General features: G+C 29.4%; 9 protein-coding genes across 18 annotated transcripts; 5 read left to right on the top strand and 4 right to left on the bottom strand.

Moving 5' to 3' along the window:
- The first annotated feature begins 6718 nt into the window (after positions 1–6718).
- On the top strand, positions 6719–10701 carry LOC113861832 (zinc finger CCCH domain-containing protein 30-like). Of its 5 annotated transcripts, none has more exons than XM_027494889.1 (2): positions 6719–7074; positions 7873–10698. In XM_027494889.1, the coding sequence occupies exon 2, from the start codon at positions 7896–7898 to the stop codon at positions 10098–10100; it is 2205 nt and encodes a 734-aa protein (XP_027350690.1). In that variant the 5' UTR covers positions 6719–7074; positions 7873–7895; the 3' UTR covers positions 10101–10698. The 5 variants fall into 5 exon arrangements, with proteins under 5 accessions (XP_027350690.1, XP_027350691.1, XP_027350692.1 ...); XM_027494890.1 differs by having other exon boundaries at positions 6801–7148; positions 7873–10701; XM_027494891.1 differs by having other exon boundaries at positions 6801–7074; positions 7840–10694.
- Positions 10702–13496: 2795 nt separating this feature from the next.
- On the bottom strand, positions 13497–16705 carry LOC113863186 (putative pentatricopeptide repeat-containing protein At5g52630). The gene has a single exon (XM_027496660.1). The coding sequence runs from the start codon at positions 16682–16684 to the stop codon at positions 14918–14920; it is 1767 nt and encodes a 588-aa protein (XP_027352461.1). The 5' UTR covers positions 16685–16705; the 3' UTR covers positions 13497–14917.
- A 1336-nt stretch (positions 16706–18041) lies between these two features.
- On the top strand, positions 18042–33292 carry LOC113860619. Of its 5 annotated transcripts, XR_003503985.1 has the most exons (24): positions 18072–18350; positions 18436–18637; positions 18759–18840; positions 18954–19239; positions 19846–19948; positions 20056–20192; positions 23466–23639; positions 24828–25021; positions 25126–25266; positions 25340–25428; positions 25993–26137; positions 26565–26611; positions 27653–27708; positions 28721–28884; positions 29877–30067; positions 30969–31029; positions 31116–31188; positions 31571–31672; positions 31795–31891; positions 31975–32094; positions 32189–32208; positions 32294–32415; positions 32503–32643; positions 32860–32994. XR_003503985.1 is itself a non-coding variant. In XM_027493056.1 (23 exons), exons 1-23 carry the CDS (start codon positions 18087–18089, stop codon positions 32912–32914), a joined length of 3099 nt encoding a protein of 1032 aa, XP_027348857.1. In that variant the 5' UTR covers positions 18042–18086; the 3' UTR covers positions 32915–33256. The 5 variants fall into 5 exon arrangements, 4 of the variants coding, with proteins under 4 accessions (XP_027348857.1, XP_027348855.1, XP_027348854.1 ...); XM_027493056.1 differs by having other exon boundaries at positions 18042–18350; positions 29880–30067; positions 32189–32415; positions 32909–33256; XM_027493054.1 differs by having other exon boundaries at positions 29880–30067; positions 32189–32415; positions 32860–33292.
- A 12285-nt stretch (positions 33293–45577) lies between these two features.
- On the bottom strand, positions 45578–54261 carry LOC113861627 (DNA-binding protein SMUBP-2). Of its 2 annotated transcripts, none has more exons than XM_027494582.1 (15): positions 54101–54261; positions 53839–53943; positions 53420–53488; positions 53068–53157; positions 52888–52971; positions 52414–52578; positions 51101–51288; positions 50683–50755; positions 49965–50018; positions 49494–49751; positions 48643–48849; positions 48376–48479; positions 47893–48037; positions 47666–47800; positions 45578–47552 (listed from the first exon to the last, which is right to left on the bottom strand). In XM_027494582.1, exons 1-15 carry the CDS (start codon positions 54182–54184, stop codon positions 47376–47378), a joined length of 1938 nt encoding a protein of 645 aa, XP_027350383.1. In that variant the 5' UTR covers positions 54185–54261; the 3' UTR covers positions 45578–47375. The 2 variants fall into 2 exon arrangements, with proteins under 2 accessions (XP_027350383.1, XP_027350384.1); XM_027494583.1 differs by having other exon boundaries at positions 47189–47552; positions 47666–47770; positions 54101–54242.
- Positions 45914–46708, top strand: LOC113861629 (dehydration-responsive element-binding protein 2F-like). Its single transcript, XM_027494584.1, has one exon. The coding sequence runs from the start codon at positions 45914–45916 to the stop codon at positions 46706–46708; it is 795 nt and encodes a 264-aa protein (XP_027350385.1).
- A 1626-nt stretch (positions 54262–55887) lies between the features above and the next one.
- On the bottom strand, positions 55888–58661 carry LOC113861689 (adenylosuccinate synthetase 2, chloroplastic). The gene is made up of 4 exons (XM_027494675.1): positions 58257–58661; positions 57075–57767; positions 56600–56911; positions 55888–56466 (listed from the first exon to the last, which is right to left on the bottom strand). The coding sequence occupies exons 1-4, from the start codon at positions 58536–58538 to the stop codon at positions 56296–56298; spliced, it is 1458 nt and encodes a 485-aa protein (XP_027350476.1). The 5' UTR covers positions 58539–58661; the 3' UTR covers positions 55888–56295.
- A 4120-nt stretch (positions 58662–62781) lies between these two features.
- LOC113862155 lies at positions 62782–63758 on the bottom strand. The gene is made up of 4 exons (XM_027495285.1): positions 63611–63758; positions 63462–63523; positions 63307–63368; positions 62782–63229 (listed from the first exon to the last, which is right to left on the bottom strand). The coding sequence occupies exons 1-4, from the start codon at positions 63756–63758 to the stop codon at positions 62782–62784; spliced, it is 720 nt and encodes a 239-aa protein (XP_027351086.1).
- A 6143-nt stretch (positions 63759–69901) lies between these two features.
- On the top strand, positions 69902–77945 carry LOC113863557 (1-acyl-sn-glycerol-3-phosphate acyltransferase 2-like). The gene is made up of 11 exons (XM_027497187.1): positions 69902–70266; positions 70972–71094; positions 73119–73158; positions 73302–73375; positions 73666–73725; positions 74121–74198; positions 74397–74555; positions 76062–76187; positions 76628–76720; positions 76941–77027; positions 77141–77945. Exons 1-11 carry the CDS (start codon positions 70186–70188, stop codon positions 77381–77383), a joined length of 1164 nt encoding a protein of 387 aa, XP_027352988.1. The 5' UTR covers positions 69902–70185; the 3' UTR covers positions 77384–77945.
- A 13115-nt stretch (positions 77946–91060) lies between these two features.
- LOC113863558 (zinc finger protein WIP2-like) lies at positions 91061–93421 on the top strand. The gene is made up of 2 exons (XM_027497188.1): positions 91061–91707; positions 92756–93421. Exons 1-2 carry the CDS (start codon positions 91066–91068, stop codon positions 93191–93193), a joined length of 1080 nt encoding a protein of 359 aa, XP_027352989.1. The 5' UTR covers positions 91061–91065; the 3' UTR covers positions 93194–93421.
- Positions 93422–117310: the final 23889 nt, after the last annotated feature.

The following is a 117310-nucleotide window of genomic DNA, read 5'->3' as shown; positions in this document are numbered from 1 at the left end:
GTAACATTTTTCTAGTTAGCCGAATGCTATTTTTTTAAAAAAATATTCAACAATAAAATAATTCAAAATTAATAATTTCAGTATTTTTTAAAATCGTACTTTAAGTGGTATTTTGGCTTTTTTATCTTAGCTAGCAGTTTTTTTATTGAATTTAATATGTTTATTTTGTTAAAAAAATCTCAAATAGTAAAATATCATTTTTTAATTTATAAAAAATTATTTTTTTTCCTCGAAATTTCTCTTTGAAGTTTACCCATTTCAAAATGAAACTTCCCCTTCCCCCCCGCAAGCCCTCACCATCGACCCAACCTTGGAGTCTTAAACTATGCAAACTTACAAAACTGGAAAGCAAAACAAGTTTTACTTGTTTTCAATTTTTTCATTTTAAAAATTAAAAATTAAATATTACTGTTAAAAACTATTGTCAGATATTACTCTGTCAAACTAGTTTTTTATTTTAAAATTTTTAGGAAAAAAATAATTCTTAGACTATAAACAATCGGGCCATATTTTTACCATTAAACACGTGAATATATTAAAAAAAATCTTATTGACCGTATAGAACTATCTAGATAAAATTTTAAGTTGACTTCAAAACCTTTGAAGCCTTTGTTTTTATGGATTAATAATTTCTCGTGTTATCAATGCCTAAGCAACCATGTTACTTAGTCTAAAAGAGGGAAAAAATATAAGAATAAATGTATAAAAAAACAAATACTTACAAAGAGAAATACAATAAAAAGTTTATAAAAACTTAAGCTTAAATGTGAATTACAGATAAGTTTTAAGAGTTATTTTCTTAAAAAGCTTGTACTTTTTTCTGAGTTAAAAGTCCTTATTTATATTGATACACTTGTTTAAGTTTTGATTTATTTGTCTTGAACTGTAAAATTATTAAAATTGTTTTTTTTATTATTATTAAAGATGTTGTGAACACGGTTTTACAGCAAATCGATAATATCATAGCAATTATTTTCATTTCACTAGAATTGTATCTGTTTTCTAATTTGAAATTTTCAATTGAATGTGCTTTCATTTTTCTTCAAAATATTTGAAAGAAATAGTAGTCACACACTCTGCCATTATTTTGGTTTTTTAAAGGGATTTTTCTTGTAAAAAACTTGATTTTAGCTATTACAAATAGCTTGAATTATAATAAATGCATTGATTTAAATTTTTTCTTTTTAATGGGTCAATATTAAACTTTAGTTATCGTTTAATTTGAATAATCTTGAGAACTTATTTAATGAATTTAGTGAATATGATCGAATAAGATACGGTGTATATCAAGATAGTAAAATAAATAATATTATGTTATTTTTTAAATATTTAAGATAAATAATAATGAAACAAAATAAATCAAACACTTATAAATATGATATTAAACAATTAACATTTCTTTATATTCAAATTTTATATATTACACAATAAAATAAAGTTATCCAATAAATTATTAGTTAGTTTTTTTAATTATTAAATTTTGTCAGTTTAATAATTGAATTAAAAGATATTTTTAAAATATATTTAAGGAATTTTTAATTAGATATTAAAATAATAATTTTTAATATTAATTAAGAATTATTAAATAGAATAACTATTATCAAAACTGCTCTTAAGAAATAAATAAATAAAAATATAATATAGAATATGAGACTCTTAACATTCATTTGAAGAAGTAATTTTAAATCAGAAAAAAATAAAATTCAATCTTTAAAATTATAATATCAAAAATTTCTCAATTTAGCTCTAAAAAATATACGTGTTATTTTATGCAAAGTGTATCTTATGATAATTGGTAATTTTTTACTAGTTACTCCTTTTATATCACAAATCATAGATTAACATACTTGTGAAAAAAGATAAAATGATTTCTGTCACTAAATTTTTATGTCCTTTGTCATATTAAAATAATACAATAGATGTCTGATATTTAAGTTTTAAAATATTTTTAATCATAAAACTTGACTGAATTTAACATAAATATTGTTAAAAAAGTCAATATTTAATAATATAATATATAACTTAACTTCAGTTATATAATTGAATAATATATTCATTTAATAGAATGCATTTTTTATTATATATATATATATATATATATATATATATATATGAGCTTTTATATTTATCCAATTATTTAACCTATTACTGAATAATAAAAGGGGTTATTAAACATTTTAATACAAAAAATGCATACTAAATCATTAGTTGTATTTTTTCTTATTTTAAACATAAATTATTCTTTTGAAACTTAAAAACTTAAATGCACAATCCTATATCACGTACAAATTGACAAATGTAACGTTAAGAATAATTTTTTATGAGCTTTTACAAATTCAAATATATATAAAAAATAAAATTTTATTTATAAGTGTTTTGAAATAACAAAATTAAACACATACAACAAGTATAAATATTATTTATAAGCTAATGATTTAATATTGTCATCTTTTATTTAACCTTCTTTTATTTTATACATTTTAATATAATACGTTTATTTTTATTTACTATGAATAGTTAAGGAAAAATACACATAATGTATATCATATATCTTGTAGGACCTTAATATGTTAAATAAATTAAATGCCATTGTTTTGTACATTGTAGATAAAATTTCAGATTAAAGATTTAAAAGTACATTTTTAAATGTTAGTGTGTTATGAATTTAAAAATATTAAACGTCATATATGAAATCAAATACATTGAAATATAAAAAAAAAGACCGAAAAACATATTTTTTGATACAATATATATTTTAATAACAGTTTTACCCTGTTAACTCGTGATTATATGTATGTAATATAAAACCAAACAATTTAAAATAATTTTTCTGATACATGTTCATTGACATACAATAAGAAAGTAAAAAGAACATATGTTTAAATGGAAAATAAATAAATAACATCTATTTAAGGAAACAATATTTCTCAAAGCACAGCTAAGCACCAAACATAAACATGAAAATTCAAATTATAATTTTTCATTTCATGAGAACTAACTTTTTTTTTCTATAAACTTATTATTTATTTATTGGAATAATAACAAATAAATAAATACTTATTATATTAAAAAATAAAAAAAGAGATTTACTTGTTGATTTTAAGTACATTAAAGCACTTAAAAATGTTTATGTATTTTTGTATTATATGTACATATATATTAAAACTTCAAGATAAAAAATTAACCATTATATTTATATCAAAAGTAATTATTGAAAAATTAGAGACAGAAAATTTTAAAAATTGTAAAAATTATAGGTTTTAACAGGACTTTTTGATTTGTAATTATTAAGTGTATAAGAATAATTAATAAAATTGTTAAAAGTGTAACTTATTGAGAAAATGAGTGGAATGAGAACTTATCCGCAACGTTGCTTTGTGGGTGTCATAGTGCCAAGTCATGAGTATTAATCATCACTGGGCACTTACACTTTAATTTTCATTTATGAGCGCTGCACAGAGCAGAGACCCATTTTACTCCCACATTAGTCAACCGTGGCGGCTCCTTTTAATATCTCTTTTTCTTTGCAGTCAACACTTTGCTTTTCCATAACAACCACCGTTTACCTCCTTCTTTTACTGTTTATTTGCGCGGGAACAAATACCATCAAAATATAAATAATCAATATTTAATTCATTCAAATTAATACGAATTTTATAAACTATCATTTTTATTTATTTTAATAATATTCAAGATATTTTTTGCTATTTTATATATTAGAAAGATAAATATTTTTATTAATATAATAGAATTTAAATATTTTATTACATCAATTTTACACTTAAAAAATATATTTTTAAAAAATTGATGGCACTGTTTAATACGATAAAAACATTTTCCTTTATCGTTTTTGTTAAAAATAAATTGCATTAAAAACAATAGCATGCCCACTGTGACCCTCTGTCTTATCGCAAAAAGGTTAAGTGGTATATTTGTGATTTTATAATGATAATTAAAAAAGAGAAAATAATTATACACATCTCTCTCTTTTTTTTTAATTATTGTTAATATTTAAAATACATTAAAAATAATGTTAGATGTGTTCATTAAAAATTATATTTTTTACAATATTTTTTTAGCTTTTTAATCAATATCTTTATTAGTTTACATTTACCAAAAATTAACTGTCACAAGCCTTTGTTATAAATCAATATTATTCATTATCTGAGCTGGATAGGTTACGTTCTATAAATTTTAGTTTGACTTGTTTTTTTACAATTGGTGTTTTGTTTTTGGTCCATCCAATTAATGCTTGAATTTGCTTATTTAAGATATGTAAATTTTGTAAGTCAGAATCCAACATTTTATGAGGCTTTTATTTTAAATTTGGAATATTTTGTAGTAAAATATTATAAACATGTCTACCATTTTTATTTTTTTTTTTAAGTTTAAGTGAGTTAATAAACTTATGCTCACATATAAGTAAACAAAAAATAACTTGTTTAAATAAATAGTTAAATATATATGTTATTATAATAAAAAATAGTATATTAATTAAAATATATTAATGTTTTGGGTAAAAATGTGAGTACTTATATTACTCAATAAATTTTATTAAATACACAATTTACTAATTACGTGTTTTTTTAAGTTCTTATTAATTTTATATAATTATATTTTAAAATAAAATTAATAAATAATTTGTCAATTTATTTCACTTTAAAGTATATAATACATTATTAAAATATAATTAAATATTTGAGAATGTGTTCATAAACATTTAAATTATATAAAATTTAACTTACATAATTATAAAAATAATAATATATATTTAAATGATTAAATTAATGAATATTATATTTTATAAAAATATTAAATTATGTAAATATTTAAATTTAATATTCGTGTTAACCGATTATGTTTTGATTAATAATTTATGTTATAATTTAATAATAATATTTTTAAAAATGAGTTAAAAATAAAATATTTTTATAAAATAGGTTAAATACGAACTATTAAAAATATCATAAAATTTTGTCAATCATACTTTAAAACTATTATAAGTTTTGTTTAGTAAGTTCTTAATATAATAGAGCTTATTTTTTAAAAAATTATAGAATAAAACCATATAAAAATAACATGTCATGCTTAATTAATTAGTTTTTTCAATATACCTTTATTTAGAGATTTTTCTTTCATGTTCGGTATTAAAATTATGTTGACATTTTTTCTTAATTTATATCTATAGTAATAAAATGGCATGTGTTTCAGAAAGGGAGAACAAATTTGGACTTGAAAATCATATTCTTTTGAAACAGTGTAGACATAATTTGACTTAAAATTTATTATTAAAATTGAAAGCGAAAAAAAGCTTAAAATTTTAAAATGTAAGATAAATATCTTAATGGGTGAGAATAGATAAAGTGATAAGCGAAAGAGACTTGAACTATTGAATATATAAATAAACATCATTTTGCAAAATGAAATATAAAAAATAATAATTAAAGTCACACGCTTGAAACCAAAACAAAGATTTTTAGTTGAATAAACCTTATATTTAATGTTATCAATATTTATTAAAGTAAAAAAACACAATCAATAAATAAAAAGCATTAAAATTTTAAATTAAATCTAAACAATCAATAATAATAAAGGTTTATTAAAAAAATATTTGTTATGTTTCAATATAATAAATATATTTATTTAAAAAATTATTAATTTAAATTCTTAACGTGAATCCTAAATTAAAATTAGAAAAATAAAAAAAAAAAATTCCAAAATCACTCATAAAACTTCATCACAGTTTCCTTACTCCTAAAATATGTTAAAACTCAAAAGCCTAGTAGTAAAGAAAGTGGGATACTATACTCTGCCTTTTATCTTATCAATTATCATGTATTTTTTTTTTAAATTTATGCATCCAATTTACATTTATAATTTTGATGATGAATATAAATTCCATTTTCGTTGTTATTGAGTGTTGCGTGCAGCATGGCTTTTTTCTCTTATTTCCTTTTTTTTCCTACATGATTTGACTCCCTCCATTAACCAGAATTGACTAGCGTCTCAAATCCGTGTCCGTACACACACACCCGGATTCCAGCAGCTCATTCCAATCCATTTCAATACCGGTTCATCCGGTCACCCAGCTCTGCTCATTCACCTAACCGGTAAAATCACACGCCTTTTCACCTTCCCAACCGGTTAGTGTAAATTTCTATGTCCTTTGCACAAAAGAACAACGCACTCTACACGCGTCCTTCAATGATTGGTTTCGCCGAGGAAAAACTTGAACCGGTAACAGAGAAATTCAAGAGATTTATACAATCTCTAATGATTTCGTGCCACGTGTCTGATCGCCGAGAAATCAGTGGCACTAGATCCTTGCTTTTATCCAAAACCAAATTTGCATGTGAGGTGAATTTGGACTGAATTTCCAGAAAATTTCAGCGAACGAGTGGAAAAGTGTTAAATTATTACAAGGAGCGTTTGTCGTAACTCGTTTCAAGAATAAACCCCCCCGTCCGATGAAAGTATCTTTATGCCCCTAATATTTTCCTAAATGACGATCGTGTCCTGGGCGCTGTGACGAGGCGTGATGTGATTGGCAAATGAAAAAGGCGCTGGGTATTGCAGAAGAATAATCAAACCGTAACTCTCAGTGCGCTTCATCTTTTTCCTTTTTTGTTTTTAATTCCATTTATTATTATTATTATTATTATTATCATCATCATCATTTTGCCCCATTTTTTAAGTCGTTCCATTTTATTGGTCCGGCGAATTTATCAAACTGAAAATAATAATTAAAAAACATTTTTTTATTTTTTTATTAAAACACGAAGTGCTCTTTTGTGTGTTACTCCTATGTTGTTATTTTTTTTATTTTTTATTTTTGGGGGGAGAATGAGAAAAAAGAACGCATAGGAAATGGAGAAAGAAGAAGAAGCTCTCTTGCTGGTTCCTCTTTTCTCTCGATTTTATCTATTTTTCTCGCCAGATTTTCTCGGAATCCAAACGCACTGAGCTTCCTTTGTTCCTTCATTAACCCTCGAGATCTGAAAGCGCGTCACTCGCTATCTAAGTTTTGATGCGTTGTGCTCTCGTTTACTTGCTTTGTCAGTGAATATAGGAGTGGTAAGATTCACTTCGACGTTATACCAGTTCAGATCACTTTCCAAGTTTGGGTTTCGAATCCTTCTTTTCGCTAAGTTAGTGTCTGTGTTTATTTCCGCGTGTTTGTTTCCTTCTTTGCTTGTTGCTGTGTAATGATGTTAAAATGAGTGCTAAAAATATGTTGTTAGCGTGATCCTCGAATGATCTTTGCTTCGTTGAGCACTTGCAAGCGGGAAGGAAATAAATTATTATTATTCCGTTTTTCTTTTGTTTCGGAATGGTGTTCTTTTCGGTTGTTGGCTTACTGTGAATCTAGGTTTTGATTGTCTAATTGTTAGGTTAAGTTCACTTGGTGGATTTTTTGTTTGATTCCGTAAAGTGCTTGTTTTGTTTCTATTTTTTTTAGATATATGTAGGTTTTACTATTTTCTTCAGTGTTTCTGGTTATTGTTTAAAAGTAAGTAATTATGTGCTGCCTGTTTGGTTCTGGATATTTGAAGAAAGATAGATGACGCCGATCTTATTCTATTTGTTTTTTCTCTATTCTTTTTTAAGCAGTGATTTTCCATAGATAAATTGGAGATAAAAGGTAGTTAATTTTCTTTTTAAGCCTTTGGCTTCTCTAGTTACATGTGCAATTTCATACTTAAGTTGCCTTTAGTATCTTGTGTGTTTAAATTCAACAAGTGACTATGGGATGGGGTTTTAATGCATTTGGATGCTTCATTGGTCTGCTTCTTCTTTAGTATAATTTTACTTGTGTGTTCTATTTCGGTGTCTTTGAAGGAAGCTTTAATGGGTTTGTGGTTTTTTCCTCAGCCGAATCCCCTGCAAATGAAAGCATGTGCTGTGAGTTGGGGCGGTTAAAGCCTGCGCCGACTCCACTGCTATTACCGATTTTCGTACGCACATCTGAACCCGGAAGCCACAAGATGAATCACTTTTCTGTTGACACTGAAGATTCTTTTGTGAGCTTGCTTGAGCTTGCCGCCAATAACGATAGTGAAGGTTTCAAACGATTGATTGAGTGTGATCCTTCCTCCATAGATGAGGTTGGGCTGTGGTATGGTCGCCGCAAGGGATCAAAGCAGATGGTCAATGAGCAAAGAACGCCTTTGATGGTTGCTGCTACCTATGGGAGCATTGATATTATGAAACTGATTCTCTCTCTATCCGATGCCGATATCAATAGGCCTTGTGGCCTTGACAAGAGCACTGCCCTTCATTGCGCTGCATCAGGTGGGGCTGAAAATGCTGTTGATGCTGTGAAACTGCTCCTGGAAGCAGGGGCTGATCCTAATTCTGTGGATGCCAATGGGCATCGTCCCATAGATGTTATTGTTTTTCCTCCTAAGCTTGAACATGTCAAAAACAGCCTTGAAGAGCTTCTTCAGACTGATGATTCTATTGCTGGGTGTAATCTTAGGGTGATAACAACCTCATCCAATGCTTATTCTCCACCTTTATCAACTTCACCAGAGAATGAGTCTCCTTCTGCACCAGATTTCCAGTTGAAGTTGAAGTCAAATGATATCCCTGTTTGGTCTGCATCAGAGAAGAAAGAGTATCCTGTTGATCCGTCTCTTCCAGACATCAAAAACAGCATATATTCAACTGATGAATTCCGAATGTATTCTTTCAAGGTTCGACCTTGTTCACGAGCTTATTCACATGATTGGACTGAATGCCCTTTTGTTCATCCAGGGGAGAATGCTCGAAGAAGGGATCCAAGAAAGTACCATTACAGCTGTGTCCCTTGTCCTGATTTTCGGAAGGGTGCCTGCAGGCGAGGAGACATGTGTGAATATGCCCATGGGGTTTTTGAGTGCTGGCTGCATCCTGCACAATATCGTACCAGACTCTGTAAGGATGGGACAAATTGTTCCAGAAGAGTTTGCTTCTTTGCCCACACTGCTGAAGAGCTTCGACCGTTGTATGTTTCAACTGGTTCTGCCGTGCCTTCTCCTCGATCAAGCACATCTTCTGCCATGGATTTTGCTGCAGCCATGAACATGTTGCCTGGCTCTCCTTCTTCAATGTCAGTCATTTCTCCTTCACCATTCACTCCACCCATGTCACCTTCTGCCAATGGCATTTCACACTCTTCTGTTGCTTGGCCCCAGCCAAACATCCCGGCATTGCATCTTCCTGGAAGTAATCTTCAGTCCAGTCGTTTGAGATCTTCACTCAATGCTAGAGATATTCCTGTGGATGATTTTGATTTGTTACAGGATTATGATCAGCAGCAACAGCTGCTTAATGAGTTATCATGCCTCTCTCCACAGCCTATGAATTCTAATACTATCAACCGTTCTGGGCGCATGAAACCCCTAACTCCTTCAAATCTTGACGATCTTTTTTCTGCTGAGAGTTCTTCTCCTCGATATGCTGATCCCACATTGGCTTCAACTGTATTTTCTCCAACTCACAAATCAGCCGTCCTTAATCAGTTCCAGCAGCAGCAAAGCTTGTTGTCACCCGTGAATACAAATTTTTCTTCTAAGAATGTTGAACACTCTTTATTGCAAGCCTCATTTGGGGTCCAGACATCAGGAAGAATGTCTCCACGAAATGTGGAACCTATTTCTCCAATGGGCTCTAGGATTTCTATGCTAGCTCAACGTGAGAAGCAGCAACACTTTCGCAGCCTAAGTTCCCGGGAACTTGGCTCTAATTCTGCTGCTGCTGCTGCAGCTGCAGCTGCAGCTGCAGCCTCCGTTAATTCTTGGTCAAAATGGGGATCACCCAATGGTAAGCTGGATTGGGCAGTTGGTGCTGATGAAGTGGGTAAGCTCCGAAGGTCATCTTCATTTGAGCTTGGGAACAACGGTGAGGAGCCTGATTTATCATGGGTTCAGTCACTGGTTAAGGAATCACCTACTGAAATTAAAGAAAAATTGGCAACTACTGTTTCAAATGTTGCAGCAGCTGGATCCTCCGGTGAGGGATCAAATATGAGCACACAAATGGAGTCTGTTGATCATGCTGTATTGGGAGCATGGCTTGAGCAGATGCAGCTTGATCATCTTGTGGCTCAGCAAAACTGAAATGAGTCTTGCTGACCCTGAGGTAGTTAACAACAGAAAGGTTTTCAGTAAATAATATATGTTCTTTTTGAATTTTGTTGTTGATGGAAGGTTACAGTAACTAAGAAAGGAAGCAGTAAGAAAAAGAATCACTGAGGAAATTTCATTTTCAGGTTTAGTGTTACAAAAGTAACTTAGAAGGGTCAGAAAACCACTGGGTGGCATTCGGATAATTAATGCGAGTGTAGGTTTTTTGGCTGCCTATCTCTTCAAATTTTAGGTTCACATTCCTGTCATTTTTTCCTTCCTTGAGTAGATGTTCTATCACAATGAAGTCCTATTCCTAAGTTTGATCTATCTTTTTTATTTCTTTATATTTTGGGGTAGAAAACGAAATTACAAAAGGGTCATTGGAGTTAATTCCTTCGGTCTCCATTTTGGTCCAATTTTGGGGATGAAAATACAGGATGTTGGATATGATATTTGTCATGTAATTTGGAATCAATAATTGTTGATGCCAGGGAGCGGGTATTAGGAAATATTTGAAGATTGATCCTTTGGGCATGTAACATTCAATTGAAGTTTATTGCTATATTATTTACTAATACCGTTGTTTCTATTCTCAAGCGGATACTACTGTCGTAATATGGGTAGATTTTATTTGCATCGTATAAATAACTGAGCTGTCTGAGCAACAAATCTGGTTTGCTGATCAGGTAATGTTGATTTGCATGATTAAAATGCCATTTATATGAACTTTTTAGTTTTTTTATACAATCTATGAAACACCATATTGCATAATTGATGTCTAGGACCAGTTTTCCCGTCACATTGGCACGTGGAGTTGCGGACTTTGTGCCATTCTCTGCTCAAAGAGCGTTTAGTTATCCAATGAAAACACATTTTTAGTCACGTTATGAATTTATATATTAAATGAAACCCCCTGTGATGGTGGACCGACCATTAGGCGTATGGTAATAATGAATATGGTGTCTTCCGTTGCTGTTCGTTAGGGACTTATTTTTAGGAGTTGGTCAATTGATAAAGGAGTTACTTTTAAGGCATGCCTCATTGTGTTTTAATAAGAATAACTTGTGAGAAAGTTTTTAATTCAGTTTAAGTTGTGGTTTTAGTTCTGAAAATAAATTAGTTCATTTGTTAAAATTTATTTTACCATTTCATTTTGTTTTTAATTGTTATTTTGTATTAACGTCACTTTATGAAATTTGGGATTAATATAGGAATTTTTAGGGTTGAAATGTTTGACTTGTATGATTTCATGGATTAATACAAGGTTTACGTATTTATTTATAGTCAATTTTACCTAGTGAAATAAAATTTTGTTACTTTTTTTTGGCTTTAGAATGTTTTAAAAGTTTTATAAAGATGGATAATTTAGATTATTAAATAAATATTGTAGTATTTTTTTCAATAGATAAAGATCTCATTTTGAAATATATAGAAATATGTATGTATTTACTTTTATCATTTTTTAAAACATTCTCTTGTTCTCTTAATGGCTCTAAATTCGTATTAATTTCCGGTGGGGAGGGGAGGGGGGGTTGATAAAACTAGACTTGAACAAACGTTAAATATGGTTTTTATGTAATTCCAAAGAAGCTAGAAAAGTGATGTATGAAGTTGCAATATGAGAGAAAAAAATGTAAACATAAAATATTTTATGGCATCTCTGTCGTCATTATTCTTTCACTGGCTTCGGTGCTTTTGACAGCTAATGTGTGTCATATATGCTTTTCAAAGTTGGAATTGAGTTGATCCCATAACAAAATCGATATCAATATATCACTAAAGTTAGATAAAATTCCCCCGAATAAAACAAATCACAATGGCATTAATGTTAATAGTTTTACCACTGTATCAGATCACCTCCTAATGGACAATTTTTTTGTATTGATCCCTTGATTTGCTCTCGCCTTTTCTTCCTACTTTTGCTGAAGGAATAACAATGCTTATCCACGCATTCTATAGACATTTATGGTATAACCGACCTTCTCTTTCTAGGAATATTTTTATTCTCCTCAATTCCTCTTCTGATGAATGGCAACGGGTAACTATAACATGGTCACATACAAAAATTCTTTTTGTCGATAGGATTTTACATATGTCATTTTCTGTTTTGCTTTTGCACCTCTCTTTTTCTGGAGCATTATCAAATGTAATTGGCTTTTGCCATTTAGTGCTTTGCCCAAATGGGCAATTGATACACAGTTTCACATAAAATATAACATTCAATATTTTCATGCCTTTAAGAGGAGTGATAAAAATGAAAAAGCAATTATATCCGCCATAGAAATACCCAAACTAAAGTTACATTCATACTTTGACATGAATACTAACTTACCCTTACCATTATAAGTAAGTTACTACTTCATTGTTGATGTGTTCTTTGGTGGGATTAGTTGAACAGTTTTTTTTTTTTAAGGAGTTGATTCTCCAAATGTTGAAGTGCCTCAAACGTGGTGGTAGGGGAAACTGAGAAAAATATATATATTTACATGCATTACAAATTCTAATCTGGTACCTTTGGTTTATTTTTTCTCAAGATGAAAAAGGAAGTGTAATATAAGTTATGATTATTGCCCCAAAACGAAAATTTTTTTGTAGGCTTTTCAAAAATGCAAATATGACAGGATTGTAAGAAAACAAGGATAAATGTGATTATCTAATTATATAACAGTTAGCGCAAATTACTTCTTGAAAACATATACATTATGGGGCCTGATTTGGATTTTGGACCCTAATTTTCTCAAATTTTAAACAATTCATTTACATAACTTGACAACAGTGCTCCAAAATGCAACCTGAAAATTGACCCACAATGAAGTCTTCGAAAAATTCTTTTATTCATTTTGAGAAAAAAATTATTCTTTTTATAAGATTGATTCTCAACATTAAACTTTTTATAGGAGGACTAACATAATCGATAAAATTAACCTAAACTTTAAAGTTATGATCATTTATGGAAAAAGGATGACGAGAAAAGAGTTTCTCTAGATGAAAAGGATATAAATAAAATAAAAAGGAATAAAAATAAAAGAATCTCTCTAAGTAATGAGTCAGATTCACATTATTTCTTGAGTCTCAATAAGATTCAGTTAAGAATACAAATTGTGTTTAAAATAATATATTTAAAAGTATATTTCTTATATTTGTTAATACTCACAAGATTAAAGTGCCCTTGGTAAAATACAGTAATAAGAATCGTATGACAGCTAGAAAGGAGTAAAAGTGGCAAATTAAATAGAGTGGTTGTAAAAGATATAAATAAATGCATAATTTTGGCAAATACCATGTAGGCTGGCTCAAGACAAGGTTATTAAGGCCTATGTCTAGGCCCAATTACATCTATATTGAAAATTAAAATTTTTAATTTTGAAATTTTTGTTTTGGAATTATTTTTTTAAATTGTTGTAAAGATAAAAATCAAAAGATCATTTGAAAATATTAGTTTTTTTCTATAAAAATATTAAAAAAACTTCAACATAATTCTTATCTAAGACACCAAATACCTTGGTCCTATAGTTAGGTTAATTGGGGCCAAGTCCAACAATCATAGTATAATGATAAGTATGTGGAAGAGAATTTAAGGTTTGGGTATGCTACAATATCTCAAATAATTATGGCTACTCTAAAGATTTGCACTACAAGGAGAGGACACAACATTTTAAGTAAATGATAAATAAAATTATACTTTCGGTCTCTTATATTTATTTATAGTTTAATGTATTTATTTTTATTCAATTTGATCTTTTAAGTTATGTTTTATTTATAAATTAGTTTTCTTGTCAACTCGGTTACACCACTTAACGAAAGTAACACTTATTTTTTATGCTACTCAAAACATCATTTTGGTTTAAGCTCCCCTTGCTTTCCTTTTCCTGCCTCCATCTCCATCTCCATGGCAATGGCCACCAACAAATACATACCCTCGATCTCGATCTCCATGGAGAGCGTGGAGGTTGAGACTACGTCAAAGTTGTTGGTTCATTGAGGGTGTCACGCAATAGAGGGTGAGAATGTGATTTATGGCTTGGTGGATTTTTGTCAGTGGTCATGGAGATAAGGGTGGTGTTTGGCCAGCGGGAAATTAGTTTCAGTATTGGTTATGCAAAATTTTAATATTCACCACACTTTTATTACTTTAGCAAATATTGACCAAAAGAAATTTAGTTTGAAAAAGGGTAGAAACTTGGAGTAAATTGAAGAAGCGGATTCAGAAGCCATCATAACTTCTAGTTCTTATTTTCATCTCTCCATCTACTGTATATTTTTGTGTTTATACTTGTACGTTGTCAACAGCAAAAATGAAAAATAGGTGCGCATAGAACACACCTGGTGTTAAAAATTAAGTGTGTTTGAATACAGATTATCGCAGAAACTATAGCTAATAACATTGATCCTTATCCACTTGAACACGGAACCAAACGCACCATAAATAATAGCCAGCCTTAAGAATGATATACTGCTTTACTTGGGACCCTCAGCCCCTCATTAAGATCCCGATTTCAACACAACAGAGACAAAAGGATTCATGTGACGGTGGCCGCAACTGGCAAGGAAATCAAATTGCTTTTGGAGTTTTCCTTTGAGTACAACATAGGCTGCCTTTTAATTTCGAATCACGTTAGTAAGAATTGCAAAAAAAAAAAAAAAAAGGCAAGAATTTTCAAAATTACCACGATTTTGAACGTGGTGAGATAGCAAAAACATGATAGTTCACGAATGGTGTGATGCTAGTTTTGTTCCCGCTTTGCTCCAATAATAACATGTTCTCACTCAGTGACTCACTCTAAATGTCACGCAGCACCTTACCATCATTACCAGTAATCTCCACAAGTGCAATGTCCATCCTCAAATCGGTGGAACCTGTTATTGTCCCTCACAATGATCACCCTTCCAGTGCATTTGCTAATAAACTTGATCGCAGTGTGGCAATCACCACACACACGCAAATTCTTCATTACTCTGATTGGTCTTCCCTGAGGGAAAGTAATGAGGCCAAATGCTATGGCTAACCTTTCACTATGATACCTAATAGTTTGGCTCTTCTCATCCCCATCCACTTCTTTCAACACAAAAGAAGTGTCTGCAACATAACCAGCTTTGGTTATTCCTTCTTCTAACTCCTCTAACTTGTCATAAATTTCCTTGGTTTTGGCATGACACCTATCCCCAGCAGCAAATGTGTGAACTCTATTCCCCTCCTCCACCCAACTCAAACCAGTTTCCTTCTTTATGCCTTGGTCCCTCAGCATCTTCCTCGCTCTAGCCGCTTCCTCCCATCTTCCAGCAGCAGCATAAGCATTAGACAACAAAACATTAAGGCCAGAGCTCACACAACCCATCTCAAAAACTTTATCAGCCACATAGGATGCCAACTCAGTGTTCCCATGTATTCTACACCCTGTCAACAAAGCACCCCAAACAGATTCTGTAGGTTCCATAGGCATCTCTTGTATCACTCGAACCGCATCATCCAATCTCCCAGCACGACCAAGTAAATCCACCATGGTAGCATAATGCTGAGACCCCGGTTCAATCCCATACTTTTTCATCATCTCAAAGTAACCTTGCCCCCTCTCCACCAACCCTGCATGACTACAAGCATAAAGCATACACAAAAAAGTAATAAAATTCGGCTTCACCCCAACACTCCCCATTTCCTCAAACAGCTCAAACACTTTCCCTGTGTGCGCGTGCTGCGCACAGGCGATCAACATTGCATTCCACATGCCAAGGTTCCTCACCTTTATCTCCTCAAAAACCTGGTAACCTCCCTCCACAACCCCACACTTGGAGTACAGCGAGATCAACGAACTAGCAACAAAGCACGACGAATCAAAGCTGGTCTTAAAGCTCAATCCATGCACTTGCTTCCCCAACTCAAACAAAGTAGAAGCACTACAAACCCTCAAAACACTAGACAAGGTAAAATCATTAACACCAACGTTTTCCACCAAAGCACCCTTAAACAAACTCAAAGCCTCCTCATCATACCCCATTTGTGCATACCCATATATCATCCCACTCCAAGACACCACATTTCTCTGAGGCATTTCATCAAACACCTTCCTGGCAAACCCTATTTCAGCACATTTAGCGTACATGTCAACGAGGGAGGAGGCAACGAAAACATCAAAATGGTAGGCGGTCTTGAAAGCAAGGGAATGGAGGGACATGCCGACGTGGAGGGCGGAGAGGGTGGCGCAGGATTTGGTGGCGCTGGGGAAAATGTGGTCGTCGGGGAGAAGGCCATGGCGGAGCATGCGGCGCAGGAAGTGGAGGGCGAGGTGGGGGAGTTGGTTTTGAGCGAAGGAGGAGATGAGGGAGCTCCAAGTAGTGTAAGAGTGGTGTGGGGTTTCATGGAAGAGTTGGTGAGAAGAGTGAGGAAGTTGGGTCTTAGAGTAGAAGTTGATGAGGTAGTGTGAGATCAGAGGAATGGATTGGAACCCTGTTTTGATGATGTGGGCATGGAGTTGGAGGCCTTTGGGAAGGGACCTTGCTTGGGTTTGAGAGAGTAGGAGGTTGCAGAGATGCTGGGGGTAGCTCTGTTGTAGTTGCAGAGGGAGGTCAGGTTCTGGCATTACAGGGAAAGGAGTGCTATACGCTGCCGTTTTGCACGCCACTTCACAAATATTTCTATTGCACTTGAATTCTGTTTAGAGAATAGTAAATGAAAATAACAAAAAAAAAAAAAAAAAAACAGAAGAAAGAAATTTAATAAAGAGAAAAGGAGACAATTTTTATAAGTTAGTTGGTTGACAGTGTAAATGAAAGATGGCATTGATAAGTGGGCTTTTTTATTTAAATATTATAAAATTAAAAATAAATTGTTAATTTATTATTTTTTTAAATTTTTTTTTTCTGGAGTGTCTTAGTCAGACACTAATTTTGTCAAAATATTGATAAAAATATTAAATTTTATTTTTTAAAATATTTTTTTTTACAAAAAACGTGAAATAATTAGATTGTGATATGTGTCAGCATTAGTAAAATTTTATAATATGATTGACAAAATTAAATACTAATTTTGCCATACATAGTGTAAAGCTCTCAGATAGTGATATGTGTCATAATTTGAATAAGTTTTATCATAAAAATTATACAACTTGCAAAAATTTGACATGTGACACAATTTTAGCCTATTACACAAATTTATCTTCATTAATTTTAATAACATAATTAAACTAAATCTAATTTAGATTTAGATACAAATTATTATCACATTTAAAATAAAAATCAAATTAATAACATAATACTAGAAAATAATTTTTATTTACATATAAATTTAAACTACATCTTAATTAAATAAATTTAAATATAATGTTGTGTAATTTTTATGACAAAACTCACTTAAATTATGATAATAAGAGTTTCGCTTTGTGTATGGTAAAATTGACATTTAATTTTACTAATCATATAATGAAACTTTGTTGATATTCACACAAGGTTAGAATCTGCTTATTTCGCATTTTTAATAATAAAATTTATTTTTAAAAAAATAAAAATTTTACATATTCACCAATTATTTTGACAAAATTAGTGCTAATGAACTGATATACATAGATAGAGAAGTAGTTTAGTAAATAATAAATTAAAAATTAGTTTTTAATTTTATAATATTTAAATAAAAAAGCCTATAAGTGATATATAACTTATTTTACATGACAATTATATATATTAAAAAGATTAATTCAAAATAAAAAAATAATTAAACTCTTTTTACTCGTTTCAAGATTTTACATTTAAAAATAAGAAAATGTAAATATAAGCTTCACATAATTAATTTTAATTTGGAGAAAACTCAATTTCTTATGTCAATCTATCCTCCCAATATTTTTCTTTAATAAATTAACAATATAGCACATCTCATTTATTTTTAAACTAATTTGTAGCTAGATATAAATTTAAATATAATTAAATTAAATTAAAATCGAATTGCTTTATGTATGCCTCCGGATACTGGAGTGCGTAGAACAGAGAACAATGGAAGGAGAAGAAAGAGAGTTGCTATGGAAATCAGCACCCCAACCAGAATCCATCGTCTCCGTCACACTCGCACGTGCCATGACTTCTCTTCTCACGACCAGCCCCAAGAAACTCCACGACTCCATTTCTCGCCTATCCTCGCACTCACACCTTTCCAAACCTTCTCTGGACGATTCCCTGTGGTTCCTCCACAGCTTCGTAACCGAAGCTGCAACCAACAACCGTTCCCTCGACCAACTCCTCCTTCCCATCATCCACAACGTATACAACTTCTCCTATTATAATTTCCTCTCAATTTTGTTTTCTGTTCGTAATGTTGTGTTTCCTTCTTCTTTTGATTTCGCAGTCGTTGAAGTCGAAGCACGGTCACCAAGCTATGGTTCTCTTCAACTGGCTCTTTCAGGACCAGCTTCTTTTCCAACCCGTTGCTGAAGCCCTCGCCGGTGTCGTCACTGGAAAGCACGATCGCTACTTGTTGCTTGGTTGGTGTCTCCTTCTTCGGAACCTTGTCGAGTACGAGAGTTCTGCTCATCAATCCATGTTTGCTGGTGAGCTACCGGTTTTCACTCTTGCCGTTGATTTGTTATTCATGGAATGCTTTTTTTTTAGTTCTTATATTAACTCATGTGTTAATGCGCTTCTTCGTTTTGGTAACTTGCGTGTTTGTAGGAATAAGAGAAAGATATGGTGATTTGTTGAAGATACTGTCCACTTGCCTTCACGATTTGGCAGGCATTGTGAGTAAAGAAAGGTATTGTCATTTCTGACGAATCTGTTTTCTCGTTTTCAAGAAATGTCGTTTATTCGCGTCTCTGTAATTTTCTTATTCCTTCAATTGTTTCTATCTTATCACTGGCTCTTCAGCAATTTGCAGGATGGTTTTGAGTTGCCATCTCGCCTTGGAGTGTCTGCCGCTGACTGTTTTTTGTCCCTTTCGGGAGCATTAACAAAGGTGGCTGAGCATCCAAGTAAGAAGTCGAAATTAAATGCTACAGCAAAAGATCAGGAAATTACTTCTGTACAATCTTCTGCTATTGACAAGAAGGTGAAATTGGATTCAAAATCTTTGTTGGTGTCAAAGATTGAAAGGAACTGTACTCTGTGGGATCATTTAGATGACCTTATTTGTTTGGTGCAAAGACTCCTTTCTGTAAGTTATAAACTCTGATTTCTTGTTTGCATCATGTATTTTAGACAATGTGTCATCTATTCATGTTATACAATCATGATATCCAATTAGGAAAATTATATTGAATAGTGAACATTAGTTACTGATGGATTATTTAACTACACATTGTATGAAAAGACTTTTAGAAGGTCAGCTGTGAGAACATTTCCTGTTATCTTTAATTCAGTAACAATGGTTCATGATTATTAGTAAGTCTTGCTATTGCATCCTTGACATTAAATAGATCTGCATGCTTAACAAACGTAATGAAAATAGAAGATATTGAGCTCTTTGTTCCACATTCCTTGTCGGAGGGATGACTAATATAAAACTATCTCTGATTTTGTGATGGGAGATTATCTATTTGTGTTAGAACTATTATCTGTATTGAAATTGAAACTGAATTCTATGAAATGCCAAAGGTGCTGGAAAATACTTAAACTGTTTTTGTCAAAATTAGTAACATGAACATACATATGAAGTACGAATGTTAAAAGCATGGTTCAAGCAATAAATTTTTCTAGTTGCCTTCAGTTGAACTTTGCACTGAACTTATTCACTTGTTTGATATTCAACCCTACATTGTAGTGGAGCAAGAAAAGTCGTTTTTTACATGCCAAAGGCTTGGAGCAAGTTCTTAAATGGCTGGAGGAGACAAAGAATCACTATGGGTCCTTTCAACATGAGGCAGGTTCTGGAATCAATGCATTTTTGTATGGATGCTTGATATTTAATTTGTTCACATTGTAGTCGGCTATGGCTCATAATTTTTCTCTTTGTCTGCAACATTGAAGACAGATTCTAATGCTCGCAAGACTGGGGATTTACTGCTCTCTTCTTGCTGGAAGCATTATAGCATACTTCTACACTTGGAAGATAAGAAGTTTTCTCAGCATTACAAGGAACTGTTGGACCAGTATTTGTCTGGCATTCAGGTTCTATGCAGTAGAAATTAGCTCTTACAATGTCTTGAAATAATTTGAGCTATTGCCTTATATTCCAGGTTATGTTAAATGGCAAGGTTTTGCTGTTTGATGTTTGCCAAGGGAGATAAATTATTCATGACTTGTGTTTATCTTGTCTGCAAAAAATAAAAAAATAAAAAAAAAGAAAAAGAAAAACATGGGCTGACTTCACATCATATTAGATGTTTAGGCTTTAATTTATTTACTACATATGTGAAAGGGAATGTGTCTTTGGATTGTATTCCCTCACAAGCTTCAATGTTTAAATATATTTTTCTTATCACTGAGTATGTCAAGTTGAGGGGTGGTGGACTATTATTCTATTGCAAGTGGTGTGTTAGTTGACCGTTGAAATTAAGACCGCCCTTTGTTTCAGTAATCTTTTCATAGTTTAAGCTTCACTCCTATCCAATTCATTATATTAGGTGTTTTAATTGTATGTTTGTTGTGTTGCACCACCATTTTGGACTTTGAAATTCCCAAATATAAAGTATATTGTTCTTTTGATTTGGTAAATCTACTGATATCTTGGATACATTTGAATATGCGTAACTTGGGCATGAAACATGTTGGGAATTCATAAAACTTCTGTTGACTTGTGTCCTAATTCCCTCCAAGCTATAGTTAATCTCTTCAGATTGTTTACACAATGTAAATCTTATGATCATTTAATATATTTAAAAGCCCGTTTTATATAAGTATTTGCAAGAATCCAGACATTTATGGTCCCCCAAGATCCACTTGGCAGTATATGGTTACTACTATACAGGTCATTATCTATACTTGTGCATTAGGAATGCTTTGAATAATAAAAAACAAAATGATTAATGTATTATGTTGTTTGATGTAATTCTCCTAGAAACGAAAAATGAAAGAAGAGAAAAATCTGGTTAATATTCTATCTTGCTTTCTTGTGGTGAGGTTTTGTTTTGGGTGATGGTGGGGAATTTCAAGTGATCTAGTGGGATTGTGATAAGCACCTTGGGAGAACCATATCACAAAAGTTAGTCATTGTAGTTGGAGAGTCCAAAACCTTATAAACTCCAAAAGAATCCCATACTTCCAATGTGGAACTCAAGTCTCATACCTTGCAATTGGATCCTAACATCTCACCATGCTTTGCAACCCAACACATGCGGTTGACTGCGCATTAGCCCCTTTGACTAGTCTCGGACAAACACTGCAATGCTAACATCACCACCCACACCACTCGTTTGCAACTGGGAGACATGGTGGATGACTTTGATATCAATTGATAAGAACTTTGGGAAAATCACACAACAAAAGCCAATTGTTGTAGTTGGAGAGTTCGAAGCCTTATAAACTGTTCGTGGGCAAGTGTCCTATCAAAATTGTTTTCAATTACTAAGAATTTTTTAATTGTTTGAACTTAAAAGATATGAAATTAAATAAAACAAGAATTCAAATATAAAAGTGATTAAAATAGAATTAAAACTAGTGCAACATTTGACAATGAATTAATCGAGAAGAAGTTAGAGCATATGGTTTCATTTTTACAATTCTTTATGTTCTCTTTTAGATTAATTCTAATTTAAATTTTTTCATGATTCTCAATCACTCATACTAAATCTATTAATATTTAATGGTCATGTAATGTTAACAATTTTTTTTCTAAGCTATTTTCCCAATGGTCGTCTAAGGTTAAAGGAAGAGAAAATATAAAGAATCTATGAGTTGTTAATTTAATAACAATTGAAAAAGAACTAAGTTTAGTCCATCTAATTTTTTGTCTCGTTTTTTCCTATAGATCCATTAACTATATGTATTATAATCGCCTACGATATAATTAATTATAACATGTTTAAGAGTTGTTAATTTCAAATATACAAATATAGCGTAATAAGATAAATACCAATCAAGAATAGAAATATGAAATTACTATTAATTATAAAGATTTCATAAAGTTATACAAAGAATCTATTATAGCCCAAGTTATGGATTTAGCTAAACATAATATAAAAGAAAAAGAAAATAATACTAAACAAATTCATAGAACTTGAAATGTAAATAGAAACTAGAGGGGGTCTTCAATAGAGAAAAGATGAGGAGAACTCTTAATTTGATGCGCTTTCGAAACTCCAATAGTTGTGAGCAATTGACCAATGCCAAGATTGGACATGTGAAGGAGATGTGTAATAGGTGTGAAAGGGATGAGATAGAAACAAGATAAAAATTAGGATGATGAGTCATTGTTCTTGAGGTCTCTTTTAATAAAGTTTGAAAATTCTAAATTTTCTTCATAGTTAGGACTACTTGCAGGTAAGCATGGCCGTTAGGACTACTTGCAGGTAAGCATGGCCGTGCAAGGCCATAAGCACGGCCATGCAGGTGGATCAAAGCATCCCTTGCTAGTTGATAAGGTCTGGGCGTACTGATTGCTGTGAAGTCCTATTTTCACTTCAATTTGGGCTCAACATGCACACAAAATTTAACTATGGCCTTCTTATGTTAAGCTGAATAATTAATATATAAATTAGTGTAAAACTCAGTTAAAATAATAGCCACACATAAATATATAGGTTATAAAATTAAAAGCATACCAAAATACAGACTTTCATAAACTCTATATTTAATGTGAGACTCAAATCCCATACCTTGCAATTGGATTCTAACAAATTATTGGGAGGCTTTGGAGATAATTATTATTTATACCACTGCTCTTGTGCAGTTTTCAGCTGTGTTATTGTAAGCATTTTTGTTAGTGCCTTACATTTCATCCAGCACTTTAAGTAGTGTCTCATGTTATCTCTATAAAATATGCTTACTGATCATCTACAAAATACAGTATTGTTGTTAGGGCCTTACATTTCATGGAGTTGAGAGTTGAAGATGTATGTTGAATAACAAAGTAATATTATGCATTTGACATCTCCATCAAAGAGTTGGTGATGCTACTAGCCAAAGTTACATTTGTTTCATGTGGATTAGAAATAGTCAAATATATCAATAGGCTATAATATTTGATATAAGAGAAATGCTAACAATGCTCATTTTGAGCTTTTTTTTTTAAAATCAAAGCAAATTTTAATAAATAATCAATTTACAAGGTAAGTACTTTGACTTAAATGGACCAATCACATGAAATCTGTTGAAGAGTGTGTTCAAAAGAGTATGTTGCTAGCATTTTTTGTAATTTAATGACATGATAACTCAATTCTTTGTGGCTTCATGCTATTGTGTGTGATGGAATTGTTTAGTTGCTAATATCCATGAAAATTGCAGTATTATATGGACAACCACGGTAGTGGATCTACTGACAGCAATGATGGTGGGTTGGAGACCCGAAAGTTTTTTTTGAATTGTCTATGCCTACTGCTGGGACGTCTAGACAGCAAGAGATTTGAAGGCATGGTGTTGGAATTTGGGATGAATATCTCACGCATTCTAGTACCACAGGTACCTCTACTCAAGGTCTCAAGGAAATATATTGCAGATAAATTTTTAAACAAGACCATTGCACAATCATTTAACCCTGCAAATGAATATGTTTATATTTATTCTCCTTCAAAACCTTGTATGTACTTTCCCATGCATCAGGTTTAACACACAATTTTTATTATTAAAAGCTTAGAATAAGGATATTATTTGTTACTATATTTACTAGTCTGTTTTTGAGTTCTGACCTTGTATGGACATAGTGTTGGCAGTGCCTTGAATGCAGTAGTAATGCCTATTCACATTTGAAAGAATGATCAATGGTGTAATTTTGAGCAGTGTAACTGTCAGTAGACGCTGACATATTGTCAAACATGCACTGTGGAAGCAGAAATGGAGGGTACTACTATTTAATTTAAAAAACTCCAAAACCCCAACTTTCAAAAATTTTACATTTACTTAGCTGATAGAGATCTTTTTGGCATGATGATCCTGCTTTTCAGCTCTTCTAGGTCATGTTAGGTTCCATGAAATGATTTTAAAGAAAATGGGAAAATGAAATGAGTATTATTTTCTGACCCTTTTTGCTAAAATAAACAGGAGTGAATGAGATAGGAAGTGTTGGTGGAGGTGGGTGTTGCAATGGTGATAGCAAATGGTGGAGAATATGGTGGCAATTGTGAGTTGGAGATAGGGATTTTCTCATTTGGAATGGAAGACAAATGGTATAATGGTAAATTGAATTTATCCTTGATGGAATGGAATGGGAATTTCTTTGAATTCCATGATAGCTACCAAGCACTCTTGTTGTTCATTCCCTTTCAGTCTTTGTTATTATTCTTTTCCAACAAACCAAACATAAGATTAAAAGGTGTACTGAATTTATGTTGAATAAAGATATTACATGTTTTGTCAAAGTTTGTTATGGTGTAGTTTGATGTTAAGGAAAAGAAAAGAAAAAATAATTATTTCAATTTCTTATGGTGTGATGCAGTTGTTCCTACTTCCTGGGAGCCTATCTAGGTTCAGCAGGAGTCTGGTTTTCCTTGATGGATGATACAGATATTGCCATTTGTTATTAGTAATTGGGCTTATACTGCATATTGATATAGATCATATCGGTTACTAATCAAACTGTGATTTAGTGATTTGGATATAGATTCTCATATCCGAGAACTTAACCTTTACTTTTCCCGCTTTTGTCTGTAGCTTAATTGCACTGATGAAGATGTGATAGTTGGTGTTGTTTCAATATTCAAGGCTATCATTCTTAAGCCAGATTACTCACAAGAAGATAACAGTAGGCAGGCAAATGTTGTGATACCTTTTTTGCTTCACCTTTTAGATGAGCAGGATGGTACAGCAAGAGCTGTTGTTATGCTGATAGCAGAATACTACTCAATGTAGTCAATCTTGTCTTTATCTTATAATACTAAGTTGGAGCACTTTTTTGAGTCCAAAATCATTCTTGTTAAATTCAGAACTGATGTGTGTGATGATCCACCAGGAGCAAAGATGATAATAGTCTTCTGGAAGTTCTGAAGCGCCTTTCTTCTGGAAACATTTCACAGAGAAGAAATGCTATGGATGTTATATCAGAAGTCTTACATATATCATCGTCACAAATTTTAATGCCTTATTCTGCTTGGTATGATTGGTCATATCGTTTTATCATATTTTTAAGTTGTTTGTATATTTATTTGTTGATGTGTCTCTTTTAGGCAAGATATAGCCAACAAATTGCTAGAGCGGCTTCAAGATGAAGAAAATATGATTCGTGAGCAGGCATCCAAATTACTTCCATTGATAGGTTAGCATTAAAAGTGAAATATAAGGTGTAATTTGTTTTTTAATATATATATATTGTATTGGCTGGAGCTTTAGGGATGATTGTTTCTTGACATAGTGTTGGAACCTCTTTTCCCAAATGATTAAGTGTTTGGTTGTCACCATCATTCTTGTTTTGAAGTTTAATTTAAGGACACGGTAGGGGTGGGCCTGTGTGTTATTCTCACATCAAGTCCAAAAGGGTTTTCATGTCAAGAGGTGTGTTTGAGATGTGATCAAAAGTAATTTTTAAACTTGCACTTGACAGTTTAAGCTTTTAGGTTGGTTGCTTCTTTGCATTTTCCTTTTACTTTTCTCTTCCTTTATTTCCTCTTTCAAATGATTCATTTTTTTGTCATTATTTGTTGTGCTACTTCATTGTGCTGCTATCTTTTACTTGGACTTGCATATATCTATTTAAGCATTAATGTTTTCACATGAATTTGGTACCACACAACAGTGATTCAGTAAATATCTTGTCACAAAAATATTTAGATTAGTACATGTATGTTTGTGCTACATTATCATTGCTGAATTACTTTTGCAGACCCTTCATTGTACTTGCCTGCACTAGTTAGTTTGGTTTGCTCTCCAGATGAGAGCCAATCATATGCTAGTGATGCCATCATTGGGGCCCTCAAATGTCACAACCAGAGAATTGAAATCGTATTCTTGCTTCTTGACTGTCTTAGGTATGTTTTCTTTTCTTTGCTCCTCCTTCTGCTAGGCATTTAAAGTTCAGAGCTGAACTTGTAGAAACATAAAACTGAAAATGTAGGGGTTGTTTGGTTTCAAAAAACATTTTCTATTCTTATTTTTTGTTTTTACTTTTATTGCAAAATTGTCATCTTATTTTCATTCCATTTCCTATTTTCAAAGATTTGTATAGGAAATGGTGAAAATATAAAAACTTGTTTTCATTCTTTCTTATATATATAATTAAAGATAGGAAACAACAAAAAATAAGGTAACAATTTTGTAATTAAAAGTGAAAGCAGAAGATGTTTTCTAAAACCAAGTAGCCCTCTACTGTTTGTAGAGCTGGAGTTCAAAAACTAATTTTTTGATATGTGAGGATGTCATTGGTTGACTCTAAGTTTTATCTCCTTCTCCTTGCAGCGACATCAGTAAAAACCAAGATCTTCCACAACCTATTGGAGATAAAGGTAGTTTTAATTTTTTGCACTTTGAACTAACAACAAAATAGACATATCCCATTAAGTAGAGTCAGCTGCATGGATCAATTTGGCTTGATTTAAAAACAAATTCTAAGAAATATTATTTATTGTGAGATCTTTTTTAATTATTTTCTCCAAAATCTTTGTTGGTCTTCCCCCCCACCTTTCATGGGGCTAAAACCCATGCAATTTATTCTTCTAAATGGTGCCTCTAGTGGTCTTTTGTTTAAACCATTTTAACTAATTTTGCCATTTTCCTTGATAGGTGTTACGCCAGTATCTCCTTGTGTATAATCCATTTGTATTCATGCATCAATCTTACCATTCATTTTTCCATTGCTCCCACTTTCTCTCAACATGGAAATTTGATAGATTGTGCATTTCATTGCTACCCTAGTTCAATTTTCTATATTGACATTTGTATAATGTAGGCATTTATTGACACCTACTATATAAAAGTAGACTAGTTTTATACCTTTCAATAACTTTTCAAAGATGCATTTCTTGTGAAAATCTCCATTAGTTGGATGCTGCTGGCTTGTAGATCATTTTTGTAAAATTGCTTGCCAATTTCAAGTAGGTTTTTATAGCCATAAGTATCTCATAAAGCTAAAGTTCATCAATTTTTTGAATTGAAGAAAGTATCACAGTTTGACGTGAAAATGATTGCTCCCTTTGAAATTGTGCATGATGCACATGATTGCTAGTTGCAATCCAGCAATGATATTTCTGAAAACACATTCTGCATTTTAATTAATAGTGTAAGATTGCCAAATTTTTATTGTTACTAGTTGATCCTAACTGGCATATGTATAAAAATGTACGTGTATGTATCATTTTATTGTGATACTTCATCAAGGAACATCACGTACCAATACTGTCCACTTGAAATAATGATAATTTCTTCATATTCCTTTCCTTGTTTACAACTGTGAATTCAATATTGATAATCTCAGTTATCCACTTACCATTCTTGTTGATTAAAAATATTGCATCCATTGTGTTCTCATTTATTTTATTTGGTGGCAGGGTCAAAATTGGATACTGACCGGGTGTTCAAACTGGTTCCTGAGTGGTCTAAAAATGTAAGATATACTATGTAGTTGTGAATATGGCAGTGGGATTTGGCTTTTCTAAAGTGTGGGATGCACTTCAGAGTTCAAAGAGTAAAGTAAAGAGTTATATAACTATTGATTGGAAAATCGATAGTTGAGATTTTAGCTACTTTATAATTTGTTATACATGTGCATGTGTTTTATCACAATTACAACATTGACTATGGTTATAAGACTGCAGTTTTTTACCCTTTAAAGTGCATGTCTCACTTTAGAGAAGCCAAATCTATGCTTTTTTTCAACATGGGAATCTGATCAAGAAATAGATGACTGATATATCTATTATGGAGAAAAATGAAATGGTTAAGGGAAATTGCAAGTTCTAAAGACTGCGTAGTAGTGATAAATGCTCAGAGATTATTGTAACATTTTAAGACTGTTAATTGCTAAAGAAATAGTGTCATTAGATTCCTTTAATCTTGTATTGAACCAAATAATCCCTAAAGTATGACCTGTTAGGTGTACACCTAAGAACGATTGTGTATCTCAAATCTGCCCCCTTGCATGAAAATTTTTTATGCTCAAAGCATTGTGGACAATGACATAAGACTAGCCCTCCTAACCTAGTTAAAGTTTAATTTGATTATGAAGAGTTGGGGAGGCTATATCCATATTAAGAACCAATTCATCCCAAAGCTTAAGCAGTTGGTTACAGGCCAAAAATGGTTTTTTTTATCTTTTATAAGAGTTGAGGTGTTACATTCTTTTTGGTTTGATAACTGTTTGCTACCTTTTGATATATCTATTTCCCCCTACATTTTCACCTTTGGCTTGGCCATAAACACTTTCATTTTGTGTATATTCTGTTGGTTCTCTGTATATCAATTTTGTTAATATTTGCTGAACAAATGTTAATCTTTGTTGTCTTGCTCTTACTAGATTTTCTGAACTGTTTATAAAAATATTCCACTAAATGTACCTTCAGACAGAGGAATTTAGATTAGTTCAAGGATTCTATTTTACTAATTCCAATATATAACAGGTTCAAGACTGGAACTTCTTAATTGGACCACTGGTTGACAAGATGTTTGCAGATCCATCAAATGCAACTATTGTCAAATTTTTGAGTTATATAAGTGAAGACCTGGCAAATATTGCTGATCTTGTATTGCATCATGTTCTGTTGCATGTTAGAGAACAGAAGAAGTGAGTATATGAAGTACATTTTTTTTTAAGATCAAATGTCATCTTAAACCTTTGAATCAAACAATATTAAAATGCTCTACAAACATGTGCACTTATTATATGGTGGTGGTTGATTTATCAGAATTGTCTTTGTCTGTAACTGGTAACTTAGGACGGCTTAGTAACTCTTTCTGGATCTCATGATACTGCTTGCCTGACTCAATGTTTCCATCATTCTTCTAACACAATTTACATAATTAAAACACCAGGCTCTGCTGTGGCTTTGCATTGCTTTGTTCTTGGGAAGGTGTAACTTAGTTCTATTGTAATTCAAGGAGTGATCAGTGAAGAGCTTTGTTTTTTAGGCTGATAGAAATTTACAGTTTTAGCAATTACCATTTTGACATGTAATGAACCTTAGCTTCCTATTGAGAAATGGTTCTTTCTGTTGATATATTTACGCTGGTGGTATTATCTTTAATTTTTGGACAACCTTCAACTTCGTGTTGATGGCTTGGCTTTTCTGTTCATCATATATCCATATGAAATCTGCATTATTGGCCAAGTAATCAGTGATTTGTCTCTGCTTCAATTTTAATATGACAGTGGTGTAATGGTTGCACGAGATTTATGATGGCTTCTATGCAACTTTTCTAGTGGAAAATATTTTTTTGGAAGTCATAAGAGATTAATCTCACTCATAACTCTACAGCATTTTCATTTGGATTATTATAATATGAAATTCCTTTTATCCATATATTCTGTCATCACAGTGAATTTATTTGTATAATTGTCTCAAAAGTGGGTGAAAATCTAGTGTAGTCTAAATCAATCAACAATTGCAACATAATCCCTGAATATAAAGTAATTGTGTGACACAAAATTTATGGAATTATTTAATATGAAATAGTGCATACCAATTGTTTACTAGTTTGTCTATACTATTCTCTCGCCAAGACTGGACTTAATGAGTTGGTAGTTTTTCCTTTCCTGATACATTCTCAATTCTGTAGCAGGTTGGATGAAAGTTTGTTATCAAGATGGGAGCATAGAACCTATACCAGTGATGAGTTTGAAGAAATGCAGCGATATCTGTTTGAGCATCTGTGCCCTTTGCTCATAATTAAGATGCTTCCCCTAAAAGCTTTCAATGACCTCAATTCATCAATTATGTATGGGCATCTCAGTCAAAATATAATCCATGGTATATTTTCTTATCTTGTGTATCTGCCTTTTTTATTGTTTTGGTGACTATTGCCTATTGGTTCTACCATCACATACTCCTTGACATTGTTGCATGTTAAAGATTTAGTGAGTCTGTTATTTTTCCTTCTTGTGCAGATCTGCTATGTCAAACCTTTGCTTGGGTTAGTTATTTTTGTTTCTGTTAGTAGTTATCCTGTCAGTTTTACTAAGTATTAACGACTGTTGTGCAAATTAATGACTCATGGAACCAAATTTGTGTTTCTGTTTTGATTTGCTCATGAATTTGGATTTGGCAGCTCAAATTCCATGCTGAGCTTGAGCATATTGAATTGAATTTTCTGTTGCTTTTTTGTCTTTCTAAAAATTAGATAGGAAAATTGCCAACTTTTTTATGATCAGGCATTGTAATAGTTTTGCCTTGCATTATAGAAAATAATCATTGACACCATTTTTACATTTTATGGATGTTCTGCTAATTTGTTTTAATATGTCCCCAAATGAACCTATACTTGGTAGCCTTGTAGTTACAAGAAAGATGTTTGGACCGAGGCAGCATAGCCACTTAGAAAATTTTAACTTCTCACTTTATTCTCAAAGCTCACAAAATGCATCTGATTAAAGTTCTTGAAACTATAGTAGTACTTGATGTTTCATGGAGAAGAAAAATAAAGTTGACAGAAGAAATCGTGATACTTTAAGATTTTGTACTTAAGGTTTAGTTATACAAATTTATGACTCTGGATCTCAATCCTATTTATCAATCTCATGTTCTCGAGTATCGTGCATAAATGGACTGTATGTCATTCAGACTAAAGGTTGTGTCTTTTTCTGTTTTTACATATTTTTCTTCTGAAGGGATTATAAGCTATGTATATATATATATTTTTCTTGCGAGGTAGATGCAAGCAGCAGGAACACTGATATTGGTTATGAGTGTATTGCTGCTCTCCTTCTAAACAGGTTGGTCCTTGGAAGAGCATAGCCTTTGTCTCTTTCCACTATACAAAACAGAAGCCTGATGCATATGCTATTCTTTTATATTTCAGGGCTTTCTGTGAATTTGAATTTGAAGATGTTCAGAAGCTTTCTGCTGAGCTTTGTGGGCGCATTCATCCACATGTAATGTTTTTCTTTTCTTTTGAATTTTCAGGGAAGACATCGACAAGCACAACTGTGGTTTTATTTAAATTTCAGTTTGAGAGATTTTTTGGCAGTGTTTTGTATGCAACATGATTGGAAACTTTTAAGTTGTAATTCTTCAATCGTTGGATAATTTTCATTTTGATGGAGTTCTTAATTCCTCCGGTTTGGATAATTGGTTGCTATTATTATTACATTGTAAAATGTATAAATCCTAAGATTAAACTTTTTTTACTCTTTATGACAGACATCCCATCTGAATCACATCATATTTTGGCACTGCAGTAAATCTTATTTGCCATTACCTTATTGGTAGTTTTTAGGGATTGCTTTAACCTTCCTATGCTGTCTGATTCTTTAGGTGTTGTTCCCCTTTCTTTGCTCCATTTTAGAGACGGCTGTTGATTCTAAGAATATAATGAAGATAAAGGCGTGTATATTTTCAATCTGCACATCCCTTGTGGTAAAGATTTTCCTCCATCATTATTTAGATTGTCAGGTTCTTCTTTTAAAAGTTTGTGATAGTTTCTGGCATTGTCTAGTTTCAATTTGGCTTGCAGTAAGGTGGCTTTTTTGGATTTATAGGTCAGAGGCTGGCAGTCACTTTCTCATCCTTCAATGTGTGCAATTAGAAAGATGATTGAAACAGTGCTGTTATGGCCTTGCCTGAATGCTGATTCAGGTCCAAAAATATTCAGTTTTTAGTTTTCTTCCACATTTATATGAATTAAAACTAATTTTGATGGGCATAAAACTTTTTCTCAGTTTCTAAAGCTCAGCATGGATGTATTGACTGTCTAGCACTGATGATATGTGCTGAACTACAAGCTAAGGAATCAATCACTGACTCCATGCCAGACAGAATTAGGGTTGCTGGGAAGAAAGGTATTATTGATCTCTGCGTTTTTGTGAATATAAGCATGATGCCGCTGGGTAGTTGAATGTAACTTCATCTCACTTGTTGAGTCTGCTGCTGCAGGGAATTCCGTTGTAACCTATGTAATCAATCAGTTGTTGAATGACAAAAACAAACAAACTTCAACTCCTGAGTTTGGGGGTGAAAACTCTGAATTTGTGGTTGCAGTTCCTCTCTCATTTCGTCTGTGCATGGGTAATGTTCTCATCAGCACTTGTCAGAAGATTTCAGAATCTTGTAAGAAGCTCCTTGCAGCGCAAGTTATTCCTTTTCTCCTTCATTCTCTTGAGGTACCGTTGCATATTTAGATCTTCAATCGCCTGGTAGTACAAATTTAAGAGTTGTAGTTCTTGAAACTAATTATATTCAGTTAACAGTTTGAAACGAGGTCAGAGATTAGATCAGCATGCACCCAGGTCCTGTTTTCAGCTGTCTATCATCTAAGATCTGCAATTCTTCCTTATGCTTCTGACCTTCTCAGAATCGCACTACAAGCCCTGGGAAAGGAGTCAGATAAGGTAAAATTACCCTCGCTCTTCTAGATTAATAGTATATGTCATGTTATTTATTGGGTAGGATTATGATCTAATATCAATATATAAATAATGGTTAGTGCTTTATTTTTTTTTTATCATCACATTGTAAAACATCATATCGAATTAAGTCAATATCAACTCTTAAATATATGAGAAAATGTCCTATTGCAATGTTGCTGCATTTTTAATGTTCAACAGGAAAGGATGGCTGGTGCGAAGCTAATAGCGTCTCTTATGGCCAGCGAAGATGTGATTTTGGAAAACATATCAGGTGGACTATTAGAAGCAAGGTCTGTACTCTCAACCATATCTTCATCAGATCCTTGTTTGGAGTTACAACAGCTGTGCCGGAAGTTGCTAGCATGCTTATCTTCTCCGTGAGTTGCGACAAACTTTTTGTCGAGTATGTTATTATTACAAAAGATCACACTTAGTTGCGGCATCACTCTTCTCCCCTTTTATTTATTTATTAAGTGTACATAATTCTCTTTTGTATGTGCACATAAAATATTTTTGAAATAGGTTTGATTGCCTACTCGAGTTGTATACAACAGTTGTTAATACCAGGTTAACATCGAATTCATGGATTTACTCGCATCCATAGATTTTTTAATAAATCATCACTTAAGTCTCTAACTTTGTAACCCTTTTTTAGTTTCGTCTCTAACTTAATAAACATTTCATTTTAATCTTAAAGTTGTTGAAAATTTTAGTTCTTGTTAGTAAATGTTAATTCTTAACAAAAGTCACATTAAATGTCAACTTATATGTTAGCTGCTAATTAAACAATATTTAAGGTTAGACAATGAACATCAATAGATATTTGAGGTGAATGAGGGGAATATGGCCACTAAGTTTTTGTGAGAGAGTGAATTTCAAAGTAAATTTTAATCATTACTCTTTTAAGTTACATAATGCCATTTGAAAGTATGACATTTTACTTATTGTGCTAAGTCAAATTTTAGTGCCAAATAAAAAATTTCATTAGTTTTTACTGATGTTATTGTTTGTAAGAATTAATTTAAAATATATTTGAATAAGTTAGGGACCAAAATAAAGTTTTTATTAAGTTTGGGGTGAAATTAAAAAGAGGTTACAGTTAACGATTTAAGTAATCATTGTGTTTTAGCAAAAAAAAAAAAGGGGTAATCATTGTGTTCATTCTTTTTGGGAGACTATGGAGACCCATATTTTGACGCGTTGCTGCACGTGGATTGCCCATTTTGACTGGAAAATATTTCAGCTTTGTAATCCTACATATTAGCCAATTTACTGATTTTAAACAATTTTTTTTTTAAATTTTGACCATATTAAGTATCAACAGTAAATTAAAAATGATTATTAATTTTATACATATCATAATTGCTACCTTCATATACAAATGTTTTACTTTTATTGGTGTGATTTATATATCAATATATCTTTACAGTAATATAGATATTTATTTCTGTAATTTAAATAATAATATATTTTTATATAAAAAAGATTTGTATCTGATAAATATTTGCCTAGGAGATTTTATGGTAATTCTGTGAAAGATAGTTTACACTATCTTCTATCACGACAAAAGAAAACAACTCAAATAATAATAATAATAATAATAATAAGCTTTAATTATATTTATCATATTTCAATGTAAATAGTAAAAATATAAGAGGTTAAGGTTTAAATAAATTCTGTTTCACTTTTTCTAAATTGTATATTAAATAAATTATAAAATTATTTTTAACAAAATTTAACTTTTAAATTTGTAATTAAATATAAAGATTTCAAATTAATAGATATTTCATGAAATAAAATTTGATAGAAAATAGAAATTAATTTATTTGTAAAATATTCTTATCAAGACCATTGGACACCTCATGTATGTCTTTTGACTCTTTATAAGATACTTTTAACTAAATTAGGCATGCTAATAAAATTAGTTAAAGTTAATTGAGCTTCTTAATTTTTAAAAATATTATAATATGATAATTTTACTTTCGTTTAAAATATCATGAAACCCAACTTCACTAACTTTCACTTTTCTTAATTTTAATTTTAAAGTTACTAATTCTATTTATTAAATAAAAATGCAAAATGTAATAAACATTTCATATAAACTATAGTGTTTTATAAAAAGAACCATTAAAAACAAAAAAGGTGCTTTATTATCTTTTCTTTTTGTCCACTGTTATCTTTATACTTATTCTTGTACATCTTTTGAAATGGCTTAACACCGATCTTCCAAGTTTCTTGACACCAAAGTTAGTACACCTTTTAAAGAGTTGTGACATCTCCAAAATTGTGAAGCAAAGGCCTTCGATCAGTTATTACAAGGAACAAATTAATTGTCATCCAGAAGAACTAATAGCGATAGCTACACTCTTAGAAAATAATTGCTGGAGCATCAACCAAATGACCAAATCCCCAGTATAATCGTAAAAAATATAAGCAATAGTTAATTTAATTTTAAAAAATTTCATTTTAACATTGAATTTTATAAAATATTATTTATTTTAATTATTTTTTATGCAAAAAAGTCTGAACAAAACAAAAATAATGAATGAAATAAACAAATTTTTACGAAGTCGTGAAAAATTTATAATTAATTAGAAACTAAAGTGACTTATAATTAAAATTTCAATTATTAAAATAAAAAAATTACGCTAATAAGTTTTTGTTTGTTGAACTTCTAGGTCTATATTAGTTGTTTGTTCTTTCATTTAAAGAGTGAGTTTTATCTCCTGTTACAGACATATTAAAAATCATCTTCTCCAGATTTTCTTCCACCTCTTCTGTTTATTTCTTTCTACTCTTCTCATGATTAGTTCAACAATCTCCAACATCAACTTATGTTCATTCTCCATCTATTTTTCAAGCGTTCAACAGTGCATCCGTTTGAGTCTTTTTCTCTGTTTCAAAATAATTTCTCAGAGCCATTGATTAATAAGCAATGAAATGGAGAAAAGAAAACCAAAAATTGGTGATACTAGTGACAAATTCACACTTGGCCTTCACGCTCTTATGCTAAAATTAATTGTTATTAAATATTTAAAATATTAAATAAAATGAAAAATTGAAGGATAACAATACTTTCAATAATAAAAAAAATACAAATCATAACAATCAAGTTCAATGAATAAAGAAAATTTTGAAAATGAGTGTAGAGTAGCATGGGTTGAAGCTACAAAATGCTGTCCTTTTGAACAGATGAATACCAATACTTTTAAAATATTTTATAATTCAAAATATGATATAAAAATTTGTGAACGTGATCGTTGTTATAGGTGCACTCTTCTCTCGATTGCAAGCTGTATGTGTTTTTTTTTTTTGTTCCAAACAACTATGTAAAGAGAAAGGGACCTCACACCGATGTCAAGTTTCCATATTTATATTTTTCAATAATATTTTACAAAATGCGTGACCAATTAATTAAACCGTTATTTTTATAAATTTTTATAAAAAAAATAAATATTTTATTACATTACTTTATTATTTTCTTTTAATGAATAATATATTTTTAAAATATAAATAAATATAACATATTTACAAATATTTAAATTATATAAAATTTTATATATAATAATAAAGATAAATGAGATAATCAAAAGTTAACTCAGCAATATGATATCTTGTATTATTGAAAAAGTTAAAAGTATTCAAATTTACATGTATGCTATTTTTCGGAGCTGCAGTTGAAGTCTTCTTATCTCTTAATCGATATATAATAGATCATAACTTACAATTCAATGAAATAACAACAGATATGTTTCCACCTTATCTCATAGGGCTGTTAGATGGGTCCTTCCCCTTGCCGACTACCTCAAACTTATTATAGATAGTGCTACATCTAAAGCTGATGATACTGCTGCTTGTAGGGGCAAAATTAAAAATTTACGTAGAACTTGTATTGCTGGCTTCTATAGTAAAATTGATTTTTTATCTCCTGTGTCAACTGAGTTATGAAGTTTATTCTTTAGTATCTAACTGATAATCCATCATAGAATCTCTATCATTTGGATTGAGTTTGATTCCAAAGAAACTATCTCTCTCGTTTTGAATTTACAGCTAGCTTTCCATCCCTTATTTGTAAGATTAGGGATGCATTGAAAGCTGTTAGCTTTGTCTGAGTGTCCCATATTTGTAAAGAGATTAATGCTTGTGGTGATTTTTTTACAAAGTTTGATTTAAATCTCCTCTCCTCATTCTTATAATTCTGTTTTCTTTAGATATGATGAGTAGGTCCCGTTGTTTGAATTATTTGTCCCTCTTATTAACAAAAATATATATATATAATTCTCACTTATTATTTATTATAAATTTTTTATTAAGTTTAATATGATTTTTTAAAAGTTTAATTTATATTATTAGCTTTCTTAATAATTTAGTTTATAATAATATCTTTAATTAATATACTATTAAGTCATTTTATAAATAAGCTATTAAATTATTTAAATAGTTATATCTTAGTAAAAATTATAAGACTTATATTTAAATAAAATATAAAAAAATAATTTAACACTTTAAATATTTATAATAAAGTATATTTTTATTTATTACTTTTAAACGAATTTTTAATTTAAATAAATAAATTTTTAAATATTCAACAAACATAAATGCAGATCTAACATTATACATATAAAATAAATTAATCAACAATAACATAAAAGACTTTAATAAATTTTTTTTTTTAAATATGTAATCGAGATTTTTTTAATTTTAATAAAAATAATTAAAGTTTTTATCAAAATAGTTTGGAAGAGAGAAAGTCCTTTAAACTCATTGCTGCACACACGTTAGAGTGCGTGAAATATGGGAACAAATAATAAGTAAAACTGTTATTATTTATTTTTTCAAGTTAAATAAAATATTTTAAGGTTTAAATTAAAAAAGATAATAGAAAATATTTTGTAACATTTTTTATTCCATGTTCTCCACATTTTGAAATTGAATAGTTGATATTAGTCTGCATACTGCCATTAATAAATTGTGTCATATACAGAATCCAAGTTTTTTAGGAAAATTTGCCTTTTCATAAGTAGTTGATGTCTCTTCCATTATTTTGCGGGCATGTAAGATGTTAATGTGCACGCTGCTGCATCCATCTTTGGAGCAAGTTTTTCTTAAATAAAATTATCCCAGATAGAGATGAAAATTAGTACTATCATCTTATAGGATTCTACATCTTAGTTTTTTAAAACTTAACTCAATCTAATCTATTTAATTAATAAACTTAATTTAAGTTTTTTAAAATATTTAATTAATTAAATAAATTAGATTTAAATTTAAAAAATCTATTAGACCTATTAAAATGATCTATTTAAAATTTATAATAATATATTAAATAATTTTATATAAAAATTATAATACAATAATTATTATTTATACATTTTAGATTTTTGTTTATTATATTTGTTAATGTCAAATAATGATTTATAAATTAATGTTTATTTTATTGTATTTTTTATATGTGTAATAATTTATTTATTTAAATTACATATGTGATTTGAAAGTAATAAATAGGAATATATAATTTTATTATACATATTCAAGGTGTTAAATTATTTTTTAATAATTTATTTAGATATAAGTCTTATGACTTTAAAAAAGATATACCTATTTAGATAATTTAATTAACTTATTTATAAGTAAGCTTAATGACATATTGAGTTCAACTTTGTATAACAATTCAAAATTCAACTTGTAACAAAACATATGCTAAATATATTTACGAATTAAGAAGCATATTTAGGGAATTGGTAACATTCTACACTGTGCAAATTTGTATCCAACTGGTGTTAAACCTACTTCCCATGTTTAATATGGTAGTGTCAGATTTATTGGTGAAAACAACATTTCTCTTATTTTTTGAGATACTTTTAGATGCCAACTATTCCAATTCGAAATGAACATTACTGCCAAGAGTAACAAAGTTCTACATATTGAGTTTTAAGGCATTTATATCCTCAGGTCTCAAACTCAAAATCCCCTTTCTACTAACTTGTGCATTTGGTTGATAGTGAAAATTATCTTTTTGACAACAGTTTTTCACATACTCTATGTAAAATATGAAAAAGAAAAGAATTCATAAAAGATATTATTTTATTATGGGGGTGCAAATCTTCAAAAGGAGCTTGTTAAAGCAAGTCCTCTCTCGTTCATCGCTTTTTGTGGCCATGTGCTTTCCTCAATACACTTGCTTTCCACATCAAAGTTATCTTATTGTCCCCTCTCTTTCCCTTTCTTTCACTTTATATATAACACGATGCAAATACAAATACAAACAGGTAAACTTCAACTTAAAACCGGGTATTTGTGCTGACACTATAGTGTCTCTGACAATTTCTGTTGGCTGTGTCGACACTATAATGGTATGTGACAATTTTCAACACAAGCAAAGAAAATTACCATACATTTTTATGTTTAAAGTTAAAAAAATAGAAACAGGAAGAGAAGAGGAAAAAAAGGTAGAGTGGTGCATATAAGAGAAAACGGTGATTATTGCCAGAAAGAGGGCGAAAAAAAGGTTGAAAATGATGACATTCTTATATGCTTTGTCCAAACTCAAAAATGATCAATACTTGCATAGGCTTCCCATTCAGAACAATCAAAACTTTCCACCTTTTTATTCTATTTTTTGCAGTATTAAGTGTCATGAAGGATGGTGTCAACGTGTGGAACTTGTGATTTTGGTAATCATGGTCCATCCACTAATATAACAAGTTTATGAATGAGTTTTAAATTTTGCTTATATAATACCTAAGATAACAATTTGTTATAGACGAGATGATGTATATGTATATGGATATCGGAGACTTGATGGCCAAGCACGGGCACTTCTGGCAAAAACATTTAAGAGAGAAAAAAATTCAAATCATAAACAAATTGAAGTATTTTAATATGATTTAACAAATAATTAAGAATGAATTAAAAGTATTATTAAAATTTCAAAGTCAGATGCGAAGTAGGTTTGTTATTATTTTAAACCAGGACTTATTTGCTAATTAAGCAATGAATGGTAGGCGTTGATTGCTTGAACTCATATCTAACGGTAGAATGTAAACACTTATCGAACACTTAATTATTGGCACCGACATGTTATCCTCTTTCAACGGTAGTTGTTTCAATTTTACTCTACTTTGATTGTTTTGTTTTTCCAGACGGTAATAAGCAGACGTGCACGATCCAAGAATGTCAACAGCAACTACTTGAAATCGACACCCAATAATAAGGATAATTGTTATCTGTTCTCCAAGTGTATACCATCATCATTTATTACACAAATTAATAATAAAAAATACAAATTTTAAAAATAATTATATTTTAAAAGATTAGTGCAAGAAAAGTCATGAACATATGAACAATTTGTTAGTTTATAATTTGTGAATATTTCTATTATAATTAATTAAATAGATATCGGTAGTTAAGTAAAACATTTTTCTTGTGTAAAATGAGTTTTAAAAATTAATGTTGAAAAATTCTTTTGAAAAATATATTTAATTTTTTCTAAATTAAAATAATGGGATTATGCATCACTCTCCTATCAAACTTTCTTGATGACGACACATTCATCATAATTATACATCGTTCATCCGTGTAGGATAAGAACAATGAATACATCTTAGAGCTAATATATATGATTATATGAATAATGAGAACTGAATTAAAAATTGATGAGCTTTTTGGGTGGCTAGTAATTTCACTGGTTTAAAAGGTGTTTTCGTTGACCAAAAAAACATTGTGTCTTCAAATGGGAGGAATGCTGCAATTTTATACGCATGTTCTATGTTTGGTCGATTAGCTAAAATTGCTAGTTTGGTTAGAGATTGAATGTTTTCTGTTTTTAAAATATACCACTTCTCTCTTTTTTGCTCCCTTTGAAAATGAAACCTTTATGATATGAAAAACTATTACGGCATAACTGTATCTAAGAGTTCAAGTTGTGAGAATTTTTCTTATTGTGGATAGAAAAAAAATCATATAAGTATATATTAATCTTTACATATTTTTAGTCAGCAGTTAAATTTAATATATTAATTTTTATAATATATTTTAACCATGTTTAAAAATATATTCCCTGTTTTCTTTTTCATAAAACATTATTGAAAAATTTAGAGTTTTTATTATAAGATATTTTATAATTTACATGAAACATTTATTATTTTCCTCATTATCTTTAATTAATGGAATTAGTGAGAACTTAAATTAAAATCAAGAAAGGTAAATGTTGATAATAGAGTTAAATTCAATGATAAAAAATGGATAAAATTGTAATGTTTTAATTTTTTTTAAAATAAAATATTTCAACTATTTTTATTTATTTCTATAATTTTATTATGTACTTGAAAAATTGAGCGTCTAAAAGTAATAAAGTTTTATTAAGAAAGAATACATTTATTACATTGAAGTTATGAAGGTAATGAATATTTTATTTTTAAACAAAACTTATTAGTATTAATTATTTAAATTAAATTTTAAGGTTTGAAGTTAACATTTTTAATACAAATATATCTTTTAATAAAAAATTATTATTTGCAATTGTTAATTTTAACTCCAACTAAGACCAACAAAAACCACAAACCATGAAGAAAATCCTTATAAGAAAAAAGTGTAAAAGCATGTTAAGAATTTTGCTTTGGCACGAAAATTGAGCTCTGTTTGGCGGTTTGTCTTCGTATATTTACGATTTGCCATATAAAGATAACATCTTATCATAATTCAGGGGAACTGTAGGAAAACTTGCGTATTCCACACAAAAAGTGGTAAATTCGTCATTTTTAGGTTGTAAACTTTTTTTGTATTTCTTTTTAGTCCTTCTTTTATTCTGCATAAAAGTGTAGCGCTAATTAATATTTAGTTTAAGCCCTTTCTCATTGCAGAAACCATTCATTTCTGATTTTGTGGAGGAGAGGTTAAAGCATCGCATCACAGCACGACTCAGAGATAACACACCTCGGAGAATGCTGATGGTGAGTCTGTGTTAGTCTTCCAAGGATGCTTTTGTAGATTCATAAACTTCCTTGAAAAGGGTATCGTTGCATGATGATGATGAAGATCACAAAACAAAAACGGACAAGATCCGTTGCTCCTCAAATTTGGATGCTTTTGAATTATTGCTATCAACGTTGGAAAAACAAAAGAGAGGGGTTTACTGGATTTGCCAACGCTCTGCATCGCCCAATTGAATCCTTGAGGAACGGCAAATCCTATTCTAAGGTTTTTGCATTAAAATAATCAACTCCGATATTATTTATAAGAAATCATTAATCAAAATATTATTTTTTATTAACAGGATAATGAGAGTACTTTATAATTTATGGGGAAAAACCAGAGGTCGCCCATTATATGTCTGGACTTACTGGCAAATTGCATACTATTATAACGGGGGTTATTATTGCCCTTACAGTTTGATTTATCTGAGCCGTTTAATTCGATCTCTATATCTAATGGCCCACATTAACTTGTGTTGGATACTCAACTTGGAGATTTGAGTACTTTATATTCCATCCATAATTTCAGAATCTAATGTCATTGTTTTTTCTCCCTCTCATTCACCTCTCACACTCACCAAAAAGAAAGATAAAAAGAATGCTTCAATTGGTGTTTGCTGTGGCTTTCTCTGCTGTGCCTCTCACTTTGTACATTCCACCCATACGAAGCTTCAACCTTTTCGTTCATACCATCCAACACTTTCTCCAAGACTCCATCTTCTTCTCCCTTCGTAATTTTCCTCGCATCAGATTCGCTTTCTCTCGCATCTTCAACTCCGTCACCAACATAACCTGGTAGATCCTACCCTTTTCTTATTTTTTTCCCTCAATCCTGGAAAAACTTAAACTTTAGAGTTGGGGTGTATTATTTTACATACACGGATGTGTAAACGTAACTATATGTTATTGCCATAACATGATTGATTCATGAATAAAGAATCATCCTTGACTTAATTATCTCCCTTCTGGTATGCTTAATGTTGTCTTGAAGGATCTTTCCGCCATTTTGATGTTGTTGGATTGTTGCAATTTTTTCAAGTTATTGTAATTTTGGCTTGATGGGATTTTACTGAGATCCAATAATTCATTTTTACAAGTAGAAATTGAGGCTACGAAAATTGCTGTGTGGGTTAGGATTAAAATTTGTTAGTTGGAAGAATATCTCGGTCTTTTTCTCTTGTGGGTGTTCCCTTTGACTTGAATTGTTACTGAAGTCATCAATTGGTGGTTGGTCTTTCTATCATCCATCTTCCCTCTCGGACGGAGCCCCTAACTTCGGTATTGGGCAGAAAGCACGGTGCAATGTCGCACGTTGAAGGACCACAAACGTTATTTTTTAAATTTGCGTGTCAAAATAAAGTTTGTTCTCAAAATCATTTAATTATAAGTGAAAAATGCAACTTCTATGTAGATGTTGAATAGATAAGTATCCAAAATCAAATACGTAATCACTGATCAATGTATTTGGTACTAACCACTATTTCAACAAATAAAACGTAATAGTATGCAATTTACCAATGATCTAGTGCCATAAATACGTAATTTAGTGGAGCGAAGATGCGGGTAGAATTTCATAAAGTCAACCATTAGCTCATTGTCATAAAACCGAAAGTTAATTTACTCTTATTTTAATTTGAACAATCGAAAATAATTTATACTTTATTGTGGCTGATGGAATGGAGTCTCACTGTTGCTGACGACAAGATGACAGGTCGGAACGTTCCCTTCATCTCGCGCTCGTTATTCTAAGGTTGTTCATTAACAGTGCTTACCCATAGAATGATATCCATTATCCATTGGTATAAAATAAACAAAATAAAGAAAAAAATATATTGACATCATATATAATAACTTTGTTTAATTTTCTTGCAAAATTAAAGTAATATACAGCTCTACTTGTGTATATTGTAATAATTAATATAAATAATTATTACATAAACAACATCTATACTTTTCTTTAATGTGTTGATAAGGGTTTAATTTTATCGTGTGTGTGAAAAAAAAAAAATTAAGAGAGGCAAAATTTGCGAGTAATTTCTATGTTTTGAAGGAATTAGTCTCCACTTATCAATAATGGGATATCCTTGATAGAATATAATGCACTACTGAAAGTATTTTTTTAATATTATGCATTTTATTTTTAATTTAATTATAAAAATTATTGATTATATATTATTAAAATTACATAATCTAATGTATTGGTAATAATAAATGTTATAATTTTTAATAAAAAAATTATTTATATACTCAATCATATTAAAAAATCATTTTTAAATTATTAAAAATAATTATTTTCTCCCAAGATCTATGTATGTACCCATTATCATGCCATGAAAAGTGGGAAAACTTAAATGTAATGTAATTATGTTGTTGACAAAAGAAAAATGTAACTATGTTATCGACACGAAATTATTTGTAATAATAATATGTTTTCAGTTAGTCTTGATTACTGAATAAGGATAACAATGAATGGGGTATTGGTAAGGCATTATAATACCCGTCTCTATACCTGTATTTTAGAAAATTATCAGATTTGATTTGCATGTTCCTTTCCTTCTTAAGCAGAAACATAACATGAATGGTGATGTTGTCCTATTAGCATATCAGCATTATGATTCACATGATTGTCTAATTAAACGATGGTCATGACCATTTCTATCATTTGGTATGATGTATGTATTTTGGGGCATCAATGGTAAGAATATAATTCACCATAGCATGCACATAGAGACAACCTTGGGATAAAGGTGACATGAGTCTCGAGAATCAGGGCGTGTATGGCAGGACAACATGTGAAATATAGGTCGTGATTGGAAAATGCTGAGGTGAGTGCTATTTAAAAGGCTTCTCCTTGAGGACTAATTCAAATCCCGTTGCATAGACATAGAATCCAAGGGTGAGTGTCAGGGTTCATTCAAGACAATCACTGCATTACTTGGAAAAGGTCTTGCAAATATTCTAGATTTCTAGTCACCACCTCAACAACATTTAATGACCCTTTTTATCTCTTAAGTATAATGGACCTTCAAAAAACAAAATTCTAATTTTAATTATTAAATAATACTAATAGGATGTAAAGAATAACATGTAAATTTTGTCCATAAAATTATTGTGTGTCAATTAATTAGGAGGTTTTGTTGTGTACAATCATGACAACTGGGCAGGTACAAAACCCTTGCATGGAATAGAATTGTCATATTATATCAATCAAGGACATTCTCCTGTCCCAAGCATTGTAGCATAGGCTTGTCAACGTCATACAACTCAAAATCCTCTTAAACTTTAACTCACCAACCATCAATTCAAAATCATTGGGGAGATTAAGCTTCAGAGATTTGCATAATTCATTTATTCTAAAAATAAGTAAATACTTACATTTATTTGTCTTAATTTTATTATAGCTTCAGATGATTTTTGACCCGAGTGCCAAAAACTAAAAAAGAATATTTAAAATGAAATGGCCTATCAATGAAAACAACGTTTAAGAGCTTATCAATTATTGCATTAAATTATCTTGCATGGACTATCAATTATCATCAGAAGGGCATTGCATTGAAGTAAAAGAAAAAAAAATGTTAACACGTTATTTAATACAATCTTATAAAAGCCTAGTAAAAACAAAATTATCTAGGTCTTTATTTTAATTTCATAATTTTTACACATTTTTATAATTTTTAATAAATTTTAACTAATAAAAAAGATTGTGTTAAAAGAATGGTTAGAAACTGTGTTATTATGGTAAAGTAAATCGTGTGGATTCTCTAGGTGATCATTATCCGTTAAATCAAAGCAAAGTAAATTGCTGGCAAAGCAAGACCTAATACATTAGTTTTCCCTCTTGTCATTGAAAAGCATAGTGTGATTCATCTCTTCATTCTCTAAAAGAACAAAATGTTATCTTATTTGTTCAGTAAACAAAAGTATAATTATCTACCACGTGTTAAGACCATGCATGCCCATATTTTGAAGTCATCAACCAGTGCTGGCAGTACTAATGCTGTTCATAACAATAACAAGGGGAAAAAAAGGAGAAATTATTTGTAAAGGAAACAAAGAAGATTAAAAAAAGGAAAACAGGATTTGAAACAATCTGAGACTGTGAACGCATCAGTAACGGTCACATGGGTTTTGCTACTTCTCCAAACGTGAACACATTTATACCAAACTACAATCTTGCTCCTACATAACACATCCCGCGCCTTACATGCAGTTCCAAGTATCACCAAGCACTGATACTCTCAGCACCACTTTCCTTTGTTCAACTATTCTCTTTATCAACTATGAATACTTGCAAGAAATCTCCCTTGAAGCCATGGAAGAAGGGGTCAACCAGAGGGAAAGGTGGCCCCCAGAATGCCTCGTGTGAGTATCGAGGCGTGCGGCAGAGAACTTGGGGCAAATGGGTTGCTGAAATAAGAGAGCCGAAGAAGAGAACCAGACTCTGGCTTGGTTCTTTTGCCACAGCTGAAGAAGCTGCCATGGCTTATGATGAGGCTGCAAGGAGATCATATGGCCCAGATGCATACCTTAATCTTCCCCACCTAAAACCCAACTCCAATTCACCTATCACATCTGCAAAGTTCAAGTGGTTCCCTTCCAAGAACTTCATTTCAATGTTTCCTTCTTGTGGATTACTCAATGTGAATTCTCAACCTAGCGTTCATTTAATCCATCAGAGACTACAAGAGCTTAAGCAGAACTCAGTTGTAAGTCAATCTCCATCTGATTCATCCAATGATAAAAGGGCAGAAATTCAGAATGTAGAGAGCAAAAATCATGCAGAAAATCCTCCAAAAATAAAAGATCCTCAAGCATCATCAGAAGATGTACTTGGAGATATTCATGAGAAACCCCAGATAGACCTCCACGAGTTTCTTCAACAGCTGGGAATACTGAAAGAAGAAAGACAGTTGGAAAAAGCTGATAGCTCAGAAAGTTCAACAGTGCCTGAAGCTGTGTTGAGAGATGACAATGATCAACTTGGAGTGTTTTCTGACCAGGGTGTTAACTGGGAGGCATTGATTGAGATGGATGGAATTGCAGATATTCAGGAATCAGAAGCCACTCACCTTTAAGTTTATGACCCAGATGACGACCTTACTTTCTCAACTTCCGTTTGGAACTTCTAAGAAACTTGGTTTTCAAGAAAAGAGAACTGGTTAAGATATAGGTACTTGGCATATCAGCCTGAGCTATAGATCAGACAATTTTGCCTATACAAACTACCCTATTCCTGTTTATGTCTGCAGAATTTCAATCTACTGGTGGAGCTGTACCAGCATGAAAGTAGTAAGAATAGAAGACTACTAGCATAAAGGAGCTCATTTCAGTAGGTGTAGGGATTCAGAATGGAGATAGGAATATTTGTCTGTGAGTAGTAACATAATTTGACTTAGTATTAGCTTTGTTCTGTTATCTGCACCTTAGTTTGGTTCAGGCAGAGAACTAGAGTCTAATATATCACGTCCAACACTTCATTAGATGGATTACTTCTCTTCCCATCATAGAGCAAGACCATGTCTAATGCAATAATTTAACAAATTTTAAGATTTTGACAGTTTCAGTTCAGTAGTACTTTTAAATTCAAAATATGACGTGGTTAAAACTATCATACATTACATATGAAGAACATACAAACAAGGGCAGAGGAGACTAAAAAATCTAGGTCGACGTTATTTAAAAAGTAATGATATTACTGTTCCCCCGCCCAATAGCAATATTAACCCTTGGAATTTATTTGGCCTACTCATTCTGGTACTCAGATGCACTCTGATATTCGCCATGCTCCTCAAAATACTCAATCAATCGCTTTAGAAATCCATCACTACTGACTGTTTCTGTGTCACAGATAAGACAACATTGCCTTCTTGCCCTTGTCACAGCCACATTCATTCGCCGGCGATCACTCAGAAAGCCAACCTGAAACATATATTCAAAGTCTCTTCACAATCTTCATAGCATGTTACCAAAATCTGTCATAGATGATAAAACCTATATGAAGCAAATAAAACTAGCAAACTTGTTAGGAATACCTCATTTTTTGAATTTGATCGAACCATTGATATAATAATGGCTTCCTTCTCCCTTCCCTGGAAACCATCAACTGTTGAGATTTCTACATCCTTCAGCCGGTCCTCCTTGTTTTTCAATATTTTGAGTAAAACAACCTGTGATTACTAGTTAGCAAGAGTTAGGAAAAACATCGACCATATCCTTCACAAAACTACCTGCAGAACATTTACAGAGAACAATTTTATACCTGAGCAGCGTATGGGGTGATAATTCCAATATCAGAAGGGAGCACCCCACTTTGCATTAGTCTCTTTGCATGAGCCACAGTAACCTCAGCTTCACCTTCATTAAAGGTGCTATCTTCTTCATCTTTCTTTTCTTCCATGTCACATCTGAATTCCATCAAATAGGAAGTCTGGTTACATTCTGTTGGACAAGTCCTATGGATATCAAAGAATCTATATTTGCTTCATATGAAATATCATAAATTTCTATCGCTCTTCAGCTTCCTCATACCAGTTTGGTTATATGTTAAAATACTTGACTTGATAGTAGAAACCAGTACACCAAATTACTGAACATAGATTATTCAAAACACCAAATTATTATATACAAAAAGATGGTATATCAAATTTCATTAGGAAGAGAATGTCAGGTCTTCTTTCCACATCTAACCCCCAATCATCAGTTCTGAGAAGATAGAACTCAACAAGGACATAATCCAACATACCCAGCTATGTCTATGAGAAGAAGGGTCGGTTCAGTTGAAGATGTCCTCTTCGCACCTTCAAGACCGCTTAGTGTATGTGCAGCAACACTTGGATGAGCCTTGATCTGTTGTCACATAATTCCATGCATGATGATCCAATTAAATGTTGATCACCACATCACAATATAATATTCCAGTTCAGGATTGATAAATTAAGCTTCATGGCATAAAAAAAAAAATGCTTTGTAGTGAAGCAATATCAAGACAAGATTCGAAAATTAGGAGCACCTTACTGTTATAAAGCTCTTTAGAAGACCAATTCATGATAAGTTCATGCATACGGTACTGGACAGTAAGCATGGATGTTATTTCATCTCCATACATTTCTGAAAGTCTTTCAAATAGCGTTCTTCCTAAGCCTTTCTTTTCAGCTTCAACACTTTGAATGGTTGGTGGAAGTTGAAGGTGGTCCCCTGCAAGTATACATCTTGAACCCTAAAACAATGAACTCTTCATTTAATTCATTATAATTAAATTGATATCGTGTAATAATTAGAAAGCTAAATATTTTAATGCTAAATCAAACTCACATGTAGCATCAAGCTTAGTTTTGCTAGTCCAAAGCAACTTTTGTAAAAGACAGTAAATTTTTGTAATGAACCTCCCTTATAAAACTTTCAATTTAGTTCAGTTTGATCTATGATTTTGATCTTTTATATACCCCGTTGTGTCAAATCCTCCTTTAGACATTATAGGAAAAACGGAGGATACTGTTGGAAAACACTATTTTTCCTAATTACTAATAATAATTATCATCATCATCATCAAAGTACAAATCAGTTTAGGATCCGTAGTAGTACAACGTGCAACTCATGCCATAAAATAAACATTTTTAGTTTTCAAATTCCACTGTCTGAGATTTTATTTTCTTAAATAAACCAACGTTGTCTAATTTTCAATTAATCACACTTCTCTATTTTCCCTCCCACCTGCACCTAGCATACACTGGTGATAATATGTAGTGTTCCAACAGCAATAAAACATAATCTGACATGTGAATGTAATAAGATAAAAATAAGTCTGAATGTACAATTTTTATGAATAACATAAGATGTAGTGCATGTGCTTTTCAACATTACCTTCAGCAGAGGTATCCAGCATGCTATCTCAAGTGCTTGAGCAGCTTCATCAATAATCAACAAATCAAATGAAGTGTTGTCTAGTTTCTTAGAGAAAGCCCCAATCAAAGTAGTTAATATTACATCTGCACTTTTAATTACATCTGTTACAGCAAGCTGCTGTCTTTTACGCTCTTCTTTGGATAGAACCCTAAGTTCCTTCTGTATGTCCCTCCTTGTATTTCTGTCTTTGGTTTTCAGCAGCTTTCCATTCAATGCCTGAAAAAAAATAGGTTATATTGTGAAAAGTAATGTTGCATTATTATTATATTGCATAATTATATCTAATTTTATTAACATGAAAGTTAAATGCTGACATCTATGATAACATTATAGGTAACAGTCTTGGGAACATCAGCTAGATGAAATTAACAACAAAATTATACATAAAAATTAAGATTCGGTTCTATAACTTCTGTTCTAAAATCTCACCTTCATTTCTTTCCGAATATCATTTGCAAGACCACTATTATCTCCTCGTAGTACCTAATATCAGAGAAATTCAATATGGAAGGGTGAAAACAAGTACAATCAATGACATATAAAAATTATTAAAGCTAGAAACCACCCAAAATAAGATACACACACAGAACAGAATATTTGACATGCTGTCATGAACCTCGCTTAAAGAAAACTTTCTGCATTTTTAAGTTGCTTGATGGTTGTGAAATTGACTATTTATCATTTTCTGGGAACAATATATCTGTCCAGAATCATCAGCTCAAACTTTTTCTTCACCTTTTAAAGGTTTTTGTAGCAAGGAAAGCAATGTTCTTTGGCACTGTGCTTTGGTTGGTCGTAATTTTATATTTTTGTGGAGAACACAATGCCAGAATTAACTGGAATTTCCCCCCTTCTCATCTTGTGTGGGACAGAGCAATTTTCTTGGTTATTATGTGGGTTCTGTTCCATGATTTTTAATGGGGGTTTTGTAGAGCTCTTTTCAGCCTTTTTTACTTTCGTTTATTTGTTATATATATAAAATCTTCTTTATATATTTAAAAAGATATCATTAAATAATGTGTATATAAAATTGAAATAAATTTGGACATTTCACTAAGCAGTCTTGGAGTGTTCACAAAATGATGGGAAAAAAAACAAGAATACAGATATTCAAATGTTAGCATATAAATAAGTGGTCATTATGTACCTGAGCATCCAGCGCACTGTCCAGTACTTGAGGCAATAAACGTGCAGGGTGACCCAGTCTCACCAGCTTAACTCTAAAGAAAAACTAGGAGATCATGAATGAGTATCCACATTCCACACATGATTTTACACACTTGGTGAAACTAAACCAGATAGAGAGAATACATCTCACCACAAAGGGAGGGAAAGCAATAAAAGTAAATAAGAACAGAAGAAAAAAGGTTCCAAAATTATAAAATTTGAAGGAGGTAAAAACATATTCCTTTTCTCCTAAAATTACTGTTTACTAGTTCTGTGAACAATTCCACAAGGACAGACATAACTTCATTTATCCATGTTGTCAAATGTTTCACAACACTCCAATCAGAGCAATACCAGCCAATTACTATAGGGCCAAACAGATAATAAAATAATTATACCTGTGTGGAACTAAACGCTCAACGATGTTGTCAACAGCAATATTAGAGGCAGCACAAGCAAGAATTTTAGATCCACGTTTCACTTCTTGTAATATAATTTCCACCACTGTTGTAGTTTTTCCCGTTCCAGGAGGTCCATGTAACAAGAACACATTCTTCGAGGATAGAGCTTTTGAAACTGCATCTTTCTTTGGAGATAAAACCAGAAATACATAACTTTGTGAACAAAAGCGGTCTAATGCAAAGTAAAAATGACAAAATACTCATGTCAAAACACTCAAACACGACTCTTATTAATAACAGGAATATTCTGTAATGGTTAATTAATATCCTAAAATTAATAAATAAAAAAATAAGACCCATAAAGTCAAAACACTTGATTTGATTTAGGGCAATTAACAAGCAAAGTGACAATACAAGAGTTTTGCAAGGAACAAAGTTCATGAATTTTCAATCCCTAAGCTACACAACAATAAACAGGAAGCCAACAAGTTGCGGCCCAGGTAGATAAATCACTCTTGTATCCATAATTTTGATTGCCTCATTGATTAATTAGTGATCATTTCAAAATCTTTAGATGATTTTAGGTCCACTTGATTTCAAAAAACTAAAATACAGAGCATCTCCTAGAAATCTGCAATATTCTAGCTTAGTTATACAGTGATAATTAATAAAACTCATGTAACTTCAGTTAAATATTGTGATTAGACAAGAAATTAAACCCTAAAACTGTATATTTTAATTCTTTTAATTATTGGGATGATTGTCATAGGTTTTAAAGTAATACAGTTAAGTCCCTAATAATAATAAGTAATTTAAAAAATTGGGACTGGTGCCATAGCATGCAAAACAATTATGATGAGATATTTTTATTAGAGAATCACAATTTAGAATGATTGAAGGAAAAAATAATATGTAAAAGGGAACACCAACCACTCAATTGATTGACTAAGTAAATAATTAAATATATCCAATTCTGTGGGATAAGGATTGATTGTTGTTGTTGTCGTCGTTTATGGCATACACACTAAACACTTGTTAAATGCAATTAAACATTGAGCAGTTACATTCTTATATCACATTTCTTTTAGTTTTCCCTAAAGAAAAGGACTGATTGACAGCAATAGAACAGAACACTAAATACATGTAAATAGTAATACAAAAATATACTTCATGTAAATTATGAAGGCATAGACAACCTTGGATGAAAAAACACATTGAATAAAAGAAAATTACAAAAAGTAGAAAACTATTTAGGCAAATTCATAAAAAGTAACAAATAAAATACCCGTGTATGAAATTAGGTTACACACCTGGGAGTGATCAAGATTGACATTAAAGGGAGTGAAGGATACATCCTTCTTGGACACAGTTGGAGGCCTCTCCCCAAACAAGACAGGAATCAGATCAGCCGCAGGACCCTTATGCACTCCTTTACTCAACTGTATCAATGCATCTTTCATCCTGCGATATGTCACCTGCGTGAGCATTAAATATTTGCAGCATATAAGAACCTAAGAGTAAGAAATTGATTAAGATTAAAAATGCCAAGCAAGATGTTAACATCACATTCATAACAGAAAACGAAGAAGTTAACTAACAAAAAGGGAGACCAAAAGCTTCATATTAAGATCCTATTAGTGCATTTCAAATATTTTATGCAAATGTGAAATTAGTGTATCAAAACTCACTGAATCTCATGGCAGTTATTGAATGATTTATAATCAAACTGCAACACTATTCAATACAACAAGAAATAATAAGCATCCATGAACTTATTGGCATACCTCATTAGCAACTTTTTCCAGCCTTAGGGGACTGTTTAAACCATCTTCTGGTATATCATCAAAAGCAACAGTTATTGATGAGTCCTGTTGGTAATTGCATCAAACCAGCAAGTCAAAGTAATATCTAAATGTGGGACCATCCATATTTTTTTCTTTTCAGAAATTGAATCAATAAAATACCTTTAACCTGTAAACTACGCCTTGTCCAAGAGCATTAGAACCTAAATCAGCTTTGTTGAGTTTTAAAACAACAACATCATGCGTACTAAACTGCAAAAAAGAAGACCATATTAGCTTCTGAAAGTCATAAAATACGGATTGAATACATAGAAAATGGTCTTATCAGAGCTACAAGATCTTTTTGAGGCAAGATCTTATACTGAATAACAAAAGGAAGGAGGAGGGAGAATACATACAATAAAAGTAGGTTCGTTCAAGACACTACTAAAAGGCACATCTTCAAATTTGGGTCAACCAGTATAGACAGTTAGATATTGAACGGATAACTGATAGAGGGAAGTCATTCCTTTACCTTGTGCGCAGGAAGAACGTCTCCTTTTGTAGACTGGAACTCGATCAGAGACTTCCCCATAAGCCCTGTCTATTTTCAGAATAGAGAAAGGGGAAAGGGCACAATATATGAATATCACATGAATTGAAGCTCCACACCACTTACCACTAGAATGCACAGGAAAACAAGAAAAATCAAATGTAAACTTGGCTCCTTTTCCTTGACACTTTTGAAATCTCAACAGTAATGAATAAGATAAATATAAAATTCCACTTCCTATAAATGTATATTGAATTCCATCTTTCTTTGTCCTTCTGCTTGTCCCCATTTTCAAACCAACAAAGTTTAGGGTAGTTTAAATCAATGAAGAACATAAAAGGAATATAAGAACAGGAAAAATAAATAAATAAAGTTATAATTTTTTTTTGAAAAAAGGTAACCTGAACATCCACACACTTCAAGTTAAGGATTGTGGAGCCCCTCCTTTGAGCAGTATCCAAATTCCTGGACGCGCCAGTGGCGATTGAGGTTGATATTTCAGCTTCCTATGCAGAACACAAAAACAAAGGAAGACCCATCAATCATTCATACCCAACTATTTGAAAGTTATGATTTTTTTTCATGGTTGTAATCGGCCAATATAAAACCCGTTAAACAATTGGAATTAAGATGCTGAATGGAAATAGAAGAGTTGAGTGGAACCTTTTCCAAATCAAGAAGAGGGGCGGTAATGGAGATGAATTGCTCCAAAGAAAGTGGTGAAGTTTTCTTCCTCTCCGTTGCCATAGTGATTAGTGACAGTGGCTGCTGCTATCCAAACACGGACAAAAGTGCTGTGGCCTGTGAGGGAACGTTGGGGTATTGCAGTTACTTATTACTAATACGATGGAATATGTATAAGCTAAGAATTAATAAATATTAAATTTGTATATAAATTATAAAAATAAATATATTATAACCTATAAAAATAAAAATAAATTATATATTTATTCTTTAATTAATAACTTATAATGTTAGCATTTTTTAAAAGGTATATGCTCACTTCAGATTTTATAACTTTTTTATGGTGTCTTTTACCGTTTTGAAATAGTAAATAAGAGGAGTTTGGATACTCGGGTAACATTTTAATCACACAACATTTTATACATTAAAAAATTATTATTATTATTATTGAATAATATATTTTAATGGTTAAATTTAATACTTTACTTCTCTAAAATGAATGTTACTCTTCAAAGATTTTCAACCCAAGAAAAATAATATTTGGTTTTTAAGTGAAACATAAATGAAAAAAAAAAGAGAAATAAAATAAATAAAGAAATGTTATAAAATTTGTTATATAAATAATGTGTTTTAAAAAATAAAAATGGCGTCATGCATAGACTCTTGTGGGGATGAATTTTCATTAATTCTTTTATAAATTTGACTAATTAAAGTTTAAAATGATACTAAAATAACTCTAATACATATTTCAGGCACAAACTTTATTATTGTTTTAAAGATTGAGTTTTGATCAGTGGTATGACAGAGTTAAAAGTTGATAAAATAAATTTGTTAAACAATACCACTATTTTAATCAAATAAACTTATAAATGAATCCAATAAACTAACTATAGGTTAGTTGAAATAATTAGCCAAACATCCTTACTCTAAATTTTGTGATGTAAGTTTAAACAATATCATTTAAAAAAAAAGACCAAAGATTATTACAGTAACTAAAAATGTAAAATCATGTTTAAAATGTGTTTATTTGTGAAAATCTCTATTGAAATAATTTTCCCTAGTACAACTTTAATTGGATTTATTCCCTCTTGGCTCTTATAAATTGAACGAAACAGCAATTCATAGTTTAATAAACTCGGTCGCACTCGAAGATTGAGTTTAACAAATTTTGAAAATTCCATAATGATTTGAATACTTAATCTTCATTTGGGAGTCCATTAGTATCATAAAAATAATCCATAAAAATTCATTTTTTAAAAATAAATGTGAACTAGTGAGCTGGACCGCAACCCGTAAAGGATTAGACCGGGCTACATTTTTGGCCCGCAATCAAATTAGCCTGTCCAACCCAGCCCAGAAATCTCTTTGAAGCAATGGGGCTTGCCCCGAACGAGCTGGGCCTTGACACCCCCACAATGATACACTTGGATTTTCATTTTCTCTTTGTTTATAATATACCAAAATCATTCTATTTTTGCAAAAACTAATAATAATAATAATATATTTTTATTTTTTAATTTAAAAAATTTTAAACTAAAAATAATTTGGAACTAAAAACTGCCAAAATCTCTCATTGCATACGTATAATTTAAAAAAAAGGCACCATTGCTCTTCCAACTCGTTTATTCTCTCAATCGTATTCGGCAATCCACTCACCCTCTTGATCTTGTGCAATGATCGAAGTTACCAACAAACCTTGTCTTCTGGGAAGCGGCAAGAAGAGAGCAAAATACACATAAATCTTAATCCTTAAACACCATATAATGCAGGCCAAGCTATGTGAAATTGATGGTAAATGAAAAAAGATTACATAGAACAACAAAACCATGACGCAATTTTGAAGGCAAAAAGCCTTTGGGTCGTTACAAGTACAATATTATTTTCTTCGACATGAATAACACAGTTAAGTACAGATGTTATCATCACACATCTAATTCATACTCATCATTCCGACGAGTACTGCAAAATAAGATGGTGAAGTACCTGTATCAAATTTTTGCGATAACCCAAAATGCCATTGATGAAGGCTAACAACATAATACATCATGTAGGTGATCCTCACTAGTCACTAAAAATGCGTATTTATCCCAAATCTTTGAAAGTTAGCAGGATTAAATACCTCTACTGCAAAAAGCCTCAACTTGCCTATAGAGGCATGCAAATCCAACATTAACTCATTTAAATATGAGTGCATCACGTCCAGGGCCAACACCAATGTAGTGGATAGGGACCCCCACAAGTTCTTCTATCCTTTCCACGTATTGTCGTGCAGCTTTGGGAAGGTCAGAATAGTTTCTTATGGAAGAAATATCAGACTTCCATCCAGGAAGTACTTCATATTCCACCTAAAACATGAAAACAAATAACCATAAGAACATACAATACAGATTTCTAAGCTATTGTGTACATTCAACATTCTAGAAAAACAACATCACTTCTTATTCAGGAATAGATGGAAGGGAAAGATAGAAAAATTACCTTCAATTGCTCGAGAAGACGAAGATCTGAAGGGAATGATTTGATTGGGGTACCATCAGCATGTTTGTAAGAGACGCCCAACTGTATTTCATCAAGATCTGATAAAACATCCAGCTTGGTAAGATTCAATGATGAAAAACCATTGATCTGACAAGAGTATCTCAATGCAACTATATCAAGCCAACCACACCGTCGAGGACGGCCAGTAGTTGTGCCAAACTCCTGCCCAGCAAATCTGAGGAGGTCACCTCCAGAACCCAGAATTTCAGTTGGAAAAGGACCAGAACCAACTCTTGTAGTGTATGCTTTCACCTGCACAGCCAAAATAGAATTGACAAACCATTCTACCGGTGTTAATTATGCTTAAACTGTTGAGATTATATTTGTTGAATACGTGAAAACAGAAACAGCAAACAAAGTAAGAAAAGATCTCAAACTCAAACAAGCAATAAAGAAAAGATAAATACACACATACCACTCCTATTAAATCGCCAACTATCCTTGGGGCAATACCAAGACCAGTGCATATCCCACCAGCTGATGGGGTAGAAGAGGTAACAAAGGGATAAGTTCCAAAATCAATGTCCAACATGGCTGCCTGTCCTCCTTCAACCAAAACCTTCTTCTTTTGTGCTATAGCTTCATTCATGACATGCACAGTATCAGCAATGTAGGGTTCCAACCTATCAGCATACCTCTTGTAGTTTTCAACTTCTTCCCTGAGCATGTCTGAACCATAGTTGAAATCTTTGAACCTCAACGCGGCATCTGACAACAAAAGATCAAGCTTCTGCGGAAAAGTATCCATGTGCCTCAAATCACACACTCTAATGCCGTTACGGTTAACCTTGCTGGAGTAGCAAGGTCCAATGCCTCTCTTAGTGGTGCCAATGAAAGATTTAGCAAGCTCAGCTTCCCTTAGCCCGTCCACTACTTGATGGAAATCAAACAAGAGGTGAGCACGATCAGATATCAATATCCTCCCTTTGCAAGAGACACCATTCGATTCAAGGCCATCAATTTCTTTAAACAACCCTGGCAAGTGCACCACAACCCCATTCCCAATAACACACAGAGTATCCTCATTGAGAATACCCGAGGGAACAAGATGAAGAGCAAATTTTTTCCCTTCCGCATTATAAATAGTATGCCCAGCATTAGCTCCACCCTGACAAAATATAGTAATAACAAACTATAAGACCAAAATAACGTTTGCAACACCCAAATAAAAAAGTAAAAGAAAAACCAAAACCAAATCCAAGTGAAATCAATCATCATACACTACACTAATAACACCTCTCAACTTGTCTCTGGAATTGCAAAAATGACATTATCAACCCTGAAATTACCAAATATCGGTCATTTTAATCATTATTTTTGTAATTTCAAAGGTTAAAATAAACATCTTTTGGTAACATTATTCAAGGTAAAATTAAATTTTTGTAATTTCAGAGAGTGGCTAATTCACTATATCATAATAAAATCACAAGGCTATCAATTTAGTATACTACTGAGTATAAACGAATTCAATAAAATCATAGAGCAACGAACCCTATCACAACACTGAAACCGAAAAAACTAGTTTTGAACGAGTTTCAGGACTACCCACGATTTGCAACGAATAGAAAAGGGAAAAAGGAAAGGACTTGAGGAGAACCTGACAGCGAGCAACAATTTCAAAGTGTTGGGCTAAGATATCGACGAGTTTTCCTTTGCCCTCGTCACCCCACTGGCAACCGAGGACGCCGGAGACCTGACTGAGCGAGGCGATGCGGACGGCAGAGGAGTCGGCGGCGGAGAGCTTAGAGGGAGGAGGAGCTATGGGTTTGGCGGAGCAAACGACGACGTTTCGAGTGGGGCGAAGATGGTGAAAGGAAAAGGGCCCTTGAGGTTTGCATATTGCGTGAGAATCGAGCGTCAGGGATGAGATGCTGTTCATTGCCAAGTGCGAACACACAAAGTACAAAGTGGAGAGAAGAGACCAGAGAGTGAAACAGTAACACAGAAAGGGCACAAAGCTACACTGCGTTTGATGATTCCAATTCTTTGATTCCTATTATCAGCGATGTGCTGATACTGGTGGGCGTAAATTGGATTTCCACAAAACTAAATTAAATTTATTTTAATGTTAATAATATGAATTGAATTTTAAATCATTTTATTTTATTTTCTTAAATCAGTTTAAAATTAGTATTAAAATTTATATTTTGTTTAAAATCAATTTTAAATCTAATAAAATATATTATAAATATTTTTATACTATTATTAAATTAGTATATTAGAAAATAAATTTTATAATAATTAATATAAAATTATATTTGTATGTATTTTAATAAATTAATAATATATTTTTTATATTTATATTATATTAAAATTAAATTAATATTTTTACTTTGCATTATTTATCCACCATACACACTAATTATACAAATTAAATTTTAAATCAATTTATTTTTTCTTACAAAATAATTTAAAACTAATTTTAAATGTTAAATTTAATTTAAAAATAGTTTAAATTTTGATTTTAGTTGAAATCAGTTTTAAATCTAATGTTTTATATTAAGATAGTTTTAAATTTAGTGTTAAATTAAATTAATTTTAAATTTAATTTTAAATTTAAATTTTAAAAAATATTTTTAATACATTTATAAAATTTGTTTTTAATTTAAAATGAATTTTTTATATTACATCATTGTATTAAATTAGTTTATTTTAAAAAGATTTTAGTAATCTTTATTAGTTATATTATACTTTATAAAAGTTTTTATAAAATATTTATTATTTTAAACTTAGTTTCAATAAATAAAGAGTCGATGAAAGTTTAAATTAAAACTTATAAAAAAATATTAATATTAAATAATAATAAAAATATTATGTTATAATATATTAAAAATTTTAAAAAATAAATTTAAATATAAAAATAATAGTAATAATTAATTAAAAACAATTGTTATATTTTTATAGTTTTAATATAATAATTATATTATTTTAAATATTTGATTTTAATTATAAGAATTAAAGTTAAAAAAATATGTTAGTTATAAAATATAGCTCTAAAGCATAACAATAAGGGATGAAGTAATATCCTTTACTCTATAGATTTAGATGAATAAAAAAAAACCGATAATTTGTATAAACATTTTAAATAAAATAAATAAAATTTAATGTAAGAAGTAGTGTTTATGAAGAAAAAACAATTATTTAAAAATTTATGTAGCTTGATAAAAAACAATTTTAAAAAAACATCATTTAAAAATAAGAACCTGATTTCGAACAAATATTTTTTATAATAAAAATTTTAACTTTAGTTTTTGACTAGCATGTCATAAAATTAATCAATAGTTGTCCTTTGGTAATTTTAATGATGAAAATGGTATTTAATTATTTTATAATATATTGAAAGTGTGTTAATGGCAATTTCTCTATAAATGATTATGAGTTTCTATAAATAAGCTATCCGTATTAAGTAAATTTAAAATAATGTTGATGTTAATAACGAAAAATCAGTAGTATTTGATTCATAATTTAAAATTTAGGAAAACTTTAAAAATAAATGAATAATATTTAAAATAAAACAAATTAAAATTAAAGAAGGGAAAGTTTTTTTACCTTGAAGCAGAACCAACATGTGTTACTTTTTAAATAATATAAAAAAAAACTAAGAAATTAGGTCGAGCACAAGAGAATATACCATAATTTACTGTACATGGTTGGATGAAAACAGTAAAAGTTATAATAAAATTTCTTTCATTCAATGTCAATCAAAAATTAAGATATGATTTTATGATTGAATATAATAATGAAAATTAAGAAAATGAATATTTACCAATTGATATATATAAGTGTGAAATAAACAATTATGAAAGATAAGAAAGAAAAATATAAGAGCCTATGATAGAAAATGAAAAAAATAAAATAAAATATATATATATATATATAATTTAATATAATATTTAAACCAATTTGATTATAAGAACACCTGTAATGAATTTTGTTATAAATTCAACAATGATATTGTTACTTATTTACTGAATTTTTTAAGATATAGATTCATGAAAAATATAATATTTTTCTTTATCAAATTACATAAATTACAAGACCAAAGCTATTCATCAAATTATACTGAATATGGGTTTAAAAAAACTCTTAAACAAAATTTGCATGAAATGTAGTGAGAAAAATTATAAATAAATATGAATAGTGTGACTCTTTAAAAAATATTATGCACGTGTAATTGTCTTGTGATTCAACTTTAAATTTAAAATAAACATCATATTTCATAGTCTATATTATATTTTAACATATATACAATATAATTTTATTATTTTAGTTTTAATTGTTTATGTTTAATTTTTATACTTTTCAATCGTTTAAACTAAGTCTCTTGTTTTGAAATTTTATTCAGCAATTAAAAAATATAATAAAAAAATGTATCATATTATTATTTTATATAAAATGATAAAAAATAAAATATTTAAATTAAAATTATAAAAAAATAATATAATAAAAAAAAACAATTTTATATAGTGTGTGTTTGTGAATTTATAAAAATTATTAAAATATTACTAATTATTAGACAAAATGTCTGTAACTGTTGGGATTAATTTTGATTAATACACAAAAGGACAATAGTATGAGTAGGAGAGATAATGACAATTATTAATATCTATTAATAACCCTCCATTAACATACAATAAATTACAAAACCTCTTTAATGGACTTTTAACACTATCAAAGAGTCGTTATCCTCTCTAAGCTGGATTTTTGACGGGTCACATTCTTATCCTTTCTTTTACATTAAAAATTAAAAAGGGAATATACAGTCACGATTAAAATATTGTTACACCTCTTTATCGCCCCTAAACAAAAATTCGTAATGTCAATGGTATAAAGGGAACAAGAAGTAAACAAGGAAATGAAATTTGTGATTTTCTTTTCTAAAATTAAAAAGAAAGAAAACAAGTGTTTTCGTTTCTATGGTAGGATGGTCCATGTGTTTGAAAATTATTTTTTTTAGGGAGGGTATTTTTAAAAAATGGCTTAATCTAGTTTTTGAAATATATATTTGATTCCATTTAATTTAAAAAAAATAAAATGAATTCAACCAAATATGAATTATCATGTGTTTTAATAGTTATGTTATGCATAATAAACAAATGAAACTATCAACCATTAAGTGTTGAACAATGAATTTCAAATGAACTTTTGTTCAAGAAAGAGTTGAAAATACAAGTTCCTTAATCAAAAGAGAAAAAAAGGTCTCTAATCCATGCTAGGGATAATCTGTATTCCGAGCTTGTTTGTCGCAATCTGGTATCTGATTTCTATTGCAGTGAAAAAGGGTAATTTTAGTGTGGTGGTGTTTTGTCTGTTATTTGTTACTAGTGAGGCTTATAAATGGAGGTCTTTCCAACTTTCATTTTGTATTTGTATGTGGCCATTATAAAGAATATTCAGTTTTTACCAAATGATCATACCGGATATATGTTTTTTAAATATTAACATCTTTGTTATTATTCAAGATTTTTAATTTATATACCGTATAATGTCTAATATTTGTAACACCAAACTGTTTCTACTTAACTAACGTTTTAAATACATTTGCATTAACATTCAATTAATATAATATTCGGAAAGTAGGGTCTGGCACAAAAAAAAAAAAAAAAAACAACACGATCTCATTATTTCGGTTAAGTAAATGTTTATTTACTTAATATTTAATCAACAAAATTCCATGAAACTTATTCGTGTCAATTCTGCACTTTATTCTTTGTACTAAGTAGCACCACTCTCCAAAACTTTGTAATTTTTCTATTTTTTATTTTTTATTTCTATCTAGTGATTTTTATAAACTCTTTTAAAACAGTTAAAAGAATAAATTTAAATTTTTTAGACAAACAAGACCTTATTTTAAGGGGGAAAAAACCGTAGTTCCAACTTCCTAGATCTCACCGTTCAGATAGAAAATCTCTCTCGAAACAAGAGCAAAAGTTAGAAGACAAATTGAACAAATTACATATTTTCTTGTCATAATCATAAATCATGTCCTCGTTGTTCTTGTCTAGACATGAATTTTTTTGTTATTTTTTTATAAAGTCTGAAAAATCAATTGAAATATATGATTATGGCACAATATCAGCTATGAGAATCCATATTAACGGAATGGAACACACTAAACTTCGTTATTCATGGTTGTCCTTGACCACAAGCAGAGGTACCCTTTTCTTCTCCACTTCTTCTGACACCACACTTGAACTTTGAACTTTCTCATTTGTCCCTTTCTTAGAACCCTTCCTTGCAAGCCTCTTCAATTCTGAGTAGAACCCACTTATTTGACTCAAAATTTCTCTCCCACCCAACAAATTTTGTGCCGAGAAAGTACTCCTCAGCTTAGATTTTCCATGACTTTTCACAGAACACTCCGTTTGACCATTCAACTGTTTTGCATTGTCCTTGTTTGGCCTCATCAATGGCTTCTTCTTTGGCTTGTTTGTCTTAAAATTTTGATTTGGAGCTGAAAAATTTGGATCTTTATTCTCGTTGTCTTCATGAAAGTTCCCTGAAAAACTGGGTCTTCTGAATTTCTCACTAGACTTGGCATAGGAACTTTCCACAGCTGAAGAATTTTCCCTGAGTACACCGAAACCATTCTAAGCATAACCATGTCTATTTTTTCTTTTTTCAATTTTTCTTCTTTTGGAACGTACCTTCGATTTCTGTCTCTAAAGGGAAGAATTTCAGAAATTGTTACAAGTCTTAATAGCTTGGCCTGCATGATAAAGTGAAGAGGAAATATTTAATATAAAAAAAGTTACAAACTAAGATATTTAATTATTTTCACAAGAACCTGATAAAATGTAACCTTGGAGTTGCTTGTGGTCGTGGGTTTAAGAAAATCTTCGGCAGTTTTTGGATGCTTGCAATCTGCAAGTGGAATAGATCGAAACTCATCAACATAGAAAACCAAACCCAGAAGGGAAATGCCATTTGGACCCTTGTAGAAGGCCTCACCGTGAGTGCAGAACCAGGCTTCATCATCAACAAGAGGTTCATCCGAAGCAGTGAGATCAACCCATTTAGGCGCAGCAAAGTTCTCGTACGCGTCGTCTTGATCGAACGTAGAATCGATGCTGTCCCAGTCAATGTTTTCGGGTTCCATTTGAGTAAAGAATCTGAAAGTTTAAGGCAAAAAAAGAGGATTAGAAATGAGTTGGAAATGCAAAATAGAGAGGTAAAAAAGAGACAGTGAAAATTTGGTGGGAATGTGAAGGTCCCAGGAGGTGTTGTTCTGCGTCAGGAATGTGTGCGAAGGAAAGCTTAGAATTGGAATGAAGAAAAGGCGTGGTTTGTATAGTGTAGTTAACTAGGACTTTGGATTCTGTAACGTTTGGAGCATCACATTCGCATAGGATGTTTAAAACAATTTCGACCGTTGGGAACTTTGAACCCTCTTCCAATCTTCATGTTCTGTCCTGTTCCTTTCATTTTTAATCTTTTGTCTTTTTTCCCCCAAAATCTGTTATTCTCGTTTCATCGAACACAACCAGATTGGGCTGAGACCCAAGTAATATTAATCAATAAGCCCAACTTGGACTCGATCCAATAGAACAACTTCAGTAGGTATTACGATTAATTTATTTAAAAGTCTTAATAAAAACATATAACGAGAATTTTATATTAAAAATGGTTTAGTACTCAAAAAAAAAAAAATGTGATATTGGTAAGGGGAAAAAAAAACTAATTTTACAATTCGTAACTTAGCGTTTCTTGTTAGAGAAATTGAGCCGGTCTGATTAGGGATAGACTTTGCTGGGGGAACTGGAATATGAAAAGAGCAAACTATCTAGAGATAATTTTTTTATTTTAAATAAAAATATTTAAAATTAATAAATCTCAATTGATTAATAAATTATTTTATGCGTAATAAGCTAATTAATTAGTTAATACTAATAGCATGTTATCTATAATAAAATAATATTCCTGCAATATTTTATTTTTAATGTCACAAGGGCATCAAAGTTAAGCTTCGTCTTGCAAATAGCACCATTTTTGTTTATAGTTTGAACTGAATCTAAAAGAGAGAGATGACAAGTCTAAGGAGGTTCCATCCATCAATACATAAACAAAAGGGTCGTTGGATGTTGGCATTTACTTCCTATATATACTTCACTGACACACTTTCCGAACGCTCACCTGCAAGGGAAGTTCTTAAAAATATTTGGTTAAAATATTTGGTTGGCCAACCAAATTAAATAAAAACAAACTCATAATTATTTACCTAATTAAAGTGTGCATTCATTTATGCAAGATGAATAGGAATAGCATTAAAATGGCTAGCAACCACTTAGCATAATTTAACAACAATAGTATTGTTCTTTTATTCAATTAATCTTGAATAATTGGCAGTGACATAAAAGAACAATTGATGTACCTTAGGACATGTTTGCACAGGGGAATGTATCTCTTTTAATATTATTGTCACTCATTTAAGATTTGCCCTGTTTAAATATTATTATTAATTTAATTAACCAACAAATAAAGTATTATATGTACAAAATATTTAAAAAAGTGATAATAAAAATTTTAGTGTGACAATAGACTCATCACTGGATAAAAGGTTAAATAAAGATAAAATAAACATATAAAATATATTTTTAGTCTATACATTTTAATAGTTTCTTTTGTTTTAATTTATCCAAATATTTTTCTACATTTTTTTACTTTTGAAAATAAAGGAACCATAACTAAAAGAAAAAAAAAATTAAGAAAAAGTGAAATAAAAATAAAAATAATGGAAAATAACTTATATTTTTTAGTATTCTATAATTTTTTAAAAAAATTTCAGTTATTAAAAATTTAACTTAATAGAAAATAGAAATAGTGTTAATAAGAACAATGCGTGAACGGTAACTATTTTCGTTCACGATATATTTAGAAATGTAATCTTAAAAGAACATCTAGACTTGTAAATTCATTTTTTAATATTATTTTTTTATAATCAATTATGTTAAAATATAAATATGAGAAACTTCAATCATAAGGTGAACGATGTTCTCTGCTTAATTATATCAGTAGCTTTTTTGTTTTTTTGTAACGGGTGGTTAAAATTATTCAACAAAATATAAATTTTAGTGTTTAAGTTTATTTAAAGATTGTTTATAAACAATCAATAATAATAAAATTTATGTTAAAAATTAAAAATTTCTATTCAAATATTTAATATAATTATATTCACTATGAACTTAAACTTAATATAACAAATTAAGTTAAAATAACATGTATCACCACATATTTAACAATTTATATAGTTTTAAAAGTGTAACATTGCATGCATAATATTTGTTTAAAATTACAAAATTTTATATATTAATACTATTAAATACTAAATTTTTTAATAAAAATTATTATTTAATATTAATTTCTTATGTTATATATATATATTAAAAAAACTCACAAAATTATTAAAAAAACAACTATTTATTATACTTTTTATTTATCTTTAATATGGTAATAATTAATTTCTAATAAATTTTACTCCTTTCAGTTCAAAATAACAGTTATTTAAACTTATGACATACAGATTAAAAAATATATTTAATAATTTTTTGACATAAAAAAACATATAACTTTCTAGTATACTATTGGTATAATTTCTCTCATTTTAATCTATTGCTTTAGTTTCTCTCTATATAATAATTATTTAAGGATAAAATTTAATTTAAAATTTAATTAAGTCTTAATTTAAGCTGTACGGGGATTATTATTTTAAAAAAATAATTTGCTAAAGTGACTTTTATTTTAAATAAAAGAAAGCATTGTCTTTAAATATTTAAATTCAATCGTTAATAAAATCTAAAATTAATAAATAATATTTTTTAATAAAAATATTATTTAATATATTTAGTATATTAAAATTTTAATAAACAAATTATTTAGAATATTTTGTTACACGTGTTAAGCACATATTGAAAAACGTAGATGTATCAAATTTGGTCAACACTGGTGGAATTGTTCCCGGCACAATGGTTGGTTGAACGAATTTACTTGCCACTAATTTTAGGTAATGCTATTAAATAATCGATGGTGCAAACACCCCGTAACTTTTAACCGTTAGCTGAACAAACATTTCTCATATTTATACGGAAATTTATAATTTAAATAATTTTGAAAATATAAAAACAATATATATTTTAAATTTGTAAAAATATGTACAATTAAGTTAAATAAATAATGTATATTGTACTTGGAGTAAAAAGAAATTAAAAAATGAGAACAATTAAAGTTAATATTTGAAAGGAAAATGTTAAATGACTTCCTAGTTAGATTGATATTTTCTGTTGATTAGAAACTTATAGTACAGTGTCCTCCTCCAACCAATAGGCTTTTATTTTATACTATTGTTGGTATAGTCGAATTTAGGAGCTAGTTTTTTTTTTTTTTAATTTCCCTTGTAAACAAAAAAATAAAGGAGAAATGAAACCGTAAATTAAAAAATTAAAAAATTATTGAAAATAACATATTAAGTACCATGTGATAATGAAATAATGTGTTATTAATAAAAATTATGAGAATACTACAACAAACATCTTTATGTTTAAAAATAAAAATAATATTTAATTATAACATAAGAATTGATAAATAATTTTTGTGTATTAAGATATTAAATCACTTTTAAAAAATTAATAATAAATATATATTTTATGCTTAATTGATTTTTAGATTTGGTAAAAGGGAAATATTTCAACGTAAAAATTAAAGTATTTTATTAAGGGTGTAAGTAGTTGGTATTCTTTAAAAAAAAAATAAAAAAATCATATAAACAATTCATTTGAGAGTTCATTAAAATATTAAAAAAATTAATGATAAAATTACGTGTCTTATAAAAATATTATTTGATGTAAAAAATAATAACCTTTTGTAATATATTGAGGTGAATTTTAAAAAAATAATTATTCACATTATTAGATGTCAAGCATAATCTTTTACTTTAAATTTTAATGCACTTGTTTAGCCTTGAGAAAAAAGTTAACTACATATTTTTTTTTCACACATTCTTATATTTTTGTAAAATTGAATAAATTTTAACTAATAATTAAAATATATTAAAAAATATGTTAGAGAGTATATTAGTCTTGCTAATATTCTCCTTGGCTTTAGTTTTTTTATTAATTTTAAAAATAAAAATAATAATTATTAGCGTATGAAATAATGGTTGTAGATTAACAAAATAGATAAGAGAATTTTTTCACAACACATTCTTACAAACATATCTTTTAACAATTTTTTTTTTCACGATTGTTTAACTTAAAAAAAAATCAATTTACAAAAAAGTGTTTAAACTTTTTAAATATAAATTGATTATAAAATTAGATTGAAGAAAACATTCAAAAAGTACATTACTAATATTTCACATTTAAATAATCATCAGTTTAAATACAACCATGATGAATCCTAACATAATTTTAAAGCACATGTATCGGTATTATAATTGTTACCACTATGTAATGTATAAATATTTTGAGATTTAACTATAAGATAAAGATTAAATTAAAAATTTGTGAAAATTGATTTAAAAGAAAAAAGCACATAATTCAATTAATTATTATAGCATACTTAAAGGTATAAACACTCATAGTTAATTAAACTCTTTCAACACATAGAAATGGACGAGGAACATGATTATTATCAAACAGCTAAAGACCACAATTACATACTATCGACTTGTGAAGAGATTGTTTTGTCTCATCTTTAATGCATAGATTACAGATGCTATCAACACATCTATATATTAAGTCTTATTTTACAATAATTTTTTTTATCAATTAATACCTAACTATTATTTTAACACAGTAATTAATAAAACTGTTTTAAAAATAAATACATCCAAAAAGTAAAGTTTTTGTGTGTATTCAACAAGCAGTTTCTTTTAAAAATATGCGTGTTCTAAAAAAATACTTTAAAAAATAATATTTTAAAAAATATCAAATAATGCAACATATTCAACAAAAAGTTTCAACTTAATTTAGCCAAAAAAAGATTAAAATTAAGATAGTATTGAATTTAAACATTGGAAGCGGACATGTAGCATGCCAATGAGTAACCGGGGCGGTGCATATATCATCAGAACTTTTACCGTACTTTTTTAATAAGAAAATATTTATTAATATTTAATAATATGGGCAAAGTTTTATTCACTAATGTATTTTTTTACTGTGTTATAATATATTTTTACTGTAATTTTTAACAAATAAATGATTTATTAATTATATTTCATGTAGTCTTAATAGCTTTAAGATACGCGTTAAAATGAATGAATAGTTAATTTAAATAATATATTTTTATTTTTATAAATATTTAATTATATCTTTAGTTAAATTAATCTGTTAATTTTATACTTTTTTACATTTTTAATTAAGTTCTCATAATTTAAAAAATTTAATTAATTTTTTATTATTTTAATTATATTTTTAACAATGTTTAATATAAATAATATGATTTTTAAACATTTTTTAACTTATTTTTTAAAATATTTTTTTATAAAATTTTATCTTTAAATTTTAAAATCTTATCATTACGTGGTGATAAATAATTCAACACTAAATTAAAGATATATTTTTCAAACTATATTTTATTCATATATTGATTATGCAAAAATTAAAATATGATCAATTAAAGAAATTTAAATTATTCCTAAGATTTTGGAGACTTTTAAAATTTATTTATATATAAAAAACAAATTTAGAGATTAACTTATTCTATAGTGAATTCAATTTTTTATGTCAACTTTATATAAATAATTTATTATAATAAATCAGGAAAAGATAAAAAAAATTTGTTTAAAACTTATTTTTATTAGCATGTGAAATGTAAATATGCTAAAACCAATTCGATATTAAAATATCATTCAATAATTAAAATGTTTACAATTATAACAACTTAATTAAAAGCTTTTAAATTATGAAGACTAAATAAATTTTTTAAAAAATTATAAAAACTAATAAATTGATTTAATCTATGTATTTTCATTAAAACATGATTTTTAAATAGTTAAACTCAATTTTAAAATTGGTGTGATAATATTTTTATAAAAAACTAAATGTTCTTAAACATAATTAAGTATTACCCAACATTCAATATAATACTAATTATCATGCTATAATCATTAATTATTAGCTTGCATGATGATTGATGAATATGTAAAAAAGACATTTGTTAAGAATACTCTAATTATGCATTAAGAGAAAAAGGAACTTTATGATATATTTTTGCATATTTTCCTAATTACCATGTTTACGTGTATTTATTGAGGAGAAAGAAAAGAAGAGAAAAGTGATGCAGTGCAGGTCAGAGAACAGAGGTGAAGGAAGGAAGGAAAATTAAGCAGTTAGTAATAAATTGGTGGCAAGTGGCACTGCGTGTGGTTGCGTTGTTGGAGGCTCTGTTAACGAAGTTTGGGTTCGATTGGATTCAACACTTTCCTCAAATCAAATCTGAATCATTCTTCTCATCCATTCAATTCAATCCAACCCATTCCTTTGTTCTCTTCTTCTGTGTGTCTGGGAAAGGAAGAGAGAGTGGGCCTGGGCATGGCTATTGCAGCAGCAGCTGTCGTGGTCCCATTGGGCCTGCTCTTCTTCGCCTCTGGCCTCGTCGTTAATCTCATTCAGGTACCCTCTTTTCTTTTCCCCCTTTCACTCTCCCATCGGAGAAAGCTATTATGAAGAAGTGCTGTGTGCTTTTCTTTAGCTGCTTCAAATAGGGGAAACCGTTATATATGAACTTTATAATGATTCAAATCTGGGCCATGCCTTTCAAACCTAAACCAACTTCATGTTGCGTTTCTGATTCGCCGCGCTGGAATTTCGTATGAAAGTTGCCAAAAATTGAATTTTATGTGAAATGGTATGCTTTTGAATTTTATTTTGGCGTGACTGAATAATACTTGTTTACTGCTTAGTTAGTTTGGATGATGATGTTTACTGAATGCGAAGGGAACTTTTGATGACTTAATGGGAAAAGTTTGATGTTGGTACCCTAAAAAAAATAAAATCAAAAGGGAGTTCCCACTATCATTTACCTGAGAGACATTTGCTTTAAGTATATATGAACTTTTTGTTCATTTATGGTATTTACTTTTGGCTTAACAAGAAGGAATTTTCTACTGGTTTACTTATAGAGTGAAAGAAGTGTTTCTGAAGTTTTTTGTTGATTTGTTCGTCATCATTGCAAATTAAGTTTTCAAAATAAGTTTTGTATATTTTTGGTTTTGTCAAATTAGGTGCAAATGAAATGTGAAGCAATTGGTAAAAAAATTAAGAAAGATCTTGTATTGCTTCAATTAATTTGCTTGACCTCTTGATTTCTTGTCTCAGGCAATATGCTATGTTCTTGTAAGGCCACTGTCAAAGAATTTGTACAGACGGATCAACCGGGTAGTAGCGGAACTGTTGTGGCTGGAACTTGTATGGCTTATTGATTGGTGGGCAGGAGTGAAGGTGTTTAACCAGTTCCAAGTTTCTTCAAAAAATTTTCTTTATTTTCTTTTGGGCACCACTTGTTGTCTTCAAATTAGTTAATTATCCATCAGTGATTCAGTGGGTAGTTTGCTGAACATTTGCTTGTCTACGTGATATTCTGGAAGGTATGGAATTGGGTCTCTACATAGTTATCAATAGTGAGCTATAGCAGCACTATAGCGGAGTGGCCACTGTCTGCTATAAAACTTGAATGGTGGAACGTTTTCAAATAGCAGAACGTTTTTCAAATAGTGGTCGTAACGGCCACAACAGCGGCCAAAATAGCAGTCACAGCAATGCTAGAGAAAAAAATTTCAAATAACTCATTTTCTCTCAAAAAAGCATTGTTTTGGGGGATAATTTTTAGGGGTAACATTGATATTTCTATTCCCCTTTTTAGAATTTAAAATTCCTAGTTGGGTGTAGTTTACCATGCTTTTATCTACCAACTACCCACACTGCGACCAGAAATATTTTTTTTTCTTTTTTACTTTTATTGTTATTTACTTGTATGTTTAGCTTAAGACCTATGACTCTTATTTTAAATTATGAATAAATCATGAATTTTAAGTTTTTTTTATTTTTGATGCATTTATATGTAATATAAAGGACTTAATTTGTGTATAAAAATTCTAAATAGCGGCTATCCTGCTATAGCACCACTATCCTAGATTGATAAGTATGGGTCTCTATATTATTCTTATATTGCATTTCTTCCTTAAAGACATATAAGAATTAAACGGCTGTTGGGCCTGATCATCATTGCCATCTCCTTGGAAGGGTGGTCTGATAAAATTGAACTGGCTACCTTGTGCACATGACTTAACGAACAATATGTTATGAGCTTTATAATGTTGCATTATGAGTGAAGGTTGTTTTGGTGGGAAATAAACCTGCATCCATTGTTTCTATTATGCAGAACTAAAAATAATCAAGTTTCAAAATTAGGGCTCATTTATTTGTGCTTCTTCTAAAGGAAAGAAAAAACTTTTTAATGAGAATGTTTTATAATTTCCATGGAAGTGCTTTTTTTTTTTTTTTTTTTCAAATCTCTCAAAGAAAGCTGTTTTAGTGTTTTTCTAAAAAGCTAAAAATAGCAGCTTCTGAATAAAAAAGCTCTAAAAAAAGCTGTTTCATAGAGTTACTTGTTTTAAATTTAAACAAAAATGTTTGACTTGAATAGACTTCCAATTCAATCAAGCTATACTAGCCAGCATTTATGTTACTCAAGGAGTGTAATTTAGCCAAGAGAATTACCACCTTTCATTGATTCTTTCAGCAGCAATAGCTAGAATAAGAAATTTTGGAGTTTTTGTGCATAGTTGCCTATTTGGTTATTTCTTAGGTTGTTCATGGGCTTGGAATGGTTTTGGTATCAGATGTTTTGTTCATTTGATCAGTAGTGGGTTTTGTGCATTGAACCTCTAGGATCATTAGGACTTTGGCTATCAAAAGTTATGGGAGATGCTATGGTGAGTCGTGATATGATGCTATGTACAGCATTATAATCCATATGATTGGAGTGAATTAGGAGGATTTGCTTTCTTCCTTATTCTTATTCTAATATTTTCCTCCTTTCTTGATGAAACCTTTTCCCTATTCTACCATCTAGCTGAAAAGGAAGATAAACTATGGAAGAGGTAGAGGCTTAGAGAGAGACTGGATATATTTTCCTTCTTCTATATTTTTAAATAAAGCTTTTTAATTTAAAACAAAAGTCTCTGAGGTTTGTGATTCCAAGGCAAAACTTTTTCTTGTGAAATGAAAGCTTTGCCTGGTTAGAATTTTCTTGACTTACGTTAAATTTTATTTGAAGCAGATAATGCCTTTCCCTAACTTTGTATCACAATTCATGAGCAGTTAGAAAGATTAGGCCATTGGATATTGTAGAAAAGAAAAAAAAAGGAAATTGGTTATCTGAAAATCATAATTTATGAACTGAAATTAATAGTTTATTCTGTTGCATTTAATTAAATCTTTCATTTGTAACTTTCTGGCTGTAGGTCCAAGTATTCACCGATCATGAAACCTTTCGTTTGATGGGTAAGTCTTTTGTTAGCCTATGCATTTAGCACTAGTTACATTTACTCCCCCATTCCTTATTTTTTGTTGTGCATGTAAGCTTATCTTCTGGAAAGGAAAAGGATATAATCTATTAATCATTTGATTCTGTATTTCATTTTCAGGTAAAGAGCATGCACTTGTGATAAGCAATCACAGAAGTGATATTGATTGGCTTGTTGGATGGGTTTTATCTCAGGTGATTGTCTTATTTGGTATGACCTTGTCCACATCTTCAATGCAAGCAAATCAACACAAATTCACATGTTTATCAGCACAAGTAGTTTATTTGCTTCAATAGTTTGAGTTATTTGTTATTATCATACTAGAAAAAAGGACACGTATTTAAGGGTTACTTATGGGTGTGCTATTGTATAAGTAGTCACTATAACAAAACATGGTACTCTTTGATTTGCTAATTAGTATTTTTGTGACATTTATATGGTTTTTGCTTCAACTGCTGATTGGTTATTTAACATTATTCAACAGCGTTCAGGTTGCCTTGGCAGCACTTTAGCTGTGATGAAGAAATCATCCAAGTTTCTGCCGGTATATGCTTCACTGTTACTGTTACTTCCGAAATGAAATTATTGTCATTACGAAGAAATCACCTAAAGGGTGCACCATGCACCTTAGAGGATCTTAATTATGGAAACAGTAACACCTAATTCTCTTTTATAGGTTTTATTTTCCCTCATCTTTTCAAAACAGTGATTATAAGCACTCAAGTATACATTCATGTTAGGATTTCCCAGTTAGATTATTTTGAATCTAGTGAAGTACTGGGTACAGTTTACCTTCTTGGAAGTTATAAATACTTATTCTTTTTAATAAACTAGGAATAATTTTGGCTTATACTTACAATTACAAGTATGATTTTGTACTTGTGATATCTCAATTATTTACCATGAAATTGGGATATATGCTAAGTTCTACGTATGCAGGTCATTGGCTGGTCAATGTGGTTTTCTGAGTATCTTTTTCTGGAGAGAATTTGGGCCAAAGATGAAATCACTTTAAAGGTAGCTTACTAAAATATAATATTTATATGTTTAATGCTCATAAGATATGACATACATGCGTGTGTTTGTCGAATGACTCGGATTGATGTCTTCTTAGTTTTTACTTTGTGCAACAATACATATAGCTATAAACTGTCTCAGTACATAAACTGTTTGATTTCATTTAGGAATCTCATTTGAATGTTATCATATCTGCAGTCAGGCCTTAAACGGCTGAGTGATTTCCCTCTTCCCTTTTGGTTGGCTCTCTTCGTAGAAGGAACACGCTTTACACAGGCCAAACTACTAGCTGCTCAGGAATATGCAACTTCCACTGGATTGCCTGTTCCTAGAAATGTTTTGATTCCTAGAACTAAGGTGAAGTATAAATATTGTCTTATTTTTTTATTTGCCTTCATCCTTCCCTTGCTTTTCCTTCCATAGATTGGAAGCTATGCTGTGCTAAGGCTTGGCTATCTGGCATAATTATTTGGCGTTAGTAGCTATTATAAACTTACAAATTTCTAGAACTAATCTAGGGTTTGAGTGCATCACACAAACAAGAATGATGGAATTTATTCTGTCTGATGATCTGTCAAAAAGGAAGTGTTGAGAGGGAAAAAGAACCTAAGGGACATATGATGGATTCAGTGTGTCAGTTACTGAGCAGAGGATATTATTCATTAGTACTCATTAGTACAAGGAATTACAGTTACACCAAAATTACCCTATTTACGTTGTTTCTTACAGAAAGTATTATGACCATGGAAAAGAGTACAGTTCAGAGTTTTTATCCAAACATATATATATATATGTATATATATATATATTCACCTTTGATGTAACAATCTGAATTTCTGTTTTTGAGTCCCATTAGTTAGTTATTTACCCCAAAACAAAGTCTTCTACATATTTAAAATTGTTTGATAGGCCTCATATAACTTATGCTGCATCAATTAGAAATGTAATTCTATTTTTGCTACTAATTACTAAAGCCATAAGAGAAACTTGGACATGAATAAAGTTCCAGTAACAGTTAAGTAACTTGAAAACAAGCCTAAACAATAAAAATTGTGGAGATAAAAAGTTATTAAATACTTCTAGGACTGAAAATATAGAAAGTATACCTAAAACTTTTATAATTTAAGATCCCTTAGTTATTGTGATCGAGTAAGATATTCAGAAGATTACAGCATGCCATTTCATCTTATGTGAACCAGAATGAGATAGCATGATCTTTAAACTTAGGATTTCTTGATGTTTGTGTCCTGGATCACTCTGACTGAGGCCTTGGAAAGAACAGGAATGCTTAAAGTTTTGTGGCAACGTGTAATTTCTTCATTCCTTTGGTGATTTGGATGGAGCCTTGTGCTCACATCATTAACTTTAAGGGTGCCTTATTCACCACTAAACTTGTTTTGGACAGGATTGTGTTTATTGTCTTAAAGCCTTTCTTTGATGCTTTTCTTTAGGTTTAAAGGGAGTTGCCATTTTTAATGTGCACAGCAGTTGGGCAGCTTTGCTGCATTTCCTTGTTTTTATTTGTGTTGTATTTGGTATTGTGACTTTTGTCTGTTTGAAAGGTATTTTATTGTCTCTGTAGCTGTAGTTTTCACTTTTATCTTGCAAAATTTAATTCGTTATATACTAAAATGGTTTAATAACTAGGTGGTCTGGAAGTTCACATTATATTAAATTCTCCTGCCTCAGGCTCTGTATTTTAGTCTTTACTTTAGCTTGCCTTTTTTTCCCCTCAAAATTTACAGGTAATGCATTCAATCTGACTAATTGGACTATAATAGCCTGCATGCTTGTCACTATATGTGGTCTAATTGTTTGTTTATGTGGTTTACTTTCTAATATTTGCTCTATTGTTTCTTTCAGGGGTTTGTTTCTGCAGTAAGTCATATGCGTTCATTTGTTCCAGCCATTTATGATGTAACAGTGGCTATCCCCAAGAGTTCCCCTGCTCCTACAATGCTAAGACTCTTCAAGGGGCAGCCTTCAGTGGTAAGCCAATCAAATTCTGAATCACTGTTTTCTATCAAACTGGTATTGATCAGAGTGGTTTCTGCAATAAGATTTTTTATATTCTTCGGATCCAGTTCCATCAGAAGAATTTGGAATATGTGTTTTTCTCTTTTATTTCCATGTTAAGCCACAGCGTTTCTAAGGATTTTGGAGGCAGTGCTTTTGCTTGAGGAAAATATAAAGAGAAATGGCTTGGCACTCTAGTGCACAAGTTTGAAGAACACCAGTTCATTTGAAGATTTTAGTTTTCTATTTAGACACTTGGTGCTGAATGATTAATGGCTCTTCTAGGTTGGGCTTTTGCTATAGTTGGGGTTTTCTATTTTGTTGATGCTGAAGGGATTGGATGGCTCTATTATGTTTAGTATTTGCTTTGATTTGGTCAATTTCATCAAAGAGTATCCGTAATCATTCCACAGGTTCAAGTTCATATCAAGCGGCATTTAATGAAGGAATTGCCAGAAACAGATGACGCTGTCGCTCAATGGTGTCGAGATATATTTGTGGCCAAGGTGCTTGTTGACTGAACTATTTTGCTGTTTTACTTTTTGCTCTTTTATACAGGTAATTCTGGTATAATTGTTTGTTTTTTATGCAGAACGATGATCAATGGTAGATTTTGAAAAACTATGCACAATATTTTTCTTACTGTTGATTTTCTCTGTACCTTGTGCTTTGATTGTTCAACAATATCACTCATGTTGTTTTCAATTTTACCCCTTGGCACACTAGGATGCTTTGTTAGACAAGCATATAGCTGAGGATACTTTCAGTGATCAAGAGCTGCAGGATACTGGGAGACCAATAAAATCTCTTCTGGTGAGATACTTTCTCAACATGTCTTGTCCTTTTACATTCTTATTTATCAATCAAATATATCCATTTGCCTATGCATGTTTCCTAAAGAGCCAAGAATTTCATGTTGGGAGCAGGTAGTTATATCTTGGGCATGCCTGGTTGTTACGGGGTCTGTAAAGTTCCTACAACGGTCGGCGCTGCTGTCTTCCTGGAAGGGTGTTGCATTTTCTGCTTTTGGTTTGGCAGTTGTTACTGCACTCATGCACATCTTGATTCAATTCTCACAGTCAGAGCGTTCAAACCCAGCCAAGATCGCCCCTGCAAAACCTAAGAACAAAGCGCAGCAGCCAGTGGCTAGAAATGACAAAGAACAGTAGTTTACTTGCTTGGTGCGCAAACCCAAATCTTCCATACGTAGATAGGGACTTCATCTTCAATCATATTTTGGCGAACTTCAAGTTGCATTTATGTGTGTTCAGTGACTCACGTATTACTCGTATTATTTTGCTTTTAAAATCTTATCTATGGTAACGTTCAATTCTTCTTTGTAGTATTATGTATGCTTATCGATTCATTGTTTTTAAATTAATTAGGATAACCTTGTATGAACAAACTAGGATGCCTTAGCAAAATTTTACCACATCTATTTTTTCTTTTGGCTATTTATCCACTTAACACATTTCCGTACCTGAAATTTATTACTGGATGACCTACGCAGGTGGCTATCGTCCAATGCTGTCTTCTGTCTATTTAACGTTCTAGTTTGTCTGAAAATAGTGTTTTTTTTTGTGGAAGTTTTGGCTTGATATGTTAACTTATTTTTGGTTTTATTGTTTTTTCTTTATTGAGTTTTCCTTAAATAAAATGTAATTTTGTATTCATAAAGGTTGTAAGATTGGAGGAAATCTTTGATGATAATTTTTAAAGATGATTTATAGTCCATTTAAAAATTGACATTAGGAGTGTGCATAAGATGTTAAACAAAATTATTGTTCTATGAACTATCTATGTTATGAATGTCAAGTCTATACAAAATTTGAACTTTTTTCGTTTAAATATTATAAGTTTGAACTTGTTAATTTAACCTCTCAAGAAAGCTTGAATGAGATACAATAAATCAATATCAAATAACTTACAAGTAATTCAATTAATTTTCATTGCTGGTCTAAATTAAGAAATTAATGACAACAACTAATCTTTACGAGTCAACGAAAGTGTTTTGATTTTATATATTGCACAATCGTTTTAGTCGATTATTATGGGCACTAATAATAATTTTAGAAAAAATATACAAATTGAAATGGGATCTAATGTATCATCACTATTCATAAATTAATATAAGGGACCAAATAAGTGAAATAAAATCTGTGAGGAATAAGGGCAATTTAAAAGGATTATCTACTAATCATGGGTACGTACTTAAGGCACTATAATATTGGAGAAGTGTCTGAGTGATCGCAGTACTAAACAAGAAATTGCATTTGCCCAGTTTCTTCTCTTGTTGCTTTGCGCCGTAAAGAGATAAGAAGACCCATATAAAGATTGGACCATAGGCCCACTGAGCAACGACATAGTCCTTAACCAACTCATTTTATCAATCTCCAAATCAGCACAGGAAAGTGAATACATTTAAATTCAGCTTTATGTGCATCTTATAGCTGCCAAAATATTTAAAGGACACAACACAAAGTGACCACATCTCAATTATGATCACAGAATGGGTTAATAGTTTGCGGTCTCTGTCAAAAGCTCAAAGCAACTGATGAAAATGACATCATTTTTGGACTTTTCGAAGGCTCATTGATGACTGAAAATTGCTGTTATCCTTCCTCCACCCCTTCCCATAGTAACTACTTTTTTCGGCTATTAAAAATCAAATATGAAGCTTCAAAGCATAATATGTGAGCGTGATGAAAAAAAAAAAAAAAAAAAAAGCTGAACCAAACAGAAATTATGATTACAAAATAGAGTTGGAAGTGTTTTAACTTTTAATATGCTGAAAAAATAAAAGCTCCATCAATTGATAATTATGGTTACAAATTTGGGGCTTGTTTCGATTTTGGAAACCTTTTATATATATATATATATATATATATATATATATAATTTTTTCTGTTGTTACTTTTATTTACAAAATTATTACCTTGTTTTCATTTTATTTTTAAAGATTTAAATAGAAAGCTGTAAAAATATTTTTAATGTTTCCTATGTAAATATTCAAAAACAGAAAAAAAAATGATTTTCTGGAACCAAACAAGTCCCTAAATTGATTTTTTTAATAAATTTTCAGTTAATTTTATGATAATAGAAAACCATTATCAATAAAAGAAAATAATTTTGTACCATTACAGTAAGACGTGAAAATTATATATACACTATGAATATGTTGAAAACTTTTAGATATTTAAACAAACGATTAATTAATAAAAATTAATCTGGGTTTTAATGTCAACTTGACCAAACATCAATTCAGTGTTTAATCCTTTCGTATACGAATGGACAAAAAGTAATAATGTTGAGGGGCGAAAAACGCAGAGCTTGATGTTGAGCGTTGAAGCAGGTCCTGTGTATTCGGTTTCTTCAGTTGTGTTGTTACATATACGAGCCTGATGCATGTCTGATAGATTATCTTTGATACAGAAAATGATGTCACTACTTTGTCCAAACAGTGACTCTCAATCATCGTACTTCCAATATTTAACTGTCGTCTCTCTTCCAAATTAATTTAAGTGCCATAAGTTGTCCTAATTTAGACACTCCACATTAGGAAATAAAATTTGGGTCTTAATTCGGTTACATAATAAAATCTAAAAAAGTTTATTAATAATTACGATAGATATATATTATTTTTTTATAATAACTTTTTTATTCCTTGACTAGTATCTTAAAAGTACTGATTATGTTAACATAAAATTTAATCGACTTAAGTTTACTTTTTGTTCCTCTAATTTGAGTTACATGCAATTTTGTTAATTAGTTTAATTTTTTTAGTTAATTAAGTCCCTTTATTTTTAAATTTGTGCAAATTTAGTCCCCAATCAATTTTCTTCCACTTAAAGCCTTCAGTTCTTTATTTTTTATTCAATTTTTTTTGGAGTATTTGTAATGGAATTAGAACATAAAATGATTCTAGTAAACAAAATAATAATGAACAAGATAAAATTTAAAGGATTCTGTAAGATGTGAGATTATAAAGAGTTGAAGAGGGATTTTTTTTTAATTTTAGGTGAAATTTTATTAGTTAGTTAGTTAATTTTGAATAGATAACAATTTAATCATTTCAATTTGTAAATATTTTTAATAAAAAAACTTAAAATTTAAGAATTTTAAATAGAAGAAATTATGAGAGAATAAAAGTTCATGATTAAAAAATTAAAAAAAATAATAAAAAAATTAAAAACACATAATTTAAATTAAAAGAACTAAAAAAAATTTGTAATCAAGCCAATTTACTAACGTTTATGTCATCATTAAAAAAAAAAAGCGTCTGTCAAGTTATTTTTCTAATATTATGTAACAGCTTTTCAATAAATAACTAAACGCATCCTTTACTTTAACTTTGTCAGCTTTATTTATTATTTCATTTGATATACATAGTTTATGTCAGGCTAATGATTAATACTAGTTATAAAGTCAGATGAATGTACTAAAAGAATTATTGGACAAAGCAGGGAAATGAATATGATTGCGGAAAAAGCCTTTCTTTCAAGAATAGGGCATTTTATACACACTGAAATCGTTTAAGGAGCTATAACATCTTCTTAATAATAGTTTACTGTTTATTACAACATATTTCATTATTTAGAGGAGTAAAAGAGATACTCTAATTAACTCTTACAAAACAATACAATTATAAAGTCAATCTACAATCTCATATTATTTGAATACAAAAATCATTATACTTGAAAGCAAACTAATGGATTACAAGACCAGTTATAGAAAGGTACATTAATTTGTGGGTAAAACACCAGCTGCTATCAACCATTATTGTGACTAGTTGCTATTGGATAAATTAATCTCCAACTATTGAGTTATTGAGGTTGGCATATTTTTAGCGTTATTAGTATTAATTCATGCCTTTAATTTTTAGGAAGTTTCTTAAATTCTTTAGAGATTTATCTGATTTACTTCATGAGACAGATGATCTTATGTTAAATGAACTTGTGAAATTTTATTTATAAAAAAGGTTAAATAAGAACTGATAAATTTTGTTAATACAATCTTAATTTGATTAATTTGTTTACAATGAATCTATTTCATAGAAATAGATACTGCAAATATGTCTTTCCAGCTAGATTTATAGGGATTGACAAATGCATGGTAGAGCTATTTGGAAGCTTTCAGAAGACATGGGCATGGGAACAAAGAATGATGTTTAGTTATAAAATTACTGATTCTCATCTTACAATGTAAACTCACTCGAGCTGTCTTGGAAATATAAAGGATAAAATAAGCATGGGATTGGGATCTCGATCTGGTCAACTCATACCCCTTTTGTGCTAAAATTGTTTTATTGTGTCCCCTTTAACCTGCACAAATTTTACCTCTATCATTTTGTTGAATGTATCCACCCCACGCTAGACTCCATAAATGTTTAAATTTGTTCAAACATATTCAAAATAATATTATCAAACGCATTTTTTTTTAAATTTTTTTCATGAATGACAAACCTATGCGTATAGTGCTTCCCCCACTCATGTTCTCAATGGACGATTTTGTGCTTACATGATCTGTATTTGCTCAAACAACTTCTACATGTTTTCATATTTAAAAAAGATTTTCAAGTTGCAAACTTTGTGCATCGTGAAGCTATCTTCTCATCTCAGTGAGATCGAAAAGGAAATTAAAGTGAGTTTTATTTGCTTGTTTCAATTACACTTGCCTTTATAAAGGGATAATTTTTTGTTTTTTTTTTGCATAATCAAATTTTACAATTACTTTCTCTACTATGATAAAAATAGAAAGAAGTAAAAAAATAAAGTAAATAAGTAATATCATTAAAATAAATTATTTTTATTAACATCAATTTTTAGTGTTGATTTTAAGTATTTAAAAGTGATAAATTTTATGCAATAATATATATTATACTTTAATATTTTGAAAACTGTTAACCTCACTCCTATAAGCAACTAAAAATAAATATTTTTATTGAAAAATATATTTATTACATCAAAGATTATAAAATTTAAATAAATTATATCTTCTAAATTACTATTTTTAAATATTTAAAATCAATCCCAAAATTTTAAATTAACAAAACCTTAATACTTTTTATTTAACAAATACATTTTAATGAACATTTAGCATTTTTTTTAAACACTTAAGACCAGACTTAAAAATTAATGTTAATATGTTTCAATAAAAATATTATAAAAGGTGTTATAAAAACATATTATATAAATAATACAAGTGCTAATGAGTATTGTAAAAATATATAATTTAAAATTTTAAAAGAAAGATTACAAAATTCTATTAGTATACTTTTAAAATACTTTTTAATAGATTTTAAAGCACTAATTAACAAAAATTTTATAAATAATACGAGTCAAAAAAGGGGAAAAAAAATGAAGAGAGAATTTAGTGGTCGAGTAATTATTATAACTGTGGAGACATGTTTGGAGGCACTGTTTATCCTAAGGAGCTTTCTGTGAAGACTGTAGAATTATATTCCAATCAATGCAATAATAATTGTAGATGATCAATGGCCATTTTGATTTATACCTGGGGATCAATTTTGCTTACCGTAATGAATGCAAGGCCTTTTTAACAACTGCAATTCGGATAGAAATTAGTTCTTATTGTACAAAGTTTTGAAAAATTACAAAAAATAGTGTCAGTGGATGCTCATGTTATATATATATACGCGCAATATATAAGTAAAACATTTAATTTAGTTTTTATAAAATAAAAGTTATTATATATTATAAAAGAAAATAATTTTTATTCATAAAACAAGTAAGATTAAATAATAGTATAATTTTTTTATAATATCAACATTGTGATTTTAAATTTAAATTATAATAAATATAACTGTATTAAAAGGAGAATTTTATTGTAATATCTATCCGTAATTTATGGAAAAAAGGAAAAAACCATAATACATATTGCTAAGGAGTACTTAAAAAAATACTTTTGCTGATTAAGTGATTAATTTGTTTTATTATGGAGGGAAGAAGAAAACATAATCGCAACTTGAGCATGATTAAATTGTGCAATTAATTACGAAGGAAAGAGGTTTGGACACAAAAATGAAAAAAAGAGAAGAAAAGTAGAAGCAAGTGGTCCTCATTGAATATATATGATTATTCACTCAAGCCACTAAATCGAGAGAGTAAAGCCTTTAGTTAAGTTCTATTCGGAGACACGACATAAATTTAAGTTGAATTAAAAAATATATAAATTTAATTTGAGTTTATAAAATAATATTTAAATATTATAAAACTTTAATTTTTATGAGTGTTTGCTGGTTAAATTTCTTTCAAACTTGATCAATCGAGTTAAAATGTCTGAATTTAATGCAGTGTTAAAATTTGAATCAGCCTATTTCTCTAGTTTAAGGTGTGATATAAATTATATTTAACTTTTCCTGAGTGTCACATAAATAGATCAACCAATAATTGCAGAAAAAGATTGTATTAATACACATGCACACAGGTTTTAACAATTTTTTATTTTATGTTTAAAATTAGTTTTCTAAATTTTTTTGTTAGAATTTGATTTCCAAGATATTACACAAGCAAAAAATTAGTCACCGTGATTAATCTATGTTAGTTAAATGTTGAGTTGAGAAATGAGGCTTTAACACAGTGCTACCATATGTACCTACATGTGAAATACTTGATAGACTTTATTATTTTATTTGATATAAAATTTAAAAATATTTTTAAAAAACATAAATAATTTATTTGTCTTTAAAAAGTTTTTGCATTTGAAATTAGTCTTAAAAAATGTGTTAAAAACTAATTTCTAAAAAAATGAATTAAAGACTAACTTCTAATATAGTAATTATTATAAGGATGACAAATTTATTTAAGTATTTTTAAAAATATTATGTATTGATTAAGATAAAAGTCTAGTACCAAGATAAACTTAATCGATAGAGATTAATAATATAAACTCATTTTTTGTTAGCCTAATTTATTATGACTAAATTCTAAAAAAAAGAAGAAGCTGATTTTAAATATAATAACTTTGTTAGAAGTAAAAATTTATTAAAAATTTTAAACATGAAGTACGTAAAGTAGTGTTAAGAAAAGGAAAAGCAAAAAACACTAACCTAATATTATAGCCTAACCTGGTCCTTCTTGTATGTCTCTCCTTTCCTTTTCCCCTATCCCACAGCTCAATGGCTCAGATTTAGACTGAGAGTCAGAAACGTACCAATAATGTCACACATGCAATAGGGTCCTCAGCTGCAATCAAATGGACCACGGGTTGGTATGCTTTTATTCTTCTACTCATGTTTACAGCCAACACCTCTTATACTATTAAACTGTGATGACAACATTCGGTAACTTAGTTAGACAGGTACAAATGGTTCTTACAATCATACGAATTCCTTTCCTAGATTATTAATATGCTATCAAAATATGCCTTTACATACTGCTATATGTTCTATATCTTTTCAATTGATTTATGTTATTATTGGCATATGCACACATGTAAATAATTAATTACTTTGATTTTTTAGTTTCATTAAAGAAAACTACATCCTTACTACATCATTAAATTGCTTATAATAAAAAATAATTTAATTTTAATATACTATTAGTAAAAAGAGTTTTATGTTACTATCGAACTACGTAAATAACATCCTGAATATGATTTTTAAAATGGTTTTCATAAATTTTAATAATTTTAAATATTATGATAAATTATAATTAATTAACGTAAATAAATTACATTGTCAGTATATTTTAATTAAATTATTATTATAAATATTGTACGATAATAAATATAAGAGTTTAATTTTACTACATTATTAATATAAAAAATTATATTAACAATCAACTAGAAATTTTCTTTAAATATATATTTTAAGCTAAATATTATGAAAATAAATATTTTATTTATATGATAATTTATAATATTGAGTGATATAGATGATAAATTTTATTAAAATTTACATAAATCAATACAATTAAATATATGATATTATTAAATATTATATATATATATATATATATATATAATTTTTTATGTTATACAATACTGCACAAGTTAAAAAAATCGTAATATAAAAAACCTTCACACTATGTATAGCTATATTTCAATTTAACTTCATATTACAATGAACTAGGTATATAGGGAAGAAATTAAATGAAGCATATAATGAAAAAACTTACGTGTGATATTATAACTTTATAAGTATTGTTTGTGTTTTTTTTAATTAAAATTAATATTTCACCTAAATAATGTATATATATAATAAAAATTAGTATACTAATATTAAAAGTCAACACGTGTTAATAAGATAAATTTTTAATTTTAATTGAAAAATATTATTAACAGTAATCATAATAATTAACCTAAGTTTTATCTACTAGACAAGCTAATATGAAGTAATCTATAGGTAAACTAGCCGACCGGTGTGCGCACAGCAATGGAAATGTTGGGCGTATATTGGAACTAGTTTGTTTCTTGTCCCTGCATTTATCCTCACAACTTCATTATATTCTATCATGTGCTCCGGTGTCTGTCATCTCTTGAGAAACTCAGAAATCTTCATTCTCTTCTGTTGGTTCCAATGGGATGCGTGCAATCTCTATTTAATTTAATTAATGACCCAACCATGTTCTTCGCTTCAAGTTAAAATTCAATTTGTGTGCTCCTTTAGTATATTATTATAATAATAAAAATCCAATCAAGTACACAGTACTAAGTATTAACTAGTATGGTAGATTTTTTTTATCTTATTTACAACAAATAATTACTATCATTTTTTTAGTTTTACAAAATAAATACATATTTGAGATGCATTAATTGTTAATTTTTTTATGTTCTAAAAATTTGTACTGACAAAATACTTACTATTTACACTCATGTAAGTGGATTTATTTATTTATTTTGATAATTAAATATTTGTTTTATATAAATAGGACTATATTTACTATATATTCTTACATGCTACGTTTGGCTGGTGCAAAGCTGTAAATTCGAATGGTTGTGGTGGCCGGATTGGTGCAAGAGGATGAAAAGAAAGGTATAAGGTTGATTTTGTGAAGTTTATTGTGCAATGTTCTTTCTACAGAATGTTTTAATGACTAGACTACGTTTGCGTGGCAATTATGCTATCAAGGACACAAGACATAATATTAATTGTAGCAGTAAGAGGCATGTGGAAAGAAAACTCACGCATTGACCTGATTCATATTAATGGTTCGGAATTGTAATCAAGTGATGTTTTTGAATCTTCAACGACTACATTTAGGAGTGGTCCAATGGGTGCAGTTATAAGATTCCTAAACAAGTACGAGAAACTGTTGCCAGTTATAACAAATTGAATCATAGTGAAGGGTTTAGCCGTTTAGGACCAAGGATTACATAAATGCATAATCAAAGAGACAAAAAAAAAAAAAAAAAAAACAACAACAACACATGAAATTAGAGAGCAGAGAATGACTGATAATTTCCCTTGATTGTACATTTTTCTGCTAAGCACGTATGACTTATGATATTATATATATATATATATATATATATATATATATATATATATATATATATCCAAAGAATATATTATCTGTTTAAATCAAACTATCTGTTTGGATCGGTGTAAATGAAATGACCTACTTTTCTTATATGAAAAGGACACACATATATATAATTCCACTAGTCCTTGTTTCGAAGAAATATGTTGAGATTCTATGATAAGCCATGTGCTTACCCATAACATGAATCCGTGACAAGACAAGCTCCCTTTTTGTATGTGATCTATTCATGTTTTGAAAAATTAAATCAAACTATTTAAAGAGCACATGTTTTTTTTTTTTGTGTGGTTCATGTTATTAGTTGAGTTTCACATTTTTTATATATCCAGATAATTTTAGTATTTAGTTGTTATTGAATAAATGCATTTGTCGATAAATAATATAAGAGTACAAATTAAAGCATTTCAAAATATCATAGCAATAGGATCGTTGATAAGTAATAACTTGACTAAATATTTTGTTACCTAGGCAAAAGAAGAAGAAGAAATGATTTGGACAAGAAAAGAAATAATGAAGTTTGGAAAAAAAAAAAGGTAACTAGTTAAGAGTCAGCTGAAAATTCCTAAGATTCATGCAAAGAATTATCATTTAGGATATTTAGTTCTAATTAACATCTATATCGTAGCTCTAATTTAGAATTTAGTCACACGCCACAAAACCACTGAGAAATACATAATCCTTAAAAAAAAGGTTTAGGAACCCTTTTAAACAAGATTGATCTCCAATCTTCAGAGAATTGAACTCTCACACACAACGATTCCGAAAAGGTGTTCACAGGCTATGATAATATTGATGCTTATAAGTTTTGTAATCTTTTGATTATAAGTTTTGTAATCTTTTGATTATAAGTTTTGAGTAAAATATTTAAATCTTCATTCCAATTTTGAAATAATAAAAATTGGGTATATATGTCTCATGTGATGTGTAATCTTACAAGACAGTACTCTCCATATGCATTACACATTTTTTTAAAATAAAGTAAAATTTAAAAATACAAGTAAAAATAATTTAAATTTTAAAATAAATGCACTCAGCTATTTTAAATAAATAAGTGAAACATGGATGATTTAAAATTCTGAAAAATTAAACAAATAGAGAAATTTAGTCTAATAAAAAAAATTAATTTGGGTATATGAATTACTAAAAATCGAGAAAAAAATAAAATTTTAATACATATAAATTCAATACAAAATTTTTTTAAAAAAATTTATTTGAATATTTAAGATGATAAATTTTTAAATAAATTAAATACAAAGCACAATTGTTTACGTATATATATAATTATGAAAATTTAAGTTGAGGCTTTTTTTATGTTATACTTCTTAGTTAGCATAAAATAATTTTGTCTAATACTTTTAATTCAATCAACTAATTTGTTGATTTTTATTTCATTTTAAAAAAATTATTTTTTGATATTTAATCAATTTATCAGCTAATTTTGTCATACGTATGTGTTTTAAACTAATTTTACTTTAAAAAGTTTTAATTAATTTAAGGATATGTTTGAAAATATAATTTAAATAAAAGATTACTAAATGAAATATTTTATATGAGAACCTATTCTATAAAGTAAAATAAATAAATAATTGATGCAATTAAAATTATAAACTATTTTTATACACAACTTTAAAATAAACTTAAAAATTTTATTCTTAAAAACCTTATTAAAATAAAAAAAAGGTTATGAACTATTCTTATAAATTCTTTAAAAAAATCTCATAATTATTACAGACGATATAAGAACTGTACCAATCCTTTTACTTTCTATCTTACCAGTACCACGGTGGCTTCTTACTCTTTAGTGTTTTAGAGAGGTTTATCTTTATTCTCTCTTTCTTTTTACAAGATGGTACACAGAAAAAGCGTTAGAATTTTGTAAATTTAATTTTTAAGATTAAATTTAAGTATTTAAAAATATTTTTATAAAAAATAATCTATTTATTATATTAAAATTATATAAAAATATAATTAATTAATATTTTGAATAAAATTTTACTATTAAGTCTAAGAGTTAAAGTTAATATTTTTTATACTAATTAACGAGGTAATTCTTAGATCTAACATAATTTTAAAATTTAAATAGAGAACCATAAGTAACGTTCATTTAAAAGTTATAATCTATCTTAATTTGATAAACTATATAAAAATAGGAAAATATAGAAGAAAATGATTTATATTAAACTTTCACTTTTTTGTTCTCTTATAAAGTTGGAATAATTTATAGAAATGTCTTTTCTTTAATTCTTAGTTAATATTTCATGCTATAAAACTAAATGCACCTAAATTAGAAGTTGGCACTTAAAATATAATTTCAAATCTTCATGGTTCAAAGATTGATTGAAGTTCCTGTAATCTCTCCTCGCTGCCGACAAAGGGTTAAAAAGGAGAAGAAAACTTTTGCCATTTGTTTTCTTTCTGTATGTTTTTAAGTCGGTAAGAGCATTTTGCTTTACAAACCTCACAAGAAAGCAATTAAAAAGGCATAACTTGTTGGAAATTAATAAACCGTATAATTAAGTTAGCCAATAAAATAATAATTTACCATTCTTCTCCCTTTATTCTATATTATACAAAAATTGATAGATCTCATTTTAGAAAAGGTGTATGCACGAATTCTAATGCAGCTACTATTGAATTACAGTATATTATAATTGTATGATCAATACAATTACAAAAGTTTATAGATTCCCCATTATTATATTTTCAATGTTTGGTTACATTATCCATTATTACATTTAATTCATGAAAGAAATATATATATATATATATATATATATATATATTGTTAATTTTAAATAAAAAACATAAAGTAAATGAAACAAATTTTATTTTAAATATCTATCACTAAACGGTATAATTAAAATATATAAGTTATGTATCTATGTATACTTATATGTTTATTTTTTTCACTCTTATAAAAAAGATACATTTCTACACACTCGTACATTAATAAATTTATTTCTTAACATACAAAATTAAATTATTAGTATATATTTATAATATTTATTGTGGAGCATATGAATTGATTGATAAAATATTAATTCAGTTTAATCTATAACTTTATATTTAAATTCTATTTAAATATTTGAAAGAGAGTTTGTTCAACTTAAATAAGATTGTTTTTAATAAAAAATATATAGTTTTAAAAAACAGTATTTATATTAATAAATATTTTTGCTAAAATATTAATAATTTTTTATTAAATAAATATTATATCAATAAAATTTAATACCATGCCAAAACATTGTGTTTTTTTTTTTGGTGCGTGATCTAATATAATTTAAAAGACTGAGTAAAACGAATAAGAGTGTTTTAAATATTATTGTTAAATAGAAATTTTATCTTTAATGCATGATAATATTTGGAGAAAATAATTCCTTACTTATTTGGTGAAAGGATAATCTAGAAAACAAAACAAAAGAAAGATACGAATTTGGATAATTTTAACAAAATACAGAAAAAAACTCTTCTTGTAAGTAATAATTAACAAAGTAATAAACACTTATTTGAACACGTGATGTAACGGTTCGAGTCGCCGACTTTTTAGAAATGAAATATTGAAAGCAATGAAAATTTAATTGAACATATCACACAGTAGCCTTTAACTGTAAACGGCCGCTAACGGTGTTGTACAGAAGATTACGTATTCTGTATTTATAATTTATAAATGAGTAAACACTGCTCTAAAGATTAAAGATTGACAATACTTTAAAACAAATAAAAATATTTAAGTAACATATAATTAAAAATAATTTTAATAAAAATTTATTATATCTGTGTATAAAAGAATTATTATATTTTTATTTTTATTATGTGTTATATATATATATATATATATATATATATATATAAGTAAATTTTCGTAACAATGTTAATTTAAAATAATTGTTTATCAACAAACTATTTTAAAATAAATTTTTTATTATCTTTAATTCTTTAGAATTAGTTTGAATATTTTAAAATAATATTTTTATTAAACAATAAAATATTTATTAAATTTTATATTTTTATAAAATTATAATTTTTTAATAATTATTATTAAAACAGATCAATTGTTAAGATATATTCATTGGTCTAGACATGAGTCCTAACATTTTCCTTGATTAAACCCTAATTACCAAGATATTAATTGAAGTGAGACATTTATTATTATTTTCCTCTCCCACTTTCCTTTTACTTCTTTCTCCATCCATGTCTGATACCGCAATCTCTCTCTCTCTCTCTCTCCGTGTCCACCGTCCACTTCCTTCAGCCATCTTGTACTCTCTCTACTTCTCTATAAAAGCAAAGCCAACTAGCCATAAACTGTTCCCACTCTCTCATCAAACACACACTTACCTTTTTCATCCATGGCTGACCCCTACTCTAATTTCTTCTCTTCCTCAACTTTCTTTCAATTCCATCACCATTTTCCATCTTCCAACCCTTCTCCACACACTCCACACAGTCCTTATGTCCATCACAACTTCATCAACCACACCAAAAGCAACGACACCACCTTTTTACACTATCACAATCTCCACCACCACCACCACAGTAACACTACTACTACTACCACTTTTTCTTCTTCTTTTCCTCCTTCCCCTCCTCTTAGAGAAGAACTACCCCTCTTGAGGTTGAGCCCAGCAAAGCAAGAGGAGGAAGAGCAAGAACAAGAGGACATGTCTTGCACTGCAGTCATGGACATGGAGGACAGGATCCAACTCAAAGAGGAAGATGATGATGAAGAACATGGCACTGTCACTGTTGCACTTCACATAGGGTTGCCAAGCCCTAGTGCTGCTGAGATGGCTTCTGTGCTTTCATCTTCCTCAGAGATCACAGATAAAGAACATGGAGATGGTGGTGAGGATTCTTCTGCAGGGTTCATGGTCAACAGGCTCAACAAGGGCCAATATTGGATCCCTACTCCTTCTCAGATTCTCATTGGTCCTACTCAGTTCTCTTGCCCTGTTTGCTGCAAAACTTTCAACAGATACAACAACATGCAGGTACCTACATCAAGGACCGTGACACCCTCTAATTCTTCTTTCTTCTTCCCACTTCCTTTCCAACTCTCAAAGTGAATTTTTTTTCCTTTGCTTCTTCTTCCCCTTTCTGTCTATAACTTTCTTCCCTGATTTGAACTGCTAACGCTTCCTTGATGCTTCGATGGAAAGAGGAAAAGCTTGGATATTAATCTATGCTACATGTCTTCTACTTTTTTTTCTTCCTTTCTTTTCCTTTCCTCTTCTATTTATAATATATTTTACCCCTTTTTCCCAGGGTTATAACATTCCTCTCATCTACTCATTATTTTATTTTATTTCTTTTGGTGGGGGTGGGGGTGGGGAGGGGTATTGCATGGTAAGCTGGTTGGTATTTGGCTAAATAATCAACAATTTTTTTTTCCTGATTCGGACTGAGACTGGGATCAGTACCTTACCACCTTTCCTTTTCCTTGATTAAACAACTCAAGCAATGTTCCTTATGCCTTCAGTACATTGAAGTCTGTGCTAGCTAGCTTCCTTATACTGAAAATTTTGCAGAGTTTCTTCCAGATCGCTCAGATAATTACACCAAATTCGTTTCTCTCTGTGGCCCTTTGGTCTGAATCCAAACATGTTCCCAACCTAAAAGCCCCATACATGGGAACATAGGTAGCCTACATAACTTCCTCTTTTTTCCTTTAGCTTCCTTCTTTACCATTGCAGATATGTTGAAAACAGAAGTCATCAAAATTTAATTAAATTTTCTGTTTACGAAGATAGCCTTTTTGTTCCTTAGACTAACTGAGTATATATATAGCCTTTTTGTTCATTAATTCTTATCACCTTCGTGATTATATATATTAATATCATGCTACAAAATTGAGTATATGTGGTACAAATCATTTGTAAGATTTACTTTGAGAAGCTATAGTTGATCCCCCCCCCCCCCCCTTTTGTGTTTAACTTTCACTGTGGGTATAACAGCTTCTGAACACTTTGCTTTGTTTGCTTTATCGTAACTTTTTTTGGGGTGTTCGTAATTTTTTTTTATATATTTTACGGTTTTCAGATGCATATGTGGGGGCATGGATCACAGTACAGAAAAGGGCCTGAATCTCTAAGGGGTACCCAACCAACAGGCATGTTGAGGCTTCCTTGTTATTGTTGTGCCCCAGGGTGCAGAAACAACATTGATCACCCAAGAGCAAAGCCCCTCAAAGATTTTAGAACACTTCAAACGCATTACAAGAGGAAGCATGGGATTAAGCCCTTTATGTGTAGAAAATGCGGTAAGGCTTTTGCTGTGAGGGGAGATTGGAGAACCCATGAGAAGAACTGTGGCAAGCTTTGGTACTGTATCTGTGGCTCGGATTTCAAGCACAAGAGGTCTCTTAAAGATCATATTAAAGCTTTTGGAAGTGGCCATGCAGCTTATGGAATCGACGGTTTCGAAGAAGATGATGAGCCTGCATCCGAAGTGGAGCAAGATAATGATTCCACCCAGTAATGATTGCATGAGTTTATATATGTGAATTATCTTAGTTATTTTGTGAGATGATTGGGGATGAATATAAAACCATGGCTTCTTATTTCAGAACTATATATAAGCACCAAGTTTAAATGAAAAGCAACCTTTCTTTTCTTTCTTTCTTCTGTTGGCAATATTAGCTAGCTAGGAGATTGGATACAAAACAAATGCATATGCTCCTAACTGTTAAGGCCAGATATATTTCCAACTTTGTTGAATATGTTTTCGTGTATAAGACACCTTCCCCTTCTCTTGTTAAGATGATTAAGAGACATTAATTGAAGATGAATTAGTATTATCTTAATTGTTTTATTCCAACTAAGGCAAAAGCATAGCTTAAGCTAATTGATTGATACCAAGCTAATGATAAAGTAGCGCCTCTAGTAATATTTAAATTAAATTATTCCATATTTTTCATACATAATACAATGTGGGTTCATTTTGCCGAGCTATCAACAGCTGGATTCACTGGATATTTACATTTATTTTATCAGATATATAACCATGCTTTAAATTTATATGCTGTTGTATCGTACTCTTAGATGTGTGTATTATTCTGTAGGAATACAACATGCACTCTTGTACTCCTTTTTTTTTTTTTTTTTGCACCGATTTATTATGCATGTCAAACTTTGGTTTTAAATTGTGATATGTAGTTACTGTTGTGGCCGCAATATTACAATTTTTAAAGTCTTTGGAAAAACCGTACCACGATTACAGTTGCGGTTGTAGTGTTAACATTTATTCACAATCTTTTGCAATTTCAATAATCACAACGCATCTATCACCGTGACCGCCAATCCTTTGAAAAAGCGGTCAAGATGAAGAAAAGCCTTTTTCTTCCTCTCTCTCTCAAGTCCTGAACTACACATTAGCCTCTTAAAAATTTGAGGATAATGATGCATGTGCATGGGGAAATATATATACATCTGTGGGGCATGTCATAGATATTTAGGCATTGATAACATGCTTTCATTACGAATTAATACACAATTTGTCTGGGGGAAAGACACATTAAGATAAAGTGATAGCGAATAAAAGGGTGTGGGTTTAAGCTCTATCTATATGGCACAAGGGAGGGATGGAGAGTATATTATGGTTAATTGTAGCTCATTAGATAGCCTTTTCACGCTGTGAAACTGAAATATACGTCAGCTTTTTGTTGGGGTGGTGCATATGATGCCCTTTTGCTTTGGGTAGTGGAGAAGATGTGTTTGTTGATAGATGGAACATATACCATTTCAGATTCACCCTTGCTTGGAAAATTCAAAGCAAATGATTAGCTTTTTAAGAGAAATACATATTATAAAGGAGGATATCAAAAGATATATAGGTAGGATGGGTGATATCATAATGGTCCCAGTCTGAAGTTTGCAAGGTATGAGGGTACTGCAATGAAGTGGATCTCATTTGCAGCTTTGGGTAGAGAGAGAGAGAGAGAGAGAGCTGAAAACTGCAAGACTGTGGAGCCCAAGTTGTGTTGGTTGGGCTGATTGGTAACATATACTGATGCCCCCTACAGTGCATACACAAACCCTCTTCCTTCTGATGGATAAACTGTAGACTGAAACGACCTTTCAGCAATTTTTGACCTCTTTTCTGTGCTGTAATTGAGGTAAAACCTTCTATCCATGTGGTACGTACACGAATACGTGATGTACAATTGACAGCAATGTGAATGAGAAAATTAAGCCTACAAGAAAAAACAATTCAAACGTCTTCTGCATGGTTGCTAGTTGCCACTTTACTTAGCTGCCTAAATTACCCTGTGTCTTCACAACAATGGTCAACGTTATACTATTAGTCTTTTAAGGGAATTAGTTAAAAATATAAATAAATTCTATTAAAATTTATTATAATGAAAATATGAATATTATTGAAATTTTTGTTAATTGGAAAAGTCATTTAATACTTATTACTTAAAACATTTGATAAGTTTTCTTTTGTGTGTGTATATATAATAATCATGGCCTAATTGGGTTTTCAAAATTAAGCGAGACAAAACTTAAAGATAGTGTTATCCAATTAAAGCATGTATTTTATTTTCGTAACTATATATGATAAAATAAAATTTTAACATTGATAAGAGAAAAATAACAATTGTATTGAAGTTTTGTGTAATTAATTGTAATATTACTTATTGCAATTATTATTATTCTCTTCGTATAACGTGAAAGAATCATTTCTCAAAACTAACCCACCTGTCCAATGTTAGATGACGGGCATGTGGGGTTACTAATTCCTTTGTGACGATGAGAAACGGAGGCAAGAGATGAAACTCAACAGCAAACTGTAATTAAAGCATTTATTGACAATCAATATCCCACCCCTTTGTTGTGTGGATACCAACCCTACCACTATATTGACCCATTGGGACTCTCCTAGCTCTCTCTTAAGACTCTGGTTTGTAACATCTCTCACCATCATCTTTTTTGTGTAGCATTTGTGCTTTTATGGGAAGTCCCTTTCGCAAAACCACCCATACCCCCAATATGCCCTGCAGTGTGATTACGCACAAGGTCACATATACGTGCGATCGACAATAATCATCACTTCAATTTATTTTTTAAAAGCACGTAGAATAATTAAAAGGTTAACACTAAAAAGGGGCTAAAAAAGATAATAAGTACGTCACGTATGTATAAATTCATGCATGTACATGCATCATTTTATATTTTTGAAAATAATAGTCAACAATTCTTCCCCTTAGTTAATACTAGAAACGATCTATACCACTCTATCTACAGGTTATAATCCCAATATTCTGTTTTTTTTATAAAAATTAATTACATCTCTTCTTTCTACCCATAAAATATGGAAATTAAATAATAATTGATTTAATAAGAACAGGGTTGGGAGAGCTAGTTCTGCAGCTCCATGATATACCGTGCCATGATCATGTAAAGGAGACCAAACAACCCAACACGCAAGAATATGTTATATGTGGTATTCTCCTTTTGCATTCATATTCCAATACAGTAGGGACAGCTTTGTCTCCCTTGGCTCGAATAACTAGCTCTTTATGTGATATACATATACATATATATATATATATATATATATATATATATATATATATTTATATTATAAAAGAAAAATTCCACGCCTATAAGTATAATGTAAGAAACTTATACGGTATTTATGCATACAAGCTGAGGTTTTCAAATTATACTATAGATCGTGGAGTTTTTCATTTTCATAACAATGTAAATCAAAAAATGATAACCCCCTCATCCCTCTCTCTACAATTTTTATTTAAAATAAATTATTTATTGTATATTTTATATTTTTATATAAAAATGTATTATTTAAATACTTAAATTCAGTTTCAAAGAATAAAATTAATGTCCGTTCTAAAAGTAAGAACATGAATACCTGACATGATTTTTTTGTTAATTTATATTATTCCTTTATCAGGATAATCCTGCAATTACAATAAAATAAAAATGTTTTTATTTCTAAAAGTAAGAACAATCCCTCTTTTATAAAAAATATAATGTGAAAAAAATGTATCACGTCCTACTTAATGAAAATATTACAAGAGAGTGTACTATAATAACATTTTTTATTCTTTAAAGGACAAAGTTTTGAAATTTTTAGGTGCATATTCAAATACAACACTTTTTTAAATTTGATAAAAAAAATTTAAAAAATTTTATTTACTTGTTCACAAGAGTATTAAGAATATACTTTTTTTTTAACACATTTTAAATTATTAATTAAAATTATTAAATTTTGAATGGTAACAATTAAATAAAATGTGAAATCTATATTATTTTTGTAATTTTTAATAAATTTTAATAAATAACTAAGAGTATGTTAAACAATGTATTATCATATTAATTTCTTTATTCATGAAATGTTAATCTCTTCATTTCTTGGACTATTTTTCCACTCGATAAGTAAAATGTTAAGGATAAAATTCAAATGCAATGATTAAAGTTCTGTTAGTTTTATTTATTAATTAAATTTAGAGTTTTATCTTTATAATATGTAATAAAATTAAATATAAATATTTTATTAAATACATTTTAATTTATTGATAAAAATTATTAATAAGACCTATAAAAAATTACCTAATTTTTTTTTTCCAAATGTTAATCACTCTCGTTATGGTGAAGTGTCAAAGGCATGGACTCTTCCTAATTATATTTTTTATGCGCGTGAATCCTAAGAGATAATATAAGTATCTAATAGTAAATAGAATAAAATAACATAAGATGAAACAAAACTGTGTAAATTAGAAAGTCACTAAGCAAAGTTTTTTCGCCATTTAGATATTATGATAAAACAGAAAGAAAAAAAAACGATTTCATCCCAAATTAGAGGGGAAAGCAAAACAAAAGAAAAATAAATTCTTTTTTATTTCATTTTATTCTACTTTATGTTTTAAATAATGTAAATGTTAGAACCTGGCTTCACTCTCCTCCCTCCTATTCCTCTTTCATCAATCAAGAAAATTAAACGTGCAAGAAAGATGTTAATATAACTAAACGACAGACATAACTAGAAAGTATCTTCTATAGTGTATGAATATTTTTATATTTACGTAAAATATAAAGAAAATTTAAAATTAAAAGAGAAATATGCGTAATTCATTTAAAATTTAAGTAAACATTGTTTAAATTTTTGGAGAAAGAATAATTAAATTTAGAAATAAATGATTTGAGAGTAAATAAAATAAATATTTAACATCAAAAAATATTATGAAAATAAAAGTAATTCGTTTAATAAAATTGGAAAATAAGTAATGAAAATATTGGCATTTGATTAAAAATTAGCATAAAATTGAAACTAATTAATCAGTTGAAATTTCAGAATTATGGGAAAAAAAAGTTAAAAATTAATTGTATATGTAAGAATTAAAAATATAAAAATAAGTGCTAAATAATAATTACATGATATGTCAAGAAAAGAAAGAAAGTACGGCATAGCAATATCATTGAACTATAGAGACTCAAATTATAATATAAAAATGAATCATACCATTAAATTATAAGATTATATATTTGAATATAAAAAAATTAAGTATGAAATATTTTATAAATAAATTAGGAAAGGAGTCGTTCAAGACCGATCATTTCCACATTAGACTATATCCCTGTTTAATATTTTGTTTGAATGAAATAAAAATAGAGAAGGAAGAAAAAAGTGAAAAAAAATGTTATTTAAATGAAAAAATAAAAAATAAAAATGTTTTTCTTCAGTTATGAGAAAAAATTATAAATTATAAAAAACAGAAAATTATTTATTATTTTTTATATTTTAAAAAAAATTTAATTTTAAGAAACCAAAATTAATATTCAAAGACTTCTCCCCTCTCCCTATTTCACATCACTTGAGGGCAATTTTTTAAGTGTATACCCTAAAAATATGTTTTTTTTTTTATTTTAAATAAAAAATTAATCTTTTTTATCTTTTTTTTCATTACATTTACTTTCACACATCTAAACATTGAATAAGGGGTGTGAACTCTTTCTATTTAGACGAAACACATTAGTAAACACACATTTAATGACGTGTCTCGCTAATTAAATTCAATTTAAATGTGAATCGATCAAGTTGCTCTTCTCGTGAGTTCTTATATTTTTATCATATCATTTACTATTAATTTTTAATTTTATTTTAAATTTCAAGAGTTTATTATAAATAGTATATTAAAATATAAGAATTTAAGAAAACAATTTATTCTGTTCATATTTAAAGTCATGATGTTATCTAAGAAACACTGCTAGCTCCTAACCTAAAATATATTATGAGAAGAATTCAATATACATACGTGCGTGAACTAATTTCCTATATTATATATCGTTATAACATAGGTAAGGATTTTTTTTTATAAAAATAAATTAATTATGTACTAATTCAATAATTTTGTATTACATGAGAACTTATAGCATAAGTTTTATAATAATTTTTGTTAATATCCTTAACACAGCTTATTTCAATCTGTATTTTTTTCATTTGTGTACAAATTGTACTATTTTATTTTAATAATTTTTAAAAATAAATTATTAAAATATGTCAAAATTAATTATGAAAAGTATTGGTTTTACAAATTCAAATAAATTTTGTATATACTGTTTCAAATACCCCTAAATCAATAAGACAGTAGGGTGGAAAACTTTCGGGTTAAAATTATGCAAAATGCATATTAAGTCCACCAATGAAATTCTTTTTATGAAAAAAAGAAAGACTAGTTAAGTAACTTTACCTTATTGATTCCTTTAGATATGCAACCAATCAGAATGAGATTAAAAGGTAACGCATGAACGTCATAATCCACAAAAATTATATCTGCATGTTTTGAGAATTATATTTGTTTTTAAATGAAATGATTACTATGCCTTCGGGTAGGAACAAAATATATGATCCTTTAAATAAATGGACCACTCTAAGAAGGCTAATTTGAGGTACTTTTGATCCTCCTCAAAGTAGATGAGACAACTTTGTTAGTGAGGCCCCAATCAATAAAAGGAAAAGGGAAAAAGGCAAAAATAATTTTGACCCATAATCACGATAACTTTGAAAAGAAAAATATATTTACGTATTATATAATATTTAAAAATAAAAATGCATTTGTTCAAATATATACAAAGTAAAAGGAAACACAAAAAATCCTTCTTTTGGATTGTACCCAAGAGACTTAGGTTTCCTTTTATTTCAATTAATTTTTATTTTCTCAATTATCGTTATCCAAATGACATATGCTTGGCTGCTTTGATCATTTTCTTTTCTTTTTGATGCTTGGAGATTCCCCAAGTTGTGGGTACAGGGTATTTTTTGTTTGGGGAATATGGAGAAAAAACTTCAAGCAGAAGTAAGAGACCATGCTTCAACAAAACACACACACACAAGCAGTTATCACCATATGTGTGTGTAAGGAAGATTTTTAAGGGGGTTCCTAGCTTTTCCTTTTTGCTCAAGGTGAGGAGTGATTAAAGGTTGCGTTTGACGTTCATGCCCATCGAATCAGATTGGTATAAATCTAATCTTTTTATTTTATTTTATTTGGGACATGGATGTAATCAATTTGGTCTGCTTGAAGATCCTATTTGAGATAAACAAACAAAAGTTAAAGAAAGCCGCAGGCAAGGGCACTCATGAGCACAAGCCACACGAACAACCTTTGAAAAGTACTTCCAAACTTGATAAGCATCATAGGATCATAAACATCCTTATTCTTACGTTTCCACCGCTGTGTGAGGTTGGCAGTAAAATTATTAATTAACCCAAACAGGATTAGTCGCCTAAACATACAAACAGGACAAAAAATAACTAACCAAACTCCTCACACTGGTTTAGTGATTCTTTAGCTAGTTAGATAAAATCTACGTGAGAATGCCATTACATTATCTGTCTCTATCCTGACATGACAATACTTAATGGGTAAGTCTTGTTCGTTTCCCACATTATCAGCTTTCAGAATGACACGTATATTTCATATATAGGTATCGATTAATGGTCTTAGTTAATAATAGATTATTAAAGTCCAAACCAGTTGGCATCATTATTTAATGTTTGGCAAAACTTCTACGTAGTTATTTAGAACTTTCCTTCCTTTTGAATTTGGGGCACAACTTTAGTTTGTAGTAATTATTAATTATTTGGACATACACTCAAATCCCAATATATAATATAATATAATATAGTAAAATATAATATAATATAACACAATATAATATGCAGGAGATTCATCATTATGTAAAAGCTTCTATTTAGCATCTTTCTATAAAATAATTCACTATTATATTTTCTTTTAGTGATAACATAACTTTCAGTTAATATAATATTTATGTTAAACTAATTGAATTTAAAGGTTCCCAACTCCTTTTTCTTTTTGTTTAATTAAAAAATAAAATTTATATAAATGGTCTCTCTCTCTCTCTCTCTGTATATATATATATATAACTAAATATAATTTTAATCATCAATTTTTTAAAATTATACTCTATACATTTAAAAATTTAAAATAATTTTGTTATCATTTTATAATGATATAACAAGTGTTTAATTATACGTCACATTAATAATTATTTTGACATTATAGATAGTATAATATATATATATAAATGTATGTTATATTATCAATAAATAATATATTTTTTTCAAGTTTTAAATATAGGAGAACGAAATTTTTTTTAAAAATCAAAATAAAAAATTTACCTGTATTTATAAAAATTAAAAAACTTATTTTGCTCTAAAATTAAGCTCTTTGCCAGCAAGTCTAGCAAAGGATTTTGTTCTCTACAAAGTGAAGAACACGGTTTACATCCTCACAAGTAAGATTATTTCTTACCAACGATATGTGTAAGAAAAAAAAAAGGAATTGCTGATCACATCAATTTATATTATAAATAGACTAGTACACAAATTAAAGTGTTAATCCGTGATTTGATGAACTAGCGTATGTGGTGGCGACACTTAATCAATTAAAAGAAACCAAGATTCATTATGGTTAAGGCTTTGGATATGATCAAGTTTTGACTGATTAATTAATTGCATTGATTTGTTGGATGAATGGTGTAGTTTGGTGGGGTAAGTTTGATTCTTAAAAAAAATGAAAAACGTTACCCCGCGGCGGGGCCATGCATAGTATTCATCATATCTTTCTCAGAAATACAACAAGAAAATTAAAAGAGAGAGCTTTTCCTTTCAAAAAGAGAACTTTCACCAGCTTCCGAGAAGGATCCTATCCTTAGATGTTTACCTGCAACGATAAATAAAAAGAAGAGGAACAAATCAAAAAACGAAAGGTAAACATCGCTTACTGCTGCATGCATATATCAAAAGTATCTTTTCTTTTGTGATTTACATAGGTAATATTACAAGTTACCTCACGTCGTGATCGTTGGCTAAAATTGGGATTAAAATTCAAAATTATTGGAAACATGTTTTATAAGATTACCAAAAGAGAAGAATATATCGATAGATTCTTTTACTGTCTGATCAATGGTAAAGCAAATTACTTAAAAGGTTTATATATAGTTTTTCATCCATCCAAACATTGTTGTTTTCTGAATTATTAGTCCCCATAAAATTTGTTATCAATATTTAATCTCTAACATTTTAAAAGGATAAAATCACTTTTTGTTATTAAAATTTTTTGTTAAGATTTAGTCTTTAATTAAGATTAAATTTTTAAGGGAAAAAACCTACAAAATTATATATATATATATATATATATATATATATATATATATATATGTATGTATGTATCAGTATCTGTCTTTACTTTCTAAATGCATTTGTTTATTTAGAAAAAAATAATGATTTTCACTTGTGTAATGTGTCTAATTCATTGATTGGCAATAATTTAAGTATTTAACTAACAAGTTTCTGAGTACTACATATTTTAATTATTAAATTAAAATAAATTTTAAATAATAAATTAAGATATATTGTATAATTATTTTTAAATTAAATAAATATTATTATTTTTCAAAAATTAATATTTTAATTATTCTTAATACATATTTAATTATAATAAAAAGGAGTAAATTAAAGAATAAAATTTAAAAATAAATTATAATAAGTCAAAACTAAAATTAAATTATAAATTTAAATATTCAAAGGAGAAAAAAATCATATACTATAATTCTAAAAAGTACTCTCATTTAAATAATATTTGGAGAAAAAAATAGAACTCTTAAGATTCTTGACCTGAATAATAATTTTTTCTTAGTAAAGTTTGAAAAAATAGAGGATTTACTTTTAAATGATTAATTACTTTCACATGCATAATATCCTGCTTGTATCACGTTAAAAGTAATCCCTTTTCTCCCCTCCTTTCATTGAATCTTATATATGTCAAGAATTTTAGGAATTCACAGCGAAAACTTTAATTGCATTTTTATATTGCAATTTATGATAAATAAATAATTAGTTTATAATGCGATGAGTGGCATCAGTGTGGAATATATCCAGTGCACTACAAAACGAAAAAAAAAAACAAACATTTAAGACAATTTAGCATTGAATTAATTAAATTACATTAGTACAATATTTATTTTATAAAAAAATTTTAGTATAAATATTGTACATTTATATCAACATTAGTTATACATCATATTATTAGATAATTTTATTAATATAGAATATTGATGTATATTATTATATTAAATGTTAATATTATATATTATATTATTGATAAAAATCCAAAATACCAGTACAAATCCTGTCTAGACGAGAGGAGAAGCACGATTAAGATCTGATTTCAGCCAAATTTATAGACTATAAAGAGACATAAATAAAAAAGATTCTTTGCTCAAAGTCAAATAAATAAGGATTATTGTAATATATATTTACATTTTAGAAAAGTGAAATATTATTTTACTCTGCAACATTTATGTTAGGGTGGGAGATATTAGGGGAACACGCATGGAGTCTCTGAGTGCTTATGCTTTATAAGAAAGCTTCGTTCATGATCGCAGTGAGTGATTGAGTGTAACTTTTTTCATCCATACTCATACCTCAATAGGATAAACAAGCCGGGCATGCCTTGTACACCCTGTAGTAAATTCCCTCTTTTAAAATATTGTTCTTTACACCCAGAAACACTGTTCTATTCACACACACACACAAAGGATGAGTTAATTTTTGGTGTCAAAGTTATTATTTTTTAATTGAAAGGAAAGTATAAGTCTCTTTTTGAGTTTTGTTCCTTTATTTTATAAGCTAAAATTCATAGTTAAATTTATTTAAACTTCTGAGTTAAAATATTGTGAATTGCTTGTTTTACAAACAAAATTTAAATGCAATAATCATTTAATTGTTGCTCTTCAATTAAAACTAAAATTTAACACAAATATTTTTTAATGAACTACATACAAATTTTATTTTTAAATAATCTCTCAAAAGTTAACACCAAAACACTTTTTACTCAACTCCTGGAACTTCCTCTTCTTATAATATTTTTTTACAACCAAATTAATTGTTCAAAGTCAGCAACTCATCCTTCTTAGTCTATTATGAATCACCACGATATCATTTCAATTGTTTTAATGATAAATTTCATGTATAATACATTTTTTCATCATGGTCCCTGTATGTATAATACAGTATTTTATTAAATTCCTATAATTTAAATTTTTTAAATAAAGACTAAAATAAAATATATGTTATGTATAAAGTTTAATATAAAAATAAAATACAAAGTTATACAAAAGTTAACAAAAAATACTTATTTAAAAAATTTCATTTAAAGACTTATTTACAATATTTTTTTAATATAAAAACTAAAATATATTTAAAATTTATATTTAATATTAATTAAGATTTCATAGTATAGAAGTAACAATATATTACATATTTAGCACATTATTTAAGGATATTTTAGGAAATTTAAAATAAGAGACAGTGAAAATTTGAGTAATAATAAATAGATAACAACAAGAATAGACGCTCCTTTTCATTTAAACACTATATATATAATTTTAAAAAATTTATTAAGATTAATAAAAATTACTTATAGCATTAAATAGTTAATTTAGTAATTTATATATTAAATGAATGAATAAAAGTATAAAGAATTGAGTGAATGTTTTATTTATATAAATCTTATAATAAATAAAAGTATAAAAAATTAGTAATTAATGTATTTTAAAATAATATTATTTTTTATAATTTAACTTAAAAAATTAGTATTTATTTCTTATAAAATAAGAACGAGAGAATATGTATTTTGAGTTCATATTGATATATATTTTTTTAAAAATCCAGTTTAATAGTATTTTTATCAATTTTTTATCAAATAAAATTTTAATTAAATAAAATGTTTATTCCTAACAGTTTTTCTTCCATTCACTATTAACTAGTAAGGAAAACAAATTATTATGTTGAAGTATATAACATTTTAACTTACAAATTTGTCTTGTTATTAACTCTCTCTTTTTCTAATCAAAGGGGCTAAAAAGCCCATTATTTTAATATACACCGAGTATTACATTATCAATATATATATATATATATATATATATATTGAATATTATATTAATGTATATTTTTAATTTTTTATTCAACATATATAATAATAAATTTTATTAATTAAAATTTATTTTATTTCTTATTCATCTTTAAATTTTTTTAAAAAACTATAAAAATATGTAAAAGAATTATTGAAATACAGAATATCAAGAAACATATAAATAAAATAAATGATGTAATAAATTAAAAAATAAAAATTGAAAAAATTGTTATGTGACATTTCTAGAATGAAATAAATATCATGTGATATTTTCAGTGGATGAAAGAGCTTTAACATGTATATATACATATAAATATAGTAGTAACCATGGAAAGAAAAGATTGAAGACAACAGCTTATGAAAAGATAAACCGAGTACCGAACTAGGAATTGACGAGGGGAGCATGACACGTGAAAAGTAAAAATAGTACTGTTTGGAGTAATCGCGTCAAGTGAATATGGGACAGATTCAAACTTCGTCTATGAAGAAAAAAAAAAAAATAGAACACCTTAAAAGAATCTATTTCTTAAAATGGTAGATGCTATAATCGTGAAAAAAGGTATCAAAGAATAATTTAAATTAAAAAATAACGCGTAAAAACATTGACCATTCTGTAATTAATAGTGCAAGAAGTTATTAAAGCTATTGCTGTTATATTATCAGTTATAGGTCGACTTTGAACTAGTTTAAGATTAAGTAAGGATCTAATTCATATTTAGAATAATATCATAGCTTATTTGCTATTGATATTCCGACTAAGTTAACTTAAGGAGATATATACCCAAGTCTTGAAACAGTTGCTTCCCTTTGTTTTCTTGCTCCAGGTTTTTAAGACTTTGCACATTATTCTCCTGTAGGGTTTGCAGGTTTTTGAAAGGTTGGTTTCCTGATCAATGTGTGCTATTTGGGGCTGCCATATATATATATATAGTGTCCGTTCCCATTTTGCCTTATTGTAATTGTAATATATGATTTGTAGTATTAATTTTTTATTGATATAATCGTTATTAATTAAAATTTAGATTATTTTTTAAAAGATTATTTAAGAAATACTTCATCCTTGCACATTAGATTAATTAATTACGAGACATCTAATAACAGAATATCATACATTGTGAAAAGGGAGATACATCAATCTGAAAAAGTTACACTTTTTCCCAACTTGACTACAAATTATAATCTTGACTATAAATCTGGCCTCTAGATAGATCTTGAAACCCTACATTCAAAAACACACAAATTTGCAGAGATCATGTGATCTTCTTGTCTCCTCAAAGAATATTGTCGGAAATCAATTATAGTAGCTCAGTCGGTGGGCCTGGTGATCTTTTATGTCATTGTAACATTTTCTTTATCTCAATGAAACATTTATGGTATTCTCAAAAAAAAATTGAAACATTTATGGTGTGGAGACTCTGGTTTGGAAAGAGATACAAGGTTGGATTGCACCCAATTAATTAGGTGGTTGAAGTAATCACCCAACTAACCTAATTGTGTAGCATATAAAATTTTTCTGAATGTAGTGAAATAATCTAGGGTGTAGGATCAAAGATGTAATGTGGTGAGGGCATATTGGGTAAGCAATTGGTTGTTTAGTTTATGGTTTGTTTGGCTTTCCTCCTAGGTTGCTAGACGATTGGGTGCGTAAGGTTACTTATTATAGCTCCTCCTTTGCACCATTAGAAGTTTATGTGTATCTCGTGTTTTTAGTTACCTGAATAATGATATGGTTCTGAGGTGGAAAAAATGGTAAGATGCAAGGCACAGGATTGATCATGCCAACCAGGCAATGTTAGGCATCATTATTATTTTAGGTTTGGAATAGTTTGAAGAAAATGCTTTACCTAAATTTGAATTATATTTTACCAACAGTCCACGTATGGGTTGATCACTAAGCGTCAAATTACACTCATTATGCAATCTATGAAAAATGTAATTGGGGAGAATTATATAATCTAATTGTAGAAACTATCCCGTTGATAGAGGTGTGGTAAGAAGAATATGCAGCAATATCAAGTTGACATTCAACACTCTTTGCACGTAATTGAAATCTCATTTATTAACTTCTTAGGAAAATAAGATGCTAAATAATTCACCATGTTTGGCTCCTTTAGAAAGTAAGAGAATCCCCTCTCATACTCAGATTCAGTCTCTTCACTAATGTGGGTAAGAAACGTGCAACACTTTAAACGTCTTTTTAATTCTTATCAATTCAGTGTTATTGTTAATTGGTGACTAATAATGTCTATTCTCTTTGATGTTATATTTTAATTTATGCAGTATGCCGTCTTTTTCTACCACAAAGGACATCAATAAATTTAAAGTAAATTATGTAGTACCTTAAAAAATATTCACAGTACATGAAAAATTTTAATCAATTAAGACATATGTTTAAATAATAAATTTATTTAATTATAAATTATTATATCTGCTATAACGAGTTAAAGTATAATTATTATGCCATCAAAATTAAATATATATTTAAAAATAAAATAATCATATTATATTAATATATTTTTATATTATAATAAATATAAATTATATTTTATTTAAAACTAAAAAAATATATAAAAAAATTAATATAATATATATATATTAATAAAATTATATAATTTTAAATAAATTATATATAATAATATTTTTTTAATTTGCTACATATTTTCTTTTTATTGGTATAAATTTTTAAGGTATGGTAGCTATAAAATAATTTTAAAGTGTCATAGCACGTACCTGAGTTTAATTACTTACTTTCATTATATATAACTAATGAATCATATAAAAAGTTCAATGTTGCTTTAATAAGAACTATATATTCAAATGAAAATACAGTACTTACATTATTTGAAACGCTAAACCCTAAAAGTTAATATAGTAAATGTTATTCTATATAATTATTTTTGTCGATTCTATTAATCTTACTTCTTCAAGGTAAAACTAAACAACTATTAAGAATAAATTTTATTATATTTTTGTGTTTTTTAAAATAAATACTTAAATAAAAATTTACTACTTTTACATATTTAAATTCAGTTTTAAAATTTATAGCTAACAACATTATTTTTTTTAAAAAATTTACATTCACATATCCTAAAAATACATCCATTAATGTCTTTGAAAGTGGTAAAAAAAAATTCTTGTGTGTGTGTGTGTATATACACACAAGGGCTCACATAAATTGTACAGTAACTAAATCTTTTCCGATTTGGTGCATATATTAACTCTTCTATTCTTCCAGACAAATAGAATAAAGGGCACAGTCTCAAGCTGACACAAGGAGTCCCCACAGCCAGTTGATTTGGTCTGCAAAATGAGAGATAGGATTAGTGTACAGAGAATCATAAACTACGCACTAATGTACGTATGCTTATTGTTGAGATTGAGGCAAGGGCAGAAACACATGCCTACAGGACCCTACACAAACATAGGATCATAAATAAGAGAGCAAAATGTGGGTAAGCAAAAACAAAGTGGCGTCACTTGATGCTTTTCTCCTATGGTTAAACCAAGGCCATAAGTCCTTGATTTCATTAAGTTTCTCTTAGTTGGCAAAAAGGACAATATCCCACAAGTCCTCCTTCACTGAACCAAAGTTAATGTCTTTGCACATTAGTCAGCTATCGATTTCCTAATTATTAATGAACCCATTTCTGTTTTTAGTAATTTCCCTCACTCATTCCCCCACTCGGTTGCCCCTTTTGCAGCAAAAAGTATTTTCCCTCAAATAATAATGTTGCTGTATATACAATCATCAGCCATCACTGTATATAAGTAGTTTATTTTCACACGCTAAACAAGTTTTTTCTTTATGTATCTTTGTGGGTTATGATGGAAAACATCATTTTTTTAATATTTATTTTACATTTCTCTTGTTTTCTTTGTTTCTTCTCTGTCACATTTGCTTTTTTTACTCTCTTTTTTTTCACATTTCAGTTTTGAAATGCAAGTCGTCTTTATCTTATGTCGAATATTATTCTACTTTTTACACAAGATTTTAGAAAGAAATTGATTGTGAATTTAAGTTTGAATAATTGTTGTATAATTATTCTTAAAATATTTTTCTGGATAGTTTTTTTTTTGCTTGAAAATGTCCGTTCAGAAATATTATTTAATTAAATTATGTTTAAATAATGAATAATTCAAGGATGCTCCTTGTTATACTTGCATCGTAAGATGCCCTCATTTATTGTGTGTTTAAGTTTACTGATTTCATATGATAAGTTCAAATTTTTCACAGCAGAATGATGGTCTTATCGTGCATTAATTCCTAGAAATATTTGTTATAAAGCAAACATTTTGCTTAGATATTTTTTTTTTAAGAAAACAGATATCAGCTGCATATTGAAAGGAAATTATCTTTAAGAAATAATATAATACGAATATATAATAAAGATCACTCTCAATAAAAGAAAGAAAAATTTCATGATTTTCATAGAATTCTATAATGAAAATGAGAAAGAGTAAATAAACAAAAAGTTAATATTTTCTATGACGCTTTAAAGTATTTTAAATTTATCTCCGGACGATGTTTCTTCTTTATACCAAAGTCTTACCTTTTGTGTCTCACTTTCAAAATATATATATATAGAATCAAAGCTAACTTTAGTCCTTGTTGAAGAGCTGAGGCTTTCGTTCATCTTTTGAATAGATAAGAAATATATCTCAAGTTTATATCACATTCACAATCATGAATTTTCATACACATTATTTTTATATTCATTTTTTGGATTTGTCTAAATTATCTGTTAAAGTAATTAAGATTATTTATCCATAAAGTAACTTAAACAAGATCTTATTTCTTTTATTTTCTCTTTCTCTTTTATTTCTATTACATTATCTATCATATTCTATTATTATTATTATTATTACTGCATTTTTTAAAGCTAAGTTATCCGTTAAATTAAATAACTATCTTAATTATACAAATAAAATATTATTTATAAAAAATAAATTAAAATTAATAACAGATAATATTTTTAATACAATTTTTAATATAATATTTGAACTTATTATTAAAAAAAGATTAAAATTTTAAATGAGAAAAAGTAAATTGAGCCTTCTAATTTACACCTATGACTGTCATCAAATAAATTATTTAAATACTTTCATTATATTTTTCATTAATTATTTAAGATAAATTATTTATTCATAAAATATCTTTCTTTTATATTTTTATTACATAATCTATCATGTCTGTCAGTTTTTCTTTTTTTATTCTTTTTATTATCTCTTTTCTCACTCCACTCATTTTGCATGTATTCGTTGTGTTTAAGAGTATAATAAACCCTTAATAACCCCGTAATGATATGTAATCATAGAGCCAGACATTTTTATTTAAATATGTACAAATCACAGCTTTATTTTCATCAAAGAAACGAATCTAAATAATGATTGGTACGCGAAGGTAATCTGTACGATACTGAGTGCATTTTGCACACGATAACCTAAACGATCGCTACGTAACCAACAAAAAACTTGTTACATACTAATTTTAGGAGTTATATTTCGTGACATTTATTAAAGTAGCTAAATAAAATGTAAGAATTAATACAAGGTAGGATTAAATATGATCAAATGATAAAAATTACATAAATGTAATAAAATGATGTGTGAATAATTTTATGCATAATATTATCTAAGAAAGCTGTATATGCTCGAGAGTTTTCAAACTATTTTTTTCCCTTCAAGAACAAAGAAGTATATATTATGAGTAATAACTAGATCTTTACTGTTTTTGGAGAAATGAATGACTCTGCCGATGCCTTGGCTAAAGAGGCGTTTTAGAACCAAGGATTTGTGAGCTTATTTTGATGAATTTGATGCATAATGGGAGTGTCATGTACTGGTGTTTTTGTAATCTCATTGAGAGGGATGTTCTCCAGGTTTCATGTAAAACTATTATGCGAACACAAAACTATTAATCATAAGATGATATTTTTATACTATAGTTTGATTTTAACCTATAAAAAGGTTTGATTCGTTTTTTTATTTACTTTTTTTTACTCTTATAAATATATATTTATAACTTTATCTAAATTATACTATAGTTTTTCTTTATGATAAAACCTTATGCAAATACAAGTCTTCACATAAAATTTAGATTAATTCCTTGTCCGTTCCTGTGCTGTGGGTGTTGAGTTTACTCCTTGCCATTATTCTTTTAAAAAATGAGGGGTAAATGCTTACAAAAAAGTTCAATATTCAAGTTAATAAAAAAAAATTAAGAGAGATCAGGGAATGGAAAGACTGCCCATACTTCTAATGTGTGTTTGTCTTTGCATATATGGGAATGTCTCTTTCCTCTATTCGTACTGTCATGTGGGTGGGTATACACCCAATTTCTTGGTACAATTATCGATTTTGTATAATAATTTTTGGCATCTGTGTATGCACCTTAATCATGAGGATATGGATCCTTTTAGAATCATTGTGTTCGTGGGCTAGGATTGCAAGGTCCATGAAAAAGATCTTGAACGTTCATATATAAGCATAAAACAATATACGGAAAAATATTTGAAACATTCCTAACTGTGTATTAAAAAAAACTTTAATAGAAGAAGCAAAGCCTACTTTAATATTTCTACACCTCAAAACAATTAGTGTATGAATGTGTTAATTAAAGTTAGCACTAGTTTATATAAATGTGTGTGAACGTGTATGTTTGTATGTTTAAGTATTAGCTATTAAGGTCATATAAATTAACCACTACTAAGACCCTGGTCTTAAATTGGTTTATTTTAATGAAAAAAATTATTATTTTTTTTAAAAAAAGGACTCAAATGGCATTCTGGCAAATGAGTAGATAAAGAAATTAGTGAACTTTTTCTTTGTTGAAATGACAGAGTAGAAAGATAGTGAGGCCCTTGATTAGCACAAAGCAAGAGGGATAAGAGATGAAGTTGTACCTTGACCAAAAGTGGTGTGCCGTATGTATGGGATGTTTTTCATGTCATCGTTTAGGGAAAGCCAGCCTTTGTACTAGATATGTAAGAAACAAAGAAATTCTGGTGCACAAAGTATCTCTCCACCCCCTTATCTTTTTCTTTAAAGTTTGAGTTGCGGGTCCTCAATTTCTTAACATTTTCAGCACCATACCCATGCCTACCTATCACTCCTCAACTCATTTTTCTTCATGTTATTCCTCACTTCCTCAGTGCTCTGTCGGGTGATTTTCAGATACCCCTCTTCATCTTATTAGGTTAATTAGGAGTATTTATCAACAGAGAGAATAATTGAGATTTAAAGTTTCTTTAAAATGATCCTGAACTTAGAGGAAGTAATTTGTGAGTATAATGAAAATTGGAAAAGAGAAGGGTCCCCCACCTATATGAGTATGCGGCAACAAAATGTGTATACCACCGTACCCTCACTTATCCTGCATGTGCTTTATCCAAGGATCTATTCCTTTTGCTAACAAGAGATTTATATGCTAGATACGATAACAGAGAAATAACAAAGGTACAAGAAACTTTGGTTGATTATTAATTTTTTCTTTGGAGTGGATGCAGGCCCTTTTTTGCCTGTCTTTTGCTTTCACTTGCTCCGTAACTGAAGGTGTCTTTATCTCCCTCTTTCCCATACCCTATGAATAGATCTTTGAGCACCAATCAAAACCTCTCCTTTTTATTCCCCTTATGAGGGAAAGTGGATTTAGCACACAGCTTTAGTCCCAATTGAATGACTTCCACAAGTTTATGATATTTACTAGACAAAAAATTTTGACATTGTAATCCGAAACTCATTTAAACTGACATTCTCTTTGGAAATCACGCATGGGATGGTAATTATACTATTACTAGTGGTGTGTTTGTTTCAATCACCATCCATCCCTGACATTAACTGATTTTCAGTGGTATGTCTAGGGAATTTATGTGACACCTTTAATGACATTCATAAATGCAAATTTAGGAAATGGGGGATTTCTTACTTGAATTGGCTTGGCATTGGGGCTATGTGCTATGACTTCAATTGCATTTGGATTCTATTTGTTGGTCAAATCACAACCATCCGCTCATAGATTTCAGTTGTATTAATTGACATGTACAAGCCACATGCTCTATGGCCATATCCAATCCCTGCATGTGAGCCCCCTCTGTCACGTGCATCCTCCATTTTCGGAGTGTAAAGTCATTCCCAACATTTTTCTTTTTTTCAATTTAGATGTTTTTCATATTATTCCCTTTCTTCGTTATGGAAAACATCTGTCCCCACTTTTATGTGCTATTAGATGCTTCGGCCTTAGTAATATCTATCATCTACTATATCTGTTTCCACTAATTCTCCTAATATTTTATTAAACATGTATTAAATAAAATTAACTATAAAATACACAAGTAGGAAAATTTGTAAAAAAATAATTGTAGGACGATTTAGATTTATTCATATTTGGATGTGCTTGCACTGCACCGTTTGCTTCTTTCTTGTTTATAGAGAGGTGAAAGTTTATCTGCTGTGGTTGGGCTGTAAAGATTTCTCTTCTGCTACGGTCAAGAAGTGGATGGGTATTTTTTTTGGGTGCAAAGATTAGTATTCATTTGAAGAAATGGCATATTGGGCTAGACCCTACCCAAGTAGAGTTGGGCTGAATAAAGAAGTAGTTTCAATCACATAGAATCTGAATCTTTACAAAACAAATCATAAAATGTGAATGAAAGAGTCAGTTGATGAGCCATTTTGTTAAGAAAAAATTAATAAATTTCATTAAATTTACTTAATTACTTAAAAAATGAGGTTTAAATTATTAAATTATTTTTATTTTTGTTTTCTTAACCAGCATGCCAAGAATACCGGTTAGCAGTTGACTAAAAGAAAATAAGTTAACAAAGAGGAAATATAAAACAAAAATGTGGTGAGGGGAGATTAATGGCTGTTTGGATAGGTGAAAATAAATGAAATGAAAATTTAAAAACCTTTCATTATAATAAGAATGGTCAAATAATCACCGGGAAGCTCCTGATTATTATTATTTTATTGGACTATGGGTCTCTAGGGCCACCCAGCAGGCTAGTCAAATCTAAGGTTAGGCCCAAATATGAGGACTTGAGAGGAAAATTAGGGGAAAATAACAGTGGCCCAACTACATAAAAATCATTTTGACAAAAGAAAAAAGAGCTACATAAAAATTCTAACGAAGGATAATAAATTGAATCCATAATAAAGCATTTGAGGTTTAAAGGCATCATGATAATGTGATCATGAATCAAATTATTGCAAAGCATTCATTCTACGATTAATAATAGTCATGCATCCGTTCAAATAACTCAGTCAATTAACATTTTGATCGTTAATCTCTGAAAGGCACCATGATAATTTATGTTTTTCCACGAACTTTCATTTCAAAGTATGCAAGCCTTTAGGTCCTAGTGTTGGAATGTTCGTAACAGCGCTACAAGCCAACAATGAAGAAAATAGTTCCAAAATTCGAGAATTTAATAAAAAATAATAATCAATTATTTCACGCCAAGTAAGTACTGGGGCAAATTACAAACTGTAACTCTTCATAAAGCTAGAACTATTTTACAATAACAAAAACGACAACATCATATTCAATAAGCAAACATAATAAAGAAATAAGAAAACAACCCTTTAAATTCATTATAAACATATATATCAAAAGACAAAACATGAATACCCCCGCAAGGGACAAATTTCAACCCCAATGCCTTCCAATTCACTGCATCATAAATGCCACAAGAGAAGCCAGCAAAGAGGAACACAAGGTCACCACAGAAACAGGCAAAGCAAACCCAGCTCCAGTCTCCATTTGTGATGTGGGTGCGATCTCTGAGTCCTGTGCCACAGTGTTGGTCACGCAAAACAAGCCCAAAACCATAATTACAATAAAAAAGTGAGTTGCATAGCCACCAAATGTTGCCATATTATGTTACTATAAAAACTTGGCCAAAGATATCAATGGAAGTATTGGAATGGTTGGGAATTGAATTGTTCAATGACACAGTCAAGAGTTGAGTTTATATAGAACTTGGTAGGGGTCTATGTTATAAGGACATCCTTATCAAGTTGGTAAGTAGTACATTAAACATTAACCATTCTTAATGTTACTATGCCTTTTGGATTAAGGCTTTTGAGACCCCACAAGACCAATTAAAGCTAGTCGATGCAAGGTAGCATTGTGTCCTCAATGAGCTTCTTACGTTTTAGTTAAAGGAAAATTCTTGTACCTACTACTTATGATACATGACTTTGATTGGGTATGGTAAGCCATGATACAAAAGAAAGGGAATGAGTATACTAAAATGAGAAAATAAAGATATATCTATTTTTATTTAAATTAAAGTACTTTATAAATTAAATTCATTTTAAATCAGTGATTAACTTGCTTTTATTTTCTTCCTTTATGCATTTGATAAATTTTGAAGAGTTAAATCTAAAATGTTGTCAACTAAGTCTAATACAGTAATAGTTGTATCTCTTAAACATTTTAAAAGAGGTTTGATGTCTAAAAAGGAATAGTCTCTAATTGGATATGCATTCTCTGCAACGAGTTTTTGCCTGCACTAAGTCCAGTTTCAATCATAACCATTCACTATCATATTTATTATTTTTTAAATAATTTTTTTAAACTCAATGGTTGAGTCACTGCAGAGAATCAGTTTCCTCTCTATATGTTAGAATACTCTTAAGGCATGTTTGTTTATCCGTTGTCATAACCAATTAAAAGTCATATCACATATATTACGATACACATAAAACGATAATATATTTTTTAAGCTTTCTAGGAAATCGATTTTGGCTTGTTAACAAACATGCCCTTAATATACACAAAAAAAATACCAAATGTAAAAGGCATTATTACTTGGCAGGCTATCTTTTCAAAATTGATTGAGGGTGGTGAGACATCACTTTCGGGCCAGCTGAGGTGCCTTTGACATAGCAACGGTGCCGAGACTTTTAGAGAGGACAAGTCTACAATGGTGCAAATATGATGTCTTTGTTGCTTCCTAGAGAGAATAATTTAGAATTGTAGCTTCATTTGGCAACTGAGGAGGATAGAATAGAATGATGGAAACTATCATACCCAACAAGATTATTTTTATTGACTCTTAAGTACTAGACATGTATCTATTTTAGAGACGAAACAAGAAATACAAAAAAGACAAGAATTGAATATAGATCGTTTTGAACGATATATGTCAGGATCGATGATAAATCCAGTATATAGATGTAGTCTGGTGAGTGACAAGTAAATTTAACTGCTTATATTGAATGCATTTTGTTTCGCAAATTGATTAACCAAATAGAGTACGTAATCTAACAGAGACATTATTTTGACGTTGAAGTCTGGGTGTGTTTCTTTTCCCCTTCACTCTTGCAACGAAGACTACAATCTTTGTCCAAAGCATTTGCATTATGCATTTTTCTAAACAATTTTTCTAATGGCTCCTTAGTTGCAAAACAAAAAATTAATAGACAATATTTTTTTATTAAAAAATGTAACATATAATATTGTCAATACATTATATAAATATTGATATCGTTTAATAACTTTTTTTAAAAAAATATGATAATGACAAAATTATAGGTTAGTTTAAAGATGTTATTAAATAGATCATTTATAAAATTTTATATAAAATTAAAATCATTAACTGTTTCATCGCACTCTAAAAATATACGTAAATATTAAATTTAATATTCATTAAAAAGCGTAGGAACAGAAATTGAATTAATATCCGTCACTACTTTTATATCACTTTTAAAACTTACGCCATACAAGAGAAAAAAAATACAATTATGCAGTCACTTAGTTTGGTGATAAATGAACGTATAATTGAAGTTCAAATCATGAATATTATTATTATTATTATTATTATTAAAAGAGTTTTTTCCGATCGTGTTTCGAAGGTTAGTCTCACACCTTATATAATGATAATATTTACTTAATACGAGGTAATCAATAACAATTATCAAATGGTTATCTTCAATATATCATTCGTTACTCTATTTAATGTCAATAGTCTTGATCAATTCAATTTTAGCTTTAACCAACCACTATAAATTGTCTTTTATTATTATTATTATTAGAACTAGACGTTTGTACTCATTTTTTTCTAATAACTAAAAAGGTATAGGAATAAGATTGAGAAGAAAAAATGAACATATTTACCAACAGCTAT

This window comes from Abrus precatorius, unplaced genomic scaffold (genome assembly GCF_003935025.1).
Source record: "Abrus precatorius isolate BTA unplaced genomic scaffold, Abrus_2018 Scaffold3, whole genome shotgun sequence".
Taxonomy (NCBI): Eukaryota; Viridiplantae; Streptophyta; class Magnoliopsida; order Fabales; family Fabaceae; genus Abrus; species Abrus precatorius.
This window is presented reverse-complemented; position numbering and strand designations above follow the sequence as displayed.

Excerpts from the sequence above, each read along its gene's own strand:
- LOC113861832 (XM_027494890.1), top strand. The coding sequence starts at position 7,896 with ATGTGCTGTGAGTTGGGGCGGTTAAAGCCTGCGCCGACTCCACTGCTA.
- LOC113863186 (XM_027496660.1), bottom strand. The coding sequence starts at position 16,684 with ATGCCAGAACCTGACCTCCCTCTGCAACTACAACAGAGCTACCCCCAG.
- LOC113860619 (XM_027493053.1), top strand. The coding sequence starts at position 18,087 with ATGGAAGGAGAAGAAAGAGAGTTGCTATGGAAATCAGCACCCCAACCA. Across the intron at positions 20,193-23,465 it reads AGTATTTGTCTGGCATTCAG|TATTATATGGACAACCACGG; the intron begins GTTCTATGCAGT and ends TGAAAATTGCAG. Across the intron at positions 27,709-28,720 it reads TTCCTGAGTGGTCTAAAAAT|GTTCAAGACTGGAACTTCTT; the intron begins GTAAGATATACT and ends AATATATAACAG.
- LOC113861629 (XM_027494584.1), top strand. The coding sequence starts at position 45,914 with ATGAATACTTGCAAGAAATCTCCCTTGAAGCCATGGAAGAAGGGGTCA.
- LOC113861627 (XM_027494582.1), bottom strand. The coding sequence starts at position 54,184 with ATGGCAACGGAGAGGAAGAAAACTTCACCACTTTCTTTGGAGCAATTC. Across the intron at positions 53,158-53,419 it reads ACGTTCTTCCTGCGCACAAG|TTTAGTACGCATGATGTTGT; the intron begins GTAAAGGAATGA and ends TCTTTTTTGCAG. Across the intron at positions 48,850-49,493 it reads GCTGGATACCTCTGCTGAAG|GGTTCAAGATGTATACTTGC; the intron begins GTAATGTTGAAA and ends TCATTGTTTTAG.
- LOC113861689 (XM_027494675.1), bottom strand. The coding sequence starts at position 58,538 with ATGAACAGCATCTCATCCCTGACGCTCGATTCTCACGCAATATGCAAA. Across the intron at positions 56,912-57,074 it reads TTGGCGATTTAATAGGAGTG|GTGAAAGCATACACTACAAG; the intron begins GTATGTGTGTAT and ends TTGGCTGTGCAG. Across the intron at positions 56,467-56,599 it reads GTCTTCTCGAGCAATTGAAG|GTGGAATATGAAGTACTTCC; the intron begins GTAATTTTTCTA and ends TTCATGTTTTAG.
- LOC113862155 (XM_027495285.1), bottom strand. The coding sequence starts at position 63,758 with ATGGAACCCGAAAACATTGACTGGGACAGCATCGATTCTACGTTCGAT. Across the intron at positions 63,524-63,610 it reads AGCCTGGTTCTGCACTCACG|ATTGCAAGCATCCAAAAACT; the intron begins GTGAGGCCTTCT and ends TTCCACTTGCAG. Across the intron at positions 63,230-63,306 it reads TTTAGAGACAGAAATCGAAG|GGAAAATTCTTCAGCTGTGG; the intron begins GTACGTTCCAAA and ends CGGTGTACTCAG.
- LOC113863557 (XM_027497187.1), top strand. The coding sequence starts at position 70,186 with ATGGCTATTGCAGCAGCAGCTGTCGTGGTCCCATTGGGCCTGCTCTTC. Across the intron at positions 70,267-70,971 it reads TCGTCGTTAATCTCATTCAG|GCAATATGCTATGTTCTTGT; the intron begins GTACCCTCTTTT and ends TTCTTGTCTCAG. Across the intron at positions 74,556-76,061 it reads TTTTGATTCCTAGAACTAAG|GGGTTTGTTTCTGCAGTAAG; the intron begins GTGAAGTATAAA and ends TGTTTCTTTCAG.
- LOC113863558 (XM_027497188.1), top strand. The coding sequence starts at position 91,066 with ATGGCTGACCCCTACTCTAATTTCTTCTCTTCCTCAACTTTCTTTCAA. Across the intron at positions 91,708-92,755 it reads ACAGATACAACAACATGCAG|ATGCATATGTGGGGGCATGG; the intron begins GTACCTACATCA and ends TACGGTTTTCAG.